Source organism: Syngnathus floridae, chromosome 3 (assembly GCF_059516105.1).
Source record: "Syngnathus floridae isolate MCC-2025c chromosome 3, RoL_Sflo_1.0, whole genome shotgun sequence".
NCBI classification, from domain to species: Eukaryota; Metazoa; Chordata; class Actinopteri; order Syngnathiformes; family Syngnathidae; genus Syngnathus; species Syngnathus floridae.
Genome location: NC_142415.1, coordinates 6,107,436 through 6,224,370, shown reverse-complemented (window position 1 = coordinate 6,224,370; position 116,935 = coordinate 6,107,436). Strand labels below are relative to the sequence as shown.

Here is a 116,935-nt window from a genome sequence, read left to right as displayed (position 1 = left end):
GTTGTTTTGTGGATGTTAGGAAACGTCACGCTGTAATGTTTGAGCACTCAGCTTTATTTCAGCTTCTTATTACAAAAAAAAAAACCCAGCAGTCTCGCCATCTCCAAATCACGTGACCCTCTTTTCTGGACATTGCAATATGCCACACTGGTGTCAATACATTCTTGTCATATCATAATTGTGATAAAGTCCTTTATTTTCTCTAATACAATTAAAAAACCCAAAATGTCATACATTCTGGATTCATTACAAATCAACTGAAATATTGCAAGCCTTTTATTGTTTTAATATTGCTGATTATGGCATACATCTTAAGAAAACTCAAATATCCTATCTCAAAATATTAGAATATCATGAAAAAGTATACTAGTAAGGTATTCAACTAATCACTTGACTCGTCTAATTAACTCGAAACACCTGCAAGGGTTTCCTGAGCCTTGAAAAACACTCAGCTCACAAGTATGGGGAAGACTGCTGATCTGCCTGCTGTCCAGAGGACCATCAGTGACACCCTCCATCAGGAAGGTAACACACAAAAAGAAATTTCTGAAAGAGCAAGCTGTTCACAGAGTGCAGTTTCAAAGCACATCCACAAATAGTCTGTTGGAAGGGGGAAATGTGGCACGAAACACTGCACAATCAAGAGAGATGACCGCAGCCTTGTGAAGAAGAGTCGCTTCTAGAATTTGGGGGAGCTTCAAAGACAGTGGACTGAAGCTGGAGTCCAGGTATCAAAAGCCACTGTTCACAGACGTGTCCGGGAAATGGGCTACAATGGCCGTATTCCCATGGTCAAGCCACTTCTAAACTCAAGACAATGGAAGAAGCATCTCACTTGGGTTATGGAAAAGAAGCACTGGAGAGTTGCAGAGTGGTCCAAAGTCCTCTTTTCAGACGAAAGCAAGTTTTGCATTTCATTTGGAAGTCAAGGCGCCAGAGTCTGGAGAAAGGCTGGAGAGGAGCAAAATCCAAGTTGCTTGAAATCCAGTGTGAAGTTCCCACAGTCAGTGATGGTTTGGGGAGCCATGTCAGCTGCTGGTGTTTGTCCACAGTGTTTCAGCAGGTCCAGAGTAAATGCAGATTTTATATCACTAGATGCTTCCGTCTGCTGAAAAGCTCTATGACATGATGATTTCATTTTCCAGGATGATTTGGCACCTACCCACAGTGCCAAAACCACCAGTAAATGGTGTACTGACCATGGCATTACTGTCCTCGATTGGCCTGCCAATTACCCTGACCTGAGCCCCATTAGAGAATTTGTGGGGTATTGTGAAGAAGAAGCTGAAAGACACTAGACCCAACAATGTAAATGAGCTAAAGGCTGTGCTGGATTCTGTCCACAATTTAGGGAGCGCGTTATCTGCGCCTCACGGCAAAAGCCTTTGCCAATCACCTGTTATCCAATTTACTCACTGCGTGCTCGTTTGATTTCTTCAGATTTAGGAAAATGCAAAGACACTGAAGCAGAAATTAGACTTACACAGATTGGTTGAGTTCAATCACAATTCTTGTTCAAAAAGCTCTGTTTTCAGGAAAGTACAATACAGCGCTGGGCCCTTCAAGAGCGGAAAGTCTCCATTCAGAAAAGGCAACGTCCAAGGTTGTTAGATTAGTTTTATATTCAGTAGCACATTGTGGGCCGAGATTGATGGGTGATGAGTCTTCGGGGTGGGGCAAGTTCGAAGGAGAGTCTGCTTGCATGGGAGTGGTGCTGATTATGGGCGATTCGGTGTGGAGGTGGGGTTCTGTTGGTGTGTATGTGTGGAGGGGGGCTGTTGTCTTCCATCCCGTCTTTCGGCCTTGGCGATCATCTTTGGCCGAGTCTTTGGGTGGCTTCTTCTGGCACCTGCTGGTTTTATCTCCACGTGACCTTCCTGTGAACATTCTTCTCCAATCTTGGACATACACTGTTGTACCTCATTCTTATTCTTTTAATTTTGTCATTTTGTACGAAATTATGTTAGCTTTTGGCTGTGACATCATTAATCTTTTGCGGTTCTTTTGATACATCATGTCTTTGCTTATTCTTAGTTTAATCTTGCTTCCAACCGTATCTTTTCTTTGTTAGGCAAACTATTTCCCTCTGTGCAGAGCGTTCAGTAGTAATCAAAAACTGGCGTCTAGCATTAGTCAAAACATAAGATACAATCAAGTACTGAACGGTCAAGACGACTCTGGTCGTGTCCATGATTCAGAGAAAAAACATCAGGCATGCATTACACAGTTCCTTAAGGGTCATTAAGCTATTTAGGCAATCTATCAAAAGTCATTTGTTATTTCAAAGTGCTCAGAAATATATCAGATCATAAAGTTATAAAAACCTTTCTCATCACCACTTATCAATTTTGAAAAATCATTTTCAAAACGTCCAGAGGTTTTAAATTCTTCCTGTAGTTTTTTTCTTGTGTCTTATCATAACATTGTCTCATCCAAACATAGCTGTATGCTAAATAACAGACGCCAGTCACAAGCATGAGCTGGAGGCATGCTGAGAAAGAAAATGTCACCCAGGTGCACTTTTGTAACAGCCCACTTACAGTGATCAAGCTCATTTTGAATTCATTGTTTGAAGTAGGTAGGTGTGTAATTTTCAAAAGGGTCTTATTTTCTGTCCAACCTTCCATGGGCGGTGTAGCTCAGTGTTTGTCTCCCAACTTGTGGGTTGTGCGGTCGATCCTCATCCCTGGTGTGTCAGGCAGGGAACAAGGCGGAGGACTCGGATGCAGAGTCTTTCTTTTCTCTGATTTATTCCAACACACGATGGTCAAAAAATACAACTCAAGGCGCCTCTTGCGAGGGAAACACTCGGCAAAAAGTCCAAACAAAAAGCGTCGCACTCGGGCGAGACAAAAAGGGCTATGGGGAACAAGGTACTAACAAAAGGCGTCGCTCTGTGGCGAGACAAAAAGGAGGAATCTTACTGGGAGTTCGGACGTCAAGGAATCGCTGGTGGTCGGGACGAGGCAAGACACACTGGCACAAGACAAGGGGAAGACACGGACTAAATACACACAAAAGGGCTGGAACGCAGGTGCTGACAATTAGCGCCAACCACGCAGGTGCACACAATCGGGATCAGGGAATACAAGACAACCGAAAACAGAGGAAGGAACCACGAACTGAAACGGAAGGGATGACAAAATAAAACAGGAAGTGAAGTTACGACACAGACAAGACAGAAATCCGGAAAAATAAACGTGACCGCATGACATAACCCCCCCCCTAGGGCCGGATCCCAGACGGCCCAGGAGCCCCAGGGTGAGCTCCATAAAAGTCCTCAAACAGTCCCGGGTCCAAAATAAAACTAGGCGGCACCCATTGCCGCTCCTCAGGCCCATAACCCTCCCAGTCCACCAGGTACTGCCAGCCCCGGCCCCTTCTGCGCACGTCCAACAGTTCTTTCACCGTGTAGGCCGCCCCACCTCCTACCGTCCGCGGGGGCGGCGCAGGAACTGGCACCAACGGACTGTCCACAACCGGCTTGACCTTCCCGACGTGAAAGGTGGGGTGGACTGCAAGGGACCTGGGCAAGCGGAGACGCACCGCGGCCGGGTGCACGAGCTTGGCGATGGGGAATGGACCCACAAAGCGAGGCGCTAGCTTCCTGGAGTCCCCCCGGTGGGGAAGATCCTTGGTGGACAGCCAAACACGTTGACCCTGCCGGTACACGGGCGCCGGACGTCTCCTTCGGTCAGCCATCCGCTTGACACGGTCCCCCTGGCGGATCAGCGTGGCCCGCGCCGCCGACCAGACACGATGACAGCGGCGCACCAAGGCGTGGGCCGAGGTCACCGTCACCTCCGGCTCACTGTCAGGGAAGACCGGGGGCTGGTAACCATACACGCACTTGAACGGCGACATACCTGTAGCCGTGGTGGGCAGGGAATTATGGGCGTACTCCACCCAGGTGAGGTTCTTGCTCCACGAGGAGGGGTTTTGGGACACAAGGCAGCGTAGACCCGTCTCCAACTGTTGGTTGATGCGTTCCGTTTGCCCGTTCGCCTCTGGATGGTAGCCCGATGTGAGACTCACAGTTGCCCCTATGAGCCTGCAAAATTCTTTCCAAAACCTGGATATAAATTGGGGACCCCTATCTGAAACAATGTCCTTTGGGAAACCATGAATCCTGAATATGTGGTCCATCATTACTGTTGCCGTTCGTTTAGCGGACGGCAACTTGGGCAGAGCGATAAAATGAGCCATCTTCGAGAATCTGTCTACAACAGTGAGTATGGTTGTTCGCCCATTTGAGGCTGGTAGCCCCGTGACGAAGTCCATGGAGATTTCGGCCCACGGACGCGATGGAAACCCATGCGGGCGCCGTGGGAGTTCTTATTCCGGGCGCAGACGGGACAGGCTGAGACGTATTCCCTGACGTCTGCCCCCATGGAGGGCCACCAGAATCGCTGCTGGACGAAAAACAGGGTTCTGCGCATGCCCGGATGACAGGAGAGTCTGGGGGTGTGAGCCCAATGGACAACTTGGGACCGTAATTGATCGGGAACGAACAGTCGGTTCTCAGGGCATACACTAGGGGGTGGTTCGTTGCCATTGACCTGCCGCACCAGGCCTTCGATAGGCCAGGTCACTGCTCTTACCACGCAACGAGGAGGCAGAATGGGTTCGGGCTTTTTGACTTCCGGACCTGGGCTGTAGACACGGGAGAGTGCGTCAGGCTTGGTGTTTTTGGATCCCGGTCTGTAAGACAGAGTAAAGTTAAATCGGTTGAAAAAGAGCGACCAGCGGACTTGGCGAGAATTCAATCTCTTGGCTGTCTTAATGTATTCCAAGTTTTTATGGTCTGTCCAGACCAGAAAGGGCTGCTGTGCTCCCTCCAACCAATGTCTCCATTCCTCTAAAGCCAGTTTTACCGCCAACAGTTCGCGATCTCCCACGTCGTAGTTCTGTTCGGCTGGCGTCAGCCGTCTGGACAGGAACGCGCACGGATGGAGCTTGTTGTCACTTCTGGCTCTCTGGGACAGAATGGCCCCTACCCCTTGATTGGAGGCGTCAACCTCCACCACAAACTGTCGTGACGGGTCGGGAAGCGTGAGGATAGGAGCGGAGCTGAAGCGGTTCTTCAGCTCCTGGAAGGCCGCTTCCGCCGACCAGCAGAATGGAACCTTAGGGGATGTTAGAGCATGCAAGGGAGCCGCTGTAGCACTGAAGCCCCTGATGAACCGCCTATAAAAATTGGCAAAGCCCAGGAATTGCTGCACCTTTTTGCGGGAGTCAGGGGTAGGCCAATCAGTTACCGCGCTCACTTTTGCCGGGTCCATCTTAACTTTGCCCGGGGCTATGATGAAACCGAGAAAGGATACGGTGTTTGTGTGGAATTCGCTTTTCTCGGCCTTAACGTACAGTTGGTGGTCAAGGAGCTGTCGCAGAACAGTCTCGACGTGAGACCTATGGGTCTCCAAATCCGGGGAATAAATCAGAATATCATCCAAGTATACGTACACAAATCGATCCAAACAGTCCCTCAGAACATCATTTATCATGGCCTGAAACACCGCAGGGGCATTGGTGAGGCCAAATGGCATTACCAAGTATTCAAAGTGTCCTCGATGTGTGTTAAAACCCGTCTTCCATTCGTCCCCCTCCCGGATGCGCACTAGGTGGTACGCGTTGCGCAGGTCTAACTTCGTGAACACCCGAGCTTGCTGTAATTGGTAGAACACGGTCGACATCAGGGGAAGAGGATACCGGTTTTTGATTGTGATCTGATTGAGGGGGCTGTAGTCAATACAGGGACGTAGGGTGCCGTCCTTTTTGCCCACAAAAAAGAACCCCGCACCCGCAGGCGACGATGACGGTCGAATCAACCCTGCTTGAAGAGAGGAGTCTATATACTCGTTCAGGGCCTGCTTTTCGGGTCCCGAAAGGGAATAAAGCCTCCCCTTGGGTATGGTTGAGCCCGGCAGGAGTTCAATGGCGCAATCATACGGACGGTGGGGGGGTAGGGAGGTAGCCTTGGGCTTGCTAAATACCTTAGCTCATTGGTGGTAACATGCGGGAACCCCGGTCAAGTCTGGAGTTTCCGAGTCTGGAGCAGAAGGCACAGAGCGCGGGTTAGATTTGATACATGAATCTTGACAGTAGGACCCCCATCCCGTTATTTCCCTTGATCCCCAGTCTATAGCAGGGTTGTGGCGTTGAAGCCATGGATACCCGAGAATGAGGGGGTTCATTGGGGAGGTCACGACATGTAGTCGTATTTTCTCATGGTGGGGCCCAAAAGACAGCGAGACAGGTTCTGTTATGTGTGTTATCTCGAAAAGTGCCTGTCCATTGAGTGCCTTGGCGTTCACGGGAGTGTTCAGCAGTTCAGTTTTTATTCCCCATCGTCGAGCAAATGCCCAGTCTATCAAACTTTCATCAGTTCCTGAGTCTATTAGCACGTCAAGTTCTATATCTTTTCCCAGCTGTGTAATCATGCCCTTGGGGAGAACTCGCCCCGGGGACAGAGCAGCAGAGAAGGCGCTTACCTTCAGGGTCCTCCTCACCGGGCAGGAGAGGAGGAAGTGTCCAAGCTCACCGCAGTAGTAGCATCTACCTTCCCGGCATCGTTGTATCTTCTCCTCCTCTGTCAGCTTTGCTCTGCCCAACTGCATCGGTTCCGACTCCTGGTGCTGCTGATCCCCATCCGGCCTGGGGCGGTTCGCGTCTAGGGCGGAAGGAACGGCTACTGGCACGAAGGCGGGGGTGTTCCTGCTTCCTCCACTCTTGCAGCCGGTTGTCGGTGCGGATAGCCAGAGCGATGAGGGCGTCGAGATCGGTGGGAAGATCCAGGGGAATTAGCTGATCCTGTATGGATCCAGAAAGGCCTCGGAGGAAGATGTCATACAGCTCCGTCGCATTCCAGCCGCATTCCGCGGCCAGCGTGCGGAAACGGATGGCGTAATCTCCGACGGTCTCTTGTCCCTGGGATATCTGACAGAGTTGCCGAGCCTTCTCTCGGTCAGCGGAGATTGGGTCGAACACCGTACGCAGAGCCCCGACAAAAGCGGGGAGAGAGCGACAGGAGATGGAATCCCTGGCCCATTCCGCCGTGGCCCATGTGCGGGCCCTTCCCGTCAGGTACGATACCATATAGGCCACCTTGGAGCGTTCGGTGGGGAAATCCGCCGGGGACCTCTCAAAATGCATCTCGCACTCAGTAATAAAGGCCCGGCTAAGGCCGGGTTCGCCGGAGTAGCGTTCTGGAGGAGCCAGTCTGGCACCGCCGGTCATGGGAGCTAAGGCAAGGGGAGTCACGGGGGAAGCAGCGGGTGTGCTAGAGGTCGCTGCTGGTCCCGCGTTTAAAAGCGAGAGCACGTCCTGCATTTGTTGACCCAGCTTTCCTACCTGGGCGGCGACCGCCCCTCTGAAATCTTCTTGGCTCTTTGCGAGCCCTCGGATCTCCTCGCCCAAATTGCCCACTTCCCTCTGGTGCTGGGCGAGCTGTGAGGCGTGGGAGCGCACTGCGGCGCACAGGTGCTCCGACTCTGCCGAGTCTATGACTGGCCAGTGTGTACTGTCAGGCAGGGAACAAGGCGGAGGACTCGGATGCAGAGTCTTTCTTTTCTCTGATTTATTCCAACACACGATGATCAAAAAATACAACTCAAGGCGCCTCTTGCGAGGGAAACACTCTGCAAAAAGTCCAAACAAAAAGCGTCGCACTCGGGCGAGACAAAAAGGGCTATGGGGAACAAGGTACTAACAAAAGGCGTCGCTCTGTGGCGAGACAAAAAGGAGGAATCTTACTGGGAGTTCGGACGTCAAGGAATCGCTGGTGGTCGGGACGAGGCAAGACACACTGGCACAAGACAAGGGGAATACACGGACTAAATACACACAAAAGGGCTGGGACGCAGGTGCTGACAATTAGCGCCAACCACGCAGGTGCACACAATCGGGATCAGGGAATACAAGACAACCGAAAACAGAGGAAGGAACCACGAACTGAAACGGAAGGGATGACAAAATAAAACAGGAAGTGAAGTTACGACACAGACAAGACAGAAATCCGGAAAAATAAACGTGACCGCATGACATGGTGACTATGTTGAAGTGTCTTTGAGCAAAACACTTGACCATAAATTGCTCCCAGTGGTACATGGCAGCATCCCCCTCTGGTAGAATACCTTAATTTTGTTGTACAATGACAATAAAGTCATTCTATCCTGTTTAGTCTTGAAAGCCTCAGTTTGTTTGACATTCAGTTCCATAGATACTGTGATCTTGTGTGCTGGCTAACTGATAGAAATATGAGGACTCTTTTTTTTTTTTTCAAATAAAATGTAAATATTAACATTGGCGGCATAGAATTAAGGCTGTTTGTTCATTTATTAAAATTCTGAAATTTTGTCTGGATGCAGAGTGAGAGCTTTCACCTCTTTCATTAAACTTTTCACTCAACCCAGCCTCATTTGAAACAGTGGAAGCTTTCATTAATTTGCCATTGATTACACTGGAGTGCAAGTGCATAAAATGTTCTGTTTTAATTTAAAAAAAAAAAGAAAAAAACACTCTCCTCAGTCTACTGCATTTAAAGAGTTGGAAAAAATTTCTAGAGTTGTGTAAGGTCAGGTGGCAGTAAAGATTTTCCACTTTAACCTTTGTTGTTCTTGTTTTTGTTCTGTTTCTGATTGTATACTGACATTTAAATAAAAGGCATGACTTACAAATACATGACTAACCGCAAACACCAAAGCAGCTATGAACACGATCTATAAAGATGAGAAAAGATTCAATAATCAGTCAAGTATGGTATTAACAGCGATGCATAAACGATACAGACTTATGATGCGACCAATACATACAGTATTTGGAATGGGAAAAACGCATACAGTATTATAAACCCAGATCCTCTTGGCCCTCTTTGTTCCACTGTGCAAGAAATAAAGATGTTGCTAAGACCAATGTTGTCATTTTTTATGATGTCATATTTTTAGAAAAGTAGTTGCTAGAAGAGTTGTCCCTGATGGTTGAGTCACTTGACGCTAGTGCTTTCACCGCCGCGGCCTGGGTTTGATTCCCCGTCAGGGAACCAGATGCAGCCATCGGGGGACACAAGCAAGTGTCTCCCCTGTGCCGGTCCCAAGCCCGGGTAAATGCAGTGGGTTGCGTCAGGAAGGGCATCTGGTGTAAAACCTGTGCCAAAACTTCTCATGCAAATTATCTGGTAAACAGATGGTAAACAGATGGTTCACTGTGCCGATCCCTGAGGGGAAAAGCCGAAAGGACCCACCACCCCAAGTTGCTAGAAGAGTTGGAAAGTCACGAAGTTTGCAACATTCACACACAAATCGTAGCTCTTGCTTCTGACCTTGCTCGTGCTAGCATCCACAGGTGTGCACATAAATGAAAGCTCAATTTTCAAAATAAATACACTTTGTTTTACTTTGACTTCATGGTCACTGTGAGGGCCGGTCAGAGACTGTGGTCAGGCCGGGTGTGGCCCCCTAACCATAACTTGCCAACCAATCTGCTCCACCAAATTTGTTGCGGAATAAATCAATTTATATGGTAAAACTCTCTTGATTTTTTTTTTTACATATTTTCTGAATGCATACATACCGTAATTTTCGGACTATAAGTCGCAGTTTTTTTCATAACTTGGGTGGGGGGGCGACTTATACTGAGGAGCGACTTATATGTGAATTTTTTCAAAAATTTTCCCCCAAAAAAAAAAAAGTGAAACCGCGATGAACGAACCGCGATGTAGCAAGGGATTACTGTAATTTAAATTTCAAGTGACGTCAGCGGCGCGGCGCGGCGCGGCGCGGCGCGGCGCGGCGCGGCGCGGCGGTTGTTTACGAAAAGGTCAAAGATTGATCACGGGATGACGAAGATGACGAAGGGCCCCACGTACTACCGGCATCATTAGCAGCTTTGTTTAAAAGTGACACGGAGGACGAAGAGTTTGAAGGATTTAATGATTTGGAGTGACACAGAAGGTTTGAAAAACTATTATGGCTTTTACGCACGCCCGGTCCTACTCTATGGAGCTCTCTTTAACCTCCGTGGATGGAAGTCTGGGGCCGGCGCTCGGCCGGGTGGCTGTCTGGGGACGATGGATTGGGCTCGGACATGGCTTTTACGCACGCCCGATCCTACTCTACGGAGCTCTCTTTCACCTCCGTGAATGGAAGTCGGGGGCCGGTGCTCGGCCGGGTGGCTGTACCAAACCCACGTCTTTTCTTGTACTTTGTTAATGCTACAATGTAGTTATATATTAGATCTGTGGAATAACGACGAGGCTGATGTCAGGGCGCACGCGCGGCGTAGTTGACAAAGGACGAGGAATTTGATCGATGGATTTAATGATTTAGAGCAGGGGTGTCAAAGTCATTTTTTTGGCGGGCCGCATTGTAGTCATAGCTTCTTTCGGAGGGCCATTATGACTGTCAACCCAAATCAATGTATAAGCACTTCATATTGTATACTGTAAAAGCTACAAAACAAACTGGCAAATAACTCGTTTTCAAATCAGATGAGTAAAACCTGGTCAAATATTTTTTAAAAAAGATCTTATTAAAAGTGAAGACAATTTGCAATTCTAGTAATGACACACGAATTTGATGGACAATTTGTCTTCGCGGGCCACATAAAATGATGTGGCGGGCCGTATCTGGCCCCCGGGCCTTGAGTTTGACACCTGTGATTTAGAGTGACACAGATGGTTTGATAATATTATTGCTTATATAATAGTTTTTGATATATAATTTATATATCGTTATATGGGCCTGTGGAATATTTTGAAGTGCAAGCGCCGTCATCAGCGCGCACCCATTGTTGACAAAGGACGATCTATGGATTTAATGAATTGGAGTGACACAGATGGTTTTATAAACCTGTTATTTATGTAATAGTTTTTTGAAAAACTCTGAATGTTACGTCAGGCTCGTTCTCAGCTCTTCGTTTGTGTTTATGTCACGTTAGCATATCTATCGTTTAGCCTGTTGTTGCTCGTTCTTGTCTGTTCTTGGTGTTGGATTTTGTCGAATAAATTTCCCCCAAAATGCGATTTATACTCCGGAGCGACTTATATATGATTTTTTTCACATTATTGTGCATTTTATGGCTAATGCGACCTATATTCCGGAGTGACTTTTAGTTCGAAAAATACGGTACTTGTTTATAATGCAATGAACATAAACTGCTTTGTATTTGATTGTTTTAATTTATTTTATTTTGTTATCATGTCATCAATGTTCAATTTCTCTTTTTTTTCATACAGCAATTGTAATCGTTTTTTTTTACTTGTTGATTTTAATTTTGTTGTGCTGTTGTTTTGTTTCACCTTGTGGTGGATGATTTTTAAAATCTGGTGAGTCTGTGACACACTCTCTACTTTCCTTGAGTGGCAGTCTCATTGTTCGTCAATGATAGCAGATATTCTTCAGAAAGTTTAAAGTGCCTCTTGTTTATCCTTGAATAACAAAAAGTCACCACTCCAAACAATACAGCAGTCATACAACATGTCACAAATTATTTCACAGTTCACACCATAATCAATTACCAACACTGATGACAGGGGTGGTGATTCTTGTCAAACAATAAGTACATAGTATAGTAACTAAAACTAATGCAATATATTAGTTTCCACCAATTTATTTCTTGTTCTTTTTTTGAGTCAATTTCTACCTGCCTGTCTTCTTTATTACCAGGTCCGGTAAGCATTAGAGGTGTTGAATTTAAGTGTGAAAATTGAGATACATGTCAAGACTGAATTGCGTTTGATTGACAGGCACACTCAACATTTGGTCACTAATAACATGAATTGCATAGAAGATGCGTCGAATGGATATTGGCAATGTACGGTCCATTCACACAAAGGCAGAGTTAAATAGATATAAGCATGCGGTTGAAAATCTTGTTCCCATGGCTACTGGTGACAGTTTCTTGTTTGGATGGATTTTATTCCCAGTTCATATAGAGACTTGTCTCTGTAGTGAATCAGGAGAAAATCATAGTTAAAAAATAAAAAAAGTTTTGAGTTGTGCGGAGTTGTAGTTTCTGGAATTCCCCTTGAGTGCAGGGGTCACCGGGTCAGGTCAAGTGAAATAGGCAGAAGCCAATTAAGGGCTCAGTGGAATCCATAGGCCACCAAAGAATTTAAGTGAAAATTGAACTTCAATATAATTGCTGTATGTCAAAACTAATTATTACCACTAACTCTTATTTTCAAATCAACATGTGTCTGTAAAATAAAAGGAAAGAGGAATAAATTGAAATGAATGTACAATACAATACAACTTTATTTATATATTGCATTTCACGACAGCTGCAGCTGTAACAAAGCCCTTGACATATAGCTATGGACAACCACAAAGAAATTGAAAACAGTAAATTGAAACACAAATGAATACACAGTAGAAGATCAGTAAGTCAGTCAAAAGACAAAGAATAAGCATCCCAAGTCACGGCTGAACGGTAAAGAGCAGGAGATGCTTTATGAAGTTACAGTAGCAACAGACAACAATGTGCAGGAGTTAATAACACAAACCCGAAGAGGCAGGCAATAAAGACAGTAAGACCAGTGGCTTATGCTCTGTGCATCACCTGCTTTATATTAGCTCTCGAATGCGCGGTTTGATTGCTGTATACTGTATTTCTGAATTTATGTTGGTAGTAACTGCAATTTCTTGTTATTTTGGTAGTATTTTTTCTGAAAATAAAATCTTCCGTGGAGGAACGAATCTCATTCAAGTGGCGGAAGTGAAAATATTTGGGTAGTTCTCAGGATGTATGGCCAACCGGATGTTCAAACATTGGCCCACTTCGAGAGGCATTATTCTTTTCCCTTTAAAATCACTCACCATATTTCACTGCTTACAATATGTACTTGAACCTTTGGTGAACGTTTGCGACCTTGAACGAGTCCTGGCGTGTACGCGTATTTTACTACCTTAGCCAACAGTCGCAAATGTTTGTCTCTCAGTGGGATCGGGGCTTAAAGTTCTGCATATTTATATTCATCTATGTCCTATCTTGTTGAAAGATTTTTGATAATTATTGTGCAACATTATCAACATGAACAATATATTCACAAAGATGGGGAATTGATAAGAATATAAAAATTCCATCAACGTTTTTCTTACCAAATCTCTTGGAGTGGGAGCAAAATACACACATTTGTTTTCATTGACTTTTTAAGCTCTTAATCTTCTGACAGAAGGCACAGCATGCCCAGTAGGTATTCATAATCTTTAATTTATCATTATCAGGGGAAAACATCACTCATGAGGATCTCCTGCGGTTTGGGTACCAAAATTTAGCTCCCAATCAGGAAACCAACCACTTGCTGTAAAACTACAGGGAACTTTTATGCTGTTGACCCCTGTATCGAAACCAAGTGTTTCATTAGTGTACGTTGCATATGCCTACTAAGGCCATGCGTGCATTTCTGAAAGCGTGCACTGTGCATTGGAAACACCCGTCAGATGTCCCAATATAGCTCCAATGCAATGTATAACATGGTTGATTGTCCAAGGTCAAGTGATTTAGTTATATCAAATGACAGATGTATCCGGCTGAGTCTTTCCCCAGTTGCATGAGTCAACCACATTACTGGCCCAGCAGAGAACAAATCACAGTTTAGTTGTTTGTGCCAGCACGTTAAAAAAAAAAAAAAAGCAAGTCAGTATTGCTTGTATTGCACCTTGTCTTAGCATTTAGATTGCACACACAAGGGCTAAGTGATGTTGCCAAAGTCTTGATCTCTCCAAAGTGGTCACCTGATACAAAGAAGCAGTTTGATCACATTCCCCACAAGGGAAATTTCAAACACAATAAAAGAGTTTTCAAATTAGGAGAGGGCCAGCTGGTGCCATTTAAGCAACCTTCAAATGGTTCACAGAGAAGGGATTTAATATATTGGGCCTCCTGCCGAGGCCTTTTCAATAAGGATGATCTTGTGGTGTCCAATGTCCTCAGTAACTAGTTGTCCCTGCAGCCCCCCCCCCCTCCACACACACACACACACGCACGCACGCACGCACGCACGCACACACACACACACACACACACACACACATACACACACACTAATTTGAGCCAAGAAACTTTAACAGAAGATGTCCAAAGAATGGAGCAATACGTCAACCAAATGTACTACCACAATCCATCGTGAAAGTTCTTTAACCAAAGTCTGCAGATGGAGCTTAATATAAGTGCATCATAGAAGACATTAAATAATTTGAGCTTTTATTTAGAAACCTGATTATATAAGGTCAGTGTTTTTCAACCTGTGTTGCCAAGACATGCATTTTGTGTAAGAAAACCTTCATGTTAAACCACCAAATCAAAATAAAAAGTGTTTAGTGTGAAATGTAGTCTTGTTGAGTTGAACACAAAGCTGATATATTTGTTGAGAACCATGACTTTTTTTTTGGCAAACTATACAGTTTGGTTGTACATTTTGCCATCCAAATGAAGATAAGTTAGCATTTGTCATGCCTGCCACTATATGCAACTGGCATAGACAGAAAAACAATAATTTATAATAGTAATTAAAAGTAATGCTGTGAATATACGCATTGATTTTTCATAAAAGAACATTTACTTTTGTGGAAACTGTGAGCACAAAACTGAAAATTGAATCAAACTGTAGATTTGGTGACCCTTGTTTTGTTTTACATGCGCCTCCAAGCCAAGGGAGGGCAGTATGTACGGTGGTGGTGGGGGCAGGGTATCCATGATCCACAGATTGTGACGGTGTTGGACAAAGTAGCAAAGTCTTTACAATCAATCAGTCCTTTTTCTGGTTCACTCTCTTTAGTCTATAATCTATAGACTTCCCATAAAATGCTCTTCTTTGGGTTGTCAGGGACCGAAACATTGTCTTCGGTGTTGTCTGAGCACATTGGAACAAATGGTCTCTTTTGGGTCCCAAATAATTTGCTCTGCCTGTCCTTTTCTATGTTGTCTATAACCTGCAAAAAATACATTTCAAATTTTGAAAGTTTCTTAGATTCTGGTTGTGAGGTAACTTTTATTTTACTGCACCAATGATCTATATGTGAACCTCCAGCACAAAACTGATCAAAAGTCACATCGCCATTTCTAGCTAGATGCCCAAATGTGAAAATGATCAATTTTCAGATTTGTGATTCAAACACCAGTAAAAAATAGTAAAGCTCACTTCCTTCTTGCAAGTGGAGTGAATTAGCTAGCTTAATGCGAGGTGCAGCAACATCTCCACGACAAAAGTCCAAATATCAATTAAACTCAACGAGCTGGGCCTCAGTACCTCCCTCTGCAACTAGCTACTGGACTTCCTCTGTCAGAGGCCTCAGGTGGTGCGTGTTGGCCACAAAATCTCCGCCAGCATCACGCTGAGCACGGGGGCCCCCCAGGGCTGCGTGCTCAGTCCATTGCTCTTCACCCTGCTGACGCATGATTGCACTGCGACCTACAGCGACAACCGCATAGTGAAGTTTGCTGACGACACGACTCTGGTGGGTCTCATAAAGAAGGGCGACGAGACTCGGTACAGGTCGGAAGTTGACCTTCTGACCACGTGGTGCAGGGACAACAACCTCCTGCTGAACGTCAACAAGACCAAGGAAATCGTTGTTGACTTCCGGAAGGGTCACACAAAACACCTGCCGCTGATCATCGATGGTGCTGTGGTGGAGAGGGTGAGCTGCACCAAGTTCCTGGGGGTGCACATCAGTGAGGACCTCTCCTGGTCTGCAAACACCTCGTCACTGGCAAAGAAAGCTCAGCGCCGCCTGTACTTCCTGCGGAAGCTCAGGCGTGCATGTGCTCCTCAGGCAGTCCTGTCTACATTCTACCGTGGCACCGTTGAGAGCGTCCTCACCAGTTGCATCGCTGTCTGGGGTGGTAACTGCACTGAACAGAACTTGAAGGCCCTGCAGCGCATAGTGAATACGGCTGGTAAGATTATTGGTGCTTCGCTCCCCTCCCTGAAGGACATTTACACCTCCCATCTCGCCCGCAAGGCAACCACGATTGCGAGTGATGTGAGTCACCCAGCTCACACTCTGTTTGACCTTCTTCCCTCTGGGAAGAGGTACAGGAGCCTGCGCTCCCGCACCACCAGACTCGCCAACAGCTTCTTTCTCCAGGCTGTTAGGACCCTGAACTCGCTACCCCCTTCTGCGTAGCGTGCGGCACTGTTGCGCTATTTTCTGGAATGTCTGCTGTACGCGCAATTGCTCCTTTTTTTGCTCCTCTTATTTATTTATTTATTTATTGTGTTATTTATTCATTATTTATTCAGCAGGCTGTTTTTATACTTGTTTACTTGTTTGTCTGTTGTGGGCCATGTCTTGTCACCGTGGGATAGGGGGGAACGAAATTTCGGTTTCTTTGTGTGTCTTTGGCATGTGGAGAAATTGACAATAAAGCTGACTTTGACTTTGACTTTGAAAAAAAAACTAATATAAGCATGCAATACAAGGAAAAATACGTCATGTCTGGTATCAACTGAAAGTTTGAGGTTCCGTGCAGCGCCAGATTTAGAGTGCTTTTGGACATTCACTCTGATGCCCTAACACCATCGAGCGTACGCCCCTTCCATTGATTTCTGAACATAGTCTGTGCTCTCATAAAAGGTGCTTGAAATGGTTCCTTCGGTACTGCCTGATGCACTGGTGTTGGAGTGCCAAGAGAACGTTCTGGCACACCTTTGGGATAAACCAAACAGCAGCATTCTAAGTTTCTGAATGTACAATCCCTTGTGCTGGAAACAAAACAGTCTTGTTGCTAAACAAACATTGAAAAGCCACTTCTGATTGGCCATAACTACTTTGCACACCCAGTTTGAAATTCATAAACACATGAAAAGCGAAATGGGGGAAAAAAAGGCCAAATTTTGGTTGGCCGGTCTGTATAAAAAATTTGAGACGGTCAGGGTCATGTTTGTGGAAATACAAAGGTTATGAGGGTAATTTATTTCTGGGATGCTGATATGCACTGCTAAGGATTACATAATACGAAGGGTTTTTTTTGTATCTCGTAGGTCAATTTCTTAAACTTGACCCATGTTTTGTGCTTGGAAGGTCACATACCGTTTTAACGTTTGTAGTTTGAAGGGAACTCACAATTTCAGTCAGTTCCGTCTTTTCGTGAACAATGGTGTCAATGTCCTCTTCTGGATCGGCAACCTCCACAACACTGGTCATGGGACATGCATTCATAACCTCAGGTAAATTAAGATGCCGGTGAAACATAAGGAAAAAAGAGCTGTGTCTCATAGATGCTTGCAAAGTAAAAAATACATTATGTATCCTTATATCTCATTTAGGTAGACGTGAAAAGATTAGATGACAAAAACAAGAAGACCCACTCTCAAAGATGTGTTCAGACTGTATACCACTGCAGGTAGCAGGAGGTCCCAATCATTATTTGGCTCATTGAAGTATTTCCTCAAACCACACTTTACGCTATGATTGATTTTTTCTACCTAAACAAATTCATACAGTTCAGAAATATATTCACAACTGTTTTTCGATGTTAAACCTGCAAGACCTCTTCATGTAAGAGAACAGAAAAGAACAAAAAAAGCATACCTTTCCACTTGTCCTGATGTAATTCTCTGCTGCTACGACCTCTTTGATTTTAAGCGTCTCAAAGATGCACTCATTTATCTGGGGGAAGGTTCAGCAATTGGAGCAGTTACAGGGAGGACTTGTGTAATGCAAACAAAGAACAACAACAAAGACGTCAATGTATAACGAAGCATGTCTCACCGCATTCACCATCTCCGCACATAGATTAGTAATGATTTTCCTAATGATGCCAAATGTATACATTTTGGTCACGATGGCTTCAGCAATTTGGTCTGCACTCTTACAACTCAAGGACTTGGCAGCAACCCATTTGCTGTGGAGGTTATTTCCTCTGTCTCTTTCACAAAGAGGGCCGATGACATCCATGAAAACAAGCTCCCAGGGTTGTTTAACCTGAGAAAATAGTTTTTATCAATTTTCCAATTCAATATCCAGCTTTTCTTTTATGCTCATTCATCTCGTTGCAAATAGTCAGCGTCCATTACCTTACTCAGTTCATTTGGAGGTTCCGGCTTAGGGACATTCAAGTTGCATTGCTGACAATGGCTCACCCAAGAGAATAATTAAACGTTTTTCTTTCATTATGCACCTGCACTTTGAATAAAAATACTATATTGAGCCTTGTTTCTTTTGGGATCATTGGCTTTGTCCACAATAACTATTAACTTGCACCTCAAAATGTCATACAGGACTGCTGTAAGGACAGCAAGGACAAGAATCCTGGCCTGCTTTATCACAGTTCATTGTTTGTGCCCTCACTACATCCGATTTTAAACGATTTATTATTATTATTATTATTATTAATTTAATATTTTTAAACAGGATTTTACACTAAACAGGCAAGTCAGAATTTAACATGACGTGCTTTTATTTTATTTTTATTTTAATGTATTGTATTACTTTTATTTATTATAGGATGACCAAACGTCCTCTTTTGCCCACACATGTCCACTTTTAACATCCAGCATTTGGGTATGGAGGACGAAAACCGCCAAAATAAATTTATGAATAAAAGTGAAAATAAAAAACAAATATAAAAAATAAATGTAATAAAAAATAATAATACATTATGTTTGTGTTTATATATCGTTTTTGTTTCCATCATCGCATTTATTTTCAACGATTAAATCTTTTTTAATCTTTAATGACGTGAGCTCTGAGCAACTACTACATTTCAGTCGATTTAGTCAATTAGTTAATTTCACCCCTGAAATGAAAGGTTAGTAATATAACAAACAGTATTTGGTTCAGGTTTTTGTTTCCTGAAAAAAAAAAACCTGATTAAAATTACTTACAGATAACGATACCCGAATGGCTGTCTCATACTGCCCTCCGGTGCTCAAGCCGCGCACACCAAAATGAACAGCAAATGTGCACAAGTGACCTAAATTGTTTAATTTGGGGTGTTTATTTAGTTATAAAATTACAATATGTTTTCATAACGTATACTATAGAGAACTGTTTAGTGAATTAAAATAAAACATTTTTGTTTTAGGGAGGCTGGGACAGATTCATGGCATTAAAAATTATTCATTTCATGTGGGAAAGAGGATTTGAGATGTTTTGAGTTACTAGCGTGGTCAAGGAAGGAATGAAACATATAAACTAACTCAAGGCACCACTTTTAGCAGCAGGCATGCGTGTGCATCATCCCAACAACAGGTACCAACCATGGTCCCAACTACCACTCGCTTACTCAATGAATGACATCATCATTCAAAGTTCCCCAGTAGTAACCAGCAATGACTCGCTTTCGAGTTGCTCTCATCCCACAGTGATTGATCGTGGCACTCTGCGAGGACACGTTGTTTTTCCTCCTCTTTTAACACCACAAGCCGCATGTATCTTTTATTTGGTCCCGTGTAGAATAACCTGCCATCTAGAAAGTACAAAACTAGTGAACGACAAGTAACCTTGCTAGACTACTTCACCAAAATACATTATTGCGATTGGTACCTTTAATTGTAAATTTAGACATGGCACGGCGCATTTCAGCGCGATCCCTTTTGGACACATCTGCGTGAACTTCACCGGTAGCCATGTATTGCTGTAGGTTTTTGTAATACTCAAAATCTTTCAAATTTGTTTGATCCCAGGTATGCGTGTGTGACAGTCTGCTCCACAACTGGTTGCAGATCCGGATAGTAAGGAGATTCGGTTGGTAACAATGGCCGACAAACGGTGGCCGACAGCGGAACTGACGACATCAAGTCATTCAAAACATTCACACAGCGCTTACTTTTAACATTTATTTTAGCAAAAAATATTTATTTATACTTACAGGAAAAAAATACATCCATCCATCCATCCATCCATTTTCTGAACCGCTTAGTCCCCACGGGGGTCGCGGGCGTGCTGGAGCCTATCCCAGCCGTCATCGGGCAATAGGCGGGGGACACCCTGAACTGGTTGCCAGCCAATCGCAGGGCACACAGAGACAGACAACCAATCGCACTCACACTCACACCTAAGGACAATTTGGAGTCTTCAATCGGCCTACCAAGCATGTTTTTGGAATGTGGGAGGAAACCGGAGTGCCCGGGGAAAACCCACACGGGCCCGGGGAGAACATGCAAACTCCACACAGGGAGGGCCGGAGGTGGAATCGAACCCGCACCCTCCTAACTGTGAGGCGGACGTGCTACCCAGTGCGCCGCCGAGCCGCAAAAAAAGAAAATACATATATATCTTAAATTGTGAATATTGTTTCTTACGCAAATAGTGGACTTGTCCCTTCCTCAAGTCAACCCCGACGTAATGAAAATTACTATTAAAATGTGAAGAGAATGTTAAATGTTTAAGATGGAAATTGTTCATATACTGTTTACATTCCGTATAGCCCACAAAACCCTCTTAAGAAAACGTTTTTTCTTTGTGCCCTATTAAAATATATAATCTAATTTCCCTATTTTTATTGGCAACGTGAGGCCAACAGAGAGGCAGAGTTTGCGTAAACCAGGTTAGCGATTGTTCGATTAAGGAGGTTTACGGCATCATTTCATATTGTTGACTGCATCAACGATTTTTCAAAACTGTATTAACAATTTACTCGGTATCAATGTTGCCTAATTAGGCGACGTTCACGTTTTTATTGAGTTGTGGATGTTCCCATTGTCTTGTGGACCTTAAACATAGCACGCGCGTCACATGATTCGTTCATCCGATCGCTTGTTGCTTACTAAAGCGTCAAAACGCTCAGTCATTGTATTTCCGATTTTGAGATTTTCAAACCGCTACGATGAAGAGTTTTTATCTGTTTCTTTTGTCTACGTTAGCTCTGACGAGTGACGCGATTGTTAGGTAAGAAAATCAAGTGTGTTGACATAAACATTCGAAGTAGATTAAAAAAAATCACTCATTCGAATTAGCCTTGTGGTTAGCTATGGTTCTTCGAAATGCACAGGGGACAAATTGGCATGTGTTGCACACATACTCGGTGATTTATTTATTCATTTATTTTAGATGTGGGAGGGGGCTATAAAAACTCTTTGTGAGTGGCGATGGATGAAAAGCAAGTATAGGTTAAAGAGCCCGTGTTCTTGCAGTCAAAGAGGTCTTGTTGACTTATGTGCAGGGCAGGCTGTTATGATTCAGAAGGGTCTGCTCTGTGCCCAAATAGATCGCTATAACTAAATGCATAAACAATATCACAAAAAACAATCAATACAATCCATGATAAATGAATGATAAATATTCTATTACAGTACAGTTCCTTAGCATAATACGCAATACTTGAGTAACTAACCGTGCTTTGCCACTCACATCCGGATGGGAATTTGTAAGCAAGTCGTAATCTATCACTAACCTATTCTTACATATAGTAACGTCACATTAACAGTAAATTATTGCATATAAATCACTTTTAAACTGTTAATATAAAATAGTCAAATGCGAAATAATTAGTACAGGCTTTTTTGACTGCTTATTCTCAACAATTTATAACCTCGAAATGTCATAAACTGTAAGAGCTTCCTGCATTGCATTGTCGTGTAGTAAATTATGTAGAGTTATGTTGTGGGTCAGTAGGCCATAACGTTACTTGCAAGCTTTTAAAAGTACCGTATTTGCCGGTGTATAAGTCGACTCGGTGTATAAGTCTATCCCCTAAAATTCGACGGAAATTTACGATTTTATGATATATCCTTTGTATAAGTCGAGCTCAATTGTTGCATTATATTAAACTTCAAAATTCAATCAGAAATATGCGAAATTTATTGATGTTCAAATTCCGGGAGGCCGTGCGCATGCGCAGTGGCCGGAAATAGCTCCAGCCGAGCGGATCGGCTGTTTATAAGCACCGCGGAGGAGATCGCGGAGCCTCATTTGACTTCCAGCGGTCGGCGAGCTCGCGCACGCCGCCCGGCACATCCGGGAGGCCGTGCGCACGCGCCAAGTGGCCGAAAATAGCTCCCGCCGAGCGGATCGGCACTTTATAAGCACCGCGGATGAAATCGCGGAGCCTCATTCGACTTCCAGCGGGCCGCGCACGCCGCCCGGTGCAACGCACAATGAGATGCATGAGAAACGGCCTTGGTTACCATCACATTTGAAGCGATGAATACGAAGTTAAATTTTATGACTCGGCGTATAAGTCGAGGTCGATTTTTTTCGGTCGATTTTGGATCGAAAAAGGTCGACCAATACACCGGCAAATACGGTATTTACTGTGGTGCCTGCTTTCACAGATGGGTTTATTTTTATTCACATTTTAGTTTCCATTTGTTTTGGTGCCAGACTACAAAATCAACTCTGTTGTTTTTTGTTGTTTTTTTATGTCCTATGATGCAGAATTCCCTTGAATAAATTCCGCTCCATCAGGCGTGAGTTGACCGACTCCGGGAAAAATGTAGAGGACCTGGTGGCGGCCGGCAAGCACTCCCTCAAGTACAACTTTGGCTTTCCCTCAAGTAGTGGACCCACTCCCGAGACCCTAAAGAACTACCTTGATGTAGGCATTCCACTCATAAACACTTTTCCTTTATGCAATGTTTGCTAAAACTGAAGCTGTGGAAGCACCACTAGGAAAGGTGTTCTTTGTGAGAAAAAAAATTCTAAGCTATATATAATAATTATTGTCATGCCTTTTTGGTCCCAACAGTAAAAGCTAAAATGGGTAAAGATGTTTTTCACAAAAACGGGAAGTTTTTGCACATGATCTGTCACTGAGAAGTTTATTCTGATTTCTTCACACTTCTTCCCAGTACTGTCTTTTAACTGTCCACATTCTCCATCACCTTAATCCTAATACATGTTACACTCAGCATTGTTATTAAACAAAAGAATGGTTGAGAACAGTCTCAACTGATTTAATTAATTGCCTAAACCTTTTAGCGATGACCCTTGGATCAAAGATTTAAGCCCCACGGTGACATTCTTATCAAAGACATCACAGTAGGGCTCTTTTATTTTTTGAGAACCTATGAACTAACCAATATAGGAAGTAGAAATTAAGATTTCTCACTTAGTTGACATAAAAATCACTATTTCGCAATGCCATTTTGAAATAACAGTCTTTCTATCACATGAAACAGGCATTTGTATCAAGTAAGGAGTTTCTAGGAGAACATGCCTTGGACTTTTTGAACTCTTAACAGTCATAGATGCCAAGCCTGTCAGCATCTCATACTAGTGAAGAGAATAGAACAGACTGACCTACATTTAGTGTTGGATTTGTTGGTAATCTTTCAAAGTACATTTCTAGCCAATTAGCCAGACAATGATTTCTATTTAGACCATTTCATCATACAAACACCAGAGATTTTTCTGTGGTTTTATACTCATAAGTTGTATGTTGTCATCAGGCCCAGTATTATGGTGATATTGGCCTGGGCACCCCACCTCAACCCTTCACCGTCGTCTTTGACACTGGTTCATCCAACTTGTGGGTTCCGTCCATCCACTGCTCCCTTCTTGACATCGCTTGCTGTAAGTCATTTTTGATATTATAAAATAGCAGCTCTTAGAGTCAGGCTATAAAATCACATTCATTAACTTTTTTTTTTTTATGTTTTGTAGTGCTTCACCACAAATATAACTCTGCCAAGTCCAGCACGTATGTGAAGAATGGCACCTCCTTTGCAATCCAGTACGGAAGCGGCAGTTTGTCGGGCTACCTCAGTCAGGACACGTGCACTGTAAGATTAACAGTAAATGATCCTTAAAAAGAAAAAACGGAATCATTGCGTTTGTATGGTCATTCCGTTTTCTAGATTGGAGACCTATCTGTGGAGAATCAGCTCTTTGGGGAAGCCATAAAGCAGCCCGGCGTGGCTTTTATTGCTGCCAAATTTGATGGGATCCTTGGCATGGCCTATCCGCGCATCTCTGTGGATGCTGTGGCGCCAGTCTTTGATAACATCATGAGCCAGAAAAAGGTTGAGAAGAATGTGTTCTCCTTCTACCTTAACAGGTGAGAAACATAGTGGTGGTATTTTATTGAAGACATAGAGAACATAACCCTGTTAAAATGAGTGTGTTTTCTCTCATGCAAGAAATTATAATCAAATAAGGGAAAAAATGTTGCAGATTCATGTGAAATCAAACGCTACCAAGTTTCAGTTCTAAAGTGTGTCTTTTTAACTTGTGACTCACTATGTGGGAGTGGAAGAGTTGGCCACGCACTCCAGCGTGATGGTGTCGCCCACTCACATAGGCTTACGAAAAGTACGTAACTGGGTAGGAAGCCAGCAAAATGCAGCCAATTGTTTCTAAGGGTGTATTCAGACCAGAAAAGTCCTTTAGTCCGCTTGTTTGGTCCGGACCAAAAGAGGAGTTCATTTTTTTTGTTTGGTGCGGTTCCTATTCAGACTGCATATTTTGCAAGTGAAGTATACACATCCACGCTTGTGACGATCTGTGCTCCCATTTGTAATTTTTTTTTTTTTTTTATTCACAAGCATGTATAATTTAAAAGTATTAACTAAGTTATGGATAGACAGCATTTCTGAACAAGCGCTTGTTTAATTTTTAAATTGCTTCATACTTTTTGTTGCAAAACATTGTACAATGACAACAATTAAGAAATTCAAATTATGTCCAGGTTGTGTCTTTATTGTTTTTTTTGGGGGTTTTTTTAATAATAATGATAATAAATTTTATTTATAAGGCGCCTTTCAAGGCACTCAAGGTTGCCGTATAGACATAAAGCAGCATAAAAAATGACCGGAGATAAGATTTGAGTCACTTATTTGTCCACAATGACAGATATCACATTTTGAACTGCACTAATATTGGGGATTTATGGTGAACATTTCTGACAATTGTCTACTACATTTTGTAATGTCCTTTCTCTTGACAGGACTACTCCCAAACAGGCTAATTTCAACAAGGGCTAAAAAATAGTATAGTGTGATTATAATTATTAATCTTTTGTGTGTTATGAAGAATCCAAATGAAAGCCTTTTTCTTAAGGAATGTGTGGTGAACAAAAACACATTCAAAACAAGTATTTAAAAAAAAAAAAAATATGACTTGGTAAATGGTTGTAAATTTTCTTGCACCTGGCTCAAGACTTGTCTTGAAGCTACATGGCCATCAAGTCTGTAGAGTTAACTTGTTAATTATGTGTGACATAATCCTCGTTGTAATCGTTGACCTAAATAGTACTAATAATGACTGCGAGGCCTACAAGAAGGTATTTGTTTATTTACATCTTTCTCTGCTTTAGGAACCCTGACACTCAGCCCGGTGGCGAGCTGCTGCTGGGAGGGACAGACCCTAAATACTACACTGGTGAATTCAGCTATATCAACGTCACCCGCCAAGCATACTGGCAGATCCACATGGACTCGTGAGTTCTCTCACGGCGAAAGTTGTTTTGCTTTCAGCAGATTAATGTGACTTATTGGAAGGTAGTGTAATGGTCAATAACTGTGAAGTCTAATCACTGCTGTGATCTCACTAAGCAGAGTAAATTATTTAATTACCGTATTTTCCGGACTATAAGTCGCTCCGGAGTATAAGTCGCGCCAGCGATAAAATGTCCCAAAAAGTGAAAAAACACATTTATAAGTCGCTCCGGAGTATAAGTCGCATTTCGGGGGGCAATTTTTTCGACAAAATCCCACACCAAAAACAGTCATGAACGAGCAACAACAGGCTAAACGATAGCAACAACAGGCTAAACGATAGGTATGCTAACGTGACAAACACAAAGAGCTGAGAACGGGCCTGACATAACATATAGAGTGATTAAGGACAACTATTACATGAATAACATGTTTATAAAACCATCGGTGTCACTCCAATTCATTAAATCCATCGATCGTTCGATACGATAGCAACAGGCTAAACGATAGGTATGCAAACGTGACAAACACAAATGAGGAGCTGAGAACGGGCTTGACGTAACATATAGAGTGATTTAGGGCAACTATTACATAAATAACATGTTTATAAAACCATCGGTGTCACTCCAATTCATTAAATCCATCGATCGTTTGATACTATAGCAACTGGCTGAACGATAGGTATGCTCACGTGACAAACACAAACGAAGAGCTGAGAATGGGCCTGACGTAACATATAGAGTTATTCAAGAAAACGATTACATGAATAACACGTTTATAAAATCATCGGTGTCACTCCAATTCCTTAAATCCATCGATCGTTCTTTGTCAACAATGGGTGCGCGCGGCTGAGGGCGCTTCCACTTCAAAATATTCCACAGGTTCATATAACGATAGATAAACTATATTTCAAATAACTATAATATAAGCAATAATATTATCAAACCATCCGTGCACTTTAAATCCATTAAATCCATCGATTAAATTCCTCGTCCTTTGTCAACATCGCCACGCGTTCGCCCTGACGTCAGCCTCGTCTTTATTCCACAGATCTACTATATAACTATATTGTAGCGTTAACAAAGTACAAGGATAGACGTGGGTTTGGTAAACGGCTCTTTATTAAACAAAACAAACTTCCAAGCGTGTGGCGGCGTGGACTTCCAGACACGAGAGCTCCATGGCATAGGACCGGGCGTGCGTAATGGCCATGTCCCAGCCCCATGCACCGTTTGCGGACAGCCACTCGGCCGAGCGCCGGCCCCCGACTCAGTAGAGTAGGACCGGGCGTGCGTAAAAGCCATAATAGTTTTTCAAACCTTCTATGTCACTTCAAATCCTTAATTCCTTCAAACTCTTTGTCCTCCGTGTCACTTAGAAATGATCACCGCTAATGATGCCGGTAGTCCTTACGTGGGTACGTTTGTCCTTTATGTAAACAACCGCCGCGCCGTGCCGTGCCATTGACGTCACTTGAACTAGTAATCCATTGGTACATCACAGTTCTCCAAACTTTCTTTCTGCTGCTCGATTACTGTTTTCAGCTGCATATTTTACAACTTGAAGTTTGTAACTTGCAAAATATGAGTTTCTTTTTTGTGCCATTTTTCTTAAACCCACCCAGTTGATGAGTCACGGCCAACGGTGAAATTTAGAGCGCCCTCATCCAGTTTCGTCTGAAAATATAATTTTTTTCAGATGTAGTTTTTTGTTTTGTTTATTTGGTTGTTTTATCAAAGTCAAAGTCTGCTTTATTGTCCTTTTTTTTTTTTCATATACCAAGACACACAAAGAGATTGAAATTACGTTCCCACTATCCCTCGGTGAGTCAGTACACATATGCATACAAGCAACACAAAAAAACCCAAGAAGGCACAAACAATGAATAATAAGAGTGTTGAATAAATGATAAACAAACAAATAATAATAAATAATAATAATAATAACTATAAGAGGAGCAAAAATGGAGCAAGTGTACATACAGCAGACAGTGGACTTGGATATGGTGCTTTAAAGTGTTAAAGTCAAAGTCAAAGTCAGCTTTATTGTCAATTTCTCCACATGCCAAAGACACACAAAGAAACCGAAATTTCGTTCCCCCCTATCCCACGGTGACAAGACATGGCCCACAACAGACAAACAAGTAAACAAGTATAACAACAGCGTGCTGAATAAATAATGAATAAATAACACAACAGATAAATAAATAAGAGGAGCAAAAAAAAAGAGCAAGTGAGCGTACAGCAGACATTCCAGAAAGTAGCGCAACAGTGCTGCACGCTACGCAGAAGGGGGTAGCGAGTTCAGGGTCCTAACAGCCTGGAGAAAGAAGCTGTTGGCAAGTCTGGTGGTGCGGGAGCGCAGGCTCCTGTACCTCTTCCCAGAGGGCAGAAGGTCAAACAAAGAGTGAGCCGGGTGACTCACATCTCTCGCAATCGAGGTTGCCTTGCGGGCGAGATGGGAGGTGTAAATGTCCTTCAGGGAGGGGAGCGAAGCACCAGTAATCTTACCAGCCGTATTCACTATGCGCTGCAGGGCCTTCAAGTTCTGTTCAGTGCAGTTACCACCCCAGACAGCGATGCAACTGGTGAGGACGCTCTCAACGGTGCCACGGTAGAATGTAGACAGGACTGCCTGAGGAGCACATGCACGCCTGAGCTTCCGCAGGAAGTGCAGGCGGCGCTGAGCTTTCTTTGCCAGTGACGAGGTGTTTGCGGACCAGGAGAGGTCGTCACTGATGTGCACCCCCAGGAACTTGGTGCAGCTCACCCTCTCCACCACAGCACCGTCGATGATCAGCGGCTGGTGTTTTGTGTGACCCTTCCGGAAGTCAACAACGATTTCCTTGGTCTTGTTGACGTTCAGCAGGAGGTTGTTGTCCCTGCACCACGTGGTCAGAAGGTCAACTTCCGACCTGTACCGAGTCTCTTCGCCCTTCGTGATGAGACCCACCAGAGTCGTGTCGTCAGCAAACTTCGCTATGCAGTTGTCGCTGTAGGTCGCAGTGCAGTCATGCGTCAGCAGGGTGAAGAGCAATGGACTGAGCACGCAGCCCTGGGGGGCCCCCGTGCTCAGCGTGATGCTGGCGGAGATTTTGTCGCCAACACACACCACCTGAGGCCTCTGACAGAGGAAGTCCAGTAGCCAGTTGCAGAGGGAGGTACTGAGGCCCAGCTCGTCGAGTTTGCAGATGAGTCGCTGCGGCACAATGGTGTTGAAGGCAGAGCTGAAGTCCACAAACAGCAACCTCACATATGAGTCCTTACTCTCCAGGTGGGTGAGGGCCGAGTGGAGGGCAGAGCAGATGGCATCCTCAGAGGACCGCTTGGCACGGTACGCAAAGTGGAAAGGGTCAATGGTGGGGGGGAGAACGGATTTGATGTGCTCCATGACAAGCCGCTCAAAGCACTTCATGATGATGGGCGTCAGTGCCTCGGGGCGGTAGTCATTGAAGCAGGACGGTGCAGGTTTCTTCGGCACAGGAACGATGGTGGCAGCCTTGAAACACGAGGGGACGATGGCCTGCTGCAGGGAAACGTTAAAGATGTCCGTGAAGACACCCGACAGCTCCCCAGCGCAGTCCTTCAGCGCTCGACCCGGGATGTTGTCACGGCCCGCCGCCTTACGGGTGTCAATAGCAGCAAGCGCCCTCCTCACACCGTCGGCAGAGAGGCGCAGGGGCTGCTCGTGTGGGGGGGGGGAGTGGTCTTCAGCGGGCAAGTGCTGTTCTGGGCGTCAAAGCGAGCAAAGAAGCGGTTTAGATCGTTCAGCAGACGGACGTCGCCCTCACAGCTCCTCGGCGCGGGCTTGTAGTCCGTGATGGTCTGAATGCCCTTCCAAAGGCTACGTGCGTCCTTGCTGTCCTTGAAGTGGGTGGAGACCTTGCACGAGAACGCCTTCTTCGCTTCTTTGATGCCTCGGGACAGGTCGGCCCTCGCTGTCCTCAAGCCAGCCTCATCCCCCGCTCTGAAAGCCTTGTCCCTGGCCCTCAGCAGTCTGAGGACAGCGGCTTCCAGTTCGCGCGAGTGACGACGGATTTTGAGCAATTGCTTTATTTGATGTTTTCTCTATTTTTAATGTTATGAATATGTTCAAGATAAAGATATAAAAGCATGTGAAGTGATCAACTATACTAAAAATAACATGGGAAGTGGTCAATTATACTTGTAAGTAAGTGATGTCTTTATGATCAAGTAAAAATTTGTGAAAAAAAACATATATAAGTCGCTCCTGAGTATAAGTCGCCCCCCCCCACCCAAACTATGGAAAAAAAAACGTGATTTATAGTCCGGAAATTACGGTACTCAGGTTATTTATTGGGTGGCACTGTGGCAAGTTCTCCCCGTGCTTGCATGGGCTTCATCCCCCATGTCAGTTTGCTTCATTGTAGACTTTGTTGGATGTTACTCACTAATGTGTGCATTTCAGCTTGCAAGTGGGCAGCCAGCTGAGTTTATGCAAAAGTGGCTGTGAAGCTATCGTGGACACTGGCACGTCTCTGATCACTGGCCCCGCTGCGGAGGTCAAAGCACTTCAGAAAGCCATCGGAGCCACTCCGCTCATCCAGGGAGAGGTGAGATTGAAGCTCAGGCCTCACTCGTCCTTTGAATTTTAAATGCATCCAATTTATATTCTGAGCGAGTCATTTGGGGAAATTTAATTGCCAAGTATGATTATGAAATCATGATGTATAAATGTCAGTCTATATTTTAACACAGATGAACTGGTTTGTGCATGAAAAGTGTAAAACTTTTCTATATCTGTTTCAGTACATGATCAACTGTGATAAGATCCCTTCACTACCTGTCATCACTTTCAATGTGGGTGGCCAGTCTTACAAGCTGACTGGAGACCAATATGTCCTGAAGGTGAGAACCTGTGCATGGGCTTTTGTTGTCCAGCAGGGGGCAACATAGCTATATCCTCTACTGCGCAACAACAATACAACACTGAATAAGGGTTACATCACCAAAAAACTAACAGTTATAGCCTTTGTTTCATTTGACCAAGTCATGAGGGGGCAGCTTTGTTATTCAGAGAGATTACACTTGTTTTGCTTTTCTCGTTCCTGTTACAAGCTCTCTGCCAACTTTTAGATTCTGGCGTATTCATTTTAAAATACCAAAACATAAGCACACCCTGACTGTGCCACTTTCTAAATTGCAGGAGAGCCAAGGTGGAAAGACCATTTGTCTGAGTGGCTTCATGGGTCTGGACATCCCTCCCCCAGCAGGTCCCCTGTGGATTCTGGGAGACGTCTTCATCGGCCAGTACTACACCGTGTTTGATCGAGAGAACAACAGGGTTGGCTTTGCGAAATCCAAATAAGTACAAAATAAGAATAAAATATATGCAGAGCAGTACAGTGTTAAAAAAAATAAATCACACAAAGGCATTTTTCTGGGCTACACAACTTTTGCTGCTTCGCAATCAAACTATTTAGCAATAGATTTTGTGTAGAGCTGACATGCACTCCACGGAAGAAGATTTCAGACTGGTTTTAGAGGTACTGCATGCAGCTAAAGCAGGTGTTTGAGCTGGTTTTCGTTTTCATCAGGGACTTGTTTTAAACAAATTTTAATTGAATGGAATTTTAGAGGAAGGTGAGCTTTGACTACTGACTGATGTACCTCTTTTGCAATTGGCCTTAATGCCTCAATAAACACAATTAAAATTGTCATGAGGGTACAGTTCTTTCTGTTAGTCATTTCAGAGGTTTTGCATGTAGTCAGGGCTACAAGAGGACAGTTCTCTTGTGAAAGTTATTTCAGAATTTTTGTATGTAGTCCGTGTCTTGTTGGGCTACAATTTCGCCCTACATGGGATTGTTGAAGATCTAAAAAGAAAAGAAAAAAAACATACAATTGAATAGTTTAATACCAAATGTGAACCCATTGGAGTGTTTCAAGCTTCTTAGCAGAGATGGGGACTCGGGTCACTGTGACTTGGACTCGAGTCGACTCGAGTCACTGTTTTGATGACTTGTGACTTGACAAAAAATGAATCGACTTGGAAGTTAAAGACTCGAGACTTGACTTGACTTGAGACACAATGACGTGAATGACTTCAGTGTTATTTAGTTTATGTTTTCAGTTTGAATATAAAATTAATAATACATTTAAAAAAATAATATCGATAACACAGTAGGAGCGCAGGCTGAGAATGGCGTTGTCATGATTGGATCACTACCCTGTCAATCAATCAGTCGTGCCCTCTCTACCTACCGAACGTGTTTATTGGAGAATCACGCCCCTTTATATCGGACATGCGCAAACATGTCAGCGGGAGCGGTACCGCGAGTCATCACCTTCGGCTATCGCAATTACTTTTATGATGGCAAAAGACGGACAGCACAGTGCGAGATATGCAACAAAAAAATTTTGGACAGCGAGACGACAACTTCAAACTTTGTCCGTCATTTGAAGAGCCATTCTGCCAAGTAAAATTTGTAACTCAAATGTGTCAGACACTGTCAGCAGACGTTGATTTGTTTAGATTGAGCTGTCAATAAATCATTGTATGAGGTAATTTCTTTTTTGTTTGATTCCATGGTGTATTTTACTGAATATCAGTAATTACAGTGCAAATCCAAATTATTGTCATATTTTTTAAACAGGTTAGACACATTGGACAATGATGGTTACTTAAAGTTACTGATATCTTGTCTTTTCACTACTAAGATCAGATTCTGCGGGTAAAATTGCAATAATAAGGTGACTTGACTTGGACTTGACCTATTTAACGACTTGACTTGGACTTGACTTGACCTATTTAAGGACTTGACTTGGACTTGACTTGACTTGCCCTGCCCAAGAAAAAAATGACTTGGGACTTACTTGAGACTTGAAGGTTAAGACTTGAGACTTACTTGAGACTTGCACATGTGTGACTTGGTCCCATCTCTGGTTCTTAGATTTGACTGCATTGCATGATCCAAAACAATTTGGACCGAGGTGATATTTTGTCTAATAAACACTATATTTTATTCCTAATGTGTTCACAGCAATGTTAAAATGTGCAGAAACAAACATGTACTCAGGAGAATTAGTTGACGAGGATTAGTAGAAAAGATATTTTTAAGGTTTCTTGATTTTTTTTCTTTATTAAAATCCTACAGATATTCAGAAGTCTTGTTCCATTTCCATTACCTCAAAGCTACATAGTGAATTAATAATAAAACAAACACACAATGTAGCAACAGTATGTTCTCTGGGGTGTGTTCACTGACACACTTGAATACATTTGTGAATTTCAGTCATGAAAGCTGTCATATTTGTTAAGATAAAAAAACCACTGCAATTGTGCACATTTTCAATATTTGTAATGCAGCAGTAACTACTCTAAAACTGCATGTATTATAGGAAAGACCTTTTTTTTCTGATTGTCTTTTTCTTTTTGCTCCATCATATTGACTGATGTTGCAGTTTAGTTTACTTGGCAAATGTTAAAACCTATCCAACTCGTCACAAGACTGACGTTTGAGCTTTAAAGTATAATCTTGAGTCGTCATCATAAGAAAGAATGATATTTGAGCAGCTTGTGCTAATCAAACCAATATTTTATATCCACGTGTTGAGTCTTCATGGACTGGACTGTTCAGACCTTGGCTGCAGACAGTGTCCAAAAGTAATACTGACTTGAGCCGGACGTCCTGTCAGCCACCCCGCTCGTTTGTTTCCTTCTCCTGTTCCGATGCGGCGCTACCATTGTCCTGCTCTGCTCTAGGCTCCGTGCTGTGGTTTTCCTGCCCATCATTAATTTTTTTGCATGGGGCAGCAGGGTCTTTGACTACTCCCTCCATCACCAACTCCCCTTCCAGCTCCTCCTGCGTCTCCTCCTCCACCCGGCCCACCGTGTCCGGGATAATCTCCACCTCAATGTCTGAGGAGTCCTCGATCTCCTTGAACCATACAGTTTTTTGCCCCTCCTTCCTCCTCTGCTTGGCCAGCATGGCCCTTGAGCTGTAATCATCTCCATCTCCTCTCCCTCTCCTGGAGGGTCTTACTGAGGGACTCCCTTTGGGGGCATGGTTAGTAAAGACACCGCAGGAGGAACAGTGCCGGTTGCGTCTCCCCAATGGCATGACTTGGCCCCCGGGGAAGGTGCTCCGCCTGGGAAGGGCCTTCCTCCAGCGGCCACGGCTTCCGTCAGCCTCATTCTGAAAGCCATCATTGGTGTACTGCAGGGAGTCTCTGCGGCCCCTGTTTGGCTGCTCAGACTTCAGACAGTCCAAGCACTAGAACCAGTGCAGAGATTAGAAAGTAATGTGATTATGGCTTCAGAGACTTTCTGTTCATTCACTGTATAAAGATGGTGTCATCATGTTAGCATATTTCAACAAATTCCTGGTGTGTGCTTCTTGATGAAAATTCATAGGGAATGTGATTTCTTTTTTTAATAACTACATAAAAACACCTCTTTAATATCTGGCTTATGAATATAATGAAATGCATCTGGCCAATAATGACAGAATTAATAACTGTAGTAGCAATAATCATACAATCAGTTGCTGTCGGTGCGTGCCTTTTCTGTTTCCATGAAAAGCCTCTTTACATTTTAAAATAAATAACATGCTTATAAAAATTAAAATTGTAGTCTACCTTCTAACATGAAAAACTTATGGCTGTAAAATATGTTTTAACAATTATGGGGGGGCATATATAATGTATATATAAATAATGTTCCAAATTTTCTGATTTGAAGAGACGTTTGCTGTTTGTGTATTTCACTGTCAACAAGAAATCCAAAGAATTTGCTTGGACAAACGTAAACATGAACTACCGTATTGACCCGAATAAAAGACGGTGTTTTTTGCATTGAAATAAGACTAAAAAAGTGGAGGTCGTCTTACGTTCGGGGTCTAGACATTATACCCATTCACAACGCGAGATGGCGCCAGATATCTTTAAAGCGACTGCTGAACTTAACTCCCCAGGCCAAAGCGAACCCCTGTCACGAAGAAGAAAAATAAAAGTAGCGGTAGCACGAAGAAGAAAAATAAAAAACAGCGGTAAGAAAGAAAAGAGAAGAAAATAAGAGAAGAGATAACAGAAAATGGAGAAACAGTTAGAAAGGTTCCTGTGTTGAAGTTAAAATGTTGGCCAGTTATGTCACCGCGCCTTAAGTCTCGCGTGAGTTACATCAGCATATCGCGATTGTTGGAGCTTGTGGTAAGTTAAAAGTTGCTGGTATCGAATGTGTTGCTGTGATTGTGTGCGTCTTTGACACAAAGTGAGCATATACATTTCATTGTCACTACTGTCTACTGTTGTGCCGTTTGTCTGAACGCTGTTTGTTTTGTGTGTGCGCCGTTTGATTGATAGCTTCGGCGCGCTCCTTTAAGTTTTCCTCGCATCGTACGAGTAGCTGTTATGCAGCGCCACGGTCGCCAGCAAATATATTTTGTTGTTTCAATGACTTATGTTTGGTGTGAGCATTGACTTACATGCTGTATTTCTGTCTGTTGCAGATCCACACACACACACCCCACAAACCACATACACTCTTCACACACTTCACCAAGAATCACACACACAAGAATCACATTCACACACCCAAAGACTCACCCATGTACACTACACACACCTGCTCTCACATCCTTACGACCAAACATGTGCCTATACCCTTTTGCCAGTTTGCCTGTATGCCCCTATGAGCCACAATACCTGTTACCTTTTTGGCCAATAATTCAGTCAAGCAATCAAAACTGAACCATGTCTTCCCTCCCGTGTTCTGACCGACACCCGGGGGCGAAAAGAGCATAACCATCCGAGCCAACCCCCTATAGTATAGGGCCTATACAGTCCTCAGGCTCCCCAACAGAAACAGTAGGTTTATTTACATTTTAAAAACCAGAAGCCATTCATTTACAAATGTGATTGCACTTTAGTTTACATATTTAAATGTTCAGATATTAAGATGTGATAGACAGTTTTTGTATGATTTGAATTAGGCAAAATAACATGCTTTTTCTCTTGAATATATTGTTATAATCATTTGTTTCAGATGTACTGTAATTGCCATTCAGACATTGTTCAGACAAGTTGCAAGGTCTTACCTTAGTAGCTTTTTCTGACAGTTTCGACAGTAACTTCCACCTTCATCAGAGAGTGTACTGTAATTATTTTCTGTATACAAATTAAATTTGGTGTTCAAAAAGTCTTTTTTCAAACTTGAGTCTTGAAAAAGAGGGGGTCGTCTTATAATCAGGGTCGTCTTATATTCGGGCCAATACGGTGAATATATAAAATATGCATGTGTGTTCTGTCATTAATGTGTGTATTTCTTTACTATATGAGCTTTTACAGCTAGAAACACTGACCTCACATATTTTATCACCGCTGGAGTGCCCCTTCCATAGACGGGAAATCAAGAAGCCAATCACAATAAGGCAGAGGACCAGCAAAGCCGCCATAACCAGCCCGAGGAGTGCCATGTCACCCGCACGATAGCCAACATTTGAAGGGGACGGCATGGCATCAGCTGCAGAGATTATGACAATTATATGTAAAAGTCAAGTCTGCATGTACATCCATTTTATTCACCATTTTTTAAAATGCTCAAATCATAAATTTTCCTTCAAGTCCCCAGGTGCTAAGGCAATTTGCGTAAGCAATTGCAGTACTGTATTTTACATGTTAGCAGAGGCTGTCTGGATACTTTCTAATTGTATTTTATTCCCCTCTATTGCCTACATATTTAAGTCCTCGTCAGATTTCTCGTGACTGTGAATTAGAGGCGGTAGACTGTAAAGTGATTCTCCTACCAGGTATAACTTGAACAGAGAGGGCGGCTGTACCAAATTCTCCTGTTGTTGTGTCCACTGCTCTAAGCTGATTTTAAGAGAGGGGAGGGGAGGGGTGGGGAGAGAGGGGATAAACCACCAACAATTTAGAAGTCAAAATATGTTGGCATTTATTGTTGCTGTGCTTGTTACCTTAATGCTCACCTGTAAAACAAACGACTCCGTTTTGACAACTCTCTTCAGAATCACAAAACCATCTGAGGTCACGTTGACGTAACTGCTGTACTGCACCTCATATTTTACATCCGGATTCACACCCTGAAATACAGATAATCATTTCACAAGTCAAATGTTACTGTATTTCAATACAGTTAAGTGCAGGGTCATTTCAGATAGCATCAAACTGATTTGGTCGGTTGAGGAGCCTCTCTTGACAACTCAGGGCAGGCTGGTGTCGATGTTATGGTAACAGCAGAAATATTGAACATCAAGTCATAGCTTTGTATTTTATCAAGTGTTTCTAAATAGTCTTCTGCTAATTGGCTAAAAGGGTTGAAAATAATAGTCAATTAAAACCAAAACTTGCCACCTAATGGCCTCTCCTCCATCAAAACTGAAGAACTTACACCGGCAAAGTCTTCATCTCGAGCTCGGACCCTAAAGGGTCTGCTGCTACTGCGGTCTCTGAGGATCATGCTCTCAGGTATAGAATTGCTGTAAATAAAGCCCTCGTAACGCTCCTTTTCAAAGTGTGGAGGGTTTCTACTCTTCTTGGTCACATCAAAGGTCACCTGTGTCACAGCAAACTGATCCCTGTTGGTCACTTGTGATGCCTGAGTGCATTGGAATTGGAAACATATACAAAAATGTGAATAACAAAATGGAAAACAACAGTCCAGTGTGATGTTGTGTTACCATAACTGTGAGTATTATCGGGCCCACAATATCGGCAGCTTTCGTCATGCTGATATTTCCTGTATCTTCATCTATCTGGAATAGATTTCCATCATTCCCTGCATTGGCAAGAAAATGTAAATAATTTATAAAGGTTTAATCCACCTTGAGTATCAACTACAGCCTTTATAAACAAAGATCATTGTGTATGACTTCATGACGAACTGTCTTTTGGGATATTTGCAATAATGAGGAAGGAGGAGGAAGTCGTGGCCTAATGTGCGCCATGGTCTTCATCTCTATGCACTCTATAATTTTTTGTAAATATAAAATAAGCACGTCTTCATTTCAGTCAAAGGTATTTTGTTTTGGAAAGTTCAAAATCCAAACAAACCACAAACAAACACATAAAGCGTTGTGTTGTACCACAGTTATGACTGACCTGGCTGGAACTAGTACAAAATAGTGATGTCAAAAATACAGATCAACTGTGGTAGTGGTGTGTGAATGTGAACATTATAACATAATAGATCCGTCTCAAAAAAAGTTGCAATTTTGAGTGACTTCAATTTCTAGTATATTAGTAAGATTGATTCGATCAATGGTACTCTATCAAGAATTCATGTCTAAAGCGTAAGAGGTGGTGGCCCTATATCAGAAAACATCAATAAATCAATCAAATGAGTACCTCTTAAAATCCGGTAGCTGATCTGTTCACTCCTGTTCTTGTCTCCATCTTTTGCAAAAACTGGGCCGGGTTCCAGCGTCAGCGGGCCTTCCTGTGGATTCAAATCATGCTCTCATTCTATAGCGAGTCTTTGTTTTAATTGCCCTCCGTGTGTCTGCATCAAATTAGTCAAAGTACAACATCATTCCCAACAGACTGTGAAAACAAGGTGATAGATGCATGTGTGATTGTACCTTTGCACCTTTTATATTTGGAGGCTTTGAAAGTACTATATCATCATGGTGTGTACTCACCTCCTTCTCAGTCAGATTGACTTTGCCTCTATAACCAGTGCTCACACACAATTTGGCAAGCCCTAAATTAGTCCTTAAGCAAGGCTGAAACCAGGGCGGCCGGTTGTCTACATCCTTTATATGCACTGTGATGGTGGCCACGGATGTGAAGAAGGGCTCATTGGAGGCTGACCCATTAAATGTGTCCTGTAAGGTTTTTTGACAACAAAGATTACTTGAGCTACAAGTCTTGGGAGTTGTGCTGGGAGAATTCACTGTAGCCTACCTGTACGTGTAAAATCAATGAGATTTTCTGAACAACATCGTAGTCTATAACACTTTTCACAAGTAATTTTGGAGTGTTGATGTTCTCCAGCCGAAAGTATTTGTCCTAATGTAACAGACAGTAATGAACATTGAGTTAAGACCAAAGGGGCATAGTGAAATGGTCACGACATGACCATATACGAGTAAATAACATACCACTGTTGTGACTCAAAGGAAACCCTTCATATATGTGTGAAATCCTTTACAACACTATTCCTAACCCAATGGATTATTTCTGACTGCCGCTGTCAGTCACAATTTACACTGATAAGAACATCATACAAGGTGTTGTGAGACTTGTAACTGCCTTTTTCCAGGCGAATGAAATAAAGAAGGGCACGGGAGAAATGGAACTTTAAAAAAACACTGGCTTTGGTTATGTTCTTGGTCTCCTGTTTCTTACTGGCGTATGTCTAATTGTAACTAAATATGATAACCTCAACATATATCTTTACAAAGATTCTGTATGTACAGTGATCCCTTGCTACTTCGCGTTTCGTTTATCGCGGCTTCATTACATCGCCGATTTTTTTCCAAATAAAAAAAACATTTAAAAGTCAAAATAAAACGTCTAAATTGAGGAAACATGTGTCTAACATTTAGGACAATGTAGTATTGCTCCGAATGTTCGTTTACATTTCTTTAGAAGTCCGTTTTCTTGTGATAGCACGATCGTGAATTACCATCTTTCCGCTAACTTCGTAGCCTGCCCAGTACTTCTTGTTGGTGACCGTATTTCACTTATCGCGGGTGGTTTTTGGAACCAATTATCCGCGATAAACGAGGGCTTACTGTACAACATTACTGCCACTGCTTGTCATGATCATGATAATTCTACTTCAGTTTCTATATAGTCTTACTTACCATGGAAGACTCTAAGCGATAAAATAGTGGTTCAGAATCAGCATCAGTGGCTTCTATCAGTCCAACACTGGAATTGACAGGTGTTAGCTGGGGAAGTCAAAAAGTCCAAAATTCACAGTCATGTTCAACGGGAGATGAATGAATGATAAGTTAAGAAAGTCCAACGGCTCACCTCATTTACTTCCAGTACGTAGTTATTCTGAGCAAAGTTTGGGGGGTTATCGTTTATATTTTCCACCAGTACTTCGACAGACTCATTAACCTTAAATAGAGCAAAATGATGATTCATTTATGAAGTGTGTCAGTTTATTACATGATATTGTACTCACAGATTTGGAGCCTGGTCTGCTGCATTGTACCCACACCACCAGAGCTGCTCTGCTGGGCAAAGCCTAGCAAACACTCATCCATTGTAATATGATGTAAGTTTGAAAAATGCAAAATGCAACCCTCAATAGATTACCTCATAATCCAGTTCTTTCTTCACCATCAGGACTTTGCCTTTCAGGTAAAACTTTTCTTCAGGGTTCACCACAACATTCAGTGTTACGTCACTACCAGAGCTTATTTTTACCACTTGGAGATCAGCGGTGCTGTTCTCTGGGACAGACACAGGCCCAGCAGGCACTGTACAAACTGAGAGAAGTGTGAAAAATCAATCAAGGCCTTGTGACGCCATTATTAATTTGGATACGGTTAGTTAATATTAATTAGATTAATTAATATTGTTGCTAATGGTACTTCTACAGTATAATATGTACTACGTATATAAGACAAAATAATAAAAATATCTATTGTCCAAATAGTTCTCCTATATCCTATAAACCAATACTATAATGTAATATTACATTTAAGACAAAATGATAATACACTCCACTGCATGCTGAAGGTTCTAAAACTTAACTAAAAACATTGTGGCCTAAACATACTGTAGTTCCCAAAACAAAGAGGGTTGCATGATTCTTTGTTAGATTTCACAGTGATACAAGAAAGTTATAAATATTAACTTACAACTTTTACCATATACTACCAAAAATATGTCTTTGTAAACTTCCATATCTACTGTTTTCCAACTTACAGAACAAGACAACAAGTTATGACTTGGACACTCAAACGATGTGCTTCTTCTTGTTGATTTTGAACACTCAAACTTGGACTTTTGACCGATTTCAGTAAAATGCAGGTCAGATACATTTCCACATTTAAACTCTGTTTGAGGAAAAAAAAAAGGGTTTTCCCATTTTTGTGTCTGGTTAATGACTTTTCAGATGCCTGTAAGGCAAATAGGATTGGCAGCACTGCAAAAACTACAAACACTAACTCTCTCTCTCAGCAGCCTGATCAACATCCTCCTGCAGTCAGCAGCAACAGATTAAGTTCTCAGTAGAGATAAGAGCACTACTTACGTCTTTGAGCGGAACCAAACGTACAAAAACAAAGGGTGATGATGATGATGACGGTCACAGGTTGGCGTTTCCATTTTTGTTCCATGTCCTGATTTGTGGGGCACTAACAGAATGAAGACACAGGGAGGATGAGGAGCCCGTGGTACAAGCTGGTACTCCACATAATGCTCTGTCTGTGCTGCCTTGCGAGTGGGAGTCAACTACAGTTGCGACATTTGTGACTTCATCTTACGGGCGCATATCACATTAAACGGATGCCAGCAGAGGCCTGACAGCCTCCCACAGAAATACTTGCATCTGTTTTAACTGCTCTGTTTGCAATGGCAGTCCCGATGCATTCAGGGAAATCAACAATAGGAATGTTAACAGTGGGGAACATTTATTCTTGCTCTCTCAAGGTGCAATTTGAAGGCAGGTAGATGTCTCAGCAAGGCTTCACTGCATTTATTAACCCACGGGTGTCAAACTCAAGGCCCGGGGGCCAGATATGGCCCGTCACATCATTTTATGTGGCCCACGAAGACAAATTGTGCATCAAATTCGTGTGTCATTACTAGACTTGCAAATTGTCTTCACTTTTAATAATATCTTTTTTTTTAAATATTTGACCAGTTTTTACTCGTCTGATTTGAAAACGAGTTATTTGTTAGTTTGTTTCGTAGCTTTTACTGTATATAATATGAGGTGATCATACATTTATTTGGGTTGACATTCATAATGGCCCTCCGTAAGAAGCTATGACTACAATGCGGCCCGCGAAAAAAATGAGTTTGACACCCCTGTACGACTAACCTGTGGTTTATTCATGCGAGGTCAGGAATCAAGTTGTAGAAGGTTGAGATGATCATATGTACAAAATTATAATGATCTTTCAAACTTCAAAATAATACAGATGAAAATGTAGTCTTGCCCTGGTTCCATACACTCTATTAATTCCACTAATTCCGTTGACAGGAGGCGGCCATCTTAGTTTTAACACTTGCAAGGAGTGCACACCTCGAAGTAGAGTATAGGTATACCTGGCCACAGCCCGTCCCAAACCAAAATTTAAAAAAATGTTTGGGTTATGTCATGAAGGGAGTCATAAAAATGGTGCCAAACAAATCGCAAATGACTCGTTATGGCAACTCGTGAGGGAACAAGCTGAAAATTGCCACATCTTTCAATGTCTAGTATCATTTGATAACATTTTCCACAAATTCATATTTGAATGATTACTGTGTTCATTTCTTAAATGTCCATCTATTACACAGGAATTGAGGGTCCAGAATCAGTGGGGTAAGATAACTGTGGAAATGTTATCCTCATGAGGGTCACGAGCGTGTTTTTGGGAGATAGGCGGGGTACACCCTGATCTGAATTTATCAGACGGCATGAACAACAGTAAAATACAAAGTGACAACAATTCCCCTCTGGGGAATCTGGGTAAAAAAGAAAAAAAATTGGTGCTTCCAAGAAAAAATTGGGAGTGACAAAAGCACTAATTTCCAGAAATCATCAGCAAGTCCTCATTTGTAAAAGGTTTATGTTCTTTAATTTGAACATAAAGATGACCTTTTCTTGTGAAGATTGTGTAAATGAATTGAATCTTTGTTTACGCCGGTCAGAGGTAGTATTTGTTGGATTTATTAAATTACACAATATCTCCAATCCTATCCTAGACATCCTCCCTCGGTAATTAGGCATATGCTGCATCTCCTAGTTATTAATCAACCACACTCCCATCATATAAATTTTTCAAAAGAAGTCATAAAAGTCGTATTTTCCAGTAGAATGAAGCATTACAATAAAATCCAGGATATGTGGCAGTTGGGTGCTCTACAATTGGCTTATCATTTCTTTTTGTGTCAGTATGACTTCCTGCAGGGCATCTAATCTACTGCTGTCAATGGGACAAACTGACTTCTAAAAATTGTGGTCAAGTTGCAGGAATTCTAATAGAGAGGCTTTTGTTCCGTTCTCTGTAAACTGATTCTGAGTTTGAGTCTGAAAAAACCTTTACTGGAATTATAGTAAGTGGATTTGGACTGGATCACAAAACAAAAAGGGTGTACGATGTTCCCAATTACCCGGTTCACCTTTCACAGCCTCGCTGTTTGGCGGATTTTTTTTTTTTTTTGTCAGTGTATCTTGTTTCTTTGCAGTAAAATACTGAACTGTAAATGGAAAAACATGCAGTATAATAATGAAAAAAAAATGTAAATGAATGAGCATTTATAATAAACAAAATCATATTGTAACGAAAACATATACGTATTAACTACAAAATAATTAACCACAATAAACATGCATTATATTTAAAAAAAAACAAACAAAAAAAAACATCTGTGACACAGAGCTCCATGTCTGGCAAGTAAGAAGCAGTCTTTCATATTTTCACAGATTGAAGTGAATAAGAGTAGGAATCTGCATATGAATTTTGGAGGCAATTAATCACCATTTCAGACACTAGGTGACAACACAAGGTGACAAACCAAGGCAGGAAACAAAATGCATGACAATGCTTGTCTGCTTGCCTCTGGTGATGTAAACAGGCTGCGATGGGGAAAAAAAAAAAAAAAAAGGAATCGTGCTCCAGAAGTGGTTATGACAGTTCGGCGTAAATCTCATCCCCAAAAACCCCTTAAATCACAACAGATTCTTATAGTGGCCTAAATTTTAGTGCTGACATAATTTTTACTTATAGGCTTACCGTATAGGTGCCAATGTTAAGCCCAGTGAACCGCCTCTTATAACAATGTATGGGGAAAATATCCCGTGACAGGGCCGCCACCCAAAACGTGCTTAAATATCGGACAGTGTGTAAGTCTTACAGACAACATTTAGCCAAGAGGTGATCAATGCAGGCGGCACGGTGGGGCACTGGTTAGCACGTCCACCTCACAGTTCAGAGGGTGCGGGTTCCATTCCACCTCCGGCCCTCCCTTTGTGGAGTTTGCATGTTCTCCCCGTGCCCGCGTGGGTTTTCTCCGGGTCCTCCGGTTTCCTCCCACTTCCCAAAAACATGCTTGGTAGGTTGATTGAGCACTCCAAATTGCCCCTAGGTGTGAGTGCAAGTGTGGATGGTTGTTCGCCTCTGTGTGCCCTGCGATTGGCTAGCAACCAGTTCAGGGTGTCCCCCGCCTACTGCCCAATGACAGCTGGGATAGGCTCCAGCATGCCTGCGACCCCCGAGGGGACAAAGCTGTACAGAATATGGATGGATTATCAATGCCTTCTTTCTCCCAAGTAAACCAGAGATTTAGGTAGTCGCAGAACGCATACATAGGTAGCCAGACAACCATTAACCCTCCCTAATATTTCAGATGTAACTTATATGGTTTATGTTGTATTGCAACTTGCACAAAAATGTGAATTGACAACACTGCCGTTTCTGCAAGTATTTATCTGTTTTACATTGAGAATGCGGCAGAATGTGAATATTTACTTTACATGGACTGTGCGCACGCCTAAATTTTTTTTAGATTTTAAATTAGGGGCTACTGTGCTCCTAGTAAAAAAATGCTAGTCCGAAGCCCTGCCTCAGCATGCATAACAATATACAGTGTCAGCAACAAGTTGGACTGTATGTTGTCAGGTGAGTCATACTGAGTTATGGCTGAACTGATAGCAGATTAAGTAGGTTTAAGAGAAGGAGGTTCTTCGAGTCAATCAGGCTGCAATGAAACAGAGTGCACATAGAAATACGTATGCACAACACACAGCATAATACTAGATGGATAGTAATTACATTATAGAATACTTTAAAAACAAATTTTAACGGTACAAAATAGCAGCTGTTAGATACATCCCCACTTTGGGTCAGAAGCAGGCTCAACCCTGAGCTGGTCACCAGCCAATTCCATTCCAAGGGACGTATAGACAAACTAAACAGGCTCACATCAACACCGAGAAACAATTTAGTCTTCAATAAACCAAATATGCATATTTCCATGGCAAGAACATGCAAATTCCACTCAGAAGGGAACCCAGTCCAGATTCCTACCCACGACCTCAGAACTGCAGGTGAAGTGAAATACTATTTTGTTTTCACCTATTTCCCTTTCGATGAGCTGGAGCTTCTAATATGCTGACTTTGATGAAAAGTTGTAGGGAACTTCAAGGACTATTTTGCGAATGTGAACCTTCATCAAAATGAAATATCATTTTTATATGCGTCGTGCAAAAGACTTATATCTGCTCCCACAGATGGTGCTCGGATGTGAAGGATTTATTATTCTCCCAGATGGCAATTTAGTTATGAAGAAATTACCGACACTTTCATTTACACCTGCATCATGTGCAGTGAGCCGAAAGATCCACCAACATTAGAGGTAGAATTCATGCTTAACAAATACAGAACTATTGGTCGTAATACTATGCATCCGTTTTGTATTATTCTATACTATCATGTTTCAGGGTCACACTGTGCGCCTTGAGCAATTTTCCTTTCATTATATTTCATTTTCATGATTTTGATCCATATTTGTTATCCTGCAAATCCTCTTTATTTTCATAAATACTGTCTGCTGCCAATTTTAAATGTGTTTCCCCCTCCAGGAACCACGTGAAGACCAACAGGATGACTGGACTAAAAGCAAATGAGATTATTTATTCATAAAAATACTCCAAAAAGTCACAAGACACTGGGGGGGAACCCAAACCGTGACGTCACTTTTCTCAGTCTTGATCAAACCGATGCCTAAGCAGTGTTCTGGTTCTGTTCAGACGTGAGTTTGCATCTTCTACGCGCAGAGCTCTCCGACTCAGTCCGGATCGCTTCATTAGCGCAGTAGAATTTCCCTTATATATGGCAACTGGATCCGACTTCTAAATGAAAACTACATCTGAGAAGCTCGTTCTTCATATGCGGTCAACACCATGTTGGACAACTGCTCGGATTTTGGTAACCTTACGCAGCTGGTGGTTCCGGTGGTCCACAGCTTTCCAGCTCTAGTTTTCGGGATCTTATTGATCATGGTCGTCATCTTCGGCAACGTGCTCGTGTGCCTGAGTGTTTACTCGGAGAAAGCTTTAAAAACGACAACCAACTATTTCATCGTCAGTTTGGCGTTTGCAGACTTGCTATTGGCGGTTCTGGTTCTGCCACTCTTCGTTTACGCAGAGGTAAAACTCAACTTGGCTCCACACTCCAAAGCTTTCATGCAAGCTATATTTACCTGAGAATTATTAGCATTTATATGACATTAATTTATTGACAGTTCATGAAACCATAATTAATTATCTTATTTGAATTCACAATGGTACAAGTATGACTCATGCGTAATCAGAAGTTTAAAGGCCATGCGATCACAGCTCTCATTAAGTGTTAAAACTAACCTTTGTGCAAAAATATATCTATGACTCAGAGACGACAAGCGAGACCTTCTTCTTTAATTGGCTGCAACTGTGTTCTTGTGCACTTCACCAGCACTGGGCAGATAATTTGAATCAGACAAACAAACAAAAAAAGGTGTCGTGAGTTCAAATCTTGTGGGCTGTCAGCATTCATCTACCATCTTAAACAATAAAGTATTATTATAATGTCCAGCAATGGCAGAAGAAGGTATGCAGAAAGGTGTGTTTTACAGGAACAATGTTTCCTTAAGGGAGGGTGGTAGTGATGCAAGAGCAAAGAGGATTATAGATTTTGTTTGTGTGGCTGTTCAGATTCAGATTTTGAGCAGCTATGTGTGTGTGTAGTTCCAGGGTGGAGTCTGGTCTTTGAATATGTTTGTATGTGATGGCCTGATGACCATGGATGTGATGCTGTGCACTGCATCCATCTTCAACCTCTGTGCCATCAGTGTGGACAGGTAATACTCTCCCTCCTCTCTAGAGTCACACTGAAATACATTCACCAACCACTTCAGTTGATACATTTACAGTGTCTGATGAGAACCGATACAAGAGCTACATGAAAAAATTGTATGATGGAGGTCCAATGGCAGAGAAAAGTCAAATTTGTCTTTCCTGGCTGTACAATGTATCTTAAGCAACAGTAAGATGGCAATACAGATATTTTACAGCAAGTTGTATGATTGGGACTAATTTTAGTTCCATTAGGTCACTCAAAAGTCACCCATCGGTGGAGTTTTCTTTTTTATTGGTGCTTTCCTTCACATCTTTTTATTTCCTTGATTAATTCTGGAATGGTTCATGGAGAAGAAAATGCCATGCTCATCCATACAGCTGTTCTAATCTAATCTTATCCATCCATCCATCCATCCATCCATCCATCCATCCATCCATCCATCCATCCATCCATCCATCCATCCATCCATCCATCCATCCATCCATCCATCCATCCTTCCATCCATCCATCCATCCATCCATCCATCCATCCATCCATCCATCCATCCATCCATCCATCCATCCATCCATCCATCCATCCATCCATCCATCCCATCCAACGCATCCATCCACCCAACCCATCCAGCGAGTCACAGGTGACCTGGAGTCTTTCACTCCCTAACTTTACACCCTGGACTGCATAATATTATCAGTTGCAATGTGTTCTTTGGTTTTCCAGGTTCATTGCAGTTGCCATTCCTCTAAATTATAACCGCAAGCACGTGGACCATCGTCAACTCATCCTGCTGTCAGGCACCTGGCTGCTCGCCCTAGCTGTGGCCTCACCTGTTATCTTTGGAATCAACAATGTACCAAACCGTGACCCCAGCACATGTAAACTGGAGGACAATAACTATGTTGTTTATTCCTCCATCTGCTCCTTCTTTATTCCATGCCCCATCATGGTCCTGCTATACTTTGGTGTCTTTCGCGGCCTACGCCACTGGGAAGTGGCTCGTAAGGCCAAACTGCGCAGCAGCATTGACGCGTGTAGGAAGCTGCAGCAAGCGGTCATCACCACCGCCCTCCCCCCGCTGGCGAGCGTCATCACCGGACCTTTGTTGACTCCTCTACCTAAGATGATTGAAAGAGGCCAAGCTGATCCGTTGAGGCTTGACCATATGCATGACTACTTCAAGCAAGAGATTCCTTATCCCCGTCAGTATGAAGCAAACTCCATAGCCTCAGTGACCTACAGCCAAGAACAGCACAGACAGAAAGGAGCCAAGATTAACAGCAGGGAGAGGAAAGCCATGAGGGTGTTGCCTGTCGTTGTCGGTGAGTTTCTTTATTTCCACTTTTTTTCTCAATTTTTTTGATATAGCATATGCTACTGTTCAAAAGTTTGGGGTCACTTAGAAATGGGCTTATTTTTTAAAATCAAATTGCAATTTCTTGCAAAAGAAAGCCTGTTTTTGACATCTTTGAGAAATACTATGGCGCTCGTGCTGGCGGTTATCGTTACAACTTCAAAGTTGTGTTCACAAAATCTTAATACAAAAATGTTTGTGGTGGTAAAAAATAAGTTTGTGGTGGTAAGATGACAAAAGGTGAAGAACTTTTTCAAGGCACTGAAACCATACTCAATGATGATTAGATCATACTCACACAAGGCAAAAATCTGCAACTCCATCACAAGTGAACCAAAGTTTCAAAGAAGATAGCAGAGTAATTGATTACTTCAGTAAGCCAATCCATTGAGGAGCACAACTAACAGTTTGTATCGAATTAATTATATTCCCCAGCACTAAACAAACACCTTTATCAAGAGTCTTGAACATTGATGCCTCAAGCCTAACCATTTTGAAATTATAGCAAAATATTATTTCAGGGCTTGTGAACAAAGAGGAGCACATCCCCCCAAAAATGGAAAACAAATAATGACTCATTTAATAGTATGTCTTAACATGTTGAGGGCATGCCAGAATACCCCAACAATGAAGAATTCTAGATATTTTTAGCAGCATGTTCCTTGCCGTGGTAAAGTCAACTCATTTAAGGGTTGGATCTGTCTAAGGCAGGAAACCAGCTCTTATCTAGGTTTCCAAGCAAACAAAAGCAAAGTCAGCCCCGAGTGTCATTTACACTTTTCCCAAATGCTTTTGATCAAAGTCTTTTATTCATTTAAAATCAATTTTCACTGTTGGTAACTTTACAAAGCTACTCATTTCTTTACTTTGCTGTTAAATGCCTTTGAATAGATGTTTGCAAATGTGTGTAAAATCCAACCCTTTCTGTAAAATAAAAAGTCATTTTCCAGTTTAAGTCACCTGCATCGGTATACTATTTTTTTCATCTGTTTCCAGTAATTTATGTCCTAACAGGACCAAATAGATGGAATTGCACTGATGTTGCTCAGTACAGCTTGGCAAGATATGTTTTATATATATATATATATATATATATATATATATATATATATATATATATATATATATATATATATAAAATTATATTTTTTTCTATGACGTAGTACTTCTCCAGGGTGAATGAGATATCTACCATTCATGCATTTCTGTGAGAAACAATTGATCATTAGTCAAGTCCATGATAAATGAGTTTTAATAATACTGCTTTCATACATTCATGCAGGCTGCTTCCTCTTCTGTTGGACTCCATTCTTTGTGCTCCATATCACTCGAGCTGTGTGCTTGTGGTGTGAGATCTCTCCTGGACTAACAAGCACGGTGACCTGGCTGGGTTATGTCAACAGTGCCCTCAATCCTATCATCTACACCATCTTTAATACGGAGTTCAAGAATTTTTTTAAGAAATGCTTCAGAAAGTGCTGCTACACATGCTCAGTCTGATTAACACTATGATTGTTTGCACTGTAATAGTCCGTCAACCGGTCAAGTCAAGGTGTGGATGGTTTAGATGCATTTTGATCATAAACTAGCTACACATAGTAATGCATCAATCTGTTGTACTTCAATTGTCAGTTGGTAAAAATGTTCTTCCTTTGAGCACAATCAGTTTTAGACAGTCACAAATCAGAGGCATACCGTTTGACAGCTTGTTTTACAAGAGCTTGTTATCTTCTGTGTATCAACTACGAAACGTGACGTCTGCCAGGAAAGATGGAGTCAAGCCTAAAATGTCCTCAAATGCTCAAATGTATCTTCTCAAGGCATGTTTTTCCTCTCAAGATTGTTGTTGATTGCAACTTGACGTAGGGACATTGCTGTCAGTAAACAGAAATGCTTTGGATATTAGAATCAAGTTTTTGAAAAAGATGTGGAAACATGCTTGATTAAGGGAAAATTCAGGTTAAAAACTGCCCTCACCCCTGCATACCTATGATTAAGGTCTTAAAGCATTTTTTAAATATTTTTGTTTAAAATCTTGTTCTTGCACTCTATATTCTTTTAGTAATTTTGGTAATGTACATTTATATTTGTTTACTTTGTTTTAAATGTTATTGACTTTTTTGTTTCTAAATGTTTTTACATGTTAATTATATGAAACACATTATTCTTGTGTAAATGCACAATATAAAGAGAGACTGACTGACTTACCTTGCCTTTGTTTTTCTATTGGATCCCCTGACACAAAATACTTAATTGGTTTCTTAAATGTTTTAAAATATTTGCTGTGGATTGTAATCCGCAACAATGATAATTTTAAGTAAAAAAAAAAAAAAAAAAAAGTCCAGAAAAGATGAGCAACGAAGGGACAATTTTATGTAGTAGTTTCTGGTTGCAGAACCTATACTACAAAAATAGTTTCTTTTTAGGCGTGCGCTTCAAAAAATCCACATCTGTATTCCGTTAATATTCGAGTTAAGGTCAAAATTCCAATATATAAAACTTTTTTATGCAAATAGACATCACTTTTGCTTCTTACTTACTATTGTCAATAAAGGACATTATAGCCACATCTTTCACCACAGTAATAAAGTACTGTAGTTGGTTTCCTCCTTGCTCCAGAAGTGTGGTTCTGTGCTGTGTTAGATTTTGTCCACAATTTAGGGAGCGCATTATCTGTGCCTCACGGCAAAAGCCATTGCCAATCACCTGTTATCCAATTTACTCACTGCGACACTGAAGCACAAATTAGACTTACACAGGTTGGTTGAGTTCAATCATAATTCTTGTTCAAAAAGCTCTGTTTTCAGGAAAGTACAATACAGCGCTGGGCCCTTCAAGAGCGGAAAGTCTCCATTCAGAAAAGGCCACGTTCAAGGTTCTTTGGTTAGCTTATATCAGTTGCACATGCCAGTGTGGGCCGAGTTTGATGGGTGATGAGTCTTTGGGGTGGGGCAAGTTCGCCATGGGAGTGGGTGCTGGTTATAGGCGATTCAGTGTGTGTGGGGGCTGTTTTCTTCCATCCCGTCTTTCGGCCTTGGCAATCATCTTTGGCCGAGTCCTTGGCTGGCTCCCTCTGGCACCTGCTGGTTTTATCTCCGCGTGACCTTCCTGTGAACATTCTTCTCCAATCTTGGACATACACTGTCGTAGCTCATTCTTTCAATTTTGTACGAAATTATGTTAGCTTTTGGCTGTGACATCATTAATCTATTGCTGTTCTTTTGATACTTCATGTCTTTGCTTATTCTTAGTTTAATCATGCTTCCAACCGTATCTTTTCTTTGTTAGGCAAAATATTTCCCTCTGTGCAGAGCGTTCAGTAGTAATCAAAAACTGGCGTCTAGCATTAGTCAAAACATAAGATACAATCAAGTACTGAACGGTCAAGACGACTCTGGCTGTGTCCATGATTTAGAGAAAAAACATCAGGCATGCATTACACAGTTCCTTAAGGGTCATTAAGCTATTTAGGCAATATATCAAAAGTCATTTGTTATTTCAAAGTGCTCAGAAATATATATCAGATCATAAAGTTATAAAAACCTTTCTCATCACCACTTATCAAAAATGTCTAGTTATGTCTTCTTTATTGAGTTGGTGTGTAGGTATAATTATATGCTTAAAATGTTTCTTTTATTTATTTAATATGTGAATATACTTGTCTGCTTATGTACTTTATTCAATGAGGTTTGAGCATATCTGTTTTTGTAGCTAGGCAAGACTTTTTGTATTTCGACCCCATTCCTTCACTTGCAAGTGAGTTTTGCAATGTTTGTTTATTTCTGCTCGTGTATTCATGGTGGATTGCGCGCATACAAGTTGCTTGTCGAGTCAAAAGATCCGAACTCCTTGCTAATAGACCACAAAACATGTTCGTTTCACTGGAGGTATTCTGATGCATGTTTATGTGACAAAATATTTTACTCGGAAAAGGAATAACCCAGAGGTCATATTCAGATTTTTAAAAACCCAAATATGAACTTATTCAGGTTTTTGCGGGTGTTTAAATGGCCTTGCATAAACGGAATATTGTCAGAATTACACTTTTGAAGGGGTTATTGAATGCATGTGAACCAGGCAGAGTTAGGAGAATTCTCATATTTACCATTTTCCAAAAGTGACTGATGGGTTAACATCTTTCTTTGATATCCCAAACTATAATGTGTATAATCTTAGATCCAGAAGTGTTAATCTACTGTATATATACATACATACCCACAGTTTTTCCAAATAAAGAAACACATTATCTTGGTCTCAAATCTGGATGCTACAACCCTTAATTATATTATTCCTTTGAGTTACAATAAAGTCTGTGTTATCATGAGTGTACAGTTTGTACTTCTAACCGCAACCATGTGCCTACATTAAAAATATTCCTCACAAATTAAAAGTCCCTACTGATTTGATTTTTATTATATGTAATGTTGTTTGACAGTCAGTAACAATGGGTAGTTCTTCAAAAGTAAATTCCAGCAGTTCACTAAACAGATCCAGTGCTGTGACTAGCTCTGAGGAGCAATGTATTTATAGCAGAGCAATCCTATTTTACTAAACCACAAAAAAAGGGGCCATTATTATTGGTGCCTACATTTACATGAAATCAGTTTTAAGTGGTCCATGTGATCTTCTGGAGAAATGTTCTTCCTCTGAATGTTCTATTTCTCATTATTCTTCATCTGTCATTGTTGCATTCTGCAGATAAAAACAAGATATAACATTAGTGCATTAGCCAGTTAGTGTTTTATCGGGCTTCCGATCCATTTATTTTATTTTTTGACAGGAACAATCTTTTGTCCCTTGTGGAGATTATTTTCAGTTGCCAGCCGAATGGGAACTCACTTTCTTAGCAGCCGCTGCCATCAGAGCATCCAGCTCCCGAGTCCAACCGAGGGCATGGACAAATGTTTGGACACCGTTCACTACATCGCCCAGCAGTACAACATCACAGGGTCGAGTGTTCCTCATTGCAAATGGACCCACTAAGTCCCTGTTGATGAGCAGCCGAGGAACAGAGCCTCGAACAGCTCCAGCCAGACTGGCAAAGGGCTCCACCTTTAGGGAGGAGAATGAACAACAGTAAGACTTCACCCAAACTTAATATTGCTCAGTTTTCATTACTAATCTATGAAAGGTAGTGCTGTAATTAAATAAAGGATCAATCTGGGAGCTGTTTCTGGTGAGGTGTCATTCAGTTGAATAAAAAGACACCTAAGCATTTTTTAGAAACGATGACCAGAAAGGGCCTCTTTTTTCCTATTAAAAAAAAAAAAAAAAAAAAGGCAGCATTGCTTAGGCTGCAATATGATGTAGAAATTTTAGAGGAAGGAGGCGTATGTATTAGTACTTACTGACAGCCATCAACATTAATAACATCAGCAATTAATTGAAAAGAAGTAAGTTAACATTGTACTGCCACTGTGCTCTAATGATAAATAATTTTATGCTACATTTTATGCGACAGCACAACAGTGCATGCTTGTGTTAACTGCACCACTATGTTGGTCTGTACCAATTTATCTATGCAATTTAATGCAAGGATGAGCAGTCCAGAACATGGATAGATGTGTTGGAAAAAAAAAAAAATTAACCACTCACACCGCACATGAAGATGGTTGTGTATGCTTACATTGTGCTGTTATGTAGACTCTCAACTATGCCAGCCTGGATTGCGTTTTGAAGCTCCCCATACAATATGTTGCACTGTATGACTTTATTTTTTAAATCAACTTAAAGATAGTGGCAGCCAAGGAAGACACGCATTGCGACAGAAATAGAATGTGGGTGTTAATAATGACGAAGTGGTGGATGTAGTATTGAAAGTCGAGGATCACTCATTTAATTGAATTGAACGGCGAGGCGTAGTCTGCTCATACATTTGTAGAAAAATATCTGGTTTATTATCCACTAGTAAATTATAAATACGGTCACATAATATCCTAAAACACAATAATGTGTAACATAGTATATACCGTATTGGCCCGAATATAAGACGACGCTGATTATAAGACGACTCTCGCTTTTTCAAGACTAAAGTTTGAAAAAGACTTTTTGAACAGCACATTTAATTTTTATACAGAAAATAATTACAGTACATCTGAAACAAATGATTATAACAATATATTCAAGAGAAAAAGCATGTTATTTTGCCTGATTCAAATCATGCAAAAACTGTCTATCATATCTTAATATCTGGACCTTTAAATATGTAAACTAAAGTGCAATCACATTTGTAAATGAATGGCTTCTGGTTTTTGAAATGTAAATAAAGCAATCTACTGTGATAAAACAACAAAATTTCAATAACTGCACTAACCATCAAAGTGAAGTCTAACTGTAACTGTAGTCTTGAAACAAATCTGAATAAGGAAAAATATCGCAATAAAATAATGCAAACTGCTACCGCTATTTTTCTTTTTCTTCGCTTTGGCCTGGGGAGTTAAGTTCAGCATTCGCTTTAAAGATATCTGGCACCATCTAGCGTTGTGAATGGGTATAATGTCTAGACCCCGAATGTAAGACGACCTCCACTTTTTTAGTCTTATTTCAATGCAAAAACACCGTCTTATATTCGGGCCAATACGGGTACTTTACAGCATATGGCCTGTGTCTCGAAACCATGCGCGCAAGTCTCATTACCATGGAAATGGATTTCTCGTGTGTCTGCTGTCTGGCTGTGGCTGCGCGTCACTCGCAGCATTCCTCTACAAACAATTTGCCAATGGCTGACTTTAACTACCAATCAATGCCAAACTTAAAAGGAGGAAAGTGGTTGAGTGAACTGAGCATGACATGCAACAGAAGCATGGCATGGTCACGTGACTTATATCAACCTAATATAATATTGTGAATGTTCACATCTTGATTTCGATACGATAACAATATATCGCCCCAGTGCCGAGTTTTACATTACATGAAGTTATTCCAGCCAAAGATGCATCTCCTTTTTTTCAGACACTGCTTTATATTATTTATTCATTTTATATGGATGGACTTAACTGACCAAAATTTAAGATCCAGAATAGTACAAGATTCTTTTTTTTTTTTTTTTTTTTTTTTTTTTTTTTTTTAGTTCTGATGCGCAAACAAAATTCAAAGAGACTTTGTGAATCACAGTCAGGCGAAAAACACATCAATCACTTTCACAGGACTGTTCGTTAAATCAGTTGGAAAATGGAGCTTACCTCCAGTGAGGTGCCCATGATGATCAGGAGATCTGTGAGGGGAAAGTCTGTCAGGTACTTGAAGAAATGACGTGGCAGCTCCTCTCCAAAGAATATTATGTCCGGCTTTACAACACTCTTACAGGTCGGGCATTTGGGAATCACTCCACTCATCAAGTCTGGCTAGTGACAAGGAACTCCATTAACATTTTATATGTAGAGAAATTCCAAAAATTGACTTAAATAAAAAGATTCAGATTTATAACTCACGCGTAGGTCCTCTCCCTCATATTTTCTTCGGCAAACAGTACATGTGGCTGTGGCAAACGTACCGTGGGCCTCAACGAGCATCTCAGCGGGGATCCCGGCTACTGAAGGGGAATGCAGCTAAATGTAAAATAATCACTTCTTTACAAAGGAAATATGTCAAATACAACAAATGATGTAAAAAAATGAATACATACGTACATCTTTCCAGGCCATCAATATTCTGTGTGTACATTCTGAGAAGTAAACTCTTCTCGTGAAGCAGACGCACAAAATAGTGTGTAAGATTAGGCTGGTAATTTCCTGGATACAACTCTTTGGCTAGGGCAAAAAATGGTTCAGGATTGTGATGAAAAAAGGCCAATTCAAAAATAGCTTCAGCATAAGGCAGGTTATACTGCTGCAGGTTGTCATAGAGACCGCTTCCGGGGGACCTGAAGAGGAAATGACAACTCATTAAAGATCCCGGAATAAATGTTTTAATGTGTAAAAAAAAAAACATGGGGATAAGACACCATGAAGAGCAATTTGACCTGATATCAGGGATGCATAAAAAACAAACAAACATGGGGATAAGACACCATGGAGAACAATTTGACCTGAAATCAGGGATGCCACTAGGAGTACTAATCCCTGCCCCTGCCATCACCACCACTCTCTTGTACTTCTGCTCCAGCATGTTCTTAGTGATGTCTTTCAAGGTCTGCTGCTCTGCAGATGCTCCACCACCCCGGGAGAAAAGTCCCTTAGTTGCATTCCACCAAGGAGAGTTTGTTTGTCTGGAGAAACGTAGAGGTTAATTGAACCTCTTCATACAAAGCCACTAAGGCGTGTGGGCAGTCATATTGGTAATGGGAAAATCAAAATCAAAAACAAGAGTTGCCAGTTCACTAGTTTATATCTAGCCGACCGTACGTGCTTGGCCTGAATAGGGCGCCGCTGCACCCGAAAAGCACCTTGAAGATCGGAAACTGGAATGTACAAATCTATCTCTACTTTTGAACAAAATTCTGTGAAAAGGCCAGATGTCAAAAGTTACTGTGTAATAATTATACCTCAAAACAACTGAATCATCCAAGACCAAGTGGTCACTTGAATAGAGACAAAATGCAAAAAAATGTGCACTTATTACAAAGCAACTTTTGAAGACGGCATGACATGTAATTTACATGACTACAAATTTACTCTGAAACAATAGGAAAATTCACGGCATAAATCCAATGTTCTCTCCAATAACAATATGGCAGCTACTGTCGCAGCATATTGGGTCAGCAACCTTTTTGAAAAAGAGAGCTTCTCCTTGCGAACTGATTAACGCAAAGGGTTGCTAGTCTACTAGTTTGATACACACATTTGAAATAACTAACTTACTCAATTGCTTTTGATTATTAGCAATAATTATAGTCAATTATAGACACCATGTTTGTGATTTTTCACAATAATTATCAAAAATAATCTAACACGAGCTAGATTACATATACAACACTATTACTATAAATATCGACAAGTGTTTGAGAGAAGATGGGAATTCTACTTTAAGAATGTTAGGTTACAGGAAAACAAGTCGGCATTTCAAGTTTGAGTCTGTCAGTGTTGTGATACCTGATCCACTTGGAAAAACGTCTTTCATCTTGACACGGACACAAACTTCTTTGACCACGGTCTATAAAACATGACATTTGCTCTTCAGTACACTGCGCCGTAAAGTTTACACTGTAGGAATTCTCCATTGCAGCTGATTTTGTTCACTGACCGCTAGCAGGGACAGTTCCGCTTAATCTTGACAACCAACGTCGATACAAGAAACATTTAGAGCTCATATAAGCCATCACACTCATATACGATATAATAAACAACAACAAATACAGCACTAAACCTCCATGGTCTATGCCTACGGAAGAGGATTAGGTCCAACACATGTCAACTCGTCGAGCGACATGAAATTCCTAAACCTGTCGGTGAAGGTCCGTACTGTTATTGCGTGACGCAGAATAAATACCGTCATAAATATATAGTATTAGAGTAACTCCAATAATCTTATAAAAATCTCTTTACTTCCCTTGTGTAGATTTTTTTTAAATACAGTAGCGACAAACTGAGGTAGACTTGACCGCAGAATCTTTTCCCATAATTCCTTGCGTCAAGTCCAGCAGACCTACAACGCTACAAGCTACTTGAAGCTAGCCCAAAATCATTCAGAACAAGTTGATTTTAGTATCACCGTGTCGCCGCCATGAGAGATGTTACCGGGTACCTCAAACAACAGCAGAGCAACAGCTCAACGCCAGAGTTGGCGACTGAGTGGCACACACTGGAGGATTTGCACAACAAAAGGTAAAATAAAATACTGCTAACGTTAGCTCTCGCTAGACGTTAGCAAACTCATTCGATTGAATTGCTAGCTGAGTCATGCGCCGAACTAGCATTAGCCCAATTCTGGAGTCATTTACGCTCACATTATAGTCAGCGACTTCACCAACGAAAAGAACAACTCAATAAAATAGTCATTATACATACAAACCATTAACAGTGACGTCCCTTATAGTGAATTGCACAATATAGTAGGGAAATTTCAAACTAGAAAACTGACTAAAGTCAAGCTATTCTCATAATATATTACAGCAATAACCATTCTTCCATTTTCATTGTGTTTGAGAGTGTGTGCTAAATGTTACTGTGTTGGTTCATTTGATAGGTTGTGGCATCAGCTGACACTGAGATTGACAGACTTTGTTAAAGATCCTTGTTTCAAAAACGGAGATGGCCTTATACAGGTAAATCCGTCATTGTGATACACGTTGCTCTTCACATTTTTGTTACAATAATTTCATGTGTTTCACTTAGAATGCTGTATTTTTTAGGATATATATTTATTATTCAATGACATATTGCACAATCTTATGCATTATGCAAGGCTATGATGATGTATAATATTTGGGTAGATATACATTTAAATGCATTAGGATGTGTTATTCCTTCATAAGTAAGAAAAAAAGAGAGAGAAAATAAGTATGCGACAGCTATGAATGGCTGTATGAAACTGGGAAAAATTAAGAAAGAGGAATCTTACCACATCCCAAGAGAAATGTTTTGTATACTTGTATAACATCTATCTATCTATCTATCTATCTATCTATCTATCTATCTATCTATCTATCTATCTATCTATCTATATATATACACACACACGATAATATTTAACATTTACATGGTCCTGTTTTTTTGTTTTGTTTTTCAGCTCTATGAAAACTTCATCAGTGATTTTGAACACAGGTGAATCAAGAAAAACAACTAAAAGGCTACCAAAAAATAACACTTAACTGTTAGTGTATAAATGTCTATTTCTCTCGATCTCCAGTTAATAGATCGTATTCTTTTGCAGAATCAATCCGTTGTCCCTCGTGGAGATCATTCTATATGTTGCCAGACAGATGACAGGTAAGACCAGCGTGATGTAGAAATCGGTATTTCCACAAAATGATTTGATGCGTATTGTATTTCAAGAAGGATTAATAAAATGGTTGTTTACAGATCCCAAAGATGCCATCACTTTTCTTGAGAAGACCAAAGAAAAAGTGGGTTCGCTTATACAATTGCAAACGAATAACACCACAATTTGTAAAAACTGGTTATATTTCATTTGGTCCAGGTGAAAAGCAGTGAAGAAGCTGTCATCCTCTGCAAGACGTCCATTGGCAGTCTCAAACTTGAAATCAATGATCTTCCAGCAACAAAGGTGGGGGAAAGCCAAGCACATTTTTTTACACTCCCTTCCTTTCTTCAAAATTTCAAATCTTCAAGTCTGACAGTATGACTTGCCATGAGTTTGAGGTAGACATTCAATTCTGCAAGCACTACATATCCTTCTAACCCAGGTATATTCAGTTCCGGTCCTCAAGGGCTGCTGTCCTTGCCTGTCGTCCATGCCTCACCCCCTCCTGCAAACCACTGGATTCAAAAGAGCAGCCCATCAGCAAGCTTTGAAGAGGGTTGATACTGGTCCTGATCATGTCAATCTGGTGTGTTGCAGCAGGGAGACATGAAAAACGTGCAGGACACCAGCGCTTGAGGACAGCTTGGACACCTCTGCTCTAACCTGTTGCAAATGCCCGCATCTTATTGTCTGTTGTTTTTATCTCTTATAGAAACTAATTGAGGAGGTTGAGGAAATGTTGAATAATTTGCCAGGTGTTACATCGGTGCATGGCAGGTTTTATGACCTCTCGAGCAAATATTATCGCATCATTGGGAACCACGCCTCCTATTACAAGGATGCTCTCAGATACCTCGGTTGCGTGGACATTAAAGACCTTCCAGGTAAGCTAATGCATGAAGGAAATACAAATTGGAAGGTGGATAACAAAATAACAATTGGTATTGATTTCACAGAGACAGAGAAGCAAGAAAGAGCCTTCACATTGGGACTTGCTGGTCTGTTGGGAGAGGGCGTGTACAACTTTGGCGAACTGGTCGGTTACACTCTAAATCTGTACTACATGTCGCTTTAACGATATCAGGGCAGAGACTTAATGACTGTATGCTGCTTATTTTTGCAGTTGATGCACCCTGTACTGGAGTCCTTAAGAAACACAGACAAGCAGTGGCTCATTGACACACTGTATGCATTCAATGGAGGCAATGTAGAAAAATTCCAAGGCTTCAAGTCTGCATGGGGCCAGCAGGTTTGTTTCATTTGTGATTCATCCACCTGTTCAAAGACACGTGAGATCCCATAGCTATAAGAACCTACCTTGGTTCTTTCCAGAATGATCAAATTTACTAAATTATGTTGTAGTATCATTGTCCATAATGTGTTGTCATACTATGTATTAGGTATGAACAAATATTCAACTTCAAATCGACATTAAAATGTATTTAATAGAATCCAATTTTCAAATTGTTTGGAAAGAGGTTGTTGGAAAAAAAAGAATTGCATATCGTATCACAAGATTAAGTGGGGGTGGCAGTGTAAATTCCAATATACATACGACGATGTTATGACAGAGACATTATGACAGTAACACTTCCGTGAGCCGCCCTGCCGTCCCCCCAATGCATTGCATCGGATGTTAACAGCCAGTTCGATTAGTTTTCAAAATTGTTCGGCCCACCTTTATATAGTCAAAATCTTTCATGTTCCCCAATTTTCTGTATCTGTATCTGAATATTTCTCTCCCATCTGTCTTGATTTTTAGCCTGACCTTGCAGCACATGAAGCCAAACTGATGCAGAAGATCCAGCTGCTCTGTGTGATGGAGGTGAGATGCATGTACCTTCTGGTGAAAGTGCACAATTGGATAGGTGGGAAAGTGCATTAGAGTAAAAACACCAGTTTGAGTTCATTTGTTTTAGTGGGAGATTTTGCTAGGTTCACGGACAGCCAGAGAACAAATGAAGTTCCTGAACTGAGGTTCCACTGTTATTTACATTCACAACCTTGCTGTATCACAGATTGTTTAGTTTGTTCAAGATTCAAGAGTCTTTTATTCGCCATGTTTGAGCGTGCCAAACACGGAATTTGACTTCGGTAAATCACAGCCTCTGTTCAACATTTAGATGACTAACAACAACACTCAGGACATGTGAAAAACGAAAGATATTCTCAAACATCCCCTGATCTTAAACTGATCTTAAACTCCCAAGAGGGCAAGGAAAAACTCAAAACTCCAGCTAGGGGAAATGAGAAACCTTGAGAAGAAACCACAGATGGGAGGGTCCCTCTTCTAGGATGACCAGGCTGCAATGGATGCAGAGAGGACACAGTACAAACAGTGTAGACAAAAAAGGTGTGGAAAGCGGGATGTTATTGCACAGTAATGACTCTGAGACTCTAAGAGTGGTGTGAGTTCATCAGAGCGACAGCCTGGGGGAAGAAGCTGTCTCTGTGTCTGCTGGTTTTAGTGTACAGAGCTCTATAACGGCGTCCGGAGGGGAGTAGTTCAAACAGGCTGCAACCTGGGTGCGAAGGGTCTGTTGAGATGTTACTTCCACGTTTCCTGGTCCTGGACAGGTACAAGTCTTGGATAGATGGGAGGTTGATTCCAATTATCTTTTCTGCAGTCCTTATTGTCCGTTGCAGTCTGTGCTTGTCTTGTTTGGAGGCTGATCCAAACCAGACAGTGATGGAGGTGTAGAGGACAGACTGGATGATGGCAGTGTAGAAGGTCTTCAGCAGCTCCCGTGGCAGGTTGAACTTCTTGAGCTGTCTCAGGAAGTACAGCCTCTGCTGGGCCTTCTTCCGGACCGAGTCTATGTGGCCGGTTGTTGTATCTAACGGAAACCTGCAGAAAAGAGACCTAGTCACAGATGCGTTTTGAAGCCAATTCCTGAACACCAGGAGAACAGTTACATAAATAAACAGAAAGACCACACTCACGCGAGACCCTAGTTCAGCCACAGCGCACAGACACTCAAATGCTGTTCAAAGAAAAACTCTTCATTTATGAAATTTAGAGGATAAATGAAACCTGGAGACAATGGCACTGAAATCCCTTGATATTTTTTTTTCTTCAAACAAAATCAGTTCAACTTTTAAAACCCTTTGAATTTTGACAAAAAAATTCTTTATACTTTAATTCTTTCTTGTTTATATTTGCAGATGACTTTCACACGTCCAGCAAACAACCGGCAGCTGACATTCACAGAAATTGGTCAGAGTGCCAAAATCCCTGTTAATGAGGTTTGTGGGATAATCATCATAGTCTAGATATCTTCATGTATATGGGTTTTTTTTTCTCTTCATGAGATGGCTTATATTTTCCCCAAAAATATCATGAATTACAGCACACTTGGTTGAGTAGTTTCACACTTGTTGGGTGGAGCACTTCATAGGAAATGAATGTGTGCAAAGAATTGAAAAGTATTTTTTCATGACATTTCTCACATTTAAAATATATATATATATGTTTCCCATTTTAAAGGATTTATTCTGTCAATGTGGCAATGTTTGTGGTTGGAAAAAATATGTTTTAAAAATCTGTTTTCTACGCAGGTGGAACTTCTGGTGATGAAGGCTCTGTCTGTTGGCCTCATTAAAGGCAACATTGATGAGGTGGACAAGAAGGTTCAGATGACCTGGGTGCAGCCTCGAGTTTTGGACTTGCAGCAGGTGAGATGCACAATGCCCTGGGGTGTATTTTCCTTCCCTCACACTCGCATGTTACTCCCCAATTCAGATCAAAGGTATGAAGGAACGTTTGGACTTCTGGTGTGGAGATGTTAAGAACATGGCCATGCTAGTGGAACAACAAGCCCATGACATCCTCACCTAAGACCTCCTGAATTATTGTCAACATCCCTCTGACCAGTAAAGCCTATTCTGTTCCGTTTGTTTGTTTTTCTATTGGACTGCATCATTTCGGTTACTGGCACTTTTCATATCCAACTGTTGTTTTACAAAAGAAACTTGCTTGTAGTATTATCAAAATATGGACAAACTGTCCATAACCTGAATAAAATGTTGACAAAAGTCAACTTCATCTCTATCACTTACTGACTCAGGTGTATTCACCCTCTGCACATGACATTGCAAACCTCAATTCCAATCAAGTTGGAATGCTCTTTAAAATAAACATGAACAATAACAGAATACGATGATTTGAAAATTTACAGTTCTACACTACAAAGACAATATTTTTGATGTTCAAACTGATAAACCTTTTTGGGGGGCAATATTCACTCTATGAATTTGATGACTGCAACAGACTAAAAATGCTGGCACGTGAGCATGTTTATATCAACTTTCATTTCATCAACACTCTAAGCTCTTGGGAACTGAGGACACTAATTGTCGATTCTTTGTAGGTGGTATTCTTTCTTGATGTGCGGATAGAAGCTAATGTTGCTCCAAAACCTGTATGTAGTAGCACATGACATTGCAAACCTCAATTCCAATCAAGTTGGAATGCTCTTTAAAATAAACATGAACAATAACAGAATACGATGATTTGAAAATTTACAGTTCTACACTACAAAGACAATATTTTTGATGTTCAAACTGATAAACCTTTTGGGGGGTCAATATTCACTCTATGAATTTGATGACTGCAACAGACTAAAAATGCTGGCACGTGAGCATGTTTATATCAACTTTCATTTCATCAACACTCTAAGCTCTTGGGAACTGAGGACACTAATTGTCGATTCTTTGTAGGTGGTATTCTTTCTTGATGTGCGGATAGAAGCTAATGTTGCTCCAAAACCTGTATGTAGTAGCAATCTTATATGCATTAATTGGGCCTACGCAGATGTACCCATGCCATGGGTCTAACATACCATGAATCAATACCATCACAGATGTTGGCATTTGAACTTTGCACAAATAATAATCCAAAAAACTAATTGAAATATATACTCTGTAGACCACACCAAGAACTTGGGCACAGAGAAGCCAGCAGCGTTTAATATATTGCTCTCGCTTTGCATGGCAGAGTTCTAACTTGCATTTGTACATTCCTAAGTGATGATGGTTTCCTGAGGTGCTCCTGAGCCGACGTGGCAATGTCTTTTACATAAAAATGCCAGTTTTTAATACAGTGTGTCCTGTGGGCTCAAACTTCACGGACATTCAATGTTAATTTTTGAGCTTGATATTATGGACTGTAGATCAGGGGTGTCAAACTCATTTCTTTCGTGGGCCGCATTGTAGTCATAGGTTCTTTTGGAGGGCCATTATGACTGTCAACCCAAATAAATGTATGAGCACCTCATATTATACACAGTAAAAGCTACAAAACAAACTGACAAATAACTCGTTTTCAAATCAGACGATATTTAAAAAAAGATATTAATAAAAGTGAAGACAATTTCCAATTCTAGTAATGAGACACGAATTTGATGCAGAATTTTTCTTCGCTGGCCACATAAAATGATGTGGCGGGCTGTATCTGGCCCCCGGGCCTTATGTTTGACACGTGCTGTAGATGATGAAATACAGTTGGGTATGATCAGCAGATGTGCTCATAAATTGGGTGGGGAACCCTGGTCCATTCATTTCATTACATATCGGGAGACTATTCACCCTTATATTTTGTTTGTTTCTGTAAATGTTTGTAAATAAAGTTTGTTCTATCAAAGAATAACTTTATTGCTTCTATTATAGTGTAGTGTTGTTTGAATGTCACAGTAGCTCTACACTTGCCCCTGCGGTCATGGATTTTTACATAACTGGCTTCTGTTATGGAATTATGACGTTGAAGGGTTATTTTTTTTGCTTCATTTGAGTCTTTTAGGGCATCAAGTCATGTTCTAATTGTTGGTGGATAGAGAAGCCATTTATGTTTGCCTGATTTATTCATTATCAAGCTGCAATGAACTCCTGGATTACATTCAAAGTGCCAAGAAAAAAGATGGGCATCTGCTTACTGCATGGTGTCGTAAGCATGAATGCATGTAGTCATTGGTAAGTAAAAACCAAATAAACTTGACCTCCTTGTTGATGGTAATTAAACTGGTATTTCATCAAAGGTTTGCTTAAATTACAGTAGGAACTCAGAATATTAAATTAGGAAATTACAATTCTTGGTCAGGATCTCCTTTGCACTGGTCAGAGATCAGTTTCCATCTACAGTGAGTCTTGAATATGCAACTCTCGGTTCCAAAGCAAAATTTAATTGACAAAAATGTGTCTTTTCTTTGCAAATAATTCAAATTCTCCTCTGGTCATACGTTTCAGAATTCAACCAAAGACAAATCGACAAACCTTCCAAGGTTTTTTTTTGTTCTATGTTTTTTTTCCATTTAAACCATTATAAAAGAAATCTCAACATTTTTGAAAATTTTGAAGGGCATGAAAAAAACAAGTAAGCTGACTTCCACTCAAAACTGTTCACTTCAGCACATTTTAACTTAATTTACAAAAGGCAACCTTTCTGGGTTGCTTGTAAGTCATGTTCCTATTTCTTTCTATAGCAAAACAACTCAAGGTTAGCCCATCACTAGCATGTTTTAAGTACCTGTACACCAGCTGTACGTTCACAACACAAAAATGAAGCATACTAAGAATACAGCACTGTTTCAACTGTGATACATGAAAGAGGCTCTGTTATGTTCTGGGGCTGCTTTGCTACATCTGTCACTGGGTGTCTTGAATTTGTGCAGGGTGCAATAAAAACTCATGATTATCAAGATATTGAGGAGAAAAAAAATTGTCTGTGTCAGAAAGCTTGCTCTGAGTCAAGTCACATTTATTGATCTAGCCCTTAATGGCAAAAAGGTCTCAAAGGGCCCACAGTTGACAATTATTAATGACATCCCTATTTTGACCTCCAGAAGGGCAAGGAAAAACTCCAACTGATGAGAAAACTTCCAGGTCGACCAGGCTGCAACAGTGGGTAGCGAGTGGGCAACATTTAGCTCACAATGTAATACGAAACGATATGGAATAAAGAAGTGTAGAAGTCCATTTAATCAGATGAAGCACTGCAGGAAGACGCCATCAGTCATCATGGCAGCGCCAGCGAGGAGCTGGTCCACCTCAGATCTTGTCCCGGACAGCAACTAACCCAAAACACGCAGCTAAAAACTAAACATCGGACTATCCAGAATGATCCTTCTATGAGCACTGATCTGAATCCTATTGAACATCCGTGGACAGCCTGATTGTCACTGGTTAATTTTGATTTTTATTTCTCATTACTTTAGTCAGATTCAAGTCATTTCACTGACCACTGTGGGACATTTTTTTATTTGCGGAGGGGTTCAAATATTTTTGTCCATTTGTGTATTCATGGGACAGGCCTGTGGGCTACACGTGTGATCCTTGGGGGCTACTTGGTGACCACAGGCCCCATAGAGGAGCCCCCTGATCTTTTGGTTTGAACATAGCAGTCACAAAGCAACCCACAGCCATTAGTTATCAATTTGTTTCACACCACACCCCCATAAAGGCATTTTATTGATGTTACTTAACCATCTCATCTGTCAGTTTGAGGTTTTGGCAAACACTTGATGACCTTGTTGCATTTGAAAGTAAAGTCATGGCAGTGCTGTCAAGCATTGTTAGTTTTGAAGATTATTTGTTAAAGGTCAGTCTGGGTCTATTTGACACTGATTAAAACCCACTGAAGTCATCCACTGGCTCAGACAAGGCTTGCCATATTTAGCTGAGGAGATCAATGACCTTACCAACCACCGGTTATCAGGGAATCGGTTTGCTGACCAACCAGATTTGAGTCTGAGGGGAGCAGAGCAGAGCGAGAGAGTGAAATGAGGTTGGATAATGAGGAAAAGCAGGCTGGATCCCCAAAGGGAGAGCGCATCGAGCTCCCTCCATACATGCTGCTACTGGCACCATCCTTCTGTCTGTATCTCTTTAAGAGCTGAGAGAAGGAACGTGTATGTGTGCGTGTGCGTGTGGGGGAGGGGTATCAACTGGGGTGGAACAGTCGTGTAATGAGTAGATACAAGAGAGGCGAGAGATAGATGGAGAAAAATAGCGACAGGCCAAAAATGAAGAGGAGGGCAGATGATCTGGTGCAATTGAGGGAGACAACAATTCTGGTTTAGGGGGACGCTGGGATGGAGAGGACAATGGAGCGGAATGTTTTTTTTCGGCATCTCTTGACACCCTAAGGAGAGAGCCTCCTGTGCAGAGTGGAGAGGGGCAGGAAACAGGAGATAACCACACTCCACTTTGCTTCGGCCTCTTTGGCAGTCTGTGCTGTAATGACTCAATGACTCGGATTGTAGCCCAAATGTTTGTTTTCCAGGCTTTGCTGTAGAGAAATTGCTGCAACTTTCTGCTCTTCTACATTTTGTCTGAATGTCGTACCAGTGTGGTTGGATTTCAGCTTCATGTCTGCCGGTGCAGGAGGGATGTGCTCTGATGGCTAATTGAGCCGAGCTCGATTGCTGCTTCATAGGCCTGCGGGACTGTTGGAAAAGCCTAGCCCTCGCTTGTCTGGAGCGCCCGAGACGACGGGCCGGAGAGCTCTCCGACGGTGCAGAGGGTGGAGGAGGCACTGGACGAGGATGAGGAGGAGCACTGTTAGCCAGCTCGCCCATGTATAGCAGCTGTCTTCATCGCTCCCGCTCCACGACTGAGGCATAGATTTCTTCTCCATCCCACATGATGCATTTTAGGCCTTCCTGTCATTCCTAACAGGAAAGTGGATTTAATATTTGAAGGCAAGGAAGCCAGGGGCCCGTGCCTCGCTGCTACTTGTTCCGGACGAGGCCTCCTCCCCACTTGCTACTTCTGAGTTAACTTGGCCTTTGTATTTCTTTTTCTTGACATTCTAAGGATTTGCCTAAACCTGTTTCATGCATGTCCACTGGAGGCAGGTTTGACTTTGATGATGGGGGGTCGTACTGTGGGGGGTGGGAGCAGGGAAAAGCCCACGGCAGAGGGGTCTGCACGGGGCCACAGGGTCAGGGCGAGTACGCTGGGGCATGGAGTCACGGCTTTGAGGTCCTGGGTGTGTACACGTGGCCCAGTGGGAACAGCTATCAGGGCACCTGGGCGCAAGGCAAGCGGCATGGTATTGGAGTGGAGAGCAAGGGCCGCTGGGATTATAGAGGGGAATGGACGCAAGGGTTCAAAGGTCGCTACGGACAGCTGGAAAGCACAGTCAGTGGCGCCCGCTATGAGGGAACGTGGAGCAACGGCCTCCAGGATGGATACGGAACTGAAACCTATTCTGATGGAGGTAACGCTGATTTAGAGTCTTCGTCATCATTCTGATTGAGTCTCCTCTGCAACTGCTATTAAACTCATGTTTAAAACCAAAACTGGTGGAGTGCTTAGCACATCCGCCTTTCTAAATCTTCCCCCCAGAACTCCCCATACGGATTTGTGTGTTCTCTCCATGCTTGCCTGGGTCTTCCCAAATTACAATTACAAGAGCATGCATGTTAGACAATTGAATATGATAAATTGTCTGAATGCAAGCTTTTGTTTATCTACGTATATGTGCCCCACGAGTAACTGTTGACTCTCGCCCAAGTTGACTGGCATGAGCTCTCCCATGTGCAATATAGAGAATGAATGGATGGAAATTGAACCACTTGCTGAGCCTGGTGTCGAATACATGGCTTCTCCAGTGTAGTGACATTAATATAATGTGGGTCACATCCACAACAGACACCAGGAGCGTTTAGGTCTGTATCATTAAATATAAAAGAGCTAATATAGGGGCGGAGGAACATAGTCAACACACCTCGTATTAGCTCAGCATCACACCCTCGGTGCTGTAAAGTCACCATGGTAACACAAAGACATCAGGTCAGCCTGTCACTAGAGACCACAGCTTGACACTCATGCAGTCTGATTGGCTGTTTTCCCCTCAGCCCGTCATCAGGCTTTTCCCTGCTTACGTATAATTTAGGCCCCTTTAATGTGTGATGCAGCCCAAGCCGAGCAAAGGAGAATGTCGGAGTTCAGTGCTGGATTAGGGAACACGGTCTTGGGTGTTTGCTGTGAAGTTACTGTTACAAAATGCTCTTAAACAGGAAATATAAACTAGTCACTGAATGCAAAGGGGGGGGGGGGGACTGCGTCACATAACACGCCTCGCCTCCGCTCACGTGGAGGACCGCCGACAGAGGAATTCAGCATGCACGAGCTGACACATTTTCTCCAAGCCAGTAAATCTAGGCACACAACACAGAGGAGAGACGAAATGGGCATGAATTGTCCACAAGCCCGCACAGCACGAGCTTGCTTGTTTTCAGCACCACAGACAGCTCCTGGTCAGGTTGCGGGCAATTAGGCAATAACGCCAGACTGTGGCGTCGACCATGCTAACAAATACAATGGGGAGGTGTTTTATTGACTTATGTGTACACCTTTGCAGCATATTTACACACTATTGGATATATATTTTTGTGTGTGTGTGTGTGTGTGTGTGGGCACCGTACTTTAGTAAACAAATTGTATTTTCGTTGTATGCTTGCAATGGACTGCAATGCCCCTGCTTCTCACTGGGCGCTAATTCTAATTTTGCCCTTCTCGTGTGGCTGAATAAAGTAAGATAAAAACCTGTACTGGAAACTTTTACACTAATGCTTGGTTGCTGCCATTCACACAAGTAACAGGTAGAACTTTTTTTTCAGTCTTTACAACAGACTGTGTATCCAACTAGTGGTATGGAACTTGCACTTTACTTGGAGTGGTTCTCAAAAAATGTATAGCTACGTGAGGGGTCACAAATATTGTGCTTGCTGGCACAGGTATCCCCCAAGAACTCCATGAATGACACGAATGACGTGAGTGTTCTAAAAATAACTCACCTGTGATGGGACAAATATATGCTGTATGGGTGTGCTGTACCCTCAAAAAGACACCTCTTTTTTCCTATCTGGGGAAAACAGCAACAATAAGTGACTGTAAGTAACTTTCCCATGATTAATAGCAATAAAGGTCAAATTTGCAGCACCACTTTATGCACCTTGGAGAATTATGGAGCAAATATTGCTATACTAGCAATCAATAACTGGATTGTATGTGCACTGCCATGAAAAGGTAATTCCTCCTCCATATTTAGTGTACGGTATTTCCGTATTACTCACATGAAATATTTCAGATTATCACAGAAATTTTGACATCACACCCAAGTAAATCTTTTTTTTTTTTTTTTTTAATTGGGATACATTGTTCCATTAATCACAGCAAATCATCCAGGTCTTGATTGAGCAAGTCAGACCCATTCCATCACACTGCCACCACCACGTTTGACTATTTCATTCATGTTCTTTTTTTTTCTTTTTAAAAAAAAAAAAAAAAATCAAATGCTGGGATGTAATAATATGCACACCTTCTTTCTTCTTTCTCATTAGTTACGGAATAGTATAGAATTTAACCGAAAGACTTAACAAATATGTTTTTGGGCAAAGTGAGATTTGTATTTAGTTTTTTTGTTTTTGTTTTGTTTTCATCATCATTATCATCAATTAAATTCGAGTACCACATTTATTAAGAGTACCTAATAATTGCTGTGACTATGACTTGGAAACCTCTCATAAATTGATGGATTTCAATCATTGTTTCTCATTTATCTTTCGATTTCATGTTTGACATGATATGAAAAAAATAATTATTCTGAGGAAACCATTTAAGTACAGTAGCCATTATTCAAGTGCAAATTTCAAATTTCTGTATGTCCGCTAATAATGTTTGCATTTGTTAAGGGATATTTTTTCTGCATTATTTCCTGTTTGTGTGGCCTAATTGGGAATTAATATCAGCTATACTGTATATTAGGGACACGTTCCGTGTCCCAATTACATACTACATACTAATTATACACAGATCTAACTGAAGAGTGGTCCTCTGAGAAAACAAGACCATCTTTGTTCTTCTATCTCTTGCTACGCAATCAATGCAACATGTTCCCTTTCAGCAGCCATTTATCGCAGTGCACAGTCGACGTGACAGAGACAGAAGCTTCATTATGGGCCGAGTCTTGATATTATTACCCTGTGAGAATTATTTGACTGTTCTATGCAGCAACGTGAATTTAAATAATCCTAAGAAACAAATCTGTAAAAGGGTCATAAAATTTGATAAGTAACAAAAAACACACCAGCCAACTTTGAGAGCTAATAATGCGTGAACATTTTGGTCTAAAGTGGATTTGATAAAGTTGATTTATCTTTAGTAGGTGCGGTAGTGCTCGGCAAATTACAGGATTTCATTTTGGGCCAAATTTAATTTTTTACTCTCTTGAGTCATAGACATAGCGCATAATCTAGATTCACAGGTCACCTCTTACTCTTCTTAGGGCAAGAAACCAGCTATGATGTCCAGTAAATGAATTTAATTGGATGCAAAGCTGAAAATGTTGTTTTTTGGCCTGAAACTGGATCTGTTTCACTTGTCATTACTGTAAAAAGTTTACTTCTCCACACTGGTTAAGAACCACTGCTGTAGAGGCAAGCAAGAAACGGGTAGAGATTCAACGACTTATAAAAATATAGTCGGCAGGTACTATATGAGAGAGGGACTTTGTGCAAGAAGCCTTGTTTATAAACTGCATTAACTTCCACAAACGCAACTTTTCATTCTACTTTTGCCAGTTCTACCTCCAAGTTTGACCAACTTGAGGCTATATTGACAAGTAAGTGGTGACATTACATTAGCTCGCACACTGCATTACGATAAAGTATTTTCAAATAAAAATTCTCTAAGGGACGCATAAACCATGTCTACAAGATACATTTTGGAGTATAGCTGCAGAAGAAGAAAGGAATCATCTGATTAACAGACTGGTTGCTGCATGAAAGGGAATTGAAGTGATAAACGCATTGCACCCTTGAGGGTGCCTTTGATGCTTTGCTCACTTGCATCATGGTGCTGCTAAGGAGGCAAGTCCAGTGTCTCTTTATATTCCTGAAATGTAGCAAATGTTTCATTCGGCCAAATTGTTATTGTCTGATAAGGCTGCACCCAAATATGGTCCTAGAAACTGTGCACTATCACTGAAACGCATGGTGCTGTTTTAAATGAAATGTCTATGAAATTGTTGACACGGGGTTGACCAGTCGGTGAAAGAATATTCCACAAGGAGAGTTATCAAGTAATAAAAGAAAGCCATAGTTGTTTGACTTCTGACTCATGTTTCTGTCTGGGCCAGGAACCTACCAGGGCCAGTGGCTGGGTGGGATGCGTCATGGCTACGGCGTTCGGCAGAGCGTGCCATACGGCATGGCGGCCGTCATCCTCTTCCCTCTGCGAACGTCCATAAACTCCCTCCGTTCTGAGCACAGTCACGGCCCCCCGGCTGTGCTTGAGGACAGCGTGGCCAACACGCCCACGGACGGGGTGGTGGCTGGGCTGGCCGGCAGCCCCATCGGCCGAGGAGGCTTTGCTCTCATTGCTCCGAGTGAAGCCGAGCGCCAGAGAAAGAGGAAAGGTCGCTTCCGGCAGTCCATCCTCAGCGGCCTGAAACTACGACGCTCGGAATCTAAAAGCTCCCTTGCCAGTCAGCTGAGCAAACAAAGTTCTTTCTGCAGCGAGGCTGGCATGAGTACGGTCAGCTCGGCTGCGTCCGACATCCACTCCAATGCGAGTGAAAATGAACAGGGCGCTCCTGTGGATGCAACCGTTACAGAAATGTATGCAGGTGAGTGGCAAAGCGACCACAGGGCTGGCTGGGGCGTGGGTCGACGCTCGGATGGCCTTCACTACGCAGGTGAATGGGCAGGGAACAAAAGACATGGGTATGGATGCACCACCTTTCCTGATGGCACCAAGGAAGAGGGAAAGTACAAGCAGAATGTGTTGGTGAGCGGCAAGCGCAAGAACCTGATTCCGCTGAGGGCCAGTAAAATCAGGGAGAAGGTGGACCGAGCTGTTGAAGCTGCAGAAAAGGCTGCGGAAATTGCCAAGCAGAAAGCTGAGATTGCCATGTCAAGGTAATTTTTTGCTTATGTACAAATGAAGGGTTGAACATGTACTGTAATATAGTACATGTCCGATCCTTCCATAAAGTAACTACATAGTGTAATTGTCCTGCCAAAAATAGTGAAGGGGCTCAAAATTTGTTCTATAAATGCATTTGGATGTATTCTGTCAGAAGTATTGTTAGTGTTCTCCCCATGCTTGGGTGGGTTAACTTTGAGCACTCCGGTTTCCTTCCTGATTCTAAAAATATGTATGAATTGCCGATTCCAAATTGCCTGTCGGTGTGATTGTGAGAGTGATTGGTTGATTGTCTATGCGTGCCCTGCGATTAGCTGGCAACTACTTCAGGGTGTCCCCCGCCGACCGGTATGAAATACTGCATGTTGATCCAGAGTCAGTTTATAAAAAGGTAGACAGAACACCTTTCCATTTTCTCCCAGAATTCTAAAGTGTATGAGTGAAATGTTTCCAATTGTTGTGACCAGAATGAGCCACGCTCGTGGAAAGGCAGAGGCGGCAGAGGGAGTTGGACGGAAGGCCATGGAAGAATGTCGACTGTCACGGATAGCTGCCAAAGAGCTCTCACCCTCCTTTCACATCTACGGCAATGGTGAGTTGTCCGTGTACAATAGTGATGGGAAAATGAAGCTTCATGAACCAGTTGTTGTATTCTTTGGCTCCTCTAGATGGCAATGCTGGTTTAAAGTGAGGGTTTTAAGAAATGGCAAGTCGGTGGGCTTTCACCTCTTCCGTGAACAGAGAGTGCCATCTCGAGGTCTAAATAAACACAACAACGGATTCATGAATCATCTTGAAGCTTCTTTTACCCATCATTAAAAAACAGTATGGAATGAACAGAAATAATGTTTTCTGTCCATGAAATCTTTCATCAATGTCACATCTACATGAGAAAGGAGTGGTCCACAGAACCATTTTCATAATTCACAGTAGTCCAGTGTGTACTCTCTGGTTGCCTCACACATGATATTTGCATACAAAGTTTGCATAGTTATTTATCAACTAGTGTATTTATGATGCCAAATTCTCTGGCCTAGATACAAATCATTAAGGTGGAAATGGAATAAGATGAAAATGAGTGGAACAAACAAAAGAGCTATGTGAAAAACAAAATTGTTCACTGTTCACACGACGCTTCAGATGTTAACACTACCACTACTTAAGATACCAAGGAAATCAGGAACGCTAAACATTAAAACTGCATCAAAATATCACTGATCTCACTGTAGCTGCTCTTCTGCTGTAAATCGTGGAAACAGCCGAGACTGAATCAACAGCACCCCTGCTGACTGCAACCAAGTCGTCAACTCCATTTTACACCAGTTTCAAGGCTCACTTCATCAACAACCACTTCCAGTCTACAACACAACAAAAACAATTAATTAATCTCTTTCATCTCTTGCTAGCTGTCTCATTGATAGATTCTGTGCTCAGCAGCTGCATAATAAGAAGCACTGGGCCACTAATTCAAATCAAGTTACAGTTCGTTTGCTGTATTTTTCATGCTGACATTAAAAAAAAAGAAAAATTAGCAAAACGAGTGGTGTAAAATTCTGCTTTCAGAAAATTGTATTAACCAGAGGTATTCAACAGTGTTTACTCGTCTGATTTGAAAACGAGTTATTTGTCAGTTTGTTTTGTAGCTTTTACTGTGTATAATATGAGGTGCTCATACATTTATTTGGGTTGACAGTCATAATGGCCGTCCGAAAGAGGCTATGACAACATTGCGGCACGCGAAAAAAATGAGTTTGACACCCCTGCCATACACTGTATGATATGCATGATCGCCTCATAATATACACAACAAATTGAAGGATAACTACTTTTGCTTTTCCTATTCAACTATTTTTTAACATGTTAGTAACAAAAAAAAAACAATATTGCAATAAACCCTGAGAAGACAATTTGCAAACATAAAGTCGAAACACATGATTTGCCCTTGTGGGCCAAATCTGGCCCCCAGGCCTTGACTTTAAAACATGTGGTGTAAATACTTGAACATAAACTTTCTTACGTTGTATGAATAATTTATTCTTGTAGTTTTAGTTTGAAAGGGTAGCCGATAGGCCTGAACTCGGTCATACGTCTAAATTTGAACTTTTATTTTAAGGTAATCCAAATATTAGAAACAACTCTCAGTATTATAGAGTATAGTTCTAATCAGGGCTGTGGACTCGGTCGGATTTTTGCACCGAGTCCGAGTCCGTGTCCGAGTCTGTGTCCGAGTCCGAGTCCGAGTCCGAGTCCGGCTGTCCATTTTTTCTGTTAATTCATGTAACTGCTTAGTCTTTATTCAAGGCTAATTTAGATCAAAATCAAAATAATGATATAAGCTGGGTGACATAATCATCCTTGACATTGGTACATAATGTAAACATTAGCCTAAGTGCAGCTCAACGTGGCCGCATTGATCGTAAGCAGGGCTGTGGACAGTATTCCTACGCGCATTCTCAGCAGCATGATGAAAATAAAATTGAACGTTTTTTTTTTTTTTATTGTCGGACTCGGTGGACTCGGTCAAAATCAGCACCGAGTCCGGCAAAACTGACCGAGTCCGACCGAGTCCGAGTCCCCGAGTCCGAGTCCCCGAGTCCGAGTCCGAGTCCACAGCCCTGGTTCTAATATATCACTGCAAGTTACAATTCCATAGTGTCAATTATACAAATGATCATTGCATAGGTCGTTTTGATACAGCTCTCGCATTAGATGTGTTAAGATTACGCAGGTGTCCCTAATAATACGGTAAGTAAAAGCTCGTTATCGAGAAAAGAGCAATGAACTTTTAGTTCATAGAATGAAGATTGGATTTTACAGTGATTATGTTTGCCATTTTGCTTTCGTTACACAGCATGTTATTAACACTGTCCCGTATTCTGGCACACACACACTGTGGGGTTTTGCCAGATTACCTCATTGGCGTTAATATCCAACTGTTTTCTTAGGGCTCGAATGTCAAATGCCCCAGCACCAGAACGTCAAGGACAAAGACCATGAGGTCATCTCCACTGGAACAGACAGTCCAGAGCTGTGTACTCCGGACATGACACCGCCTGTTATAACGCCCGATCTCAGCCCTGCGCTGAGTGTCCCCATCTGTCCGACCCGCAGCCCACCCAATCATGTACATCGTTCCAGAAATGCTTGCTTCATGAGACAGAGCGCTGTGGATGATCAGGGTGGGTCAGAGATCCAAGTTCTGGTGGAGTCACGGGCCACGGACATGCTGAAGGGGGGTGCTAACAACTGGGCGGATGACGTGTACCCAGATCGAGGATGTAGCAGCCGCTCAACAACGCCCTCTTTACTTGAAGAACAGGAGGGACAGGTTAATGGCCACGATCCAGTCCCTGTAACCAACCACAAGCTTCGTGAGAAATCAATCTCCAATTTCAAAGTCCGGGAGCACACTTCTTCCCACAGAGCATGGGAGCATTCTGCGTCCAACCCAAAGTCCTCCAAGCTTGCCACCTCTTCTCACAAGTCAAGGGAGTACACGTCATCCAATCATAAAACATGGGATCACTCGTCGACCAATCACAAGGCTTATGAGCATGCCTCTTCCAACTATAGGCAGGTACACATTTTATCCAATCACAAGGCTTTGGAACATAACGTGTCCAATCACAAGACTTCTGAGCATGCTTCCTCCAATCACAACTCCCAAGATTATATCTCCTCCAATCACAACCCCAAAGACCACGTTGCCTCCAGTTACAACTTTCGAGAGCATGTCTTCTCCAACCACCACCTGAAGCAGCACAATCCCTCCAACCACAAACTTAATGAGCATGCTGTAATTGACCAAAGGCAAGATGGCCTCACCCAGGGTTGGACTGCAGAAAGCAGCCTTAGGTGGAGCCCCGCCCATTCACGCCTCACAGAGCAGGATGAGGAAAGGATGAATGACTACACAGTAGACATGAGGCTGCAGTGTCCGCAATCGCAGATACCTCGAGGCTTGGCTCAGGAATCACCAGCCCCCAAAAACAACCGGCTGAGATCCCGAGGCCTGAGACCGGTCAGAGAGGGATCCGTGGACTCTGTCCAGATGCTGGACAATTTGAATGCGGGGGCGGAGCTAGAGGACTGGCCGCTGCATAGGGACCTCACCCTCTCCCCACCGCTTCAGTCTCAGCCCATCACTCTGGAGCAGGAAGGAGAGATTCTCACCCTCAAATCAAACTCAGTAAGTCCAGTTCATGCTTTGTTTTTTCCACAGCACAGGAGAGGCAAAGCTACACACTTTCATTACTGACGAGAATGTGAACATCTAAAGAAGCAAATGACATGACCAATTTTGTCTTTTCTTCCTCCCCTAGGGCTCCAGCTCCATTCTGGTGATTATGGTCATCTTACTCAATATTGGAGTAGCCATTCTTTTCATTCATTTCTTTATTTAAGCTAAAACAGGTATGATCTACTAAGACTTACTGATTACTGCAGTATATTATATTATTGAGATGGACGTTGTGCTTAGTCCACTGTAGCCCACAGCCTGAATGACGGTCACAGAGCCTCAGTTTCTGCATGAACGCCATTCCTTTTACTCTTATTTTGAGCTTGCAACCATTAAAAGATAATTGAATAAGTTTCATAATCAAGTGAAGATTGCAGCTTTACACAATTGTGGCATTTATGGACACATATGCATGAGTGTCCATTGCATACTTTTAAATGGACTGTCACCGGCAGATTAGGTCCATTTTCCATCCCTTGAGAAAAAAAAAAAGAAACTGGTTATCATTTCGCAAACACATGAAACTCAAACTACATTTTGCACTGCACATCAAAACAGATGTTGTCCTTCAACTTTTTCTCATTCTCAGTCCCATGTATCAATCTCATTCCCCTCTTCGCACTATGCGCAACATACAGAACTATGCTGCAAGAGTAGATCCATTTAAAGGGCTCAGCCATTATTTATTTATTTATTTATTTATTTATTTATTTATTTATTTATTTATTTATTTATTTATTTATTTATTTGTGCATTTATTTATTCAATTTGTTCCAAATCCACTTGAAACTTTTGCATGAGGCTGTGTGGGGGTGTTAAAATGCATTATCAATCCCTTTAACATCACTATTCTGTTTTCATTTGTTTAGATTCCATCTTAGTGATCACTACTTGTTGCATTTGTTTAAGGTACATAAACCACACAACCAAATCTTTGGATCTGGGGGGGAAATAAAGGCTCATGTGTGATTTGTGAACTTTTGTATATCACCAACACCAAATTTATACTCAAGGAACTTTGTTGGCAAAGAGATCTTTTTTTTTTTTTCTGTCAGCACTCCTTGTACATCGACACACATTCGCACGCCGCAACCCAACATGTGACACATTTAACTGCTGACAATACGAGAATTTCGCCTTGTCCCTTTGTACAGCCTCCAGACTGTTATGTTAGGACCGCTAATTATATACTATGGTATGTGTATGTGTCATTATTATTCCTATTTGACACATTTTGAGAGCCAGCGAGAATGCAGAGTGCCTCATGTTAATTGAGTTTCCGTCTCCAATGAATTTTAATGTAAATTGCGATAAAACCCACAATGATGCCAGGCTATGAGGAAACAAATAACCTTCCACACAACTCACACACTCCCCACCTAACCAGGAATGGCATGCACTGTTTTGACTCTGTCTCTTAGTCACCCTTTGAACCACTCAAAATGGGAAGGTGGGGTTTCTACGGTGTCATTTGCTGACACTTTTTAGGCCGGACGAGATTTTTCCGCATGTTTGTTCAGCCTGCTCAATCTGGTGTCACTTTGTAAGGTCTCTCCTCCTCGTCTCTTTTATTTAGTAACACAAGGCTACGTGAGACATGGAGAGCAGTGTAAAATAAACGCTAGCTTTTAACTCTCGAAATGTCATGAGTTTATGAATGATATGAAAACAAATTCTCTACTATTATATATGTTTTATACTTGGCACCCAGTGGCATCATCATATTGTGACATCATTGCATGCCCAAGCATGCTCTTTCTTACGCTTTGGTTTATGAGGTTGTTAATGTGGGAAAAAATAATAAAATGTTTGAAATATGAAATAGTGACTCGTGGTTATTGAATGCCATCATTGAGATGGTTTCTACTTTGTCACAGGTTATTTCATGAGAAACAAATCAATATAAAGCCTATCAAAGCCTATTATCAACCCTTAACACCTGTCAGAATGCATATATTGTTTGTTTGAATGCAAATTTTTAAAATTTTAATTTTTGGAAAAATATATCCCAGATATTATACTATTACAACACGTACTTTCTTTCCTTCACTTTTACTAACTGAAATTCCTCATGAGAAGGTAATGTTGAACTCTGCTGTATGTTTTGTGTTGTACACTACTCAGAGAACCAAATCACATGCATTTTGCGGCTCAAAAATTGCATCACAAGCACTGATGTGCGATTTATAAAGCCCGGTGCGCAAATCATGGATAAATCCAAGAGACGTTTCTGAAGAAAATAGATGCTTAATACAGCATGCTTCACGAACTATCCTTAACATCACATCACATTAACCAGGTATGTATAAATATAAGATCATCATGTGTGCTGAAATGTAAAAGAAAATAGTATTTATTCTTGGTGTAAAAAACAAGTGACCCCCCCCCCACACACACACACACACGCACACGCACAGTAAATATGTGCGTGTTTTATGCAAACCTACGGAGGTGGTTCGTGACAGCTTGTGGCCGTGTGCTGTCCCCTCGCCAGTGACGGCTCAGTTGATTACTTAAAACACTGCCCCCTAGCGTTGTGCTGCTGTAAAAGCGACATTTGTGATTTCTTTCCACTTCCTCGTCGTCTTTGTGCTCGTTTTTGTGAGTAACCCTTAGTCGTTCACTCCCCGTTATCTCCCCCGTGATTGTTTTCGTTCTCCTTAGTGGAGCTGCTTGATGGGGCAGCCACGGTTGTAGCTGAGCTCACTGCGTGGTTTCCGGTGTTCGTTTGTCTGCAGAAGGATGGCGTCGAGTTCCTACTGCATCCCTTCTACCGCCGGTCCTCCTGACACCTACTTACACCGAACCTTGCCGGCTCCTGTCTAAAGACAGCAGTGAGAAACATCAATAAGCGACCCGGGTACGTTTTGATGAATGCGTGTTTGCAGAGTGTGACCTTTGCAGATGTGAGAGGCTAAGGCTGCGAGAGGCGAGTTTTACCCGCGGCTTGGCGGAGGCCTACTTTAGATTCGGGGTCAGCTCTCCATGGAGGCTTTCATCTATCGTTGGACCAGGCAATCTAGTGGCCTTTCATAAAATGCTCGTGCAAAGCGGCGATTGTATTTCAGCGTCTTCTGTTGCACTTTTGCCATTGTTGAATAATTTGTTACAAAACAGAAAGCGGTAGTTATTTGAAGATAGCAATAGCCAAATGATTGCAAAGGAGGTCCACTTGTTTAGTAACGTAAAGGCTGCAGACCAGCGGCTAGCTGTTAGCTGCCGCAGCTACGAGCTACGGCTACGGCTTCAAAATGGTGCAGATTTCCATTCCAATTCGTGACCAGGTTTGCATGGAAGGTTTGCTAGTACATGTAGCTGTGGAGTACCAAGTGGACGTAAGTTACACGTTCGGCGAACTCGCCCATATATTGTGGTGCATGATTTAATTCAGAAAATAGACTAAGCCCGGCTTGGTCACAAACGCTATTATTTGATAGCCGCATTTTAGCGACATTCCTGCAATGCATATGTTCATAATTTGGTGTCCTTTCATACCATTAATTTTAATCTAATATCGCTGTGTTGTGGTTCCCAAAAGTCTATTTTGTTAACCTTAATTTGTAACATGTGTTTAGAAAATCTGACTGAAAGGGCTTAGAGCCTTCGACTTTTCGACTTTCTTATTTAGGTGCTTTACTTTTTGTAGACTAAAATTGTCTACTTATTCATGCATGCATAACCTATCAGCCTACTTCTATGCAACAAAATGGTCAGTTAATCAATCTGCATCACACATCCTAATTCTGTGATTGTTTTGTCTGCCTCCAGGTCTTCATGTTTATTTCTAAGAACGTGTGTAACCAACAGAGAGCCCACCTTCCTGATACTGTGTCATAAACACCATTCTGCTCTGTGTGTCATTTCAAAACTTACCTCCTGAGCTCTGAATATTCAAGTGCAAGAATGACGGAGGCGTGGCAGCAACAGCAGCAGCAACAGCAGCAGCAGCACACAGTGGCTCCACCTTCTGTAGTACACACACTTCCCCAGACAACGGACGCGCTGGCCTGCACCGTGTACGGCGTTGTCCTGCAACCGGATTCTTCTCTGCAACAGCAGCAACAGCTGGGCCAGCAGCAGCATGTTGTGCAAGCACAGCAGCCCTCCATGCAGCTAGGTGGCGAAAGAGTGCATAAGTGTGGCGCCTGCGGACATGACATCTCTCACCTGGCCAACCCCCACGAGCATCAATGCATGGTGACCCAAGACAGGTCTTTCCAGTGCACACAGTGCATGAAGATCTTCAGCCAAGCCACGGACCTGCTGGAGCATCAGTGCGTGCAGGTGGAACAGAAGCCTTTTGTTTGCGGTGTGTGTAAGATGGGCTTTTCCTTGCTCACTTCTTTGGCCCAGCATCACAACTCCCACGGCAATGGAAACAACCCAATGAAGTGCTCCATTTGCGAGAAAACGTACCGTCCCGGATCCGGAAACGTCACTCCCACCTCGTCGGCGGCCAATCCGCAGCAGCCCTCCACCGGAGAGACATCTGGTGGCGGTGCGGCAATCAGTGCCTCATCCCCACCTGCTTTTGAGGCCTCTGCGCCCGATAGGCCGTACAAGTGCTCAGTGTGCCATAAGTCCTTCCGGCATTTGTCCGAGCTGACCCGCCACGAGAGGGTCCACACAGGTGAGAAGCCGTACAAATGCGATACATGCGATAAAAGCTTCAGCCAGTCTTCGCATTTGGCTCACCACCAGCGCACACACAGCTCCGAGCGGCCATACAAGTGCGCTGTGTGCGAGAAGAGCTTTAAGCACCGCTCTCACCTCGTACGCCACATGTACGCCCATTCGGGCGAGCACCTTTTCAAGTGCAACCTGTGCGAGATGCACTTTAAGGAGTCGTCGGAGCTCCTGCACCATCAATGCCAGCCGGAAGGAGAAAGGCCTTTCCGATGCGGCTCGTGTGGAAAGAGCTTCAAGCGGCCGTCGGACCTGCGGCAGCACGAGCGCACTCATTCCGAGGAGCGACCCTTTCAGTGTGAGGAATGCCAGATGAGCTTCAAGCAGCAGTATGCTCTCGTACGCCACCGGCGCACCCATAAGAATCCGGCCGACCGCCCTTTCAAGTGTAATCTTTGTGATAAAGGCTTCCTGCAGCCCTCCCACCTGCTTTACCATCAGCAGGTGCATGGCATGGAAAGCTTGTTTAAGTGCGCATCTTGCCAGAAGTCCTTTAGCCAATCCGGAGAGCTGTTGAGGCACAAATGTGGAGGGGAAGTTGAGAAGCCCTACAAGTGTGACGTGTGCGGCAAAGGTTACAAAAAGAACTCCACGCTGCAACGCCACCAAAACACTCACTGCGCAGAGAAGCCGCTGAAATGCTCTCTGTGTGACAAGCGCTTTGTGTCATCCTCAGAGTTTGTCCAGCACCGCTGCGACCCGACCCGCGAGAAACCGCTGAAATGTCCCGACTGTGAGAAACGCTTCAGGTACTCATCCGAGTTGCAGCGCCACCGTCGCGTCCACACAGGGGAGAAACCTTTCAAGTGCGCCAGCTGTGACAAGAGCTTCAAGCAACGCGAGCACTTGGCCAAGCATCAGAGCGTGCACTCGCGGGAGACGCAGTTTAAATGCGTGTGGTGCGGCGAGCGCTTTGTCGATCTCGCCGCTCTGCAGGAACACACGGTCCAACACACCGCCGAAGGCGAGAGCTTCCCCGAAGCGCCCTGTATACCGTGACCGCCGTGATTCAGCAGCCCCGGACAGCAAATGGAGCAACGTCGTCGCCGCCTCCACGTTCAAACTTGGTTGCTTCAAACACGCGCCCATTAACGAAGATTCCTCATTTCTTGTACAGCCTCCATCGTGTGAAGACTCCATTATCCTTCCGTGACTAAAAGGTGAAACTCTGGGCCAGAGATTGATTTTTAAGTAACTGTTGTTGTAAAAGGTGGAGAGTTCGTGCTGATCAGCCCAAATTTTGCATGTGATGTGATTGCATTTGTTTTTTTTGTTTTTTTTTACTGTTTACTCTTGCAAGCTGGACAGCAAGACAGCTGTCAAATGTGCCCACATGTATTTTACGCCCCATGTCCGTGTGCCTTTTTTAAACAGATCTCGTTTTATTGAGTTGATATCCAGTCATAGCTGAGCGACTCCCTCCCATCCACGCACAGTGTCCGCCCTGTGCAGCAGTCTGTTCACATACTCGACCTTAGATAGTATCTTCTGTGCATGAATATTTATCATTCTTAATCTCACTATTGTATTATAGGTTTTTTTTATTTAGATAAAAAAAAAACCAAGAAAAAAGGTGAATTTGTGAAGTGTATAGCCCAAGTCCTATTAAACGTGATGTTGCATCAATGTATTCAAACAAATGACATTTGGTAACTAATAAATACCTATTATGTCATGACAACACTTGACATGTGCAATAGAAATGCACAATGTAATATTTATAACTACTGATTCATCACAGTCTACCCTATTATTATAGATTGTGTGTATGCGCTCATGTAAACATTGAAAAAAAATGTGTAGTGCTTCTGTTACGTTTTATTTTTACTATTGATGAGCTTGCTGATATTTTGCAAGGACTGAAGTTTCCATTTGAATTATTATGTTTATTCTGATGAACTATCATTATATTGTTCACGTGTAAGAAATTCGCAAATTAATCTGTGGTAGATGGAAATAATCCTCCCAGGATTCCTCAGCTATATTTGAGTATACTTGACTCCACACAGCCTCAAGCTGCAACATGTGTTTTGTTCTGAGGATAAAGTGGGAAAAATGTATGAAAGTTCACAATTTGATATTTCTATATTAAGTCATTTTTCGCAGTATATTTGAAGAAGCATTTGAGAAATTGAGTTGACATGGACAAAGGGACTGGCAGAGGGTGATCATGTCATAATTTGGTAAAGAATTCTAAAAAGGTATCATTTAGACTCCTGTTCATAGTGTACACAGACAAAAAAAATAAACCACATTGTGGAATATCAAAGTGTATACAGATTTCATGAACTGATATAGTCATTTCTTTAATCCTTACAAATTGTGTACTGTTGTGGCATTTAGTTTACAATGAGTGGTTTTTAAATGCTGAGGCAGATCCTTGCTATAGATAAAATTGACAACTCAGCTTTGGCGCATATATTGATTTCAAAGTCAGCTTTATTGTCAATTTCTTCACATGCCAAAGACACACAAAGAAACCGAAATTTCGTTCCCCGCTATCCCAGGGTGATAAGACATGGCACACAATAGACAATCAAGTAAACAACAGCGTGCTGAATAAATAATGACTAAATAACACAACAAATAAATAAGAGAAGCAAAAAGGAGCAAGTGAGCGTACAGCAGACATTCCAGAAAATGGCGCAAAAGTGCAGCACGCTACGCAGAAGGGGTTAGCGAGTTCAGGGTCCTAACAGCCTGGAGAATGAAGCTGTTGGCGAGTCTGGTGGTGTGGGAGCGCAGGCTCCGGTACCTCTTCCCAGAGGGCAGAAGGTCAAACAAAGAGTGAGCTGAGTGACTCACATCACTCGCAATCGCGGTTGCCTTGCGGGTGAGATGGGAGGTGTAAATGTCCTTCAGGGAGGGGAGCGAAGCACCAATAAGCTTACCAGCCGTATTCACTATGCGCTGCAGGGCCTTCAAGTTCTGGTCAGTGCAGCTACCACCCCAGACAGCGATGCAACTGGAGAGGACGCTCTCAATAGTGCCACGGTAGAATGTGGCCACAGGACTGCCTAAGGAGCACAAGCACGCCTGAGTTTCCGCAGGAAGTACGGCGCTGAGCTTTCTTTGCCAGTGACGCGGTGTTTGCCGACCAGGAGAGGTCCTCACTGATGTGCACCCCCAGGAACTTGGTGCTGCTCACCCTCTCCACCACAGCACCGTCGATGATCAGCGGCTGGTGTTTTGCTTGACCCTTCCGGAAGTCAACAACGATTTCCTTGGTCTTGTTGACGTTCAGCAGGAGGTTGTTGTCCTTGCACCACGTGGTCAGAAGGTCAACCTCTGACCTGTACCGAGTCTCGTCGCCCCCCGTGATGAGACCCACCAGAGTCGTGTCGTCAGCAAACTTCACTATGCGGTTGTCGCTATAGGTCGCAGTGCAGTCATGCGTCAGCAGGGTGAAGAGCAGTGGACTGAGCACGCAGCCCTGAGGGGCCCCCGTGCTCAGCGTGATGCTGGCGGAGATTTTGTCTCCAACACGCACCACCTGAGGCCTCTGACAGAGGAAGTCCAGTAGCCAGTTGCAGAGGGAGGTACTGAGGCCCAGCTCGTCGAGTTTGCAGATGAGTCGCTGCGGCACAATGGTGTTGAAGGCAGAGCTGAAGTCCACAAACAGCAACCTCACATGAGTCCTTTCTCTCCAGGTGGGTGAGGGCCGAGTGGAGGGCAGAGCAGATGGCATCCTCAGAGGACCGTTTAGCACGGTACGCAAACTGGAAAGGGTCAATGGTGGGGGGGAGAACGGATTTGATGTGCTCCATGACAAGCCGCTCAAAGCACTTCATGATGATGGGCGTCAGGGCCACGGGGCGGTAGTCATTGAAGCAGGACGGTGCAGGTTTCTTCGGCACAGGAACGATGGTGGCAGCCTTGAAACACGAAGGGACGATGGCCTGCTGCAGGGAAACGTTAAAGATGGCCGTATATCATGTAAGTCAGACAGGCTGAAGGCAAAACATTTCATTTTAATATGAAAGTATGGCTCAATGGTGACCTACACCGTAAAATGTATTGAGCCTGTAGAAGGGCCCAAAGGCCCAACTTACTGTTTGGTGGCTTTGGAGTTGTGGGGGTGGTCTAGCAAGATTGCTTAAAATATACGTACATATCGTGAATTTCTTAGGGTAACTCGGACTCATTGGGGTGCTGACTGTTGCCTATCAACCACAAAATTTGGATACAAGAAGTGTGAGGCACACTTTTTAACCACAAGGACTTACACTATGCTGCCCAAGGATGTGGGTTGTAGTTAAGACTGTTACAAATACCTGGCTGTAGAGGGCGACAGAGTTTTTGCAGTCATGAGCATTCTTTGTGATCTTCCCCGACATAAAATTTTGGTCATCATTAAGACTCTTAAATTTGTAAACGCATTTTGAGACTATTATAGATTAAATCACATACACAGGAATGCAAAGATTTACAATTTGACAATTAGAAGTAAATTTAGTATTGTGTACAAAAAAGTTGACTACATTATTTAACATTTGTTTATCCCTCACCCGTCAACCCCTTACATGCTTAATATTAATAAATAAAATTAAAAGGTGTTCATTTACAATGTGGGTCTTATTTGTTATTCAACAAAATAAGACGCGATAAAAGGTCAAAGGTTTGCTTCCGGTTAAGAGAAGAGGGAAGTTTATACTCCAACAAAGTGTTTCGTAGCCAGTTGAATTCATTAAGCCAATACCGATGAACATTACACATAGTTTTAGTCCTAACCACATTGGTGGTAAAACATCGCCCGGTGGAGGGAAAGGTTCTGTTGTTCACACGTAGATGTCAACCGGATTCGACACTTCCTCGACGAGGTTAGCCCGATCACGTTAGCTCTGATGCTGATTTAATTTAGGTCAAATAATCACCCAGGTCTTTAATTAGAACATGTCTGCTGATTGTTAAAAAAATGAAACCATCCAATACTATTAGAAAGTCGCCTTTTAGCTAAATAAGTCAAATTACGTTTTGTTTTCACTTAACTTGATCAATTCTGATGGTGCACTACATCTGGATTTTTTTTTTCAACCTCATGTCATTTTTTCAGGAGTTAATATAGTGTTTATCACATAAAATAAAAAACGTGATCATTTCGTTGCATTGACAGCGCCAAGTTTATTTATTATTATTGTACTTTTTTTACTTTAAACTGAAACTTACATTTGCTGGATTTCTATCTTTTTTGTCTGCCATTATAGAGTCCATTTTCTCTCTTGTGCCTTTGTAGCTGGCGCCTCTTCATTCCATCCTGCCCAGCATCTTAAGGGCCACCACACATTCCATCATCGTAGCACTCTCCTTCTGTTCATCAGCGGTGGTAGGTCATCCCGGCTCTTCACAACCAGCCAAACCCAATGGTAAAGCCAACAAAGAGGTCTTAAAGCCACTGGGTCTGGAGAATCAGTGTGCTGCCTTCCAGTACTGGGTCAACCAAAATTCAGTGGAAAGTCTTCACCACCGAGCCTCAAGGTGTGCCATGCCCGGATCAGCATCACCAGCCAGCAGCAAGGCCCGGGTGTACACCGATGTTAACACGGGGAAGAACAGAGAGTACTGGGATTATGACAAGCATGTGTCAAAGTGGAGGTACCTTTTTTTTACCAAATACTCTGATAAATAGCAAGTGGACCTATGGGCAATGGAACTTGAAAAATGTCAGGACTTAGCCCATACACATTCACGGCCTCACAGGGATTTGGAAATTGTACAACCTTTAACCAAATGTTAATGCAGTATTTATTCTATTTTCGAATTCTCACAGACTTGATTGAACCCTTTATCAGGGGCAAGCTCTCTTGGACACCATCAGAGTGAATAGTGTGGACACAATTTACTTTCTATTAGTTGACACAGTATAGCGTTGTCTCCTTTTTACACTTGCCTGACAGTTAATCATCGAAGTTGTTACATAAAGTTAAACCATTGCCTGTACTGTCCAGTTAAAATGGTTATATGATTCGACTCGGATTTTTTCTCACTATTATTTTCAATGGAAAAATGTTTTAATATTCGAAATGATCAGACGTCAACCAAAAGGAATCTGTTTGACCTTAAGACTTCCCACTCTACTTACAAAGCAGCTGGTAGCGTTATATTAAAGATGATCATCTCTGTCTTCCCTCAGCAATCAAGACAACTACCAGTTGGTGCGCAAATTGGGTCGAGGAAAGTACAGTGAAGTTTTTGAGGCCATTAACGTGAGCAGCAGTGAAAAAGTAGTGGTGAAAATCCTCAAGGTGAGTCTTAACCATGTGTCTTATTTCCTTGACTGAGCCTGACTCGTGCAACACGTTTTTCATCCATCCAGTGCTTTCTTTAAATTGAGCATAAAGGGTGTTGGATTTTGACAATATTCACGCTCAAAGTATATGGTTGAGACTACATATTTTATTTTCGTACATTAATAGTTGGGAATTATAATTTCTCTCACAGGACAGGACGTAAGATTTCAGCTGTATCCTGCTCATGATTGAGTACCAGTATTTGTGTTTGTACAGTTAAGTTGCTTCAATGTTCAGTTTTGAAGTGAGAAGGGGGTCAAATTCTACAAAATTATCTTTGTCCTGTGTTTACTAATGAGTCAATGTTTACTGTTGGACTCATTTGGTGTTTAAAGTGAGGGATGATTTGTTTGCAGTATTGACTGCAAAACCTATGCGGTCACTGAAAATGCAATTTCAAGATAATATGATGCAATGTCAACCTTTAACATTGTGAGCATTTTAGTTTGCATCTTTGTTCAATAGCATTTTAGCCCATAAGCCTAAAACTGTTAATATATACTTCAATTTATGTGATCTTAAGACAGAACACAAATAAAAAGGTTTTGTTCTTATTAATTCAACAACAAACTCCTAAGCTTTTATTTGTAACAAATATTTGGTGGACTTGTAACAGCACTTAAGGCTCTTAAAGTGTAACACTGTCATATTTTTCTTTTATTTTAAACAACATAAAACATATAAAGCAATGTATGCGTCCAAATTATATATTTTTTATATTTACAATTTTCATATATCATTATTAACGACGACCTCAGCCAACATTAATTGCAACACAACTGAAAATCACTTCTGGTAAAATATCTTCTTGGTACAGATCTCAATGATCAATCACGTAAAAAAAATGCTTGTTTTGAACACAGCCTGTCAAGTGGAAGAAGATTAAACGGGAAATAAAGATTCTTGAAAATCTACGTGGGGGGACAAACATCATCCGCCTGATTGACACAGTGAAAGACCCTGTGGTGAGTTACTATGTCGTTAGAAAATCAACTACATACCCCTATGCAAATATTGGAAAAAAATAGACCAACTTAAATAATTTCACATTTCCACCATTCAATGTCAAAACTCAATTGAAATGTGTGTGCGTGCATTTGTGTTATTATTGTATATATAATTTTTAGAATTGTTCTCTTTGCAGTCCAGAACACCAGCACTTGTCTTTGAGTGCATTAATAATACAAATTTTAAGGTACGTACTCTTGTACAAAATCATAATACTTTCTATGATAACCTTTATGAAGCATACGCTTAAGTTGCTGTTTAAATTGCTGACGTTGTTCATATTCCACAGGAGCTTTACCAGAGGCTGACAGACCATGATATTCGTTACTACATGTATGAGCTTCTCAAGGTGACATCATCTTCTTGTCTCAACACCACATTGTGCAGCCTAAATCATGTGTTTGATAGTTGGTGCGTTGTTTTGCATGACAGTTATTTTACTGCGGAAGTTGAAGAAGTTTGTTTTACCCCATGGCAGGAAATTCTAATTCATTATCGTCAAATATTTATTATTAGTTTGCATCTAGTTGTTCTTGGGACTCCAAAGAAACACCATCACCTTGAAATTGCTGCTTCTTGTTCATGTGTTTTTTTTTAACGGATGCTCTTTGCCTGTCCACAACTTTTCTTAATACGCCCTAAACTGAACAAAACTGTTTGCAAATAATTAAATGGTATGATAATTGTTTTGAAATGTCCAGTAGCTATTTTGTTTTATCTTGTTGATCTATTTTTTGCATTCAGCAGAAAGGTGTTTCTTTTTTTCCCCCATTCTGCATAAAAATGGAAATGCTTAATAATGTGGAACAACCAATACAATAACTTAGTACATGTTTTGTGTCTGACAATAACTTCTCGGTTGCGAAGATGATTCTTCTCGATTTTGTGGCCGAGTAAAAGAAAAAAAAAAAAAAGCGAACAATGGCTTCCATCCATCTGGTCTCGGCGCGTTGCCAATAGTGTCGTGATTGTGTAATTGTGTAGTGTCTTGATTTACTTTTTAAAGAAATGCCAATAAATATGCAACATATATTTGTATCCTGTGTCTCCAAGGCCCTGGACTACTGTCACAGTATGGGCATCATACACAGAGATGTAAAGCCTCACAATGTCATGATTGACCACCAGCTGAGAAAGGTGTGTATTAGTTTACTGCTTATTATAATTATCGGGAATTACACTTTTATTGTGCCCAACCATCCCCCACCCACCTCAATTATGCATCAACATAAGTATTTTAGTTGCATGTTGATCAGGATCAGATAACTTTGATTTAATGTACTGTTTTTGCCCGACTTGCCGTAATGGGATACGGCTTGAAGCAATTCTACTTATCTTGTCCCACTTCAATTTTAACCAAGTATTTACATTGCCTAACTCAATAATTACACTTCTATTACCGTATTTTCCGGACTATAAGTCGCTCCGGAGTATAAGTTGCACCAGCCATAAAATGCCCCAAAAAGTGAAAAAAACATATATAAGTCGCTCCGGAGTATAAGTCGCATTTTGGGGGCAATTTATTCGACAAAATCCCACACCAAAAACAGTCATGAACGAGCAACAACAGGCTAAACGATAGCAACAACAGGCTAAACGATAGGTATGCTAACGTGACAAACACAAACAAAGAGCTGAGAACGGGCCTGACGTAACATATGGAGTGATTAAGGACAACTATTACATGAATAACATGTTTATAAAACCATCAGTGTCACTCCAATTCATTAAATAGCAACAACAGGCTAAACGATAGATATGCTAACGTGACAAACTCAAACAAAGAGCTGAGAACGGGCCTGACGTAACATATAGAGTGATTAAGGACAACTATTACATGAATAACATGTTTATAAAACCATCGGTGTCACTCCAATTCATTAAATAGCAACAAGAGGCTAAACGATAGGTATGCTAACGTGACAAACACAAACAAAGAGCTGAGAACGGGCCTGACGTAACATATAGAGTGATTAAGGACAACTATTACATGAATAACATGTTTATAAAACCATCGGTGTCACTCCAATTCATTAAATCCATCGATCGTTCTTTGTCAACAATGGGTGCGCACGGCTGAGGGCGCTTGCACTTCAAAATATTCCACAGGCTCATATAACGATAGATAAAGTATATTTCAAATAACTATAATACAAGCCAAAAATATTATCAAACCATCCGTGCACTTTAATTCCATTAAATCCATCGATCAAATTCCTCGTCCTTTGTCAACATCGCCGCGCGTGCGCCCTGACGTCAGCCTCGTCTTTATTCCACAGATCTACTATATAACTATATTGTAGCGTTAACAAAGTACAAGGATAGACGTGGGTTTGGTAAACGGCTCTTTATTAAACAAAACAAACTTCCAAGCGTGTGGCGGCGTGGACTTCCAGACAGACCAGCCGTGCGTAATGGCCATGTCCGAGCCCCGCGCACCGTTCGCGGACAGCCACTCGGCCGAGCGCCGGCCCCCGACTCAGTAGAGTAGGACCGGGCGTGCGTAAAAGCCATAATAGTTTTTCAAACCTTCTATGTCAATCCAAATCCTTAATTCCTTCAAACTCTTTGTCCTCCGTGTCACTTAGAAATGATCACCGCTAATGATGCCGGTAGTCCTTATGTGGGCACGTTTGTATGTAAACAACCGCCGCGCCGCGCTACTGACGTCACTTGAAATAGTAATCCATTGGTACATCACGGTTCTCCAAACTTTCTTTCTGCTGCTCGATTACTGTTTTCAGCTGCATATTTTACAACTTGAAGTTTGTAACCTGCAAAATATGAGTTTCTTTTTGGTGCCATTTTTCTTAAGCCCACCCAGTTGATGAGTCACGGCCAACGGTGAAATTTAGAGCGCCCTCATCCAGTTTCGTCTGAAAATATAAATTTTTTTGGTTGTTTTATCAAAGTCAAAGTCTGCTTTATCGTAGATTTTTTTTTTTATATACTAAGACACACAAAGAGATTGAAATTACGTTTCCACTATCCCTCGGTGAGATAGTACACATATGCATACAAGCAACACACAAAAAACCCAAGAAGGCACAAACAATGAATAAATAAGAGTGTTGAATAAATGATAAATAAACAAATAATAATAAATAATAATAATAAATATAAGAGGAGCAAAAATGGAGCAAGTGTACATACAGCAGACAGTGGACTTGGATATGGTGCTTTAAAGTGTTAATTGCTTTATTTGATGTTTTCTCTATTTTTTATGTTTTGAATATGTTCAAGATAAAGATATAAAAGCATGTGAAGTGATCAACTATACTAAAAATAACATGGGACGTGGTCAACTATACTTGTAAGTGATGTCTTAATGATCAAGTAAAAATTTGTGAAAAAAAAATATATAAGTCCTGAGTATAAGTCGCCCCCCCCACCCAAACTATGAAAAAAAACCGCGACTTATAGTCCGGAAATTACGGTATGTTGCTTATGATGCCACAGAAACAAAAAAAGAAACAAAGAGAGGAAACACCAGAGTGACTTTCTAAATCGTATACTAAGACAACAAAACAGATTCTTGAGATTTCACGAGAAAGACATGGCCTACGAGAACCCTGGTCACTAGCCAGTTGATAACTCATCATCCGCCATACTGGCCTCACATTACTTGTCAATTTACTTTTTCAATTCAGACAGCTCCTGACGAAGTGTGGACATCATTTCTCTGGTCTCTCTATTGTTGGCCTTTAACGTTTTTCTTAAATGCCGGTTGTTCCTAGTTGCCAAGGGAACCAATCCCTATTTTTATCAGCTTTCAGTACACTCGCAGCACTGTGAGGGTCAGAGAGAGCCAACCGAGAAGATGTAAACATCCTCCACGTCTTCAGACAATCAGTCCGCTTTCATGAAAGACTCCAGAAATTAGAGAACTTTTGGACAATTTGTGGTAGAGTGGTCATTTTACGACGCAGTGTTTGATCCTCGGCCGTTGTGACCATGTTGAAGTGTCCTTGAGCAACATACTGAGGAGCAGTGAGGGGGGAGGTGCTCCTGATACTGCATCATCAGTCGGTAAATGTGCTAACAGTGTAAAGTGCTATGAGTAGTTTATTCAATCAAGCTATTCAATTGAAAGCTCATTTATCATCTAAACGGTTAGATGATTATTTAAATAATTGTCAATTAATATTATAATTGATCACTTGTTTATGGATCAAATAATTGACACCTCTGCTTGAAGAGTTGAATTAAAGCTATTTGCATTGGTAAGTCTTGTGGAATGTGTTTTTTCTCCTTGCTGTCTACGGTATTGTTGGTATCTATTGGAGGAGCTTAAGAGTATGTGCAGGCCCCAGCTTGATGTGGCATGCAGCCTTAACCTATCACACGCTGACAGAATATTCAAGACCGGTTCCTCTTTTTGCTTTTGTAAAGAGAAACATCGATAGTTCAGTACTTGGAGTGTAACCTTTCAACACAAGCATGTTGGTTAAACTCAGATTTGTTTGGATGGAGAATCAGTCCCGCAACAAGGGAAAACGAGGGAAACTGATTTTTGGGGAAAAATAAGATGACAATTTCTTGGGTACTTACCTTTAATGTGTGACATATGGCTTGTGTTGCAAAGCTGAGTGTCTTCACCTAAATACAACAGATTTTTAATATCATTTATTTTAATAAGCCCTTCTTTTGTTTTGTAATGATGGTTAACTTGTTACCCTATTGTACGTACTAAGTAGCCCAGACAGAGAGTCTTTCCCATAACGTAAAAAATTCCCATTTTCCCACTTTTCACTAGAAATGTAACGATTCACTCAAGCCCAGATTCATATCAGTTTTTGATTTTCCGTTCTCAATTTCAATTTGATTTTTTTATTTTATTTTTTTAAATGAAAGACTCATTTTACAATCGAAAGTTGTTGTTCTAACATTCCCATTTTGTTCTTCTCAGTAACGTAAAAAAAAAAAAACAACAACTATTGAACGAATAATTTTGACTACTACATTTTTCACTTGTTATCAGTAATTCATACAATGTGCGTGTGCAGTTTCTTTACAGCAAAGATATGCGAGAGTGGCTATGATGAACATGAAGTCACGAATCGATTCTTTTATTATTTTATTTTTTTACATCGAGACATTGTTCGAATCAATTTTAAATCGATTTTCGATGAATCATTACATCCCTGATTTATGATCATGTGTTGGTTCAACTCCTATGCCATGCTCAATTCACCATTCATCCCAGTCTCCTTTGCGCATACCATAAAAGTGTTTATAGTTGTGAAACTTTGCTTTGTTAGTTAATTATGCCACCACTCCAGTTGCCATTGGAATTTGTATGCTTCTTAAAGATGCAGACCATTGAAGAAATAAAAGGCGTGTGAATTAATGAAGTGAACATTTGTTTTTCTGTTTATGTTACAGCTGCGTCTTATAGATTGGGGTTTGGCAGAATTTTACCATCCTGCTCAGGAATACAACGTCAGGGTTGCCTCTCGCTATTTCAAAGGCCCGGAGTTGCTTGTGGATTACAAGGTAGAGCCCCTTTTTTTTTTTAGGATTTCACACTGCACAACGTCTGATTATTATTTTATTTTTTTAAATGCTGAATGAGGTGTTGATGTTTGATATGTTCTCCCAACTGATATTTGTTCCCATTTCGCAGATGTATGACTATAGTTTGGACATGTGGAGTCTCGGGTGTATGTTGGCAAGCATGATCTTTTTGAAGGAGCCTTTTTTTCATGGCCAGGACAATTATGATCAGGTAACAGCAGAATTAAATTAATAGGCATGACAGTTTGCCTTTTACCACAGCGACAGTTCCACCTGCTCTCTGGGTCAACAAATCACTTGTAGGACTTTTTCTTGTAACTGTGATTATAATTGCCCTGGAAATGGAGGGGTAGATAAACTAATATCTGTTGCTACTGAATTGAGATGTCATGCTGTATGTGGGGGGCAAAAAAATCTGACACGTGAATCCTGTTTTTTCAGTTGGTTCGCATTGCTAAAGTTCTTGGCACTGATGAACTTTTTGGCTACCTAAACAAGTATCGAATAGAACTGGACAGTCGCTTCCAAGACCTACTGGGACAGTAAGTGTTGGCATGGTTTTCATTGTTTTTTTAGCTACATTTATTGCCTTTGTATCAATTATTATGCAATTCACTTTCACACATTAGCCATTCGCTTTCTTAACACTACATTGAACAGATGATACTTAGATTGAGGAGAGTTTTTCAGTTTTCTACAAGCTCTTTTGAGGCATTCATTCATTCATTCATTCATTCATTCATTCATTCATTTGCTCCTTCAAAGTCAACGCATCACTAATGGCCTAGTTGTTTGTTCTGCAATTGTCCCCCAGCTTCAACAGTCATATTCCCACCATAATGTTAAGCACACACCCTGCTTTGTGTGTTCAGGCAAACACGGAAGCGGTGGGAACAGTTCATCCAGTCAGAGAATCAACACCTGGTGAGCCCTGAGGCTCTGGACCTGCTGGACAAGCTCCTGCGTTATGACCACCAGCAAAGACCAACAGCCTTGGAGGCCATGAAGCACCCATATTTCTGTTAGTAGTAACTTGTAGAGGTCAATCAGGCCAATGGGGTAACAGGAAAAAAATGTGATCTGAATTTATTAGAAATATCTTAATAGACTGTTCAGTTATAGTAACACGTTCAAATCAGTTTCATTGCGTGTTAATTTCCAGCATAGCAATGCTGAAGTTACTGTGTCTTTTGTTTCTAGACCCTGTGGCAAAACAATCCAATACTAATGCCAACAGAGTCAGCACAAAGGAATTAAGCAACTCCATTGTGTTATGATAAACAGCAGGCAGGTAAGTACACAGCATCACTACTAATACAGTTCCGGCCAAAAGCACCATCATTCAATACAGTGAACCCTAATTTTTCACGGGGGTTATGTTCCAAAAAGAACCCGTGATGGGCGAAATCTGTGAAGTAGAGAAAATATATTGTTACAATATCCATAAAAGACTTACATAGAACATAATGGTACAAGCACAAACACAGTGATTGTGTTTTAATTGACTGTTTCCACTGTCTTTGTGGTTGTACCATTTCTACGGTGGGAGAGAGGGAGGGAAAAAGAAAGAGGGAGGGTGAGAGATGGAGAGGGTGGGTGTAGAGGGAGAGAGATGCTGATGGGTGGGGGATAGGCTAAAGCCAATGCTATCTAGATTTGAGCATTCTAAATTGTCCTTAGGTGTGATTGTGAATATGATGGAATTGGTGACCAGTTCAGGCTGTACTGCCCGAAGATCACAAGGATGGGATCCAGAACACTTGAGATCCTTGTGAGATTAAAATTGTTTGGATAATGGATGGATGAATTCCTGATGAATCTTTTCTCACACCCAAACAAAGGAAATAAATTTGGATCCCGATGCATTTGTAATTGCAACAGTTTTCTGGGAGAAGTGGTGCATTGTCTGACAGAAGCACAGAGATGCAAATGTTTTTGGCCATGACAACATAGTACTGGATTAAATGTGCCTGTCTTCTTGCACATTTCATCAGAGACTAGAGGTTAATAAGTTATTTTCTCCACCCATTCTCAGAGAGTGGCACAGCTCAGTGGTTTCCCAATTGCAGCAATTGCAATTAATAGCAAAAAGAGAAAAAAAAATGTCCATGACTTAATGATCTGGTCCTCATAGAGCCAGAGCTTTGCTTTCACTTTCTGCCTTAACTACTTAACTTGCCCTAGCTCTGTCCTAGCAGAACTGATAGTGATATAATTGTATGACTGATTATTACTCATTTAACAAGTATATTTGTTCTCTCCCTCCAGGAAGATCTCAAATCGCAGAGCGCTCTGTCTCCACACCAGCAGCCGTACGGATGTCAATTTTGCAGCGCTCACCGATCTATATTTACTGCTTGGAGTTAAAGACCAAACCTTAAAGATCAAGTGTGAAGTAATTTCAGAAAATGCCAAATGAAATGTCTTTACGTCACAAAGTAATCATACAAATAATAATTTCTGAAAAAATAATTTCATATATTCGACAAAGTAATTGTTTTCCTGAAGTGAGGTCCTGGCGAGCGACAAACGCTGAAGTGTGATGTCATTTGAAGAACAATTTGGTAGAGATCAACTTGGAAAATGTAAAAAGCCAGTCAGAAATCGAGTCAGAAAGCCATATTTTAAACGTTTTCATTGCCTCAAAATACTTTTGGTGTGTGTGTTCTCATCATACTTTTTAAGCATTGTTTATTCTTGCGCAGGACATCCAACCTGCTTAGATTTTTGGACTTTTTTTTTTTCCAGTTGTCAGGATGCCCTACCTGCTTGCATATAGTAAGTATTTTCTTAAGGGGTCACTCATCGAAGATTACCAAGCGTATGCATTTTCGTTGATAAGCGCGTTGCTATGGGTCTAATTAAGAACCTGTGTGGTTTGCGTTAAAAAAAAAAAGAACTAATGAAAGAATGCTTAAAATAGTTTGAGCCGTTAGTACAGTATTACTCAAAAAAATGTTGGCCAAGTTCACTTCACACTTAGTAATCTTTAATTTCCCCAGTCTATCCCTCCTGATGAACATGTTCTTTGAGCAAATGACTGTTTTCTAAGATTACATCAGATATTGTGCTGCAAGCCTGTGCCTGTCATCTGTTGTGACCAGAGATCTAGTTCTGATATTAGCACTGAGTGGTTTGTAAGATATTTTCTACTATAAAGTGAACAGTATATTGAAAGAGAATAAACCATTTTTATTTAAACATTTGTGTTGGGATAGTCACTTTATCTTGATAGTGAGGAAATAAGACTATTTGGGAAGTATTCTATTTAAAAATAAAGAAAAAACGTTTTTTTTTGTAAATCTTCAAAGACAGCATGTCCAGTCTTGAAACTGCTCTCAAGATCCACTCCCCAGTCTAACCCTAAGAAATGCCCCAAATTCATTTACGCACGTGCATGGTGGCTTGCAAAGGTTGCTACATTGCTATTATTCCTTTTTAATGTTGGCATAAACATGACAAGTTACCAGTTCAATTTGTTATATATTTGGAATGTACAATCAGTTAAAACATAAGCCAACTCTTGGGTTAAAAAGTGACCCAAAAACATTTTTTTAATCACTCAAAAATCAACCTTTAAATAACCATACCTCAGAAAGTGCCCTGAAAACAAAACACTTCACTTATGCAGGACAAATCACCAGGAGTGTTACAGATAAACACCAGGCTTTCCTTAGATTTTTGAAAAATCTGTTAGTTGTAAAAAACACACTACATAACAGTGTTAGCTTATTTACTGCAGGAGATGAAAGAAAAAAAAAACTTCAATTACGTATGTAGCAGATATTATTTATTAAATACACAGTACATTCAAGTTCATGAAACTCAATCAATCACCTTTATTGTCGTTACCCAATACTAGGCAACGAGATGTAATTAACAGGCTAAATTTGCCCAAGAAACATAAAAAACAATGACTAACAGTGCGTAGAGGCTTGTCGGCATTAGACATTACGGCGCTCCGAGATCTTAGATGGAGAGAGAACACAAGGGAGGAGGGGGAGAAATAAAGTTGGGGCTAAATTTATACACCTTGATTGAAGGTAATTTGAGTCTAGCCACCCCATTTGATACCACCCCAACCTGGTCCTGGTTTACCTGCCAGAATGTGTTCGAGGAATGTTTGAACCAAAATGAGTTAACCTGAGATACATGCAATTCAAAGTGTCATTAACAGTAGAAAGTAGCAAGAAAATAAGAGGAGAAAGCCATCAAGGCAAGTCAAATGATAGTCCCGTGGCACGTTCACTCATGATGGACCAACGGCTGATTAAAAAAAAAAACATTTTGAAACATGAAAGTTCTGTTTTGAAGCCATGGGTGTATGTTAGTAGGGAGTTGCTGTTAATCTTGCTACGCAAAAATGACATAAATCCTCTCATCAACAATTTTCCTCAAGTGTTTTATCGCTGGATCACATCACAGTATCCTATTGATAGAAAGACCCAAAACAATGTTAAGACAAATCATACTCTCAGGAACACTGAAATGTAAATCCTCCATGAGGCCACTGGCACTTGATTTCAAAGATTCATGGCCTCCCATGATTATATATTAGTGTCATTTAAATTTACATGATACAAATGCTCTAAGGCAAAAAAAGACAAAAAAAACCACCACAACATACAAATATGTTTAAAGCTAATGTTGGTAACATTCAGTTTGAAACCTCAAAAAAATTGCATAAATACATGTGATTGTTGAAATAAATTTGCAGCAGTGTCTTGTACAGTCATTGGTTTCGATGATAATTTGATCTGATAGTTATGGTGCATATGGCGTGGCATGACGTGAGATCGTAGTGAGAGAAGTGAAGGTGAGTGAGGGAGCTTTGCTGTGCCTAAAAGCCTTTGCATACATGCGATGGACAAAAGTGAATGAAGCAAGAGGTGCTTGTGCGTGCGTCCCTTTTTATTTGTAACATTCAAGTTTAATAAAAAATGCTCAGAGAATCGCTAACACTGAATCATTTTTGGTGCCATTCAGCTCACCGAGTGGCTTTAGGTGGTGCAAGGGGGTCATGGAAGCAGTTGCTCCAATGTTGAATCGTCAACTTTGTTCACTGCGACTATGTGATCCAGCTGTTGGAGGTAGCGCTCCTGGTCTTGCATGAAGTGTGGGATTCTGGCGTCGTTGATCACTGCTATGTGCCGCAGCTTCTCCACATCTTCATAGGACACCTAAAAGCAACAAAAATCATATTTGCAAGACCATCACAAATAATCAACTACCGTATTTGCTGGTGTATTAGTCGACCTTTTTCGATCCAAAATCGACCGAAAAAAATCGACCTCGACTTATACACCGAGTCATAAAATTTAACTTCGTATTCATCGCTTCAAATGTGAGGGTAACCAAGCCCGTTTCTCATGCATCTCATTGTGCGTGGGTGTGCGTCCGTCAGGCTCATCAAACAGCGAGAAACTGAATCATTATAAAGCGTTCGTCGCATTAACACGCATCCTCAGCAACAATTTCAAATATTCTCACCTCAATAACGGACATCGAAAGCCAGGCAGCGACGATGACTGCTAGGGGGAAGTACTGGGTATTGAGCGAATGTGCGAGTCATCGCGCGTCAAGCAACGACAATAACTACCGGTACGTAAACATTCAATCGCCATGTCTAAACGAATGAAATACTCTGCGAAGTTCAAACTGCAAGTTGTAAACTTTGCCGAAGAAACTAACATCGAAAGCCAGGCAGCGACGATGACTGCTAGGGGGAAGTACTGGGTATTGAGCGAATGTGCGCGTCATCGCCTAAACTCAGACAACGTCCGCGCGTCACGCAACGTCACGCAACATCAATAACTACCGAAACGTAAACATTCGATCACCATGTCTAAATGAATGAAATACTCTGCGAAGTTCAAACTGCAAGTTGTAAACTTTGCCGAAGAAACTAACAACTGTGCTGCCTCAAGAAAGTTTGGCGTAAATGAGAAACTGATACGAGACTGGAAACACAATGCAACACAGCGAGCAGCGATGAGAAGAAACAAATGTGCTAATAGAGGAAAAAGCTGCCGGTGGCCAGCACTTGAACAAGAACTTGTATGCTGGGTCGAGGAGCAACGAAAGTGTGGGTTCATCGTCACAAGAAATATGATTCGTCTGCGAGCTTTGGCTTCTGCTAAACAAAACAAGATTGCCGATTTCAAAGGAACTATAAGTTGGTGTTCACGATTTTTAAAGAGAAATGACCTTGTGCTACGACAAAGAACTAAACTTTCTCAGAAACTGCCTGAAGATTTGGAGGAAAAGATAACTCTCTTTCAATCCTTTGTAATCAAGATGAAAAAAAAAAGAACAATATGACTTATCGCAAATTGGAAATATGGACGAAACACCGGTATGGTTTGATATGCCTACATCGAAAACTGTATCTGCTAAAGGTGAAAAAACTGTTCTCGTGAGAACAGGCCACGAAAAGTCTAGATTCACTGTGGTTCTTTCCTGCTTAGCTGACGATACCAAGCTGAAGCCGATGGTCGTTTTTAAGAGAAAAACTCGACCGAAAGGACAGTTCCCTTCTGGTGTAGTAATTCACAATCATCCAAAAGGATGGATGGGTGAGGAGGGAATCAAGATCTGGATAGAAAAAGTATGGAACTGTCGACCTGGAGGAATGTTAAAGAAGAAAAGTCTTCTCGTATGGGATTCTTTCAAAGCCCATACAGTGGACTCCGTCAAAAGAAAACTTAAAAGCAACAACACTGATGTCGCCGTTATTCCTGGTGGACTAACAAGTGTTGTGCAGCCACTTGATGTTTTTTTGAACAAGCCGTTCAAAGACAGATTGAGAGGAAATTGGAGTAATTGGATGGTAGAAGGCGAGAAGCAGTTTACTAAAGGGGGAGTCATGAAAGCACCATCGTTAGAAACAATAACAGGATGGATTAAACAGTCGTGGGATGATGTGTCGCTGTCTACTGTGGAACGCTCCTTCAAGAAATGCTGCATTTCCAACGCTCTCGATGGAACAGAAGACGACCTTATCTGGGAAGAGGAGGAGGAAACTGAGGATAGAGAAGACCAAGAAGATGCCCTTTATGACGACAAACTAAACGAAAACGAATGGAACAAGCTTTTCGGAAATAGCGACGATGAAGACGAATTTTGAACTCTATGTACCGGCAATCACTTTATAATTATAATTTGTTGTTTCTTAACTAAAAATAAACCAGTTTCTAAGAGTGTTCAATGTTGTTAGTCTCTCTCAGCGCGTAATATCACAGGGTCATAAAGTAGATAATATTTAAAATGGCGTATAGATCGCTCGCTTCAAACTCGCGAATTTGAACACATTTCGTCAATAAATTTCGGATATTTCTGATTGAATTTTGAAGTTTAATATAATGCAACAATTGAGCTCGACTTATACAAAGGGTATATCATAAAATCGTAAATTTCCGTCAAATTTTAGGGGGTCGACTTATACACCGAGTTAACTTATACACCGGCAAATACGGTATGTGAATGTGTATGTTTGTTTGCATTTGTAATGAGTTGTGATCACTCTTAATAGAAATGTCAAATAAAATGATTGCGTTGATGCATAAAGGCACTGACAGACCTTTCCTAAGGAAGTCAACATCTTGAAGTCGATGTTCCTTCGATGCCGAAGTATCCGCAGGATCCCGTCTAAATAAACTTGGTCTTTACTGAAGCAGCCTGCGAAAGAACCACACAGCATCAGAGCAGATTAAAATAAATACAAATTAATGATGCTTGAACATGAATTGTGGCAAAAAAAAAAAAAAACTTTATATATCTACTGCATTTCATTACCACCCTCACACACGAGAAAATTTAGCATTACTTTGTACGTCATTTCACAACATTAGCAAAGCTATGGGAATGTAGTGGCATTGTTTTTTTTTCTTATGTGTGAACTGTGGTCACTCCAGCTAAATAATTAATATTATTCAAATCAGAATGTATTTATTTATACAGTGTTGAGATTTCAGTGCTTAAGTACAGTCCACATCTTTCCATCTTTCTGTTTGAAGGGATAAATTCATAGATTTGTTTGCAGTATTTTTGTAATCCGACCGATTTTGGGATGCAAGTCTACGCCACACTTTTTTGGTAGAATTTTGCAAAGTTGTCATGCTGAATGCTTAAAATACAACAACTTGAATTGAAGTATAGTCAAAGTGTCTTTCAGTTTTTCTTCAGTTGGTTTGGTACATTTCTCAGATCAGAATTTAATTTCTCAAACAGCCCTACTTGTGCAGACCCCCAGAAAAATCTGGTTTTTCATTTCTTAGAACAGGTTGTGGATGCTTTGGCACATCCATTGTGTACAATACTTTCTATTATTACCAAGTGCTTATGTCACGATGATTAAAATTCATGATGATAGACGTCTGTTGAATTGTCTCACACCCCACAACATTTTGGCATTAGTTCATAATATATACTAAGTCTTTACACGCAAGTTGTCAAAAAATGTCTCGTGAAGCATTAGATCAAACAATGAGCGAGTACTTTTCTAAAGTAGTTCAAGAGGGTGATGTGGATGAGAACGTGATGGCCAAAGCATGCGTGCATTCACCTGGTTGTGAAGTGTCCGTCTGTCCTCTCTTGGCACGCAGGCAGTATTCCCAGCGGACGTCTGGATGCTGAACAAAGCGTGCCACGTGACTGAAGAGCTGGCTGAAGCTCATGCTGCTGGCATGGAAAACTGTATAGTAAAGAAGAGCCGCCCGCCACAAGTATGGCTGCTTCCGTAGCAACACACTGTGCAGGCTGGCCAGCCCCTCCTCAGTGGGGTTGGCTGGCTTGAGGCCAAACTGCTTTCTGCCCTCTGCCGTGGCCCATGGCTGAAGACTGTTGTTGATGCCTCTCAGATAATGTGTGCCTGACCGGGAACAAATATTGATAACGCAGAGGTTAAGGTTTAACCCCAATGGGTTGGTCTGCAGTACAAATAATAATTACAATAGCACACACAAGAGAAAAACTTGTAGGCAGTAGGCGGGGGGGGGGGGGGGGACACTCTGAACCGGTTGTCAGCCAATCGCAGGGCACACAGAGACGAACAACCATTCGCACTCGCGCTCACACCTAGGGGCAATTTGGAGTGCTCAATTGGCCTACCATGCATGTTTTTGGGATGTGGGAGGAAATCGGAGGAAAGTCACGGAGGCACAGGGAGAAGACGCACCAGAACACGCATCGAACCCGCAACCTCCACACTGTGAGACGGACGTGCGACACCGTGCCGCCACATATGACATTTATTACTACTATAGGGCAGGGGTCACCAACCTTTCTTAAACCGAGAGCTACTTCCTGGGCACTGATTAAGGCAAAGGGCTACGAGTTTGACACACACTTCTGAAATCGGCAGCTTGCTCAATTTAGCTTTCACTATGTTATTATTGTCATTTCCAGTTCACATGTAAGTGTGATTTTAACAAGAATAGCAAAAATACAGTCAAACCTCGGTTTTTGACCACAATCCGTTCCAGAAGGCGGTTCGAGAAGCGAATCGATCGAATTCCGAATCTATTTTTCCCATCACAAATTACGGAAATTTTTTTAATCCGTTTCAAGACAAAAAGCCCCCGCCTTTTTTAAGCATTTTTTTATTTGCGCATATTTGTCCGATCGCAACTGCAGCTCACCGCCGAAGGCGCAACAGTAGCGCGTCGCCGACCGCGCAACTGCACCGCGCTGGTCGCATTATTGTGACAGAGCCGTCGCTAAAATTTAGAAAATATTTTTAAAGTTCTGATGTACTTTCCAAAATTTAATAGGACCTCAGTGCGCAGGGAGCTGAATTTGGTCCGATCGCGCAACCGCAGCGCGCCGGGCGCTCACTGTCGCATTGCTTTAAGAGCGTCTTTGTGTTTTAGGATGGCTTTACTGCTCCCACTTGCTTTCTTTGGAGGCATGATCAGGGGTTAATACAATCCTCAAAGTAACGAAAATACAATAACAACGGAGTCAGTCGGCATCCAGGCCGCGCGGTTGGGTTTTCTCGGGTCCTCCCGGTTCATCTCGCGAGGTTCGGCCTCCGAATTTTGTTCGACAACCGAAGCAAAAAAATCTCGAATTTTTTGTTCGAATTCCGATTTGTTCGAGAAAGCAGGTCGTTCGAAAACCGAGGTTTGACTGTAAAATAAATAGATGCAACTCACTGACAAGTGCCGCTATTTGAGCTAATTTTAGAACAGTCCTGCGGGCGACTTATGCGGTCCTCACGGCCGACCTGGTGCCCGCGGGCACCCTGTTGGTGACCCCTGCTATAGAGGGACTTAAATTGGCAGTGCTGCTGAAGGTGATAAGACACACCAAGACACACAGGCTCTCCAACCACAGATAAAAGGAGGGGAAAAAATGGAACTGATGAAAACTTGACATCCAATTGAGCGTGCTCTTGTGTAAGCTCACCTATTTCGTGTCTCAGCATCCCCTCTAGCCAGTGCTGACGTGCTCCGGCCAGGTTGATGGTCAGAGTTGGACGACAGCTCTCCACCATCATGACGGCCTGAGAAAGCAGCTCATCAGAGAGACGTACCACAACCTAAAAATGCACACACAAAAACATACAGACACAAAGTTTTAATGTATTAAGGGTGGTCTTTAAAGGGCCATGTCAAAGTTTTCAATAGTGTCATTATCATTTATTTTTTCTTTCTATTGAAGGTGGGAAAAAAATGCTCAAAAATCAGAAACTAGATTTGAGGGGTTCTGGGATTTTATTTGGTCTTGAGGTATTTTCAGCAGGTATAGTATCAAAGTCAAAATGTTGGTATTATGACAACATTAGTGTTCTGCTTGTGATGCTCAAATATTATTTTGAGGGTCACTACTCCTAAAAAAAAAAAAAAAAAAAAAAGGAAAGTTAATCTAGAGCCCTGAGTTCATTCATTGTGTGTGCTGCCACAACACAGGAACGTGCCACTGAGCCATTCTCAGATACAAATAATAAATAAAAATTTAAAATATAAAATAATGTGTTTGGTTTTATGGTAACCTAGATACCACAAAATGGTTATGTATTTTTGTGTATGTTTAATGTTTAATATCTGAGGTTTACACATTTGAAGTTTAATATCTGAGGTTTACACATTTGAAGTTTGGGGTTGCACTTACCTCACCCACACAGCCCTCCTTTTGCAAATATTTCCGCACGGTGGCCCACACCTGACTCTTAGGAAGCACAGTCCCACCTGTGACCTCCTCAAAAGTCTCATAGGAGCCAAACTTGTTCAGGACACACTCCATGATTCCAACAGCCTGCAGTCACACACAAATCACCCAATGTGAACTCACACTTGATTGATAAAAACATTTGGTTTCTGCGATTGTGACATACCTGCTCGAGAAAGAGGCCAGAGCCCTCGCTGTACTTGCCTAGCACGGAGTTCTGCTCCGGCTGGGCATATTCAAATTGGGGCTCATACTTGTAGTCAGACTGGAAAAACTTTTTCTTCTCCTGCTCAAGGTTTAGAGGCCTGAGAGCAACAAGCAGACACGGCCTGGGGGAGGTGGATGGTGAGATGCTTCCCACACCTTTAGCGATGTGTGGTAGGGAGGTGGCGGGTCGCATTTTCCCCTTTTTAGCACGCAGCCCCAGGGATTGGTTGACTGAGCACGTGCTCTCACTGCGGCGCATCCAACCACCGGCACCTAGGCTGAGGCTAGTCCGGCTGCGAGCAGGGGGTGACGGGGCGGCCGACCCGCTGCGCCAAGGTGGTTGCGTGAGCTGCCTTTCTGCCATCTGCTCCTGAGACCTTCGCAGGCGCTGTGGTGTCATGTCTAGGCTGAGGGGGCGATGGAGAGCTGGCCTGGGCATATCACCCGCTTTTGACACTAACTTGCTGTCTTCCACCTGGTCAGTGTCATTCTGAGCCAGGAACCCATTTAGGGGTGCCTTGGCCTGCTTGGAAACACGGCGCCTTCCGGCCCGAGGTCTCAGCGTCGTTGTATTGCTGCTGCTAGCTTTGACGGCTTTGGACTTGTCCGACTGGAGCCCGCTGCCTTCAGGATGTTCACCCTCGACATGATCCATGAGGACTTCACCCGAGTCCAACACCATCACCTCAGCCACCAACTCTGCCTCACTCGGGCTGGAGCAGACAGAACAGAGATCAGGGAATTACACAGCCAGCGGATGAGTTGCACATTTTTTTTTTTCAAACAAGCAATTCAAATTGAGTAAAGCTGTAACACGTTGCTGATGTAATATAAAACTAAAAGGTCATTTAACCGTTAAGGGCAATTGTGGAGCGAGTTGATAACAATTGCTAATTTACACAACATTAATTGATTAATATAATTTTCTTTCAGATTAAAAGTTATGAGCGTTTTAAGACAATAAGTATCATAAATTAAAACTAATAATCTGTGAGGCTGCACAACAGTGCAAATCAGAACGCTCATATTGCGCTCAAGTATGATTACCTAAACTACAGTATGTTAGCTTCTTGGCTAAAAAAAGGCTAGAAAGAAACCCGATTCTTAGCTTCTGCTCTAACTTTGAAATCACTGCTTTGCACATATTTTTTTCCCCCCCAAATCCTCCGACTACACTACAGAGCTATACGTACTGAACTAAAACATAAATGCAACAAATGCATATTCCTCTGAAATCTAACCAATATAAAATGATGAGAGAGCATGATTATTGCACAGGTGTGCCTTGGTCACAATAAAAGGTCAGTCAAAAATAAGGCTGTGTAATTAATTAAAACTCAATTACAATTATTATACTCATGTTTACAAAATTGGCAGAACTAAAAAAAAATCTGCAATATCCAATGGAATGTGCATTTACACAAGGAAACCTCATTTATACATTAGAAACTTTTTATTTAAAATAACAAATTTTATAGTGTATAAAGGAACTTACATAGTTGTAGTGTTTCAAAGAAATGTATTCATCTTAATAGTTTTTTATAAAGATATTCTTTTGTACCAAACATAAATGATTGTTTAAATAATCATGATTACAAATTAATCATTATTTATATTTTTTCCACATTATCGAGCAGCTCTACTTGAAAATGTGTAGTTGTAATGTATCCGGTACCAATTGGTTTACCCCTTTTCCTTCACGCAGTCCAACACATCTCCTTTGCATAAGGTTCAGCGGCTGTGCCATTCATCCACCGCTTCCTTTCCATTTGATGTCCAATAAGGTTACTGGCAATAATTAAATTTTACCTGATTTTTTGGGGTTTTTTTTTGCAATGACTTAAAGGTACATTTGTGTACTTCCTCAGTTAAGACAGACACCAGAAGATTATTTTTAGGCTGCCACAAGACAACAAATTCTCCATGAATCATTCTCACAGCCACATACGGAATATCTTGCTTCTTGGAATCTGCTGTCATTGATACTCCCTTGACATTACTCCTGATGCTATCCCTACGTTTTCCACAACCAAAATCCCATTCATTCATTCATTCATTCATTCAATTAATCAAATCAATCAATCAATCAATATCAACTCCAGGTTGCCTTTATCTCTCCTTAGGGACTTCTTTTGACAAAGTGTTGTAATTCGTGGGGTTTGGAAAAAATTGTGTTAACGTTTTGACAAAGCAATAAATAGAACATACAGATATATTTTCAAACATTGGAAGAAAAATTTAAAAAGTCATCTTATGAACAAATACTCAAAGTATACACTACCATTCAAAGATTAAGGGTCACTTAGAAATGTCCTCATTTTTCAAATAAAATGCCTACTTTTTTCAATGAGCATAACATTAAACTAGAATACACTCCATACATTGTTAATGTGGTCAATTCTAGCTGCAAACGTCTGTTTTTTAATGCAATATCTACATAGAGGCCCATTTTCAGCAACCATTCCTCCAGTGTTCTAATGGTCCATTGTGTTTGCTAATTGCTAAAGGATGATTACAAAACCATTGAAAACCCTTTTGCAATTATGCTGGTTTTCATGGAAAACACTGAATTGAACTTTTCAACAGTAGTGTAGATACAAGAAAATCTAGGTGCAAATTACTTAGGTACAGTAACTAAGTACTTGCATTTCGTTACTTTCCACCACTGCTGCAGATTAAATCTTCTCAGAAATTGCTCCCAATAATATAATACGTTTAAGTAATTGGAAGAAAACTAGATCTTGCACTAAATTTGCAAGTGAAACACAAACAGTTCATATTGCCTCTCAAGTTAATACAAACAAATGTTCTTACCATCAACATTTCCTCCACAAACTACTCCCAACCAAAGAGCCAATCAGCGCTGGGAAGAGGTTTCCATTCTTCCCCACCGTTCACTCGCACATGACAGCCAGCCGGAGGTCCTCAGTAGCAGGCAGCCGAGTGCTTCTGGAGCAGGAGAGGACAGAAACAAGGCGAATAACGGTCCGGTGTGGAGCGGGCCTGAGGCGCCTACCTGGACCGGCCAGGAAGCGGCGATTGCGTTGGAACATATGACGTCACGCGACGCTGCGTGATGACGCACGACACCGGAAACGCAATTCCACTCTATTCCGGTTCATGTGACGATAAAATGTCACGCATTACATCAATATAACAATTATGACAAATTATTTTTCGTTCACCGATTATCAGCAACAAGTTTTCCATATTGTTTGATGACATTTAGATGCGTTTCCACTTGGGTGACCAGATTTGGCTTTCTGAAAAAGAGGACAACTTTTTTGGGAGGGGGCGTGGTCATTTATTTGGAGGAGGGGTGGTCATTTTGGGGGTTTTTTTGGGGTCATTTGTGTCATATGTTTTGACACAAATGACGTGGTGTCTGTATAGCAATTGCATGTATTGCCTGAATAACACAAAACAACATACACACAATCACAAAAACATATTTACACTAACAAACTGACATTTTCTGAGTTTTATTGTGGTACACTAAGTAAAAAAAGACAAAAGAAATATGGCCATTTGTTGAATAAAAACAAAGGGCTACTCTTCAGTCCTCCTCTTGCGGGGTGCATTGGCACCTTTATTTGTCTCGTATGTCAAGCACACAGCTTCATAAGGATCACACCCTGGCGAAAGCATGGGAATTTTGGTGTTCAACTCCTCCAAGAACGTGCATTTTCGTTTTGGCAAAAATGTAAATACGGTGTAGACCGGCAAGCCCACCCTACTTCGTAGCAAAGTGACTAGATTTGAGGAGGGCGTGACTTATTTGCGAACAATACAGAAAAACCTGGAATTATGTGATATAGAACGGAGTGGTAATTCTATTGATAATGTACTGTACATGTGTTATGTTTGAGGCAGTCCAACAAAATCCCGGACGGTTTTGAAATTCCCCCGGGACATTTTTTAGGGCTCAAAAGTAGGACATGTCCGGGAAAACGAGGACGTCTGGTCACCCTAGGATACACCCTACCATTCACACTCACAATTACGCCTATGAGCCATTTGGGGTGGTCAATTTCCCTTTTTGGAATGTGGGAGAAAAACAGAGTACCCAGAAAAAAAACACGCAGGCACCGGGGAACACGCAAACTCCACACATTAAGGCCGGAGATGTACTCGACCCTGTAACTCAGAACTGTGAGGCGGGTGTGCTAACCAGTCCTCCACCATGCCACCCACATAACAAAACTGTTGTTTGTAAATGTTAAAAGGAGTACTTTTCTAATAATTTCATGGTATATCACTTGATTATTCATTAAAGATTCACAATTCTGTTACTAAGAGGTCAATCCATATTGATTTATACAGCACTAAATCCCAACAGATGTTTCAAGACACTGAAACCACCCAAATTGAGCAAGTAATAGCAGTAGAAGCAAGGAAAACCTCCCTCTAAAAGGGAGAAACCCAGAGACTGACTCGCCGACTGCCTTGACCAGTTGGGTTGAGGAGAGGAATGGTTGAGAAGGTAGAGTGAGAAGGAGAGCCAGAATGAGTGAGAGAGGTGTTTCAGCTCTGATAATCAAACATGCGCATGCACATTACCCATTGCACCAGTAACTTAGCTTAGCGTGACTGGTAGTATCTAGCATACTAGCAGGACCACCTTGTAGCAGAAGTCTATGTGTTTCTATTTTACCTATACAGCTGTAAGAATGGGTGCCTATACCTAGTAATGGAATATGCAGCACTACAATTTAGCAGTCCAACTGAAAACTGTCAAAAAGCCAACCAACTAACTATGGAATAATCAACAAAAGAAAATAGAGATTACTAGAAAACAGCTATAGTGAAGACATTAGAAAGTATAGCTTTTGTCAAATCATTGACGTCACAGACCAGGCCCGCCTTTCGGCATGAATCCAAAACGCTGACAGCACTTACAGTTCCTGCCATTTTCAAAAGTGCTGACATACCAATTCCGGTTCCCACTATTTTTTGCAAAATGCTGATTGAGTTGTTGTGACCACATCTCCGTGTCCATTATTGTATCAAGGGCGAGGCCTTCACACGCAAAATATCTCAATCAATCAAATCACCCTGGGAACAAATTACAACGTTACAATAATTCACCAAATCAAAACTTGTATTTTCCAACAGCAATTTTGCTCATTTTCAGAGATGGTTTATGTTGATTGATAATTCGATGGGCGTGCATGAAAACACTTATTCCAACATTTCGGAACGAACCGCCTTTACCGCCCATGTCTGTGACGTCAGTATACTCGTCTGTTATTCCAGGAGTCTCCCGCCACCCTCAGTTCATCATTGTACAGCGGGCCTTGCGTCTCAAAACTAGGAAACACAAAAGTACGGTCCGGAGGATACTACATTGCAGCTCCATTAGGGAGTGTTAACTTGACGTAACAATGTTTTGTTGACACGGAAGTCGCTGCGGTTTCTTCTTCTACTACTATTTCCGTATAGCGTTTAGTCAATCTGTGCATGTCAAAGTGATTTGTTCTGATCGAAAGTGTGAGTCCTAATCGGATCAATAATTTTAGTGTCCATGAAAACAGTGCATTAATCATAATTTTAATCCAAACTCTGATCAAATCAAACAAATTTTGTTCAGCAAGAAAATAAAGTTGTTTTTGAACATAGGTGTCAAACCCAAGGCCCAGGGTCAGAAGCGGCCAGCCACATCGTTTTACATGGCCCGTGAGGACAAATTGACAGTACAAAGTCACGCGTCAATATTAAAATTACAAATTGTCTTAATTTCCCAAAATAGAGGTATTGCTTGAAATTGTTATTACCACATCGTTTTTAAATATTTGAACATCTCTTGCTTCAAAATCTATTCATCAATTTGTTGTGTAGCCTATAATGTATCATATATGGCGTTGACGGTCATAATGGCCCTCCGAAGGAAACTATGATTACGATGTGGCCCGCGACAAAAGTGAGTTTGACACCCCTGTTTTTGAATGTCTAAAAATGCACAAAAACTCACATCAGGCCTGGCAAAAAAAAAATAATAATAATAATAATCATCACATTTGAGGTTTATTCATCCATTTGCAAAATATACCAATTCCAATGTGCCAGTACCCCAATATGCAAGTACCCCAAAGTGGCCCTCAATGGAAAATTGGAGAGACTTTCTGTTTGTTATTCAGAAGTGCTCAATGGCATCTGCGTGTGTCTTGGACTCTTGGATGTTAACCAGCTCGATCGTTGAACCAGCGTGTGGCAGACTTTTGAAAACGCGCATGTGGACATGGTCGTCTCCTCCCACGTGCACCTACAACAGTATGAGAACACAATTGTTTAGAATAGCCACTCAACTGCTCCAACCATTTACATTTTAAATGTTATACTCATTAAGGGTAACAAAAAGAAGGAAGTGAACTATACGTTCGCCCACAAGTGTCAAATTCAAGGCCCGGGGGCCAGATATGGCCCGCCACATCATTTTATGTGGCCCGCGAAGACAAATTGTGCATAAAATTCGTGTCATTGCTAGAATTGCAAATTGTCTTCACTTTTAATATCTTTTTTTTTTATTATATTTGACCAGTTTTTACTCGTCTGACTTGAAAACGAGATATTTGTCAGTTTGTTTTGTAGCTTTTACTGTATATAATATGAGGTGCTCGTACATTTATTTGGGTTGACAGTCATAATGGCCCTCCGAAAGAAGCTATGACTACAATGCGGCCCGCGAAAAAATGAGTTTGACATCCCTGCGTTAGTCGGTGGGGGCTCGTGACATCGTAATAGAGGCATGAATCCGATTTTGATGAACATTTGTTCAACTTATGTGTAATTTTGTGACGTCAAAGCCTCTTATTTTTCCATAATGATCGTTACCAGCACATTTTTAGCTTTAGTAAGCTGTAGTGTGCAATTTATATCAATTACTGCTTTCAGAATAATAAACATAATAAACATTTTTAATTTATGATGACTTGTCTGATATGTCACCTGAGGACATGTAATGAATAGACGGTGCCTAAAACAAACGGAATATCAAATATCAAACGTCAGGCCGACCAACTTTTTCTCGCTTGCTTCGAGCTTACCTTGATGAAGTAGTTGGTCCCAGCCACAACCTGTGATTTGTAACTCTTGGCGATGAAGACGTCGAAAGTCTTCCCAGTTTTTTCCTCAGCATCAGACTTTACCTGAAAGGCATTGGTTTTTGGTTAGTATAGTTTTTTGGGGTTGTACTTTCAAACCAATCAATCAATCGTGTCAAATTCCTTACTCACTTTGTCGCATATTTCTTGAATCTCTTCGTCGGCATTAATTGCTTGAGCAAGCCCTCCGCACATCATTTTGAGTCTTAGACTGTGGATTAAAAGTGCAACATTCCGTGCGTCTTTCCAGTTGAACACTACCGCTTTATCATGTGACGATGACTAATAATGGACCGTACCATTCGCGTTTGGAGGCAACAGCATCTGTCTGCAGACCGCAAGACGGGGCGTGGTGTTGGAAAGGAGTGAACTATTCCAAAGAGGCGTAACACCAGAAAGGGGCGTCAACTTGTATTTCATCACATATGCGCTCCTCTTAAAGGGAACAGACATATGGTGAATGCTGCCTTTTGATCATGAAATGAAATAAAAACAAAAAACTAAATGTATTTCATTAAATCATATACCATTTGTAATATATTTATACATTTGAGATTGACATTATGTAACGGGGATTTGACTTTTTTATAATCCATGAACCGAGTAGAGTGTTTCGTTCCAAATTATTCAACCTGCTTTGCAATAAAATGTTTTAGAAAGTTGGACTTTTTTTTTCTATTGTGTAAATAGACACATTAACCTTCCCATTGTGTTAGGGTAACTACGGACCCGTTTTGAGTTTTAGCATGCATAAAAGTACTTCAAACATTTGTTTTTTGCGTTGAAACTTTCTGACTTTGTCAGGGACTTCCATTTAAACAAAAGAAATATATATTTTTTTTTAGTAAAAGTGCTCTGGTGAAAAAATTTACTTTTGTGGTATTCGGGTCATTTTGACCAGGTTAAAATTTTCAATTATAAAACAATAAAAAATGCCAAAAATGAAATCATAAACACACAATCAACCAACAGCTTCTTCCTCCAACCACTTGAGCTTCATTTAGGAGCGTTTCTCTTTGCTTTTTGCAAGAACAAACAAAGCGAGACATGTCCAGGCGTGTCAAGCTACTTGAGTGTAGAGCAGGCATGTCAAACTCAGTTTGGCTCTGGGGCCGGATCCAGACTTTCTGTTCTCAGGTGGGCCGGATCAGTAAAAGAATGTCAACTCCAAATATTTTGCTTTGTTTTTCAGTACTATGCTTTATCATTCAGCCTACATTTGTAGCCTACCCTACATATTATAATCACAGATGACAAGGAATCTTTTCTAAGCACAACACATTTTTTTCACAAACAATGAAAAAAAATGATTTCATGGTTCACTGGTTTATTTTAACAATGAAGTGAATGCAGTTTTACACCTGAACCAACTCACCACACTTAACAAACTCAAGTGGGAGCTATGAAAAAAATATTCTCGCCTTAATTGTCGTACTGCCTTGAAATAAATAAAAAAAGAAATACAAAATAAAAGTTATAGCAGTGCATGCTTATACTACATCCGATCAAACTACTAGGCTGGGCCTACTGAAGCTGAGAATATACTGCACAATATTAACTGTCTTTAATATGAAACCAGATTAATCTTATTTTTAATGATCTGTATTAATGAGTGCAAACAAATTTCGTGTCATCACACCTTTTTTCTCTTTCACTGCACTCCTGCAGTCTACTTGCTGCTGCTGGCTCCTGAAACTTGGGATCTTTTTGCCTTCACAAGTGTATCAATATTGGGTGTCAAATCCTGAGTAGCAGCACATTTAACAATATCATTCAAGTGTTTATTTGTTAATCTTGAGCGCTGCTTTGTTTTATTATTGTTCTTTACGGAGAAAACCTGTTCACAAAGATAAGTAGTCCCAAACATGGATAGAACGTTTGCAGCCATGGCTGTTAATTTGGGGTAACCTGGCACGAGATATTGATAAAACGTATCCAATCCCACGGACCCAAATTTATCCTTAATAGCGGAATCGCACTGCAAGTCAATAAGCTCGAGTTGAATGTCAGCTGGCATATCAGAAGGCTTCACTGTAAATGGCGAGCGAAAAAAGCCAAATTTGTTCTCAAGTTCACTGAATACCTGAAACCTCGGCTCAAACTCTCGCAGAAAATCTGTTATGTTGTCTTTATATTTTTTCAAATCATTATCGCGACGGTCTGGTGCCTCCGGACGAACAGCTGTGAGACAAGAGAAATGCGCAGAGTAACTTCTGTGAATAAATAATGCTCAGTCCATTTTTCCTTGAAAACTCTGCACTCCGTGTCCACTTTTCTTTTTTTTTGACAGTGCCATTTTGGGAAGGGTGTGTTGACCGATAACTTGTGGTAAATTGTGAAGCAAGATTGACGGTTTGGTTTTTTTACTAACTCGTGTCAATGCCGCTGGACGTGAGCTCTTTTACACATTTACTGCCCTCCCGTGGCCGGAGGGAGCACTTGGTTTGTATTTATTTTAAAAAATCATAACTTTTGATAGAAATGATCTAGAGACTCGCTTCTTTTTTTGACATACTCAGAAATTTATGCCGGGCCGGATTAAATGATCCAATGGGCCAGATCCGGCCCGCGGGCCGTATGTTTGACATGCCTGGTGTAGAGGTACTGACTGCAGAGTACTGACCTCAGTAAAACTGAGGTCAACAGAGGGAGTGCAGGAAATGGGGTCAAAATACAAAAAGTCCTGCCTAGCTACAAAAACAGATATGCTCAAACCTCATTGAATAAAGTACATAAGCAGACAAGTACCGTAATTGCCGGACTATAAGCCGCGACTTTTTTCCAAAATTTTGGACCCTGCGGCTTATAGTCAGGTGCGGCTTATATAAGATTTTTTTCGTGATTTTTGTGATGACTTGATCACTTTTACTTTTAACACTATTATATACAGTAAAAGCTACAAAACAAACTGACAAATAACTCGTTTTCAAATCAGACGAGTAAAAACTGGTCAAATATTTCTAAAAAAAGCTATTATTAAAAGTGAAGACAATTTGCAATTCTAGTAATGACACACGAATTTGATGCACAATTTGTCTTCGCGGGCCACATAAAATGATGTGGTGGGCCGTATCTGGCCCCCGGGCCTTGAGTTTGACACCTGTGCTCTAACCCCTTTCTCTTACTCTGCCATATCACTCAGAGATTACACAAAGCAGTGGCGCTGTTTGGACAATCTGCATTGTAATTGTACTAAGTTCATCTTGTTTTTCCTGTTTTTAATCACTTCACTGGTTTCTTTTAAATCAAACAAGTTGTTTGATAATAACTTGTTTGATATAAAAGAAACCAGTGAAGTAATCTGCATTGTATTAAAACCCAATCAATCAGCATTTAAATTCAATTCTTCTGACATTTTGCTCACCAAAAACAGGTTGTAATGAATGTGAACTTTTAATGCATTTTATTCAGAAGGTTACTTTGAACCTTAAACGGCGGCGCGGCGTACTTATGGATTTTTACGGCCTCCGGCCTCCAGGAGGCGCTCTAGCAAGAAGCAAGAACGAGACAGGCGAAGAAGAGATAATGCGCCGAAGAAGACGTGCTAGTTTTTGTTTACATTTCGCGCATCACGCGATCAAGATGGACATTACTGAAAGGAAGCCTTTATACACAAACCGTCATCATGGGGGACAAAATAAATGCATATGATGCAGCTTTTAAGCCAAAGGCAGTCGATGTTGATGACATTATCTTGTGTCTACTCTGGAGCGTACTTATGGATTTTTACGGCCTCCGCTCTCCAGGGGGCGCTCTAGCAGGAAGCAAGAGTGAGACAGACGAAGAAGAGATAATGCGCCGAAGAAGACGCGATCGTCTCGCGCATCACGCACACACCCACGTTAACACAAAGACAGGAAGCTTTTATACATAAACCGTCATTATGGGGGATAAAATAAATGAATATGATGCCGCTTTTAAGCTATACGTGTCGCTCGCTAGTTTAATATAATGTAGCACTTCGTGCATGAATAAGATTAGCATGAACAGAACCTCTTCACACTCGAAGAAATGCATAAAACCGACGACGAAAGAGACTGAGAAAGTGTGAGGCGAAGGATATCTAACGCCATTCCAATCGGACACTAAGGAGGAAGACTTGGTTTCAGTGCACAGGAGGAAGATGAAGACGGCTCTTTTTGTACTTTTACTGGTATGTTTTTTTTAACCAGCCCTGTTCGTGCTGTGCTACCGTGTTGCTGCTGTGTAACCGCCGCCATTACCGCCGCGTCTCAGTGACTTTGCTGTGTTAATTCCGTGTTGTTGTGGTATTACTGCCG

The 116,935-nt window shown here is 41.5% G+C and overlaps 10 protein-coding genes and 1 long non-coding RNA gene across 15 annotated transcripts; 6 read left to right on the top strand and 5 right to left on the bottom strand.

Moving 5' to 3' along the window:
* Positions 1-14,005: 14,005 nt before the first annotated feature.
* Positions 14,006-20,177, bottom strand: LOC148400204 (uncharacterized). 2 transcript variants are annotated; one of them, XR_015857637.1, is made up of 5 exons: positions 19,813-20,177; positions 17,712-17,924; positions 17,532-17,609; positions 17,064-17,136; positions 14,006-14,927 (listed from the first exon to the last, which is right to left on the bottom strand). It is a non-coding gene; the product is annotated as an uncharacterized LOC148400204 (long non-coding RNA). The 2 variants fall into 2 exon arrangements; XR_015857638.1 differs by lacking the exons at positions 14,006-14,927; positions 17,064-17,136 and adding an exon at positions 17,308-17,425.
* Positions 20,178-20,665: 488 nt separating this feature from the next.
* On the top strand, positions 20,666-30,996 carry ctsd (cathepsin D). The gene is made up of 9 exons (XM_088370962.1): positions 20,666-20,831; positions 22,320-22,479; positions 23,333-23,456; positions 23,547-23,665; positions 23,741-23,940; positions 25,198-25,320; positions 29,747-29,891; positions 30,088-30,186; positions 30,485-30,996. Exons 1-9 carry the CDS (start codon positions 20,770-20,772, stop codon positions 30,644-30,646), a joined length of 1,194 nt encoding a protein of 397 aa, XP_088227088.1. The 5' UTR covers positions 20,666-20,769; the 3' UTR covers positions 30,647-30,996.
* A 1,394-nt stretch (positions 30,997-32,390) lies between these two features.
* On the bottom strand, positions 32,391-40,661 carry cdhr5a (cadherin-related family member 5a). The gene is made up of 14 exons (XM_088370961.1): positions 40,514-40,661; positions 39,571-39,743; positions 39,437-39,499; positions 39,280-39,369; positions 39,108-39,194; positions 38,203-38,307; positions 37,938-38,123; positions 37,645-37,735; positions 36,978-37,075; positions 36,689-36,895; positions 36,267-36,380; positions 36,084-36,150; positions 35,640-35,800; positions 32,391-33,554 (listed from the first exon to the last, which is right to left on the bottom strand). The coding sequence occupies exons 1-14, from the start codon at positions 40,596-40,598 to the stop codon at positions 32,973-32,975; spliced, it is 2,109 nt and encodes a 702-aa protein (XP_088227087.1). The 5' UTR covers positions 40,599-40,661; the 3' UTR covers positions 32,391-32,972.
* Positions 40,662-45,137: 4,476 nt separating this feature from the next.
* Positions 45,138-49,850, top strand: drd4b (dopamine receptor D4b). The gene is made up of 4 exons (XM_088371113.1): positions 45,138-45,619; positions 46,196-46,308; positions 47,025-47,623; positions 48,938-49,850. The coding sequence occupies exons 1-4, from the start codon at positions 45,374-45,376 to the stop codon at positions 49,153-49,155; spliced, it is 1,176 nt and encodes a 391-aa protein (XP_088227239.1). The 5' UTR covers positions 45,138-45,373; the 3' UTR covers positions 49,156-49,850.
* A 2,189-nt stretch (positions 49,851-52,039) lies between these two features.
* On the bottom strand, positions 52,040-57,230 carry sirt3 (sirtuin 3). The gene is made up of 8 exons (XM_088371374.1): positions 56,836-57,230; positions 56,685-56,745; positions 55,682-55,861; positions 55,284-55,516; positions 55,086-55,186; positions 54,837-54,998; positions 52,495-52,707; positions 52,040-52,347 (listed from the first exon to the last, which is right to left on the bottom strand). The coding sequence occupies exons 1-8, from the start codon at positions 56,918-56,920 to the stop codon at positions 52,321-52,323; spliced, it is 1,062 nt and encodes a 353-aa protein (XP_088227500.1). The 5' UTR covers positions 56,921-57,230; the 3' UTR covers positions 52,040-52,320.
* On the top strand, positions 57,049-62,569 carry psmd13 (proteasome 26S subunit, non-ATPase 13). The gene is made up of 13 exons (XM_088371373.1): positions 57,049-57,416; positions 57,778-57,856; positions 58,321-58,355; positions 58,465-58,520; positions 58,614-58,657; positions 58,732-58,818; positions 59,228-59,399; positions 59,472-59,551; positions 59,639-59,764; positions 60,278-60,340; positions 61,681-61,761; positions 62,074-62,190; positions 62,258-62,569. The coding sequence occupies exons 1-13, from the start codon at positions 57,316-57,318 to the stop codon at positions 62,351-62,353; spliced, it is 1,137 nt and encodes a 378-aa protein (XP_088227499.1). The 5' UTR covers positions 57,049-57,315; the 3' UTR covers positions 62,354-62,569.
* A 3,900-nt stretch (positions 62,570-66,469) lies between these two features.
* Positions 66,470-78,503, top strand: jph3a (junctophilin 3a). Its single transcript, XM_088371280.1, has 5 exons — positions 66,470-67,729; positions 71,654-72,434; positions 72,909-73,033; positions 75,387-76,630; positions 76,764-78,503. Exons 1-5 carry the CDS (start codon positions 67,348-67,350, stop codon positions 76,842-76,844), a joined length of 2,613 nt encoding a protein of 870 aa, XP_088227406.1. The 5' UTR covers positions 66,470-67,347; the 3' UTR covers positions 76,845-78,503.
* A 642-nt stretch (positions 78,504-79,145) lies between these two features.
* znf319a (zinc finger protein 319a) lies at positions 79,146-83,647 on the top strand. The gene is made up of 3 exons (XM_088371281.1): positions 79,146-79,282; positions 79,420-79,541; positions 80,450-83,647. Exon 3 carries the CDS (start codon positions 80,585-80,587, stop codon positions 82,364-82,366), a length of 1,782 nt encoding a protein of 593 aa, XP_088227407.1. The 5' UTR covers positions 79,146-79,282; positions 79,420-79,541; positions 80,450-80,584; the 3' UTR covers positions 82,367-83,647.
* A 2,327-nt stretch (positions 83,648-85,974) lies between these two features.
* Positions 85,975-97,380, top strand: LOC148400196 (casein kinase II subunit alpha'-like). 4 transcript variants are annotated; one of them, XM_088370939.1, is made up of 14 exons: positions 85,975-86,187; positions 86,601-86,690; positions 86,793-86,959; positions 87,498-87,609; positions 88,518-88,619; positions 88,799-88,849; positions 88,952-89,011; positions 89,716-89,799; positions 94,048-94,158; positions 94,289-94,390; positions 94,621-94,721; positions 95,052-95,200; positions 95,380-95,470; positions 96,448-97,380. In XM_088370939.1, exons 3-13 carry the CDS (start codon positions 86,850-86,852, stop codon positions 95,454-95,456), a joined length of 1,059 nt encoding a protein of 352 aa, XP_088227065.1. In that variant the 5' UTR covers positions 85,975-86,187; positions 86,601-86,690; positions 86,793-86,849; the 3' UTR covers positions 95,457-95,470; positions 96,448-97,380. The 4 variants fall into 4 exon arrangements, with proteins under 4 accessions (XP_088227065.1, XP_088227066.1, XP_088227063.1 ...); XM_088370940.1 differs by having other exon boundaries at positions 86,572-86,690; XM_088370937.1 differs by having other exon boundaries at positions 86,601-86,959.
* Positions 97,381-97,947: 567 nt separating this feature from the next.
* kiaa0895l lies at positions 97,948-108,612 on the bottom strand. Its single transcript, XM_088370936.1, has 7 exons — positions 108,370-108,612; positions 105,515-106,268; positions 105,292-105,435; positions 104,587-104,719; positions 102,743-103,048; positions 101,759-101,856; positions 97,948-99,359 (listed from the first exon to the last, which is right to left on the bottom strand). Exons 2-7 carry the CDS (start codon positions 106,235-106,237, stop codon positions 99,198-99,200), a joined length of 1,566 nt encoding a protein of 521 aa, XP_088227062.1. The 5' UTR covers positions 106,238-106,268; positions 108,370-108,612; the 3' UTR covers positions 97,948-99,197.
* Positions 108,613-111,560: 2,948 nt separating this feature from the next.
* LOC148400194 (cystatin-B-like) lies at positions 111,561-112,998 on the bottom strand. The gene is made up of 3 exons (XM_088370941.1): positions 112,788-112,998; positions 112,599-112,700; positions 111,561-111,817 (listed from the first exon to the last, which is right to left on the bottom strand). The coding sequence occupies exons 1-3, from the start codon at positions 112,851-112,853 to the stop codon at positions 111,689-111,691; spliced, it is 297 nt and encodes a 98-aa protein (XP_088227067.1). The 5' UTR covers positions 112,854-112,998; the 3' UTR covers positions 111,561-111,688.
* Between the last annotated feature and the right edge of the window lie 3,937 nt (positions 112,999-116,935).

Bases quoted from the DNA above. Each gene is read 5' to 3' on its own strand.
- ctsd (XM_088370962.1), top strand. From the start codon at position 20,770: ATGAAGAGTTTTTATCTGTTTCTTTTGTCTACGTTAGCTCTGACGAGT. The intron at 20,832-22,319 runs GTAAGAAAATCA...CCTATGATGCAG, and splicing joins ACGAGTGACGCGATTGTTAG to AATTCCCTTGAATAAATTCC. The intron at 23,666-23,740 runs GTAAGATTAACA...TCCGTTTTCTAG, and splicing joins TCAGTCAGGACACGTGCACT to ATTGGAGACCTATCTGTGGA.
- cdhr5a (XM_088370961.1), bottom strand. From the start codon at position 40,598: ATGGAACAAAAATGGAAACGCCAACCTGTGACCGTCATCATCATCATC. The intron at 36,896-36,977 runs GTAACACAACAT...CAATGCACTCAG, and splicing joins CGATAATACTCACAGTTATG to GCATCACAAGTGACCAACAG. The intron at 36,381-36,688 runs GTAAGTTCTTCA...TCTGTATTTCAG, and splicing joins GAGATGAAGACTTTGCCGGT to GGTGTGAATCCGGATGTAAA.
- drd4b (XM_088371113.1), top strand. From the start codon at position 45,374: ATGTTGGACAACTGCTCGGATTTTGGTAACCTTACGCAGCTGGTGGTT. The intron at 45,620-46,195 runs GTAAAACTCAAC...GTGTGTGTGTAG, and splicing joins CACTCTTCGTTTACGCAGAG to TTCCAGGGTGGAGTCTGGTC. The intron at 46,309-47,024 runs GTAATACTCTCC...TTGGTTTTCCAG, and splicing joins TGTGCCATCAGTGTGGACAG to GTTCATTGCAGTTGCCATTC.
- sirt3 (XM_088371374.1), bottom strand. From the start codon at position 56,920: ATGAGTGTGATGGCTTATATGAGCTCTAAATGTTTCTTGTATCGACGT. The intron at 55,862-56,684 runs GTATCACAACAC...ACGTTTCTCCAG, and splicing joins CGTTTTTCCAAGTGGATCAG to ACAAACAAACTCTCCTTGGT. The intron at 52,348-52,494 runs GTGAGTTCCCAT...TTTTATCTGCAG, and splicing joins TGGCAGCGGCTGCTAAGAAA to AATGCAACAATGACAGATGA.
- psmd13 (XM_088371373.1), top strand. From the start codon at position 57,316: ATGAGAGATGTTACCGGGTACCTCAAACAACAGCAGAGCAACAGCTCA. The intron at 57,417-57,777 runs GTAAAATAAAAT...TTCATTTGATAG, and splicing joins GAGGATTTGCACAACAAAAG to GTTGTGGCATCAGCTGACAC. The intron at 59,552-59,638 runs GTCGGTTACACT...TTATTTTTGCAG, and splicing joins TGTACAACTTTGGCGAACTG to TTGATGCACCCTGTACTGGA.
- jph3a (XM_088371280.1), top strand. From the start codon at position 67,348: ATGTCCACTGGAGGCAGGTTTGACTTTGATGATGGGGGGTCGTACTGT. The intron at 73,034-75,386 runs GTGAGTTGTCCG...CTGTTTTCTTAG, and splicing joins CTTTCACATCTACGGCAATG to GGCTCGAATGTCAAATGCCC. The intron at 76,631-76,763 runs GTAAGTCCAGTT...TTCCTCCCCTAG, and splicing joins TCACCCTCAAATCAAACTCA to GGCTCCAGCTCCATTCTGGT.
- znf319a (XM_088371281.1), top strand. From the start codon at position 80,585: ATGACGGAGGCGTGGCAGCAACAGCAGCAGCAACAGCAGCAGCAGCAC.
- LOC148400196 (XM_088370939.1), top strand. From the start codon at position 86,850: ATGCCCGGATCAGCATCACCAGCCAGCAGCAAGGCCCGGGTGTACACC. The intron at 87,610-88,517 runs GTGAGTCTTAAC...TTTTGAACACAG, and splicing joins TAGTGGTGAAAATCCTCAAG to CCTGTCAAGTGGAAGAAGAT. The intron at 88,850-88,951 runs GTACGTACTCTT...CATATTCCACAG, and splicing joins TTAATAATACAAATTTTAAG to GAGCTTTACCAGAGGCTGAC.
- kiaa0895l (XM_088370936.1), bottom strand. From the start codon at position 106,237: ATGGTGTTGGACTCGGGTGAAGTCCTCATGGATCATGTCGAGGGTGAA. The intron at 105,436-105,514 runs GTATGTCACAAT...GTGTGACTGCAG, and splicing joins CTGGCCTCTTTCTCGAGCAG to GCTGTTGGAATCATGGAGTG. The intron at 101,857-102,742 runs GTGAATGCACGC...GTTCTTTCGCAG, and splicing joins GACGGACACTTCACAACCAG to GCTGCTTCAGTAAAGACCAA.
- LOC148400194 (XM_088370941.1), bottom strand. From the start codon at position 112,853: ATGATGTGCGGAGGGCTTGCTCAAGCAATTAATGCCGACGAAGAGATT. The intron at 112,701-112,787 runs GTGAGTAAGGAA...AATGCCTTTCAG, and splicing joins TTCAAGAAATATGCGACAAA to GTAAAGTCTGATGCTGAGGA. The intron at 111,818-112,598 runs GTAAGCTCGAAG...ATACTGTTGTAG, and splicing joins GGACCAACTACTTCATCAAG to GTGCACGTGGGAGGAGACGA.